Genomic DNA, 144179 nt, shown 5'->3' with positions numbered 1-144179 from the left:
GCAGGTTCTTTTATAGCTTGGATTAAGAGCTTTAGAGGCAAGGTTAACATTTTTCAACATAAGGGTTTATTATGAAAAAGTCAAAGTCGTACAAATAAAATATTTACAGAAAAAATATGTTTCAAAAAGATAAATATAATATACAGCCACAAAGAAATAAGGTAGAATTGGGAGGAAGAATACTTGCAATTAATGTCCGAGGGTTGATCAGAGTTTGATCGATGAGCTGGGTAATCGGTTCTCAAACTTGGCAGATGTTCCTGCTTGGATGGTAAAAGGAGAACTGACCATGTCTTGGCTTCTCCTCTTTTCTGTCAGATCAAAGGGGTGTTGACAGCGACCAGTGACCAATCTTCTGGTCATTTTGCTTAGGGGTTGGTTGCTGGGAGGTGCCTATACTCATGGCCATGTTCCAGATACACTTTGTGATACATATTCGTATCTCTGCATCTATAGTGTTAACAGACTGCAAATATCCATATTATTGTTCAGCGTGATGTTTCCTTCAAAACAGATAAAAACATCCCATGGCAATGTCTAGTTTACCTAGGAGGAATAAGGGGTACCAGTGGTTTCCCATATGATCTGACATAGGGGTGTCTGGACTTGAAATGTTACAAATTATCTGACTAAAAACGAAATATTTCCATATTATGGCTGTGCTATTATTACTTTGGAAGTTATGAAACATGCTGAAATTTCATACATATTATACTGTTTAAAGTGGTTGTAAACCCTCCCCCACAACATTGTCCCATGTAAATCAGCATAAAAAAACCCTAATGAACACTGCTTGTAGATATCTCTTTACTTGCTTAGTATTGTAATCCTTTTTGTTCTTTAGAATGAAGTCACTGAGCATGCCCAGATCTCCCCTGATTTACGGCACACTCTCTATGTCTTATCTTATCTGTTATTAGGACTTCCTATGGCACACAACACTGAACTCCCAGCAGGCTGCAGAGTCATTCAGAGCTTCCTTCTACACACCATGTGGTGCCCATGTGACATGCCATGCAGTGTAAACTTGGCCATTACTGCAGTCTTATCAACTGAAGCTGATAAGACTGACAAAGGCCAACATTAGACATCAGCACAAGTAAATACTATGAAATAAAACAAGTCAGCTATAAACAGGGAAGCAGGGTTGCCATAGACACGTTGGATTGAGAAGGAGGCTTGGTTAACAGTACAGGAAGTGCTCAATGTAAGGGCGGAAATACACTCCACTGTGGACTCAGAAAACAATACTTAAGATGGTGCTGCCTAACCCCTGGAAACAATTTTTTTTAAAGTTTCTTTAAACAGTAAGTAATATGCGATTTGGGCTGGATTACAGTGGCTATAGTTTGATAATTACTTATTATAATGGACTAAATGAAAAGAAGCATCAGAGTGGGAGAGTTTACTTCCTCTTTAAGCTTTATTGCACTGAGGTATTTTATGACCGGTATCTACTGGTTCTCTGAATTGAGAGGGTGTCAGTTTTACGATAGGCCTGGACATCCTGCTAGGCCAACATTAGCTGTTTTTGTAGACCTAGCCTGGTTCTGCTTTCTCTGGTGAGATAACAGCTTCTTTGAATTATAACACAGGGAGGGAGTTCAGATTTTTACTGTAAGGTTAAACTGTTAGCCAAGCTGTCATGGCTGCCCTAAGGTTCTCAAACAACATGATCACTAGCTACAACTTGTTGTGTGTCCAGTACGTGATATCGATACACCTGACACTGAAAGTCCCGCCCTTGAGGAGAGGGAAAGTGAAGTTGGATAGTGTGATCGGTTATATGATTACAAGTGATGGGTGGGGGGTACATTTCACTGCCACTGGCCAAAAATGAAGGAGAGGATGTTATAAATCACTGACTACAACTAAGGAAGGGGAGTTTGGAGATGCTAAATAGCACTGCCACTGACTACCAGTGTGTGGTGAAGAGGGGAGGTAGAATAGCACTGCCACTGACCACCAACATGGCGGGGGTAAAAGTGATTCCACTGACATCAATGCAGGGGGTTATTACTGCCACTCACTCCATCACTGGAAGTTATTATTGCTGCCACTCACCCCAATGTTGGTAGTTATTATTGTTACCACTGACACCAATGCTGGGAATAATTATAGCATCCACTGATACCAAGGCTGAGGTGTTATTATTGCAGCCACTGACATCAATGCAGGGGATTATTATTGCTGCCACTCGTCCCAGCGCTGGGGGTTATTATTGCTGCCACTCACCCCAATACTAGTAGTTATTATTGTTGCCACTGACACCAATGCTGGGAATAATAATAGCATCCACTGATAGCAAGGCTGAGGGGTTATTATTGTAGCCACTGACATCAATGCAAGGGGTTATTATTGCAGCTTCTCGCCCCAGCGCTGGTGGTTATTATTGCTGCCACTCACCCCAATACTAGTAGTTATTATTGTTGCCACTGACACCAATGCTGGGGATTATTATAGCATCCAATGATGACAAAGCTGAGGTATTATTGCACCCACTGACATGAATGTTGGGGGGTACTATTACAGCCACTGACACCAATGATGGAGCTTATTTTACTCCCATTTCCCATATCCTATTTAGTATGCATTGCATCATGCTGCAATATGCTGCAAAAATACAGCTAGAGCAAAATATTTGGGTGTTGAGGTCACAGCCCAGTAATTTTGAATATCTGCCTAACTTGACTCAATGCATTTCAATGCATCTCTTCAAAGTGTCAAAGGATGAATTTAAGCCAGTTGTAATTTTCAAGTTTAGATGGTCCACTTGTGCGCAGTAAACTGCCTGTAAACCACACTCCGTTGGATGTTCTCCTGCAGTTGTCGCAATGTAAGTGAAACCTTAGGCTGCTAGCAGATAGGCACTTTTTGTACAGAATCTAATCGAATTAGAAGCATTTTCTATCTGTAGCTATTCCAGGTACACCAGCATGGTCTCAGTCAAGTGTGCTGCATGTTTTCTTGCTGAGATATGTGTGATAGGATTGATACATTTCCCCCATAACATACAACTTCTTAAAAGATTATTTCTCATATTTGTGACAAATGCTGCGCTGTGCACATCGGCGAACTCTCTGCCTGGAAATGTGCTGATTCATATGATGTGTTAGGACACAGCTCATGTTCAGGACACACTGTGGAAACATTTCAAAAGCATTTTGATTAAGGGTCCTTTCACACTGACGTCCCGTTCAGGCCCGCCTGTCAGTTTTTCAGGCGGACCTGAACGGGTGCTCCATAGAGGTCTATGGAGCGTCGGATGTCAGCGGTGACATGTCCGCTGACATCCGACCCGCTCCGATCCGAAAAAGTGTAACGGAGGAAAAAGCTATTTTTCCATCCGTTTGCGGATCGGATCGGGTGACGACGGGCACTACGGTCCGTCGTCATCCGATCTCCCATAGGGGAGAGCGGCGCTGTGACAGGTCCGTCCCTGCACAGTGTGCAGAGACAGACCTGTCATCTCCCTGCTCAGCGGGGATCGACGGAGTGATCCCCGCTGAGCAAACGGATATCCACGGGGCGGATCAGAACTGATCCGCCCCGTGTGAAAGGACCCTAACTGTCTGATTCTGTCCTTAGAACACCCATTTGACATCACCTTTTAGCCCATTCACACCTTGGCATTCCCAAAACGCACGCAGAATTCTTAATGGCACCTCAAACATAGGTAGCAGTCGCAAATTTTGTAGCATGCCAAAATGAGCAAACAAAGACCCAAAATGCGCTTTTCAAAAACGCCAATGCTTACTGTAGAAAAAAGTTGTGGGACCTACTTTGTCGCATTGGTCTCATGTAGGGCAACTCATTCAAGTGAATGAGCTGCTCTATGCTGTCGTGTAACAAATGCTCCAAAAAAAGTGATTTTCTATCATAAAAGAAAAATCATACTTTACTGAATTATTAGACCACCGGTTGGGCCCCCTTCCTCAGGAAAATGAAATTACACTTCTACCAGTGAAACTAGGGAAATGAGGATTATAATTACAACACCCTTCCCCCCTTTTAATGGCAACTAGCATGTCAAAGTCAGTATCTCCAAAGCGCAATGCTTTATCCATCTCCTCTCACGGCACCTGCTTACTTTGACTAGAACAGAAGCACATGCTACATGCAAAGCACAAGGGAACAATGGAGAACAATGGACACAGACCCCCTGGGAACATCGTACCCTCCTGGTCCTAAAAGGGCCCTCTGCCCTAGACCACATAGCAGCTGTGTGAGCTGTTATGGTGGCAGTTCTGTCAATGAGCTCTTCCCAAATCGAATCCCCAATATGTGCAGGGAGTGCATGGGGGACTCCTCTCCCTTGGAACCTGTGTTCATTGCACACATTAAAGAGATGTATGGGTTTCCTTTTTTTTTTTGCTTAATCCTAATCCTTATGAGCTGCTAATATCTACAAATCTTTCCTGCCCTCAGAGAAGTGCCCCGTTTCTGTTACAACATAGTTAATTACCTGTGGGAGGATCTACAGGCTTTCATACAGCGTTATACCAACAATGGTCTGGCTCTGGAGTCTGGATCCACCCCCTTTCCTGTCATCTTGCTTGATTGATTTTGGCTCTGGGCTCTCTGCTCATTCCGAGACTTCATACAACACACAGACCTGCTCCCCTCCTCACCCCTCCCCTCTCCCTCCTCCCTGTTGCAGACAGAATGATCTCAGGACACATTCAGGAAAGCAGCAGTCATTAGTGAGTGTAGAAGTCGGTGATAGTGCTCTGTACAGTGTATTATATTCTACTTTCCTGCTAAAATTATAATGCAAATAATACATTTTTAAAGTAAAATATTGTTTTTTACTGGCTATTCAGATTGTGATTGAGGCCATGGAGCTTTCCATGTACATATGTTGGTTTCACACTGCTAGGAGTACAGGGGATGGGGATGACAGGACTGTACAGGGGATGATGGTACTGTATAGGAGTACAAGGGATGGGGATGATGGGACTATATAGGAATTGTGACGGAACCGATCCCACACTCCGATTGAGTGCTTCCGTCAGTATACCGCTTCCTAAGTCTGAATATAGATATCAGATATTCCAACCGCTCACAAGCACAAAACAAGACGACACTTGCTTAGCTGCTCAACATGGACTCCTTTATTCGAACCAAAATGACAAGTATTTATAATACAGTAGAAGACTAAAACCTAACCTAATTAACATGAGCTAATTATCTAATCATTGACCCAGACTAGTTGTCTGAGAGATAGGACTTTTCAGGGTAAGGGTCCTTTCACACGGGGCGGATCAGTTCTGATCCGCCCCGTGGATGTCCGTTTGCTCAGCGGGGATCACTCCGCCGATCCCCGCTGAGCAGGGAGATGACAGCTCCGTCTCTGCACACTGCGCAGGGACGGACCTGTCACAGCGCCGCTCTCCCCTATGGGAGATCGGATGACGACGGACCGCAGTGCCCGTCGTCACCCGATCCGATCCGCAGACGGATGGAAAAATAGCTTTTTCCTCCGTTACACTTTTTCGGATCGGAGCGGGTCGGATGTCAGCGGACATGTCACCGCTGACATCCGACGCTCCATAGACCTCTATGGAGCACCCGTTCAGGTCCGCCTAAAAAACTGACAGGCGGGCCTGAACGGGACGTCGGTGTGAAATAGGCCTTAGACTTTGTCTGCTAGCTCACTGATTGACTACTCAATACACATTACAATGCACCCGTTCAGGTCCGCCTAAAAAACTGACAGGCGGGCCTGAACGGGACGTCGGTGTGAAATAGGCCTTAGACTTTGTCTGCTAGCTCACTGATTGACTACTCAATACACATTACCATAAACATAAAAACAGGGTTAATCAGCACAAACAACAATGTGTGGAATGCTCTTACAAGCCAGACTAGACTCATTTACACAACAGACAGGTGGCTGGAGTTGATGACATTAACATCTAACAGTTTGTGTCCCAACAGTGTGATTCAGTCTATTGCTAATATGGCAAATACACATCTAGAGTATCTGTGTCTTGGGGGGGGGCATGGATCTGAATCCAAGTAACACCATCTCAGGAGTCCCCAGGCATACAGCTCACAAGGAGCACCGTTCCCCCAAATGCCAGGGCCCATAATCGTAAGGCAAGAGGCTTGCATTCTGTCCCTTCCAACAGCCTCTGTCCCAGCTAGGTCTGTCACAGGACTACAGGGGATGGGGATGATAGGAATGTATAGGAGTACAGGGGATGGGGATGAGGAGACTGTATAGGAGTACAGGGGATGAGGGGACTGTATAGAAGTACAGGGGATGGGCATAATAGGACTGTATAGCAGTAAAGGGGATGGGGATGATGGGACTTTATAGGAGTACAGGGAATAAGGGTAACTGTATAGGAGTACAGGGGATGGGGATGATAGGACTGTATAGGAGTACAGGGGATGGGAATGAGGAGACTGTATAGGAGTACAGGGAATGGGGATGATAGGACTGTATAGGAGTACAGGAGATGGGGATACTAGGACTGTATAGGAGTACAGGGGGTGGGGATGATAGGACTGTATAGGAGCACATGGGATGGGGATGATAGGACTGTATATGAGTACAGGGGATGGGGATGACAAGACTGTATAGGAGCACAGGGGATGGGGATGACTGGATAGGAGTACAGGGGATGGGGATAAGGGGACTGTATAGGAGTACAGGGGATGAGGATGATAGGACTGTATAGGAGTACAGGGGATGGAGATGATGGGACTGTATAGGTGTCCCCCAGCGGAATCCCCCTTACATCAGATGTCCCCAGCGAAGTCCCCCTTACATCAGGTGTCCACCAGCAGAGTCCCCTTACATCAGGTGTCCCCCAGCTCAGTCCCCCTTACATTAGGTGTCCCTCAGCAGAGTCCCTCTTACATCAGGTGTCCCCAGTAGAGCCCCTGTACATCAGGTGTCTCCAGTGGAGCCCCTCCTTACATCAGGTGTTCCCAATGGAGCCCCCCTTACATCAGGTGTCCCCCCAGCAGAGTCCATCCTTACATCAGGCATTCCAAGCAGAGTCCCTCCTTACATCAGGCATTTCCAGTAGAGTCCCTCCATACATCAGGCATTCCCAGCAAAGTCTTGCCTTATATCAGGTGTCCCCCAGTGGCACTCCCCTTACATCAGATGCCCCCAGCGGAGTCCCACTTACAACAAGTGTCCCCCAGTGGAGTCCCCCTTACATCAGTTGTCCCCCAGCGGCGTACCCCTTACATCATATTCCCCGGCAGTGTTCCTCCTTATACTAGGTGTCCCCAGTGAAGCCCCTCCTTACATCAAGTGCCCCCCAGGGGAGCCCTCCCTTACATCCAGTGTCCCCCAGAAGTGTCCCTCTTACATCAGGTGTTCACCAGTGTAATCCCTCCTTACATCAGGTATCCTCAGTGGAGCCCTTCCTTACATCAGGTGTCCCCCAGCGTTGTCCCCCTTACATCAGGTGTCCTCCAGCGGTGTCCACCTTACATCAGGTGTCCCTCAGCGGTGCCCCCCTTACATCAGGTGTCCCCAGCGGAGTCCCCTTACATTAGGTATACCCCAGCGGTATACCCCTTACATTAAGTATCCCCCAGAATTGTCCCCCTTACATTAAGTATCCCCCAGCGGTGTCCCCCTTACATCAGGTGTCTCCCACTGGAGCCACCACTTACATCAAGTGTCCCCCAGTGCAGCCCCCTCTTACATTAGGTGTCCCCCAGTGGAAGCCCCCTTACATTAGGTGTTTCCCAGTGGAGACCCCCTTAAATCAGGTGATCCCCAGTGGAGCCCCCCTTACATTGTGTCCCCCAGTGGAGCCCCCTTACATCATGTGTCCCCCAGTGGAGCCCCCCTTACATCAGGTGTCCCCGGGTGGAGCACCCACTTACATTAGGTGTCTCCCATTGGAGCCCCCCTTAAATTAGTTGCCCCCCAGTAGAGTCCCTACGTACATCAGGTATTTCCATCAAAGTCTCGCCTTACATCAGGTGTCCCCCAGCGCAGTCCCCTTTACATTAGGTGTCCCCCAGCGGAATCCCCCTTACATCAGGTGTCCCCAGTGGAGCCCCTCCTTACATCTGGTGTCCCCAGTGGAGCCCCCTTACATCAGGTGTCCCCCCAGCGGAGTCTCTCCTTACATCAGGCATTCCCTGCAGAGTCCCTCCTTACATCAGGCATTCCCAGTAGAGTACCTCTAAACAGCAGGCATTCCCAGCAAAGTCTTGCCTTACATCAGGTGTCCCCCAATGGAGCTCCCCTTATGTCAGGTGCCCCCAGCGGAGTCCCCCTTACATCAGGTGTCCCCCAGCGGAGTCCCCCTTACATCAGGTGTCCCCCAGTGGCATACTCCTTACAAAATATTCCCCAGCAGAGTCCCCCTTACATCAGGTGTCCCTCAACGGTGTTCCTCCTTATATTAGGTGTCCCTAGTGAAGCCCCTCCTTACATCAGGTGATCCCCAGTGGAGCCCCACTTACATTATGTGTCCCCCAGCGGAGCCCCCTTACATCAGGTGTCTCCCAATGGAGCCCCCCTTACATCAAGTGTCCCCTAGCGGTGTCCCTCCTCACATTAGTTGCCCCCCAGTAGAGTCTGTACATCAGGTATTCCCAGCAAAGTCATGCCTTACAGCAGGTGTCCCCCAGCGGAGCCCTCCTTACATCAGGTGCCCCCAGCAGAGTCCCCCTTACATCAAGTGTCCCCCTTACATCAGTTGTCCCCCAGCGGAGCCCCCCTTACATCAGGTGTCCCCTAGCGGTGTCCCTCCTCACATTAGGTGTCCCCAGTGGAGCCCCTTTTTACATCAGGTGTCCCCAAGGGGAGCCCTCTCTTACATCCAAACAAAAATATTACAGCGCACAAATGCAAAACTAACATTTACCTCCAGCAAGGCTTTTTAAAAACACCTAGACATTTTCAAAAAACATTATCAAAAAATATGGGGATTTGGTCACACCATATTGCTATACGGTGCTTAGGCCCACTTACTGTGACAAAGTACCCCATGATTAGTGGGTCCTACACTATCCATAGACTAGGAGATCCTGCTTCTCTGAACCATGGGAGCTATACTCCTCTATATGGGAGAACATGAGGTCTCCACCATGACACAGGTGGTCACTAATGAGGGGTACTTACTGAGGGAGTGGGGTGCTCCGGTAAGCGGCGGAAGGTGCGGGAGGGGGGGTGTCACCTCTCCCGCCGCCGATAGCGGTGATCTCGCGGCGAATCCGCCGCGGAGACCACTGTTATCGTACAGCCGACCAGCGCCTGATGGATATCTCGGTTGTGGCAGCAGCTAATGCCGTTACCGAGATAGCCCTCTTCAAAAATAGGACGTACATCGTCGTGCGCTGGTCGGTAAGTGGTTAAAAAGCCTTGCTGGAGCTAAATGTTAGTTTTGCATGTGTGCGCTGTAATATTTTTGTTCTGTTGTTTTTTTTTAGGGTGTGTTTAGGGTGCTGTTTTTTTTTAGGGTGTGACCCCAAATATCTTGTTTCTCACTTACATCAGGTGTCCCCCAGCTGTGACCTGCTTACATCAGGTGTCACCCAGCGGTGTACCCCTTACATCAGGTATCCCCCAGCGGTGTCCCCCTTACATCAGTTGTCCCCCTTACATCAGGTGTCCCCCAGTGGAGTTCCCCTTACATCTGGTATCCCTCAGTGGAGAAACCACTTACATCAGGTGTCCCCCAGTGGCCCCCCTTACATTAGGTGTCCCCCAGTGGAGCCCCCCTTACATTAGGTGTCCCCCAGTGGAGCCCCCTCTTACATTAGGTGTCCCCCAGTGAAGCCCCCTCTTACATTAGGTGTCCCCCAGTGGAGCTCCCCTTACATCAGGTGTCCCCCAGTGGAGCCACACTTTACACCAGGTGTCCCCCAGTGGAGCCACACTTTACACCAGGTGTCCCCCAGTGGAGCCACACTTTACATCAGGTGTCCCCCAGTGGAGCACCCCTTTACATTAGTTGTCCCCCAGTGGAGCCCCTCCTTACATTAGGTGCCCTGCAGTGGAGCCTCCCTACATTAAGTGTCCCCCCAGTGGAGCCCAACCTTACATTAGGTGATCCCCAGTGGAGCCCCCCTTTACGTTAGGTGTCCCCGCAGCGGAGTCTCCGCCGCCATTAAAGTAGACCAGCTCTCATGTAACACAGGTCACTTGCCGAGGGGATCAAAAAAGAGGCGGAGCTGGCAATAGAAATTGAGCTGCTGCCAACCACCCCCCGCCCCACTGCCTTTCCCACAACAGGTCACAGACCAGCAGCGGGCCACGGGGTGGGGGGTTGGTGGCAGCTCAATTTATATTGGCAGCCACTCAGCCGGCTTTGCCTCTTGTGTGTTCCCCTTCGGCAAGTGACCAGGCTATATGAGAGCTGGTCTTCTGTAAAATGCCAGCCGGTGGAGACAGTGGCGTAACTAGAACCTTCAGGGCCCCGATGCAGGAAACCATGGACCTCCGGACAGGGCTCTTTTCTCCGAGCCCGATGGGGAAACACCAGGGCCCAGTCCCAAGTGGGTGGCTGCATATAAAGGAACCGATTTAAAAAACATCAATTACAGCCAGTGTGCCCATCAAACGCCACCACTGTGCCCATCAAACGCCACCACTGTACCATCAAATGTCACTACTGTACCCATCAAACTCTGCCGCTGTGCCCATCAAATGCCACCGCTGTGCCCATCAAATGCCACCGCTGTGCCCATTAAATGCTGCCAGTGTACCCATCAAATGCTGCCACTGTGCCCATCAAATGCTGCTACTGTGCACATCAAATGCTGTTGGTGTGCCCATCAAATGCTGCCACTGTGAATCCCCTCCGCCCGCTCACTGTCTGCCCGCCACTTACCCTGTCTTGGTGGGGCAGCGGGTAACGGCCATGAGTGGGGTCCTCCATGCAGCTACTGCCATCCTCATCTCCCGTCCTCTCCTCCTGATGGGCGTCCAATAGCTGTGTCTATCGTTTCAGCCAATCGGGTGATGGGTAAAAGACCCGCACACCTGATTGGTGGAGAGGCGGTTCAGTGTTAGGAAAGTGAATATTAATTCACTTTTCTAACACACCTGGGTAGACTGTGAGCGTCAAGCATGGTGGTCGCAGTTCACCTATTTTGAATCCTATTATAGCCCATGGCTCTAATCAGGTGCTGCAACCCCTTCCCCCCCGCCGCTGTAATTCAGGCACCCGGCACCCCAAAAGGGACCAGACACTTAAATATGGGGGTGGCAGCGGTGGCCATGGATAGATTCATGCTATGCTATGCATGAATCTATCCATTGGTCATAGAGGGGGTGGAACCTGTGCACCCTTTTGGATGCACCGCCACTGATAAACACATGCACACACACATGCATACATACACATACATATATGAACACACACACACACATACATACATGCATGCTCTCACACACACACACACACATACATACAAGCATGCTCACTCACACACATACAAGCATGCTCACACGCACACATACAAGCATGCTCACACACACACACACCCACACACATACATGCATGCTCACACACACACATACATGCTCACACACACACATACAAGCATGATGGTAATAATGGGCTAATGGCGCTACCTCAAACCTATTGTTTTGTGTTTATATCCAACTAATTCTTTCTATTATTCCAAATTCAACCATGTGCCACTACAAGTCAGTTATATTCCTTATCCTAAAAAAGGTGAGCACACACAGTTCTTCACTAACGTGATCGAACACTCAGTCAAAATCCCTAAAAAGCACCCACACTACATGTAAAATCCACAACATTCAAAGTAATTTTGTGATAGTAATTTTTGTGATCCCAAAAAATATTAATATACTATACAGCCGACTACCATACACAGTGTACAAGACCCCTATTCGGGGGAAAGTTTACACTTATAGTCGCACTGCGTTTGTGCAGTTCCTGTGCAATTGCTATCACTGTGCACAATTTATATTACCACTATAATACCCCGTGAATGGAAAAAATATATATTACAATGAAAGAACAAAAACCACCGAGACCATGAAAAATACAAAAAATAGGACAATAAAAAATATAAAAAAAGTCAAAGGCAGCAAAATAAAAAATAGTAAATGTGCGGGGTGATTCCTAACCCCCTTACAAATGTGAAAAATACAAAAAACCTGAAAAAAGTGAAAATAAAAATCCAAAAAATATCAATAGATTTATGTATCTATATATATAAGGTCCACAAGAAGTCTCTTATCATGTGCTTTCAACCATGCGATTATTCTTTTTCAAATAACAGGAAGGTGACTTTTGTGATTAAGCCTGCTTATTGGTGACTTCCGTGCTCGTTCCCCCTCAAGGGTCCCCACTCACCGAATCCACGCACCCCCTAGGGGGTATGTTGCCTGTAATCTGTGCTCCACTAGATTGAGGATTCTTCTAATTAACTCTGTCTTCAGCTGGTCTTCCCCAGGGTTTATTGGAAATGATGAGAGAAGGAGGCTTTGTTATCCGCCAGTGGGTCCTCAAGAAAGAAAAAATCTGCTCATGGTGTACATGAACAACAGGAAAATAGATGTGAAGGGAATCTTTAATCAAGAAGTAGTAACCAGCTCTCAGGACCTACAAAGCTTGATGAAACAACTAAAGCATAGTATGGAAAAACAGCTGAGAGTATGGTGGGATATAGCGACCATGGAAATGTATATTAATGCAAAAATTACCCCCAGGAGTCTCAGGTGGGACATTAATCCTAACGATAGTATCGAAGATCCTGAGTTAATGGAGGACTGGTACCTATTTTTTAATAAAAGTGAAAATGAATTATTACATAAAATAATTAGGAGAAGAGAATTCAAATTGAAAATGGTAGAAAGTACTATAGCAGATATTAAAAATCAGCTTGCACCTTTCACTGAGCACAAAGAATACAAAGATAAGGAACATGAACTACAAGAATGTATAAAAAAATATGATGCAGACCTTCAAACAAAGAAACAGAAAAAATTTAAGAGGGATGTCGCTGATTATAACGAGATGAAAGTATATAAATGGCAGATATCCATGCAGGAGGACAGAAATGAACAGGAAGATGAATCAATAGAGGACCCTAATGAAGGCCTTATGGAAACAGTGGGAGTAGAGACTGAGTTACCAACAATGCAGAGGAACTATAATACAACTCCTAGAAGAAGACCCATACTCAAAACTCCTAATCAGGGGAATTATAGGGTGGGAAATAGGCGTAGTGACTCTCAGGAAATGCCTGAACAGGAAACACCTAGATATAATATCCCTACCCGCAATCAGTTTTCCCCTTTAAGAGAATACACATACAACACATACCCGCAGGAGGACGTTCAATATAGGAGAGAATCTAGATATCCACCTAGGAAGCCAATGAGAGACTATGGGGATTTTCGCGGGAATGGCCCCAGAGACAGACCACCGGGCAGATGGACTGCAAGGGTACCTTACAGAACCCAGAGATGGAGAGGAGGCAATGGAGAGAGAAGACATTTCAGAGAAGGCCCGTACAGGAGAGAACAACACAGGGAAGATCACAGAGAAGACAGGGGACAATGGATCCCGAGAGGGAACTGGAACAACCAATACAGGAGGAGAATGGAAGACACTCAAGGTTATGGCGAAAGAGAGGAAAATACAGGGGATGCCGAGGAGGAAAGAACAAGAAAAAGAAGAAGAACATAATAGGAAAAGGGATATATAATTTAAGTAAAGTAGAATTCAGTGAAGAGGAAATGAAAATCTTGGATTTAGGTTTAAAATATGCCCCGGAAAAACACCTTAATAAGTTTGAAACTTTTATAGACCTCAAAAAATTTATGAGAAAATTGAATTTAAAAAAACACTTTGCAATAAATACGGAAAGCAAAGTGAGAACGGAATCATTATACACCCAAACAGAACTGAAAAACAAATCAGTGTTCAATCCAAACACAGCAGGAAACCAATGTCTGACAGCTTTCAGCAAAATGGTAGAAAATGATTTGAGAAAACTCAAAGATAGTAAAAATAAGAGATCAAACAATGTATGGAAAACGATCAAAAAATTGGGGGATAATAAAGAAGTAGTGATAAGGCCGGCAGATAAGGGAGGAGGCCTAGTTATTCTGAATAAGAATGACTATCAAGAGGAAATGAAAAATCTATTACAAGTCGAGAATACATATAAAAAACTGAAGGGTAACCCCAAATCAAGATATGAAGCCCAATTGAAAGCCTATGTGAAAAAAGGGCAGACAATGGGGATACTCAATGATAAAGAGGCCGAATATTTGGTGTCAAATTCAACGAAAACACCTGTTATGTATTACAATCCAAAAATACATAAAAGATTAGATAAACCACCTGGAAGGCCAATCATCAGTGGTATAAATTCCGTTTTCTCAAGATTGGGGGAATACCTAGATATCTTCTTGAAGCCGTTGGTACTGAAGGGCAAGTCCTACCTTAGGGATAGTGCCCAACTTATAGAGCTTCTGAATAACATCCAAGGCACAGACCAATATCTATTAGCAACTATAGATGTAAATTCGCTGTATACAAGCATTGTGCAGGAGGACGGTCTAATAGGGGTAGAAAGAGCACTACACAAACACACGAACATGAAACAAGAACAAGTGCAATACATCTTAGAGGGCCTTAAGATGGCCATGGCCTGTAACTATTTCTGGTACGGACATCATTATTATGTACAGACCACAGGAGTGGCTATGGGTGCACGTTATGCACCAAGTGTCGCCAACCTGCTTATGAATCTGTGGGAGGAGGAGTATATATACTCAAGGAAAATACCCCAGCTAAAGTTTTTGTCGCCAACCTGCTTATGAATCTGTGGGAGGAGGAGTATATATACTCAAGGAAAATACCCCAGCTAAAGTTTTTTCGACGGTATATCGATGATCTGGTGATCTTATGGGATGGAACCCCAGAAGAATTTGAAAGATTTCTATCTAATCTGAATAACAACAAGTATGGACTCACATTTAGTGGGAAATGTCACAAACAAAAGATAGAATTCCTTGATTTGGAAATCTTTAAGAGGAATGATGTTCTTCATACAAAAACCTTCTTTAAAGAAACGGACAGAAACAGCTATATCCCTACTTCAAGCTGCCATCACCCTAAATGGAAAGCAAATATTCCAAAAGGACAGCTTTTAAGAATCAGGAGGAACTGTAACTCTATTGAGGATTTCTCTTCCCAAGCAGACAAATTGGTCGCACAATTCATCGAAAAGGGATATAAGTATGAGTCGTTGGTTAAAACAAAAACTGAAGTTGAGAATATTGATAGAAATACCCTGATAAGAAAAACCATAAAAGAAAAACAAAAATTTGATCTAGCATTTATCACCGGATACAATGTACAATATTATGAAATAGAGAAAATAATAAAAAAATATTGGCCTATCCTTCAAGAAGACAAAGTCTTGTCAACAATCCTCCCAAAGAAACCAAGATTTATCTATAGGAGAGCGCCGACACTACGTAACATGCTAGCACACAATGTAGTCGATGGCCCTAAGAATAGTACCTTTCTGGAAGAATTGAAAGGGTTTTATAAGTGTAACAAATGCTTGGCTTGTAGGGCTAGTAAACCCCAACCTCGAAGGAGGAAAACATTTAGATCTAAAACAGACCACACAGAATACAAAATCAGAGAACTCATTACATGTCGCAGTACACACGTGACATATGTGCTGGAATGTCCATGCAATTTACAATATGTGGGCAGAACCACTAGACCACTATACATTAGGATTAGGGAACATGTTAATAACATCAAGAAGGGGTTCCCTAATCATAATGTATCTAGAAATTTTGATCTTTTCCATCAAAGAGATCCTTCTAAAATGGTATTTTATGGTATCGATTGCATAAAACAAAACTGGAGAGGGGGCAACATGACCACCCTTATATCTCAGAATGAGACTAGCTGGATATATAGACTGAATACTTTGGCCCCTAAAGGGCTAAATATCGATATAGATCTTAATTGCTTTATAGCAAATCCATAGACAGTAAGGTGGGATATATCTTTGTCCAAGGCTCACTGTATGCTAGACAGTTCTAGAGCCCCCCCTATATATATATATATGAAATTCTATGTGGCAGGTGTAGGTGAACTGGAATTGCTAAAACGTGGTACATGTAAAATGTAGATCACACCTATCTACGGTTTTTTTGTGTGTGTTCTCTCATCTCCTTTTGATTCATTGTATGGTTTAGCTCCTTAATTGACTATATAATGGACTGAACCAAAAAAGGTGTTTTTAGAGGTTTTTTCAGCGTCAGACATAAAAAATACAAAATAAAAAATTAAAAACCAGATTGATTATAATATAGATACGTACATTGATGATAGCATATGGGTGTATGTATATATATATAAGCTTTCAAATATTATAATAGAAATATAGAATAGGATTGAGGATGACCCTATGTCTTAATGATGGCATATATATATATATATATATATTTGCAAAGACTAACTATTCACATTGGAAATGTAGGATAAGGATGAGGCTCTAATTTAATAATATGCGAATAATCAAGTTAAATAAATATATACCTACTAATGTGAATGGGTGGTCTAAGTTCCCCATTTGAGGTTCATAGGGTATTATCTGAGAATGAAGAGGTTAATATAGGTATAAAAGCAGGAAGAACCTCTTGAATATTGATAAGAGGTTCATATTTAAAACCTAAAAAATTTATAAAAACTCCCTGACTCACATCAGTTTTACAAGGTAATATCTGGTATATAAAATAGTAAATAGAAACTTCCGTGAAATTACCAGAATGGGATAAGAAATAGGGAAATTAATTCAAGAAATCATAGGAAATTTAATATTGAAAACAGCACCTCCTTGATTTACTATTAAATTCAAAATGACACCGGGTCAAGGTATTGGGACACTCGGGATGAGCAAAATATAGCAAGGATGGTTCCATGCGTATAAACAACTTAGAGGGCAATGTAGAACCTATTTGTTAACTAAATATTTAAAAAACCCCCTTTCCCTGAAATAAAAATCAATATAAGTGAAATAAAATTAATGAGCTAGGTGGGTACATTAAAAATCCTACTAAAAAATATTTCCCCTTTATTCCTGTGAAAGTCCGGTTCTCTTTCTCTTTAAAGAGCATTATGTACAAAGTAAGGAGTATTGAGAATATATCCACTATTATTGTTATGGCCCCTTATGATAATAAAAAACATAATAAAAAACATTGTTTTAGTATATAAACATTAGTAGTATGATCACAAAGATTAGTCCGTATGAGCTAATGAGGAACGCAATAAGTAAACAAACCGGCAGATCCGCCCAGTTCAGTGATTGGCTGAAGGCTGGGAATGGGCAGTGCAGGCACCTTTAAAGACGTGGTTATGGGTGTACGTGATATCGCTGCTGAGGACGTCTATGACGAAACGCGTCCAGCGTCATTACGTACACCACGTCACTTCCGGTGCGCCTGACCCGGTGGAGCGCAGTTGGAGCGCACGCCGTTCGAATAGGGGATTACCCTTGCGGATAGGCGAACCGGGCTGGTGCTAAAATTTCTTTCAAACCTCCGTCCATAGGAGGAATACTGCTTAAGATAAGTAGTTTTGCATCCAGTATATGGGAAGCCTGTAGTGCCTAAAACAAACGGGACCCCCCAGAGAATTGGGTACTTAGGCTCCATACAATTGTGTATAGTGCTGGTTTGCATTAAAAAGGACTGTTGTTTTTAAGATATATTTTATTTTTTACTTTTTATTTTTTAATATTTTTCTGCTGTTCGGGTTTTTTTTATCTTTGCCATTTTTTGTTAAACTTTTCTGAGACACATTATTGGTATATATACATATACTAAATTTACAGGCTTATAGCGCTATTGCTGTAGATCGCATTTCTGGTTTAAAGGGACATTTTTGTAAAAAAGCGTTTCCTTGCACTAAGCACTGTAAACTAATTTTTTAGCATATGCGTAATCTGTCTCTCTCTTTTTGTAATTATATAACATTTTTGTAATAAAACATATTTTGAGTGATCATTAGTCCTCTGCTATATACACATTAATAAGGTATATAAATCATTGCAGAAGCTATTATTTTGGGAAAGCCTATTTTTGAAGAACCTTTTTTGTAGCCCGTTTCCCTTTCTCTCAAGTGGTCAGTTATTGAGAATACTACACCATGAGCAGATTTTTTCTTTCTTGAGGACCCACTGGCGGATAACAAAGCCTCCTTCTCTCATCATTTCCAATAAACCCTGGGGAAGACCAGCTGAAGACAGAGTTAATTAGAAGAATCCTCAATCTAGTGGAGCACAGATTACAGGCAACATACCCCCTAGGGGGTGCGTGGATTCGGTGAGTGGGGACCCTTGAGGGGGAACGAGCACGGAAGTCACCAATAAGCAGGCTTAATCACAAAAGTCACCTTCCTGTTATTTGAAAAAGAATAATCGCATGGTTGAAAGCACATGATAAGAGACTTCTTGTGGACCTTATATATATAGATACATAAATCTATTGATATTTTTTGGATTTTTATTTACACTTTTTTCAGGTTTTTTGTATTTTTCACATTTGTAAGGGGGTTAGGAATCACCCCGCACATTTACTATTTTTTATTTTGCTGCCTTTGACTTTTTTTATATTTTTTATTGTCCTATTTTTTGTATTTTTCATGGTCTCGGTGGTTTTTGTTCTTTCATTGTAATATATATTTTTTCCATTCACGGGGTATTATAGTGGTAATATAAATTGTGCACAGTGATAGCAATTGCACAGGAACTGCACAAACGCAGTGCGACTATAAGTGTAAACTTTCCCCCGAATAGGGGTCTTGTACACTGTGTATGGTAGTCGGCTGTATAGTATATTAATATTTTTTGGGATCACAAAAATTACTATCACAAAATTACTTTGAATGTTGTGGATTTTACATGTAGTGTGGGTGCTTTTTAGGGATTTTGACTGAGTGTTCGATCACGTTAGTGAAGAACTGTGTGTGCTCACCTTTTTTAGGATAAGGAATATAACTGACTTGTAGTGGCACATGGTTGAATTTGGAATAATAGAAAGAATTAGTTGGATATAAACACAAAACAATAGGTTTGAGGTAGCGCCATTAGCCCATTATTACCATTTTACTTTTAAACATAACCTGGGTTTCAGATTGTGTTCTTAGGGAGGCAGCAACCTCATAGTGACTAATATAAATAGGTCCAACTTTTATATATGTATTTTCTACACTGCTATACCTCATAAAATACTGCAATTAGTAATACATTATCAATAGAGTCAGGGGGAGATATAGGCATTCACATATACCCCTGTGTGACTGTGACCTGTTCCATAAGCGCGGCCTTTCGTGTACAGTTGACACATACAAGCATGCTCACACACACACACATACAAGCATGCTCACACACACACACATACAAGCATGCTCACGCACACACAAGCATGCTCTCACACACACATGCTCACACACACACACACACACACACACACAAGCATGCTCACACGCACATACAAGCATGCTCACACACACAAGCATGCTCACACACACGCACATACAAGCATGCTCACACACACACAAGCATGCTCACCCACACACGCACACACAAGCATGCTCACACACATGCACATACAAGCATGCTCACACACATGCACATACAAGCATGCTCACACACAAATACAAGCATGCTCACACACATGCACATACAAGCATGCTCACACACACACACATACAAGCATGCTCACACACACATGCAAGCATGCTCACACACATGCACATACACGCATGCTCACACACACACAAGCATGCTCACACACACACACACACACACACACACACAAGCATGCTCGCACACACACACGTACATGCATGCTCACACACACACATACATGCTCACACACACACATACAAGCATGCTCACACACACACATACATGCTCACACACACACACACACACACACACACACACACACACACACATACAAGCATGCTCACACACACACACACACACACACACACACACACACACACACATACAAGCATGCTCACACACACATACAAGCATGCTCACACACATGCACATACAAGCATGCTCACACACACACACATACAAGCATGCTCACGCACACACAAGCATGCTCACACACACACACACACACACACACACACACGCATGCTCACACACAAGCATGCTCACACGCACATACAAGCATGCTCACACACACACAAGCATGCTCACACACACGCACATACAAGCATGCTCACACACAAGCATGCTCACACACACACACGCACACACAAGCATGCTCACACACATGCACATACAAGCATGCTCACACACAAATACAAGCATGCTCACACACATGCACATACAAGCATGCTCACACACACACACATACAAGCATGCTCACACACACACACACATACAAGCATGCTCACACACACATACAAGCATGCTCACACACATGCACATACACGCATGCTCACACACACACACACATACAAGCATGTTCACTCATACAAGCATGCTCACATACAAACACAAATACAGTAGCTATTCTTATTAACCACTTAACAACCGCCCTATAGCCAAATGACGGCTACAGGGCGGTTTCTTATCTCTGGGAGGCCGTCATATGACGTCCTCCCAGAATTCCGCTCTCGCGCGCCCCCTGGGGCGCGCACTCGAGAGCATCCGTGACCGCCGGGTCTGCATCACGGATCACGGTAAACGGCCACTCATAGCGGCCGTTTACCACGTGATCGCACTTGTAAACAAACCGGCGTCATGTTATGACGCCGGTTTCTCCCTCCCCCTCTCTGTACCGATCGGAACAGCGGAGGGGGAAGAGATCGGTGTCAGCAGCGATGTGGGCTGCATCTGCATCACCGAAAATTAACCCCTCAATTCCCTGCCAATACTCTGCAATACCCTGCCATTACTCTGCATTACTCTGCAATACCATGCAACACTCTGCAATACTCTGCATTACTCTGCAATACCCTGCAACACTCTGCAATACTCTGCAATACTCTGCATTACACTGCAATACTCTGCATTACTCTGCAATACCCTGCAACACTCTGCAACACTCTGCAATACCCGGCAACACTCTGCAACACCCGCCAACACTCTGCAACACCCGCCAACACTCTGCAATGCTCTGCAACACCCGCAAATACCCTGCAACACTCTGCAATGCTCTGCAACACTCTGCAATGCTCTGCAACACCCACCAATACCCTGCAACACTCTGCAATGCTCTGCAACACCCGCCAATACCCTGCAACACTCTGCAATGCTCTGCAACACTCTGCAATGCTCTGCAACACCCACCAGTACCCTGCAACACTCTGCAATGCTCTGAAACACCCGCCAATACTGTGCAACACTGCAATGCTCTGCAACACCCTCTAATATCCTGCAATGCTCTGCAACGCAATACTCTGCAACGCCATACTCTGAGATACCCAGCCATACCCAGCCATAGTTGGTGATACCCTGCAATACCCAGCCATAGACACCCCCCCCCCCCTCCCACTGCCCTCCGGTGCTTCTACCGACTCGCCAATACGATCAAATCCAGAATCTTTTTTTTATTTTTTATTTTTTTTCAGGCTTCCCAGCTTAGAGGTGAGATGTGGGGTCTTATTGACCCCATATCTCACTGTAAAGAGGACCTGTCATGCCATATTCCTATTACAAGGGATGTTTACATTCCTTGTAATAGGAATAAAAGTGATCAAAAAATTTATTTTTGGGGAAAAAAATGTCAAACTAAAATAAATAAAGTAAAATGAACAATAAAATTTTTTTTTTTTTTAAAGCGCCCCCGTCCCCATATGCTCGCATGCAGAAGCGAACGCATACGTAAGTCCCGCCCACATATGAAAATGGTGCTCAAACCACACATGTGAGGTATCGCTGCGAACGTTAGAGCAAGAGCAATAATTCTAGCCCTAGACCTCCTCTGTAACTCAAAACATATAACCAGTAAAAAAAAATTAAATCGTCGCCTATGGGGATTTTTAAATAGCGACGTTTGGCGCCATTCCACGAGCCTGTGCAATTTTGAAGAGTGACATGTTAGGTATCGATTTACTCAGTGTAACTTCATCTTTCACATTATGCAAAAATTGGGCTAACTTTACTGTGTTTTTTTTTTTTTAAGCACAAAACTGTTTTTTTTCCCAAAAAAAGCATTCGAAAAATTGCTGCGCAAATACCGTGCGAGATAAAAAGTTGCAATGACCACCATTGTATTCTCCTGGGTGTTTGCTAAAAAAAACATATATAATGTTTTGGGATTCTATGTAATTTTCTAGCAAATAAATGATGATTTTTACATGTAGGAGAGAAATGTCAGAATTGTCCTGGGTGCTCCAGAACACCTGATGGTGCTCCATGCATGTTGGGCCTCTGTATGTGGCCACACTGTGTAAAAGTCTCACACATGTGGTATCGCTGTACTCGGGAGTAATAGCAGAATGTGTTTGGGGGTGTAATTTGTGGTATGCATATGCTGTGTGAGAAATAAACTGATAATATGACAATTTTGTGAAAAAAAAAAAAAAGTAAAAAAAATCTTGATTTTGCAAAGAATTGTGGGAAAAAATGACAACTTCAAAAAACTTATCATGCCTCTTACTAAATACCTTGGAATGTCTTCTTTCCAAAAAGGGGTCATTTGGGGGGTATTTGTACTTTTCTGGCATGTTAGGGTCTCAAGAATTGAAATAGGCCGTCAGTACTTCAGGTGTGATCAATTTTCAGATATTGGCGCCATAGCTTGTGGACTCTATAACTTTCACAAAGACCAAATAATATCCACCAATTTGTACTTATTTTCACCAAAGATATGTAGTAGTATAAATTTTGGCCAAAATTTATGAAGAAAAAATTACTAATCTGCTAAATTTTATAACAGAAACAAAGAAAAATTCATTTTTTTACCGAATTTTCTGTATTTTTTCTTTTATAGCACAAAAAATAAAAAACCCAGAGGTGATTAAATACCACCAAAAGAAAGCTCCATTTGTGTGAAAAAAGGACAAAAATTTCATATAGGTCCAGTGTTGCATGACTGAGTAATTGTCATTCAAAATGTGAGAGCACCGAAAGCTGAAAATTGGTCTGGTTATTAAGGGTGTTTAAGTGCCCAGTGGTCAAGTGGTTAAAAAACACAGCAGACATTTACCTTGCCTCTTCCTGCCGGGTACTGCACTCTAGGGGGAGACAAAGAGCACACACTGCTTTCGATAAGCCTAATGTGAGGAGCTCCCGCACAGTGCCGATTTCAGTTCGGCTGATGATTGTGAGCTCCTCTCAGCCTTCCCTCTTATCGAAGAGTACAGGGGGCCCTTGGGCCCCCCTGCAGCAAGGGGCCCAGTCGCCATGGCGATCTTGGCGACCCCTATAATTCCGCCACTGGGTGGAGACAATTCACTGCTGGCCGCGGACCTCGAATGTCCTTGAAAATTCAGGACAGTTGGCAACTATGCACACAGGAGCAGCAAAAGAGAAGGTCTCCAATATTCAGCCTGTGAAAATAGAGCTCTCTCTCTCTTTATATCAGGCTCGCATCAGACATTGTAGTCCAATTGTTCTATAAATGCCATAGTTTTTTCAAGAACTTCAAGATCTTTCATGATAAATTGATGCAAGCCATCAAGTCTTCTGAGCTCCTTCTGCCTGTCAACATCCCCCCTGGTGGATGGAGGCAAGGTAGTGTTTACCCATTCAGATGAAGTCTAATGGGAGCACAGAGAGAACTGCAGCACAGTGTCCTAAATCGCTTTCTGTCTCTAGCCAAGCACCTGGCTACAAATACCTATGTTGTACATTAGGGATGAGCTCATGTGTGTTTAGCTCCTTGTCTTAACCCACCTGAGCAATCCTGCCAAGAAGCTGTTACTGTACTGGACCAATCATAAGTGACCAAGGCATTCTCTGTTCTACAGCTGCACGTATATATACCGCTTATGTGTGGCTCAGTACTGTGACAGCTTTGCACACGGATTGCTTGGGTGGGTTCAGACTAGGATCTGAACACACCTGAGCTCATCTCTAATGTACATATTCAGTCAAAGGATAAAACAAAGTCTCTACAATACAGCATACATACAAGGAATTTATTACATAGACAGTTGGCAAGGTATGACGTTGCTAAAGGCAAATTAAATGGGAAAACTAATTATAGACTTTTTGCAGAAATAAGTATAGAAAATAATGTAGCAAGGCCCATATAATTAGAGTCTAATCAGTTAAGAAAATTATATGAAAACATAAACCAAAAATGTCATGTGCTGTCTCACAAATAGGGATATTTGGAACTTAAAGGTATTAAACCCCAAACCAAAATTGTAATATGGATAATATTGTAGCTGGATGACAATGTTGCATTATGTACCTCATCCCTTTAAATATGTAAATGAAACCGAGAGTAACCAGTGGGATTATAGCGGTGCCAAAGAAAAAAAAAAAACAGACTAAAACTTGACAAATTTTATTCAATACATGATTAAAAGGTATAAAATTTTGATATATTTGTTTTACACGTATCCAAAGGAAGGTCACAATAGGTGTTTGGTAGAGGTGTAGTGTCTAATCCCAACACGTTTCACCAAAATTGGCTTCCTCAGGGGATTACTAGAAGATCACTAACAGTCAACCAACTATAACAAAAATGCATACACAAAAATATTTTAGTAAACAACAAGGTAACAAAATAACATAATGAATTTGTATCAAATCATGTATGTACTGTACATGTTTAATTCATACAATAAAGACATTTGTTACAAAGTATCTGCTCTCTCACTTGATCACCAAAGATGAAAGACATGACCAACCACACCGCCATGGGCAAGGACACCCAGCGACTGCAGGAGTCACACAAAAGATCAGGCTAAAAAGGTAATATAGAGAGTGGAAAAGGAATAAGGATGGAGGTGTCTATACATACATGGCTAATGCCAAAAATAGCACAGACTAAAAGAAAAGCAAAAATGCAGAAAATTATATTGTTTGAAATAAAATAATAAAATGAAATAATGTCAAAAATTTACTCTCTGCTTTATGATCTAGATTATATTTAAAAATATATCAATAATGATGTAATTTATTTCAAATTTCAAATAATCTCAACAAAATGAAGCCAAACTCCAGCTAACACCTTATGAGTAGTTACAGCAACAGTTTTGTTCCTTTTTGGATAGTTTTTGCATAAATAAATAAAAGCTGATCATTTTAAGCACCTCTGTCAGTGTTAAATGGTTTGTCCCAACCCTCTAACTGCTACATCTGCAGGACAGTATTTTCATTGTAGGACGTCATGGGATTGCCATGCCCCATGGCTATATAAGAGATGCCAGCCAGCAGGGGACAACACAACGGAGGAAGACAGCCACAGGAGAAGTTGGAAGAGGGGGAAGATGGCTCTGAGCTATTTTTTTAATAAAGGACTTATCAAAAACTGGCTCTTGTAATTTTTTACATTTCACTGGTTTTTGGGGTGAATGTTTGATGTACCCAAACCCATTCACATAGGGGGTGGGGCCAGGATCTGGGGGCTCCCTTGTTAAAGGGGGCTTCCAGATTCCGTTTCCCCCCATCCCCAGACCTCAAAACCACTGACCAGGGTTGTTAGGAAGAGGCGCTCACATGTTCCCTCCCTTTCCTGACTGACTAGTTGCAGCTGATGAATCATCAGTTGTTAAGGATGCGGCGACCGGCTTCCTGGCCCCTTCCTTAGCAACCAGCTATATACAGTGTTTGAAGTTCAGTTCAGTCACTTTTTTTTGTAAAAAACTGATGAAAAATGGATTAAACACAGATAAAAACTGAGGTGGGCTGGCAGGGGGCAGAAATAGCTCCATAAATAGACATGGGCCAGTGAGGGGAGTCGGGTGGAAGGTGGAGAACCAATGCTGAGGTCAGCACGCTGCAGGGAAAAAACAAGGGGAGAGACTGTCAGCTGTAACAGTTCTCTCCGAAGACAGTGGTGTTCATCTTTGACCTGGGGAATCTCCATGGAAGTGTGCTAGCCGGGAGGACTAGGAAATTGTGCCAGTCAGGAGGACCGGGGAAGCAAGCAGCCAGGTGGGCTGGTATCATCTGTAGAGGTAGAACTGGGCTCAGGATCTACAGGAAGGCAGAAGGTGATTTAGCCTGTAATGGGCTGATGCGTGACTGTAAAATAAATTCTGTGTGAAGCACCCCCCCCACCCTCAGTCCCCCAATACTTACCTGAGCCCCACTTATAATACTTTCCCTGAGCTGTTCACTCCATTATGTGCTACCTTTGTCCACAAAGGGATAGGATGTTCTTATTCTGTAATGGGCTGATGCTGAATTAAAGTGATCATAAAGGAAGAAGGTTTTTTTTTTATCTTAATGCATTCTATGCATTAAGATAAAAAGCCTTCTGTGTGCAGCAGCCCCCCTCAGCCCCTCTATTACTTACCTGAGCCCCATCTCTATCCAGTGATGTCCATGAGAGCATCATCAGTCTGGGACTCTCCCTCCTGATTGGCTGAGACACAGCAGTGGCACCATTGGCTCCCACTACTGTGAATCAAACTCAGTTAGCCAATCAGGAGAGAGAGGGGACAGGGTCAGGCCTCTACTCCCTGTCTGAATGAACACATGGAGCTGAAACTCAGCACCCCCATAGCAAGCTGCTTGCTGTGGGGGCACTCAATAAGAGGGAGGGGCCAGGAGCTCCAGCCAGGGACCCGAGAAGAGGAGGATCTGGGCTGCCCTGTGAAAAACCACTGCACAGAGCAGGTAATTATAACATAATTAATAGAAAAAATACAAGACTTTTCAATCACTTTAACTTCTCCTGGAGTGAGCAGCAGGAGCTGTGACTGTAAACCAAGTTTGCGCAGGAGGAAGGAAGAAGAGGATTTTTCAGTGTAAATAGTTAAGTGGTCCCTTGTGAATAGTTCTGGACACTTTTCCATGTTGGGCATCCCATAACTCCTTTCCCTATACAAGTTCGCAATCCCTAATAAAACATCAAAAACAAGCAAAGGACCGTTTGTTGTGTTTGAATGCATGAAGGAAATGCTGTGTGCCTGGCCATGTAGCAGTGGGAAATCCTAACTTCTGCAGCTCCTACGAGAGGTGTGCTACACAGTGTTTATTTGTGCACTGGGAAGTGCTTTTACTAAGGGATGAGCTGGTTTTTATACCCAGGAAAACAAAAACCAGCATATCTCTGCTGACAGAGCTCTGTATTGTTTACATTCACAGGGCTCTGTCCTGTCTTCCTCCTCACCGATCAGTGGATGGCGGCGGTCATTCATTGGCTGGCACCCCCTGATTGGCTTGTGCTGTGACTAATCACAGCACAGCCAGGGTAACACGTACACCCCTACCCGGGAAAGCAGAATCATGCATATGTATGATTCTGCACAGTCGGCCCGCACCATGGGAGTATAGCTACAGTGCGCAGTCGGCAAGTGATTGCCCTTATGACACGTACACGCGATCTGAGTTTTCATCAGAAAAGTCTTGGATGTTTTTTCCGCTGGAATTCCGCTCAAGCTTGGCGCTGGTGCTTCCTCCTTCTGAGTGGACGTTCAGGAACGTCCCTCAGAAGGAGGGGGATCGTGCCCGCACAGCGGTGCTCGTGTCACCTGGATATGGCGCATCTCCGATCGGCAGGAGGGCTCTGTGATTGGCCCTCCTGATCACATGACAGATGTGTCCAATCACAGCCGTCATGTGATGTAAATAGAAAGCCTCTAACACGGAAGTTGTCAGTGAGGAGAGGAGAGTGGATTTCTGAAGCCAGCCGGTGATCAGTGAGTATGAGCTGTTATTTATTTATTTTTTTAGCTGTTTTGTTTTTTACCGACCCAGTGTCCCCACACAATGTAAACTCACAATGTCCCCAAAACACTGTCCCCACACAGTAAAAACACCTGTCCCCCACATATGTAACAGTAAAATCACATGTCCCAATGATCATCTGCACACATATATCTGTGAACATCTGCGCACATCTGTACATGATCATTGCGTACATATGTCCGTTATCACACAAACCAGTTATTATACACTTAACAGGATTTTTTTTACCAAATTTATGACAAAATTTGATTTTATTGGATTTCTTTTAAAACAGAAAGTAGAAAATATTGTTTTTTACATTTTTTTTTTAAATTTCCGTTCTTTTTTTCCGCTTATATCGCAAAAAAATAAAAAACAAATTTGTGAATAAATACCACCAAAAGAAAGCTCTATTTGTGTGAACAAGATGATAAAAATTTCATTTGTGTACAGTGTTGCATGACCGCGCAATTCTTATTGAACGTGCGAGAGCGCTGAAAGCTGAAAATTGGCCTGGGAAGGAGAAGGGTTGAAAGTGCCCAGTACTGAAGTGGTTAAAGGGATAAAACATGGAGAAATGTGCACGCATTGCAGAGATGTACTAAATATGATTTTTTTTTTTTTTTATATTGCACTTTAACTGTAAACTCATGACGCCTGGCTTGCTCTGATGCCATTTCTAACCTCGCTCAGGCTGCATGTTTGAAGTCTTTTGTGTTTGTATCTATCTTCCTCTCCGGCACTGGGGAGTGACCGCAATAATAGGCTGTGAAGACACAGCTCCTCCGCCCACTGCTCAGAGTACACAAAACCATGCATTGCCTGAGCTGCCTGTGCTTCTCTGAGATGTGAGAGCATTTCTCAGGACTGCATTAGCACCTGTCCTGGCACCCAAGCTAAGTTCTTATCACTGTCCCAGCTGAGCTCTGACTTCTACTGCAATGCTAGAATGGGCTGCCTCTCTAGGCACTCTCCTTCTCCTAGTGTTGTGGTCCTATAAAAAGCATTTCTATCTTTATTTCCCAGCAGCTGTACCTGCAAAGACTGTGGAGGAACCGAAAGAGGACTACAAACTGATCTGCAAACCTTCTGCGCTGGCCAACTACCTGCTGAGACAGTGCAGAACTTTCTGCGCCTTTTCGAATGTCGCCTGGGTGTGGAGAACTTTCCCTAGTCTGCAGACTGTGGTGGCTGTGCTGGGACCTGTGGATAAAGGGGTGCACTTTGTCAGGGAGTTCCTGCAGCTGACAGATGATGGCTTGGTTGCCTTGGACTGGGCTGTAAAGCCTGGACACCATCAGAGGAGGAGGAGGACTTCAAGCAACTCGACTGTGCCTATTCTTCTCGTCATCCCAAACTCTGTTGGCAAGATCACCAGGAATACCAGCAAGGTAGGCGAGCTTAGTTTGCATGAATTGTTTTTGGGCTCCTGTACATGGATGCAGAGGGGCGTACGTTGTTACGAAGGTGCGTATTTTTGCACCCGGGAGTCGCAGGTGTTTTGCGTATAGTCATGGCCAGCAGCCCGTAAAAATCAGTAACAGGCTGACAGATGCTGTAACTGTATGGATGTAACCATGCATCTGACTAATATGCATACAGGGATAGATGAGCGACTCCTGATGCTCTTCTGTCCCTGTATGCATCGCATGAAACTGCTCACATGTGTGGTTCCATCCCTGCAGCTGTGGCGTCTGTCGCTGATTTGTACTGGCTGCTGTATGCAAACACCTGCGACTACCGAGTGCAAAAATACGCTCCTTCTTGATGGTGTATGGCCCTGTGTGCAGGAGTACTGAAGAATCCTTCGCCAAAATTTTATTTTTGGGTAGGGTAGAGAATGGTTAACACATAATGTTTTTGTATGGGGGTGTTTTTTTTTTTTTTTTTCTCTTTTTTTTTTTTTAAAGCCACTCTATTGGAGAGATTTTCTTCATTTCCTGTCTCAAGACACAACATAAAGCGAGGAAAGGTCTCTAACATAAGCAGTTCTTCACATCATGCCCGTAGAGCTGCGTGCTCTATATACTGTAGATCAATGCAAGCCCAATATGAGGGCACATAAAAAAAAAAACAAAAAAAAAAAAAACAGCTCTCTGTGAGCCCTGTTCACACCATACATGTGCGGTGGAGTGTGCTGCATAAACCTGCAGCAGGTATGCATTTTTAAGTAGCACAATTCACTGTATCGCATGTTACCGCAGTGTGCCACAACATTCTGAATCGCATAGTTTAAAGAGGAGCTCCAGTCGTTTTTGTGTGTGGTGTGTGTTTTATTTTTTATTTATTTATTTTTTTATTAAAAGCCATCAGCTACAAAAAGTGTAGTTGCTGACTTTTAATAAACAAACCCACACTCACCCGTCCCAAGATCCAGTGATGTGCTCACCTGAACCACCTTTTTTACCTTTCCGATGCCAGCATTTCAATCGTGGGCACCAGGCTGTGGCAGTTTGCGGCTTCACAGCCAGGTGCACACTGCGCGAGTCGTTTTGCGCCTGCTAAATGGTCCGGTAGTATTCTGGGATCTGTGGGGTGTCCCAGGCGTCTGCCGGGAGAAAAGAGGGAGGGAAGGGGGAAAGAACTTCCGCTCAGATCTACTAGGTGATCCGAGCAGAAGTGGGAGTGGGTGCTTGTCAAAACTAGGTACCCCCCACCCCAAAAATAATTGCATGCCGAATCTGGCATTGGAGAGGGGGGGGGGGGGGAGGAGTGCTTAAAGCGAAACTTTCCCTTTTGGATGGAGCTCCGCTTTTAATGATGTGTTATTTTGTGACCCTTCAACAAAGGTAAAAAAAAAAAATTGTGATGTGTTGTAACACTGTATCTCACTGCACATATACCAGAGTGTGTGTAGGCTGGGGTGAACAAGAGAAATCTTCCCTTCTCATCAAAATAAGTGTCCCCTTTGGAGGTTGACTCTTCCTTTACCTGTTCTGTGATCCAAAATTTTTCCTTACTTACTGTTTAGGGAACAATGGTCACTAGTAAAAACGGAGAGGTGAGTCTCTCCAGTGGAGAGGCAGTAAAGACCTGACAGGGGTTCTAATCCTCGCTTTGAGCCTTGTCACGCTGGTGTGTTGCCCTAACCCAGGGATATGCAATTAGTGGACTTCCAGCTGTTGCAGAACTACAAGTTCCATGAGGCATATCAAGACCCTTACAGCCCACAAGCATGACACCCAGAGGCAGAGGCATGATGGGACTTGTAGTTTTGCAACAGCTGGAGGTTCGCTAATTGCTTATCCCTGCTAACCCCACATTAAAACATGTAACCTCAATGCATATGTGTAGTAGCTGGCAATTCACCTGCAGTGTCGTGGTGTAATGCACTGCCAAATACTGCAGGTGTGGTTTCTAGCTGTGTGTGCAAATATTACTAGCCCATTTAAAATGAATGGGCTGCCTTAAAGTAGCATGCCATGGCGCATGACAAAATGCGTCTTAATGCAACGCATAGTGTAAATGAGCCTCGCTTTATCTAAAAAAAAAATATGGATTTAGAACTCTCTAATGCTGCTTGAAGGCTAAACTAACTTATGGATAAGGGCCAACCCATCTGCACTGAAAATGATAAAACCATTAATCAGCAGACAAATAAGTCACTTTTCAGAATATGGTAGCTGGTTGTTACAGAAATATACTGCAGCTCTTTGTGAAGTGTGCATGACTATAAGAAAATTTTAGGCAATTCAGACTGTCATTTAAAGGTGTCCATAAAATTTCTGGTTACAAGTATGGTGGCATGCCTGGTGGACACAATGTTACTTGTCTTTGTCTAATAAGGTAAGCTGTCTTCGCAATAATTTCATTCTGTTGTGATCCAGAATGATGGCCAGGTAGCGTCCCTATTAAATTTGTATAAGGGCTCATTCACATCATGTCAACTGAACTATGTTGATTTACATAGATCACCACAAGGGCACATAGAAAACATGTTTCTATGTGTCCTGTTTACACCATACAAGTGTGATGCAGTGCACTGCATTGTCCAAAATGCCCTCCCCTCCCCCTGCATCTAAAATCAACGCAGTTGCACTCCACCTGCGCACCTGTATTATTTATTCAGAGCAATCTGTTAACCCCTAGGTGCCGACGGCATGCAAATACACAGGCTCTCAGTGGGTGGACCTTGGCCCAGAGAGGGCGCATATTTGCATACCAATTGGCTTCTTGTGACTTGGCGGTGTTTCCGACCATGTGACAGCCAATCATGGGGGTCATAAACCCCACCTCCTGGCATCTAAAATCCCTCAAAGGGCCGGGCGGTGCAAAAGGGTTAATGAATAAAACACAAGTCCCGTCTGCCACCACATAAAATATGTGCATTTTATTTTTTCTCCTTTTTAAAGGTAAATCGAAAAGCAACTTTTATTTTTTCATTTTGGACACACTTAGAGGAGGGTAAAACTTCCTGTCCACTTTTTTTGCCATGTGTCTCATTAGGGAGATTTCCTTCTACTTGCTGTCCTCTCAATTCTACAGAAAGTTAGAGGCTATTTTTCAAATGTGAAGGAAATAGTGTGCATACAAAGCACCTAAGAGCGATTGAGAACCTGGTACCAAAAGAAAAGTATATCTGCAATCTTGCCTACAAGCGTGGACTGTGCTGGACGTTGTAGTTCCATTCCCTTTCCATGCTTCCCATCACTATGATAATGCTGCAGGCCTTAGTGCAGTGGTCCCGAAACTTTACCCCACAGGCAGGATGTGGCCCTTGCTTGCCTCTAACAACCTTTTGGAACTGCATTCCTCTCAACCATTTCGCCCACTGACGCCAACAATGGGGCACTATACTATCTACTGATACCAACAATGGGGCACAGTTTCTCCCCCTTAAGTTAACAATGGCGCACTACTTGTCCTATTGATACCCAACATGGGGTACTATTTCTTGCATTGACCCCAACCACGGTGCACTATTCCTCTCACTTACACCAATGATGGGGTGTTCCTTCAGCTGGCACCAGCGATGGGGCTCTTTGTCTTCCGCTGGCACCAGCGATGGGGCGCTATTCCTGCACTCACTAGCCACAAACACTAGGCCATTTTTTATTTTTACTCCCACTGTTTACCATACCTGGGGTATTGTTTACTTGCATGGACCACCACAGTCTGGCTGAATATTTTCTTACTGACACAGACGATGGGGTACTATTCCATACCATACTTTTTACTGACACCAATGATGGAACACTATACTTTACTTTCTATTGACACCAGCCATTGGGTGCTATGCCTCCACTCACTAGCCACAAACACTAAGCCATTTATTTACTCCCGCTGTTACCAAACCTGGAGCACTGTTTACTTCCACTGACTACAGTCCTGGCTGAATACCTTCTACTGACACCAACGATGGGGCACCATTGTTTCTACTGACGCCAGCCGCAGTCTGGCTGCCCTAAAGGTCTGAAGGAGTGTGTACTGGCACTTTGTTTAGAACGTTTGGGTACCCCTGGATTAGTGGAATGCAGCCAAAAATGACATTGATGTGCTACATCATCTCGTACTAGTGATCCAGCACTTAGATATGTTGCATGTTAGAGGGTGGGGATATTTGTGTGCAGAACACACTGGCTAAATTTGAAGATAATAAGCAGCTGTTAGCTACTTGCATCATTTAGCACTGCCTTATTAACGTTAAACATAGTAGTTAAGTGTTGATAAGTATTAGTTTGTGGTCTGTTTTCAGTAATGAATTCATGGTGTGGCCTTAAATGAGAAAATTTTAGGTCTGGATTTACTATACACACCTCAGGCAAAGAGGAGCTAAGAATTAACACAACCTGTTATGTTTCCAGACTGTACTAATCTTGCAGCTTTTAACGAGATAAAGTATAATTAGAGTCGCTGGTTATGTGGTTAGAAAAAAAGAGAGATTTGCTGCATCATTTTACATGCAAAGAGTGTCTGTCATCAGTTTTCAGCTCACATATTTGTTTAAAGCATAACTCTGGGGAAAAAACCTTGTTTCCATGTACTTGTTGCTGATCTCCTAACTTCACCAAGTATGCTATCCATGTTCTTCTGAGCTCTGTAGTTCCTCTGTAGTAGCCTGCTGATCTGGCTGAAAAAAATACGTTATTGCCCTGTGGTTTCCTGTTTGTAAGACCGATGGCTGCTAGACCGCCAGCCAGCGGTCTTGGCACTTCCTACCAGTAGTTCTGTAGAGCAAGCAGGGAGGAAATAGAAATGTGCTCTGTGCCTCGATCCCACCCTGTTGTGTGACGATAGCGAATTCATTTTCGCTATGGTCACACTACAGTTTCTTCCCACCAATCAGGAGACGGGTCTGTGAGACCTGTTTCCCGATTGGCCAAAGTGCCAGGCGATCCTATTGGATGCCTAGCTCTTTAGCGGAAGAGGAGACACACAAGGGAGGAAGCCTGAGGAGAGGACGCTCGAGCCACTGCAGGAGAGGCAGAGGACAACCCCGCCACTGCAGGAGAGGCGAAGAGCCCGCCACACAGCGGGTAAGTGCCGCTGGACCACCCGCGGGTGGTCAGTGCCGTGCCACCTGGTGGCGGGGGGGGGGGGGGGGGGTTGATGCATGTTTGAGTGAGGGGTGTGAGTTATAATGAAGTGGGCTTGTTCTCAAACTATGTAGATTTAAGTATTAATCTGAAAAGAGACGCTGGGCTAATTTGAAAAAGATGAAAGAAATTAATACGTATTAGCGTTGTCCATATTAACCAATATTTTCCTTTTTTTTTTTTTTGGAACTTTTTACAATCAATTTCAGAAATTACGACAACTTGAACCTAACTGGTTGCTGTGAACGACATGCACACCTATTGACAGATTTCAGGGTGACTGTTGAGGAAGGACTTTGGTGCTTATTCCTTTTTTATGCAGACTTTACGTGATTTGTATTGAATTTGTGACATTCCAGGAAAAGTTTAGCACTTACATACGCATCAAGAATGTGCACAATGGTGTCAGCTGAGTGGTACATCAGTCATAAATTTTACGGGCAGACAAAACAATCATTGAGAATCCAAAAAGCTTTAAGGGCTGATAGTTCACATGAAGAAATAATAACATTGGGAACTAATAATATGAAGAAAAATCGTAACTTCCAAATAGCAGGAACATTTCACGGTGATCTAGAGCAGTTGAGATACTTGATGGGTATTATTTCGTTCTAACATGCACAATTTATAAAAATCATTGGTATCATCACATTGTTCATTGGAATACATATAATTGAAGTGCAACTCGTATAGTACCATTTCCAAGATGTGTTCACATGTCAAATGGCTACATTGTGATCAAATTGCCCTTGCCATTTTTTTGATACAGCTGCTCAGGTTGAGTACAAGCTTTATTTGGTAGTCAGTCCTGTTTTTATGCCTCCCATAAAGATAGAACCAGAAAAAGTATTTGACTCAGATATCGCCAGAAAATGTGGTGGTTCATGGTCTTACACAACATCCACATTTTAAAGTGGGTCATTCTATGTAAGTGTAGCAAAGTCTTGGGCCCCCTGAAGCCCAATGGTGACCTCCAGAGTTAGGGAAAGCTGACATCCTTCAGTGTAGAGTGGGTTACAAGGCATGGTGAGTGTAATGCTAGATGAATAGGTGGATGCCAGACACTCTTTGAATGCAAAGAGATTTATTGTCTCTTAAACAGAACTGTGGGAGAGAGGGTTAGGGCTAGGGCACCCTTAGGTAGATGAAATATTAATTGCCAGACTCTGAGACTTCTATAGGTAGACAGCTATACAGGTGAAGGCCTCCAGCCAGACAACACTTCTGTATAGGTAGGATCGCTGTCTCCTATGGCAACAATCTCGTAGCTGTTACTAATGGTAAAGGTATTCAACTATCTGCAACATGAACAGTTCTCTTTACCCCCACGCTCACTCTTTGTGGGTCTTCCCAGTCTCTCTCACTGGACTTCAGATCCACTAGCCACTGGATCCCCTGAGATCTTTCACTGTAGCACTAATTATCTTCCTCAAGCGTCACCGCCGCTTCACTGCTGGGTCCCTGGCTTGGCACTCACAGATACTCCTCAAGCTTCACCCCTGCTTGGCACTTCTGGGTCCCTTACTTGCTGATGCATTCCCCATTCTTCACCGTCCCCCGTTGGTGAGAAGTCTGCTCTGGTACTGGCCTCAGCTTACTCACAATGGTCTCTGGTAGCAAGGTGGATGGTCCCTTTTGTGGCAACTGCTTCCCCCTCTACCTCCCGATCACGACTGGTTCTCCGGCAGGCAGAACCATTACTTCTGGCTGGACTACAAGCCTGCAGTCCACACCCTGCACTACTTCTGGATAAGCTCCCAGATGTCCCCAGGATTGGCCTTAGGTTTCTGGCCTATCAGCCCGGGGCAATACGACACACATCCACCCAGACAGCTGTCCAGGTGGCACAGAACCCCGATCACCTGACTCCAGCCAAATAAATAGGCTCTCCCAGCAGGCCAAGGGACCCAAGAAAATCCCTGCCAATTGGCTTAGACACCCCATCCATTCATTATCTGCTCATGCAATGCCCTTGCTTTATCTAAAGTCACCAGACACCCAGCCATCTAGTGACAAAAAAGAGAAGTGCAGCAATTTCAGAATTGGGGCAAAATCAATTGACCTCCTAACCATTGGCCGAGTCAACTATCATTTGGAAAATGTAATAGCAACCCTGCCTAAACATCAGGGTGCTACATCGGATAAGGTGCGGCAGACTGTGATTTCCCTGCTACGTCTTTACAGATTTACAGGACCACAGTACTTTCCTTCAAGTGGCAATTTGCCAGACTTGCCTTTTTAATTTGGCATGTGACGTCAGCTGTGGAGCTTAATTGTCCTCCATCTTTTTCCATACAGAGCTGTGTATTGTATGTGTAGAGGTTTTTTTTTTTACAAACGTGGAATGTGTTCGGGTACGAGCCATACCATTTCATAACCCTACAGTGACTAAGGAACACGCATAACCGCTAAGAAGCATAGGCTCATTTATGACCAACTAATAAACCAATACCTTGATATCTTTCCACCCCCACCCCAAAAAAAACCCCAAAGAAGCTGATTAAGTTGGAAATATTTATTGAACATTTCAAAAGTACAACTTTCCAAATGTAACCAAACAATGCCAGTCACAGTATACCATGAGCACCCATAAATATAAACTCACATAATCTAAGAGGCCTGTCCTTGCCATCAGGGCCATACAGGCATTAGACTGACCCCGGAATTTAACTTGAGGGCATAGAATATAAAGCAATATCAACTGCTGGCAAGGTTGAAACCACCACATGCAAGTCAGTGGTACAGTGACGAGCGCCCCACCGCAGCCAGCACCTGCTCGACACCAAATTGTAGGCCGAGGTGAACCTATTTAGGCCAATCATTTAACTTGACTCCAGCAGGTCTTAATAAATACTGTTATCTCCCTCAAGACCCCGGCGGCAGACAACAATGCTACCAATCCTGTGGACAAATTTGAAAACCTAGGCATTCACCATGTGCTGAAACAGCTCCAAACAAGAACAAAGTACGTGAGCTAAAACCAGAAAAGGGGGAACAATGTTGGACCAATTGATAAGTAAAACTGGCACAACACAGAGCAATACCATGCCTAATAGAGGAGGTGGAATCTACAGGCCGGTAATGCCCTACATTGTTACCCCATACATGAATGATAAGAATGAAGGGGCCTAAAACAAATTGTCTCAGGTAATACCAGCAGCCAGTGTAGGCCATGAAAACTCTTACAAGGAATTCTGCCAACTGCAAACGAAAATTCTCCCACAGTATCAAAATTCGGCATGGTAAGAGGCCCAATAAACAAAGGAGTTAACGATGATCCAAAGTAATTCTGGGTAGAGACATGAAATCGGAACAAAAGGGGGGGACGAACATATAGCAGAAATTATAATGAGTCCTATCTACCTAAAAGCCATCTTTGCCATGTGAAAAAACCCACCCCATGGGCAGCTATGACTGCGCCAATGGGGAAAAGAGTACATGGGAAAAATCATGAGGAGGCAAGACCAGCTGGGAAAAAGGAAAAGGTGCAAAAATTCTGATTAGTTGAGGTTGGAAGAATAAGCGAGAGATAAAAACAAAGGGTTCTGTGATCAGCACATCCTCTGAATTACCATAAACTGGGCGTTTGTCCTTGGCAGTAAGTTCACTAACCCTAAAGGTGCCAAAGAATGTCCAAGAAAAGGTAACTTGAAACAAGAGCCCTAAATGCAAAAACAGACAGAGGGCAAAATGGAGAGGATGTCAGTTAAGTTGTTCCGAAAATAAGGGAAGCAAGTCAGATGTTTCCAACCATTTTCCTTCAAAATCCTCTGAATAAGAAAACTTTGATGTCCTCCAAGCTGAATAGTCTGAACCAAACAATACAGCAGAGGGAGTGGTACCCACTGTCGAACCAGCCACAACTATATCCTGCAGATAGAGGAGGTAGGAGAAAAGATCCAGGTGCCTGACCCCCAGGGGTAAAGGTGGATATCATCCACAGGTGGAGGCACCCATTTGTCCGAAAGTTGCCGACAGGTTACTTGGGAGGTCTGGGAGGGGAGGCATGGATGGGGAGCAACATGAGTCAGAGACTACACAAGAAAGGAAGGACAAGGAAGACCCACAGCAATTAACTACATCGGAAACCACACAGTCAACTGAAGACATCCAAGCACTAGAAAAAGCAACAGGGAGAACAAAGGTGGAGAGCATGCAGATAGGCAGTTAGAGCCCTTACCTATTATGGTCAAATGGCTAACAGCAAAATGGTAAACAACAAATAGCTGGGCCAATGAGGCCGGCCAAGGTTCAGCAGACCAGTCATCCTGGAATAAAATGTCAAAGCTACAGGAGCTGAATGCAGACCTAAAAAAAAAAAAAAAACTCTAGCTGTGTGTTTGACAATTCCTCCATTCATCAAAGAAGGACCATTAGAGGAGTGCAAGAAAGACAACCGCGCTTCCAAGTCATTACACATAGGAGCTGATAATTGGTATGTAATGATGTGTATCTGATATACATATCATAGACGCCCACAGAAGGCACTGCCCATCAGAAGTATGTGGAAACAAGATGGCCCAAAAAGGTTGCAGCTGCTACAGCCATATCTTTCTAGAGTCCCTTGTGAATTTAACCAAGGAAGCAGCTAACCCGAGCAGGTCGGCAGACCATCCCCACAATGTCAATCTCAATACCCAAAAGGACAGAAGGTGGGCAGGACCTTCAATGTTGTTGGGATGGAACCGTCAGTGTACAGGAAGGAAGCGAAAGGCAGATTCAATGTCGGCCTTCACCAGAGGGGTAGAAGCACCAGAGAACTTTGGCAAAGAACGTGCTCAAAAGTGGACTATTGGTCCCAAGAATTCTCTTGATCAATACCACCATTAACTGACAAGCCTGCAGGGAAAGAAAGTGTTCTATAATTTGAGGGGAAAAAAATAAAAATTATTAAAAAAAATGTATATTTTGTTACCACACCATGAGGAAACTTGAAGGAGTGTTAGGGGTGGAGGAAAGGGATCCAAAACCCCCAATTAAGTCCCGACTGTAAAGCTCCATGCACACGATCAGAAATTCTGCCAGCAAAAGTGGGATGTGAGCTTTTGGTCAGAAATTCCGACTGTGTGTATGCTCCATCGGCCTTTTGCTGGCAGAATTCTAGCCAGCAAAAGATTGAGAGCAGATTCTCTATTTTTTGGTCGGAAAAAATTTCTGATCGTCTGTACAAATTCCTACGCATGCTCGGAAGCATTGAACTTTGTTTTCTCGGCTCGTCGTAGTGTTGTACGTCACTGCGTTCTTGACGTTCGAAAGTTCAGAGAACTTTTGTGTGGCCGTGTGTATGCAAGCCAAGCTTGAGCGGAATTCTGTCGGAAAAAACTTGGATGGTGCACAGGGCATAAGATTCAAGCCTCCCTACTGAGAGGGTATTGGTCTAGCCAGTGCAACATCCTTGACTTTTACTGACATCCTTTTGTCTTAAATGGGTTGAACTTGTAACCTGGTTTGGTAGGTGGTGTATTCCCTATTCAGAAAGTCGACTTCTGGGTGGGCACCACCACCAAAGGAAAAGTCATGCGCACGCAGTGGCTCTCATTAAACAGTCAACAGTTGCCTATTGGTATACCATTGACGATCTGTGTATGTGACTGAAAAGAAGTTGGCCTGTGCTGGCACATGAGTAATAATCGTATGCAGAGTAAGTCGGCACTAGAGTGAATAAAGTTGGCAGCTACCAACGCAGGTCAATATGCATTAACTATAGACATTTCGGCAGTCAAAACCGAGTTATTTCCAGGCAGTCAAAAAGTGGGTATCAAAAATTAAATAGCACAGCCTTCCATATATTTTGTAGACCTCCTCCCAACTGAGATCCATCAAACTGAATAGGAAGGGACTAATTATGTAAATGTATTTTTATTTATTTTTTCAGAGAAATGCATAGGCAAAGAAACCTTGCAGTCAGTTCCTAACAATACAAGGAAGCTGCTAAGATTTTCACCCTCGGTATTCACCAATATCTTTCTATATATCAACTGTCTATCAAAAAGCATCAGCACATCAGTGAACTCACTGTGTCATTTTTTAAAATGCCTTTATTCAATCCCCTGTACTAAGTGCAAATCGATGGAGGGGGGGGAAATCTATTTTATAGAGGGCCACACAGGTGAAAACCAGACCCTGGGGATGGGATGGGAGCCACAGCTGGTGTGACAGCCAATAAAGTAAACATGAGATTTGACTGGACTGCTGCACAAATGCATCAGTGGCCCTAAAACAGCTACATTTGCATTTGACTTATCTTGGACCACCCCATAATTCTACTTACCCAATGGAGTAGGAGGACTGATGATTGCTTGCAGGAAGGAGAGTCTGACACACAGGGTCAACTCCTGGACTCCAGAGGTTGTGCCGGGACATGCACGGTTAATAAGGAGTCTCCTACCTCAAGTGACACAGAAGCCCTGTCAGAATCTGAGGCATGTCACTTGGGGAGGCTGTAACACTGAAATCGCATATCACTGGAGAGCTGGCTGGCATGCAGGCTGAGGCAGGGATGAAAAGAGTTAATAGGTGCCTCCTGCAGTATTAAACCTGATCTCTGGCACATGTGGTGAGAGGCACTGAGTGAAATGCTGGAGCGGATGAGCTGATGGGATACATCAGTTCCTGCCCTGTAGGGCACAGGGAACTTGGTCTCTCTTACAGAATCCAGGGAGTGAGATGCCAAGGTCCAAGGTTTGAGGTCCATTCACATGTGATGGCAGTGCTTTGGGAATCCTAGGATGGGGAAGGTGGTGTCCATTAATTGAGGCAGATGCTGTATTAAGTCTTCACAGGTTGTGGGCAGAGGAGTGAATGGTGAAAGTAGACGAGGAGCCAGTAGCTATGGTGAAGGGCCCCGTCCCATGCAGGAATGGGCATAGGGGAAGGCCGCTGGGTGTAGAGGAGACACCTTCTGGTCAGAGCAGCAGACACTCTGGTGTGGGTAGCAACAGGGGTCCATGAATGATAGAAGAGGTCAGTTGGATGTGCCTCAGCATAGCCTTTTCCTAGAGTTTAGGTTAAATCCAGTCACCTCAGGTCTTGTAGCCAGTCCTAAGGGAGCTACTTAACTTCCCCTTTTTAGGTTCACACCCACAGTGATGCCATGCTTCCAGCAGTCAAGGCTCCCTTTCCCTAAAGGCGGTTCAAGGGGCCTTCATTCTTTGTTAAAATTAAATGGTGATCGTTTTCAGTTAGTATTACAGTATGGGAAACTGAAATGTAAAAAACCCAAGGGCAATGCTATTATCTCTAGTCGTGTTTTATTTGCAGCTCATTGCATTTTAGATATCTTTTCAAGGCAGATGGATGATCATTCAGTGCAGACAGACTAGTCACAAAAGCCAGGAACAGTCTGTATTAGTCTTTAGAATCTTACAGTTTATACACATTACATAATGTATACATAGTCCTATTCAGCACACAACTTGTTTTAAATGGACCTGTCATTATTTCATAAACATACATTTTTAAAAGTATGTCTTAGCCGCATTTATCATAGATTCTGAAACGCATGGAGCTGCCTGCTTCTGAAGGCATTTTTCTCCGTATACATAAACACGTATTTCCCTATTTAAAGTGGAGTTCCACCGAAAAAGTGGAACTTTCGCTCATTTGTCTCCTCTTCCTCCTCCGGTGCCACAATTGGCACCTTTCGTGGGGGACAGGATACCTGTTCCCACTTCTGGGAGTCCGGGCCGCAGCCCGTGACATCACCTTCGGACTCCCTCCTCCTCTCCCTGTCGCCGGGCTAGTAGCAGAGAGAAGCGGAGCCTCGCAAATTCGCAGTAGGGTTCCCGCCGTGAAGCCATAAGGCTACACTGTCGGGTACCCTTACCCACAATGGCGGTGGCAGTATCCAACAGCTGATGGAAACATCAGCTGCGGTGCCGACATTGAGGGACTCAGGACATGTAAGTGTCCTATTTTTAAAAGCCTGCAGCTGCAGTATGTGAAGCTGATGGCTTTTAACTTTTTTTTATTTTTTTTGGGTGGAACACCACTTTAAATGGGGCAAAATACTGTTATGTTGTGCAAGGTGCATTGACCCATTTTGCTTTACTATTGTCCATGAAAGCATCACTAGAAATCATTGTGGCTTCTAGCAGCACCACGTGGAGGTGAAAATGTTAAGTAGAATTTCAAATTCTTCCAACCTACTATTTATTTTAACCTGCATAAACCCCCCCCCCCTCTCCCAGCAGGCTTGAGGCCTCTGCAGATTCCTTTGTAGCTCTAGCCAAGGCAGCAGTAATGTAAGTATTTGTATTGGATAAATTTATCACTCAATTCATTTTGTCATCCTCTGCACATTACGGCTTAAAGTGTAAGTCCACCCTAACACTAAAATACCTGCACCTACAGACATCCATGATCTAGCACTAACCTATCTAGCCCTGTAAAAAAAAAAAAAAAAATTGGTATACATTTTTTATTTTTTTGCCAATCTGATCCAGTCTCCAGTGGTGGAAGCTCTTCAGAGGACACGGCCCACAACGGCTGTGAAATGAATAGGGAGTGACTTCACCCATAAAGTTACTATGGGGCTTCTTTTGTTGGATGTGTCCTTTGCACCCGCCTCCATGACGAAGCCACAGCTGACAGCTCAGCGTGGGATCAGTTGGATTGGCTTCAGAAAAGGTATGTGTACTGGTTTCTTCTTTACAGGGCTAGATAGGTTACTGTTGAATCATGGATGTCTGTAGATGCAGGGATTTTAGTGTTAGGATGGACTTCTAATTTTAAGCTGGTCATACATAGAACAATTTTGTTTGGAAAAATATTTTTGAAAGAATATAAATAAAGATATATAAATTAATTTTTTCCCACTGCGAGAAAGTTGTATTGTACTGCATATGTAGCAACCTCCGGTGTGTTCTACAAGTATTGGTAGAATAGGTAAAAATATATTCTGGCCAGGAATAAAAAAAAAAAAAGTCATTAAATTGGGTCAGGGTTTTCAGGAACCAGGGCTGGATGACTCATCTTGGCGGCTCTCTGGTGTCTTGAAGGTTGTAAAACTAGAGGGTGAGGGCTAGGAGGGGCTTCCCTAAATACTGGTGGGGCCCCAGCCAATCCCCATGGGTCTTGCCAGCAGCGCAGTCGGGTGAAAGGTGGAGATGCAGTGTTAAAGAGGCTGTTATGGCCCTGAGGGGTACCCCCTAGCCCCCTAATTTTTGGAGGGGGGGGGTTCTGCCTTGGGCCAGTTCTCGGGTGCTGGAAGAATCCTGCCAAAGACACAAAGGAGGAAACTTTCCTGGAGGCATGGGGGCAAAGAGTGGACAGAGTGAGTAGTGCAATACTGATGGGGACTAACAAAGTCTCCCTTGAAGACAGCAGTGGGTCTTCTTCTTCTCCTCCTCCTCCTCCTCCTCCTCCGGTGGGCTGGTGAATTTGGGGAGACTGGTTTAGAGAGGCAGCCAGGTGGGCTGGCATTGCCTGAAGAAGTGGAACTGGGATCAGCTGTCATAAGGGGAAGCAGAAGGAAAGATCACATGCAGTTCACTTCATACGTGCTGCTGTTAAGGGACTGTGAGTTCCTGTCTGTAATGGGTTGCTACTGAACTGACAAGGAGTCTGTCAAGTTCCCTCAGGAGTGAACCAGCAGAAGCTGTGTAAAGTAGAGCAAGTGTGTGCTGGAGGAAAAGTTGAAGTTGTACATGGGAAGTTTGTCCCTGAAGTTCTCGTTAGTCAAGTGGGCATCCTAAAAAAAAAAAAAAACCCTTACCCCATCCAAGTTTTTAACCCGCTTATAAAACAACAAAAACCAAAGATACGGACTGTTTTCTGAGTACTTTGTAGCTGAAGATTCTGTGTGCCTGGCTGTGCAGGAGTGAGGGATTCCTGTTCATCTGCAGCCGCTATGTGGTACACGTATGTGCATCTCTAACTCAATGTGCAGATTAAAACGTTGGCATGGCAATTGAACAAAATGTTCCAGTGTTCTTATACACAATTTGTTGACTCCTTAATGATGCTGTCAAATGTTCTGAATGTATGGCCAGCTTGTTCTGCCCTCTTCACATCATTTTTGGTTGGAACGCCTAATACACTCCTGGTGTTGCCTCACTGTTTGGCTTCCTACCCTTTTTACTGTAGATGTGACTTTTTATGGTCTGCTGTCAGCTTATTTAAGCCTCCATTAAATACTAATTAGCCTTTCTATTTATAGCTAAATAGTTCTTGCATTCTCAGTACAGGTTTAAACTACAGGATTAATTCTGATTTTGTTGGTTGTTTATTTACTTTAACATATATTAAATTACCAATATTTGTAACATATACTATACTGTATATGGGGCTTTTTATTTTTTTTATTTTTTCTGAGAATAGGTGCAGGAACTTCCCCCGCCCATCTGAGTCACCCCTTGTCTCTGCCCCCTACTCACCTCTGACCACCGATCCTTGATTCCACTCCCTACCCACCTACCAGTACTGACCCTTTTAGAGAATACAGAACCGAGTATCGTTTTATGGTGCTAAATCATTTGAATGGAACATGTTGATAAAAAGAAAAGCAGTAAAATGGATCCCCTGCAGTCAGCAACAATAGAATCCCAGCAATAGATCCCCACACAACAATAGACTCTCCCAGCAACAATAGACTCCACCACAGCAACAATAGATTATAGATTCCCTGCAGCAACAGTGAACTACCCACAACAAAATATCCACCCAAGCACATTAGACCCCCCCTCCCCCAGCAGCAACCATAGATCTCCCAGCAGCCAGCATCTATAGATCCTCCAGCAGCCAGTAAAAATAGACCCCTCCCAGCAACAATAGATTCTCCATCAGCAAAAATAGACCCTCACACAAAATCCAATCCCCAACAGTGACAATAGATCCCCCAGCAGCCAACATAAATAGACCCTCCAGCACACCCCACACCCCACACCCCATGCTATTACATACATTCAGTGCTGCATTCCCCCTGGTACCTGTTGAAAAAAAGCCCTGACTGTATATTCTAAATATGAAAAATAAGAGGTTAAACGATACAGATCTTTCTTTACCTTTTAGGCTATTGACATTTATGGAGGGAGGATTTTCCAATGGAGTGCACAGAGGAGACTGTATACAGTGTGCGATATGTAAAACATTTATATACAGTATTTCACAAAAGTGAGTACACCCCTCATATTTTATCTTTTCGTGTGACAACACTGAAGAAATTACACTTTGCTACAATGTAAAATAGTGAGTGTACAGCTTGTATAACAGTGTAAATTTGCTGTCCCCTCAAAATAACTCAACACGGCCATTAATGTCTAAACCACTGGCAACAAAAGTGAGTACACACCTAAGTGAAAATGTCAAAATTGGGCCCAAAGTGTCAATATTTAGTGTGGCCACCATTATTTTCCAGCACCGCCTTAACCCTCTTGGGCATGGAGTTCACCAGAGCTTTACAGGTTGCCACTGGAGTCCTCTTCCACTCCTCCATGACGACATCACGGAGCTGGTGGACGTTGGAGACCTTGCACTCCTCCACCTTCTGTTTTGAGGATGCCCCACAGAAGCTCAATAGGGTTTAGGTCTGGAGACTTGCTTGGCCAGTCCATCCCCTTTTTACCCTCAGCTTCTTTCGCGAGGCATTGGTCATCTTGGCGTTGTGTTTGGGGTTGTTATCATGTTGGAATACTGCCCTGTGGCCCACTCTCCGAAGGGAGGGGATCATGCTCTGCTTCTGTATGTCACAGTACACGTTGCCATTTATGGTTCTCCCAATGAACTGTAGCTCCCTAGAGCCGGCAGAACTCATGCAGCCCCAGACCATGACACTCCCACCACCATACTTGACTGTAGGCAAGACACACTTGTCTTTGTACTCCTCACCTGGTTGCCACCACACACACTTGAAACCATCTGAACCAAATAATTTTATCTTGGTCTCATCAGACCACAGGATATGGTTCCAGTAATGCATGTCCTTAGTCTGCTTGTCTGCAGAAAACTGTTTGCGGGCTTTCTTCTGCATCATCTTTAGAAGAGGCTTCCTTCTGGGACGACAGCTGTACAGACGAATTTGATGCAGTGTGCGGCATATGATCTGAGCACTGACAGACTGACCCCCCCCTCCCACCCTTTCAACCTCTGCAACAATGCCGGCAGCACTCGTACATCTATTTCCCAAAGGCAACCTCTGGATATGACGCTGAGCACGTGCACTCAACTTCTTTGGTTGACCATGGCGAGGCCTGTTCTGAGTGGGACCTGTCCTGTTAAACCGCTATATATAGTCTTGGCCACCATGCTGCAGATCAGTTTCAGGTCTTTGCAATCTTCTTATAGCCTAGGCCATCTTTATGTAGAGCAACAATTGTTTTATTTTAGATCTTCAGAGTTCTTTGCCATGAGGTACCATGTTGAACTTCCAGTGACCAGTATGAAAGAGTGAGAGTGATCACTCCAAATTTAACACACCTGCTCCCCATTCACACCTGATACCTTTGTAACGTTAACAAGTCACGTGACACCGGGGATGGAGAATGGCTAATTGGGCCCAATTTGGACATTTCCACTTAGGGATGTACTCATTTTGTTGCCAATGGTTTAGACATTAATGGCTGTGAGTTATTTTGAGGAGACGGCAAACTGTACACTCACTACTTTACATTTTAGCAAAGTGTTATTTGTTCAGTGTTACATGAAAAGTTATAATAAATATATTTACAAAAATGTGAGGGGTGTACTCACTTTCGTGAGCTACTGTAAATTGAGAGGCCATGGCTTTTTCTGTGTAGTCCTTCATGCATTTGTTAAACATAGCACTAAGCTAGATTAGAACATTCTACTAAGTAGGTTTTAGCCAGCCATAGTCCTACATGTCTGCAAACACTATTCAACCTTTCTTGGGCAGGCATATGGTGATGACAGCTTGGCTTGGTGGAAAGCTACATTTGGTATAGAGAGAGACAAGAGGAATTACCTAAGTTGAGTTGTCGGCATACACTCAAAAGATAGCAACAGCAATTGGGGCAGTTTTTGTAATCTGCCCAGTCAACGGTTCTTGTACACCATGGGTGCTTAACCTGTGGCCCTCCAGCTGTTGCAGAACTACAATTCCCATCATGCCTCTGCCTTTTGGGAGTCATGCTTGTAACTGTCAGTGACCTGCAATGCCTCATGGGACTTTTAGGTCTGCAACAGCTGGTGCCACAGGTTGAGCACCCATGTTGTACACATTGATTGACTAATGGAGTTTGGGACCGTATATAGACATGAGATCATTGCCTAGCCCAACTGAAAATCAAGGATGAGGTGACTGTTTGTTATTTATGTGTATGTTTCTTATCATTGAGTGTTTTTTATTTTTCCTAATATGGCCATAATTGGGGTGTGTAAAACTGCTATCAAACAGCTGAATGCATCAGATACTAATGTGGACCACATTGGTGTATGCCACTGGTGCATTGTCAATTCCATTCACACAATGCACGACAAGAGAAATCCAATATTGACTATGGAGCCCATTCACACATGCAACAAGCTTCTATGTTTCTTTGAAAAAGGTGAAAGCACCTATTTTTGTGCGAAAGTATATTTTTGGCCCTATAGACTTCAATAGCAGCACATGGGGGAAAAAAAAAACATGAATGCAGAGAAGTAAGTGTAAGCCTAGCCTTAGAGACCATACTGTCTGCAGCTAAGAATGGGCCTGATCGACTTGTGTATATGCAATGTGGTGTGTGGGGTGTGTTTTTTTTTTTTTTTTTTCTTTTTTTTTACCCAGGATGATACATACATTAAAAACTAAAAAATAAAAAAAAAAACCCTGCTGAAGCAAGCAAGTCCTAGGCATTAAATAGCAGCTGCTTATGAGGCCTTAGTCTGACTGTCAAATAATCCTTACCGGTAACTTAAACAGTGGTTAAATAAAACACTCACAGTACAATCTTTTGAGCATAAGAGCCATGTAAAGAAGAAAAGCAGACCTCCCCAAATGCTGGTCTTATGTTGTGATACAATAGTACTTGCCTGGAAATGTCCATCCTGACAATCATTACTTACCACCCAAATAAATAAAAACCCTTGGTCATCTTTAGACCTACAAGTTTGCTCAGTATGGAAAAATGTCCTAAACAGATTAATGATTATCTTATGTATGTGAGTTGGTATTTGTGTGCCGGACGTAACCCAAGAGTACAAAAACGTAAAAGTATGTGAAGAAAATGCATTAAACAACTATATTCAAATCTATTGCTTGTTAAACACTTTACTATAACAATTATATCTATATATCTAACAGATGTGTCACTTGGCCCTCACCCATGGATACCAGGCTGTGGTCTTTAACCGTCGCTGTCATAATGGATGCCCACTCAGCACAGCCAAGTTACAGCCGTATGGTGATCCTAATGACCTTCGTGAAGCCATTCGATACATCCGTCATTGTCAGCCCTCATCTAGACTATTTGCCGCAGCTGAAGGCACAGGTGCTGGACTTCTTCTTTCCTATCTTGGCGAATGTGGTTCATCAAGCTACATCACAGCAGCAGGCTGCATCTCCCCTCTGTTTCGCCTGCAGGACTGGTTTGAAGCTGGGTGCCCATGGCTTTGGCAGTCAGCACTACTCTTGTATCAAAAGATGTATTTACGCAGGTACGTTTTTGCATAAACTACACTTTAGATTAACTGTCTTGTTTTCCCTAAAGTGGTATTCCATTTGTGGGCACATTCTAGCAAGCTGAACTATACACTGGCTGCTTATATCTCTTGTCAGTACGTGATGGCAAACCGAATTGTACACTGCCTGTTTATAGGTGTTATGGTAGAAATAGTTCAGTTTTGGAGCTCTTAAAATGCACTTTTGCGAACATCATGAAGACATATATCGCTTCCCTTGTATAATATTCACTCATTAAGGCCTCTTTCACATGGGTGGCCAGGGCTAGTAGAAACAGGTCATTGAGCAGCAGTTTTACTGTCCCTCCTGACCACCCACCGACAGCCATAAAGGAATGCTTTGCATCGTGGTAAATCTAATGTCTCTGTGAGCTGACAAGTGGCACAACCCATTTGTGTCAATGGAGACGCTCTGCAACCGCACTTGGCTCACGGTTGCAGTGCATTAGTCCCATTGGAGAAAAAAAAATGCAAAAAATAGGCATTCACGAGGCGGCAGGATTAGGATTGCCTGAATATTAATTTAACACCTCGTTAGCACCATCTTATTAATATGGTCTAAGTATGAACTTGGCCATAGGGCCCGTTCAAATTTATGTACTACGCTGCAGTGAAAATCACACATGCACAACGTTTTCCAATAGCACACACCATGACGCACTGTATTCAATTGTGGGTGCTGCAACAGAAGTATGTTGAGGATGCATTGTATCAGTGAATTGGGGCAGCATTCAAAGATAATGGTACTGCATTACCCAAACTTACCTTTAATAATATAGGCAACATAGCCAGCCATATTGATACACATTGCACAGGCATGGTCCACTGCTGTCACTTACAAGATTGCTAAGTAAATAAATGTAACTTTTGTATGAGAACAATGCCTTCTTAAGCCAAATGGCATCTAGCTAGTGTTTCATCTAATATATATATATATATATATATATATATATATATAGTCCTTTTGTTGTCTGTATATTAAAAAAACATGCTTTCTTACTGCTTGTAGTGCTTTTTATCTGTTCAAATAAGTTAAATATACAGTAAAACTGAAGTCACAAAAGCAAGGAATGAGTTCCCCTTGGATCTGTTTACCTGAAAACACACAAGTCTTCCAAAAGTGTCATTGTGCTCCAAGGAATAGTTGACATCACAGCAGTTCTATGAATGCATGGGGACTGCATTGTAGTTTTTCATATTCTAGGCCAGCGTTTTTGCCTTGAGGTTTCTTCAGGAATGCTTTGGCAAAATGCTCAAAAATTGTATACAAGCCAGCGGGTAGAACAAGTCTGCCTTTTAATCACACAAAGCCACAGGTTTTCATTATGCACCATTACGACTTTGTAGACGTTGCCATCTTAATAACCAATGACGATCTCTGTTTCCTCCACAGCATCCTTGTTTGACCCTTCTGTGCCCCTCTCCCTCAGCACTGGGGTGACATTAGCTGACTAATGGAAAGAAATTGAGGGAGAAGAGAAACATGTGTAGACTAGTCAGTACCAGTGTGCAAAAGAGTATTTGCTTTGGAAGAATAAATCTCTTCTAATATTGGGTGTCCTATGTGTGGATGTTGCAGCATTATGTAAAATTATTAGAATAATTTTTTACATTTTAGAATGGGATCCATAATTTTAAAGGGTGCCTTGACATTGCCTATAATTTTTAAAGGGTGCCTGAAAAAAGGTTGGGTAACGCTGATCTAGGCCATGGCTTGGTTACAGATGAATTCTGGGGAACATGAGCCAAATCCAGGAATAAAGTTTGAGCCCTCGCACCTTTTACCATGATAACCACGACTATCCCATCTCCAGTGACTTTCATATTCTCTTACCTCTGGTCAGTACTAAAAAAAAAAATTTGTAGCCATATATCCCCATCAGAGAAAGGCTTACGTGTACAATTTTATACAGTGAACACTCCCTCCAACAATAAGCATTGAGTATCAGCAAGGGGATAGCCAATTTTATTGGAAGCTCATGCAGGTATTTACCAGTGTATTGGCTGATCCATCATAAGCAATGAGAGACACCAATGGGGTAAAAATACTTTTGACCAAAAGAAAGCCCATTGCCAAAATGTGAAATTGGCTTAGCAACTTCAGGTAAAACTAAAGGCGAAATCTTGATTTCGTTTTGGATATTGTTGAGAGGGATTAGAACACGTCCGTTTTTATTGCTGTCTGTGCCCTGTCAGGGAGAATCACCCTCTCGATTTGTCCTGTTATCACTGAGGGTGAAAGAAAATGAAAATTTTTTGCGTTGTCCCCAGAGCAGTAATAGTGGAGGAATGTACCAAGAGAGACAGTAGTTCTGGTGACCTTGCTGGCAACCAAGGATTCCCTCACTTTTGGAGGGATTTCTCCTAACTTCCTGTTATATCATCTTTGTCCTCTTGGGGACATTTCCCGCTAATTCCTGTCTCAAAGCCAAAAGAAAAACACAGGTGTTCCAACCCTTCCTAAGGTAAAGAAACACAGCGCCTCTAAGTGCAGTATTGGTAAACCATTTAATTAAAAGTGAAACTACTCACAAAGGGAGCATAAACACATGCATGATGGTAATCCTGCAGAAAAATCTGGGGGTGGTTTTCTCCTAAACGTCCATGTGTTTGAAGTGCAGCACCCCCAGATTTGGCTGCAGGATTACTATCATGCTTGTGAGTAGTTTCACTTTTGACTTATTAAATGGTTTACCAATACTGCACTTAGAGGCGTTGTGTTTCTTTTACTTTGTTGCATTACAGAGACTGCTTCTAGATCTTCACACTGGCTGCCCTTAGTGCTGCTACATGGATTCCTCTCTCTCTTCATCTTATAGACTGTTATGGATTTTGTTCCTCCTATTGAGAGACTCTGTTAATCACATTTATTTGATCTGTGTACACCTCCAGGGTCTTCCCTCAAACGAACGCCAAGTTTCTTTTGTCTGTTCTAACCCTTCCTACCTCTATCCAAAATGAAATAAAAGTTTTTTACGTTTTTTAGTTCTACTTTAACTGCTATTATTCAAAACAAAACAATTGCATTGTGTTCTTCGGGCACTGTGGGTGTTTTTTTTTCCTCTCTACAGATAAACCCGAGATGGTGAGACTAAAGTGTGTTTTTCTGGACATTGATAACAGGCTGTCAGACTGAGGTCCTTGAGTTGAGAGGCTTTCACACCACACCCCTCTTCTCCCACTCAGAATTCTAATTCTAAGTACTTCTTTTTTTTTTCCTGTCCCTCCACACTTGCCTCAACCATGGAGGAGAGCGATGAACACAGAACACATCCTCATTCCCTTCTCCACAGACGCGTGGTGGCGTTCTCCTTTAAACAGATGCATATGTTCTATGCTTTGATGCACATCACTGATTTCCTGGCTATACATCTTAGACCTCAATGACCCAGTTTTGAGCTGTTGCACACAGACCATGCTTTGCAGTATTTTACTACACAAAAATACCACAACAGAAAAACCATACGATGATCGCAGAGATACAAGACAGCTGCTGTATTAGGTAAAATATACATAGCTCTGTAACATGTTTTACAGCCCAGGATTCTTGATTTAAATATATAGTTGGACCCCTGCCAAGATTCTTGCACACATTGTGACAAAGCAGATTGCTAAATATGTGCATATAACACAACAGATCGGCAAGACAAATTGCAAATTTCTAAAGCTGTGCCGGATTTAGGAGAACCATGGGGCTCATTATTTACAACTGTTCAAGGGAAAGTGAAGGCATTGCTTCGAAGCAACAAATCCGAAACCAGAACCTTAATTCCTGGTCGGGTGCTACTAGTAACATTATGAATGATCTAAATAAAAGTACATAATTGGTGGAATTATACTGTCTATCTGCAGGGTAGAAAGAGATGGATAATAAAGATAACGTTTAAAATGGGGCAACCGTTTTTGTAATGCCCTTTTTTCTGTATCGCAGACTGTGCCCCTGTGCAAAAAGTCAGTTCAATAAAAACATGGTTGAGATTGGTGTGGAAGAACTTGAAAGGCCTTGGTTTTTGCTGTGGATATGAAACATAGCATTGTGGTCACGGTTTGTACAGCGGTGAGTGGATGGATGACCGTGTTCAAGTGGGAGGTCTGGTGGCAGTAAAGCTGCAGCTCAGCCGTCTGGTTTTGCCACCCTCTGTCCACTTGTGTGATCAAGGTTTTACTGCCCGCTACGGCTGCTCCAAGCTCCAGCTGGCACTAGAATGTATCCCTCCTTTTAATACACACTGCTGCCTGCAGATTACCACGCTGTCCTAATTATCTCTTTCTTTTGTCATTCTGTAATAATTATGCTCTTGTTTTCTGTACTTTTATAGGGTTGTTTGAAAACCCAATAAATATTGATTATACAAAAAAAAAATTCATGCTCACAACTGACTATATAGTGTGCCCCCTGGTAATAATCTGTCGACAGGACAACTATTAGTTGTGCACTGCACAGATCTGGCCTTTTATGGAAGAGTGGCAAGAAGAAAGCCATTGTTGAAAGAAAGCCATAAGAAGTCAAAGTCCTGTTTGCACATATTTGCGAGAAGCCATGTGGGGGACACAGCAAAGAATGTAGAAGAAGGGGCTCTGGTCAGATGAGATCCAAATTTTACTTTTTGGCCTAAAAGCAAAATCCTATGTTTGACAGAAAACTGCCACTGCACATCACACTGAACACACCATCCCCACCGTGAAACATGGTGGTGGCAGCATCATGTTGTCGGGATGTTTTTCTTCAGCAGGGACAGGGAAGCTGGTCAGAGTTGATGGGAAGATGGATGGAGACAAATACAGGGCAATATTGGAAGAAAACCTGCTATGCCCTGTACATACAGTCGGACATTCCGATGACAAAATCCGTCAGATTTTTTCAGATGGATTTTGGCCCAAACTTGTCTTGCATACACATGGTTGCACAAAGTTGTCGTAAAATCCGATCATTCAGAACGAGGTGACGTAAACCACGTACGACGGGACTGTAAAGAGGGCAGTAGCCAATAGCTTTCATCTCGTAATTTATTCTGAGCATGCGTGGCTTTTTTTCCATCGGAATTGTCCACACACGATCGGATGGATTTTGTTGTGGGAAAATTTTAGATCCAGCTCTCAAACTTTTGTGTGTTGGAAATTCAGACGGAAAAAGTCAGATGGAGCCCACACACGATCGGATTTTCCGACAACATGATCCGATCACACATTTTCCGTTGGAAAGTCCGACCGTGTGTACAGAGCATTAGTCTGCAAAAGACTTGAAACTGGGGGTCGGAGGTTCACCTTCCAGCAGGACAACGACCCTAAACATACAGCCAGAGCTACAATGGAATGGTTTAGAATTAGATCAAAACATTTTCATGTGCTTAGAATTGCCCAAATTCCAGACCTAAGTCCAATTGAGAATCTGTGGCAAGACTTGGCAATTGCTGTTCAGACACTCTCTATCCAATCTGACAGACCTTGATCTATTTTGCAAAGAAGAATGGGGAAAAATATTTCACGCTCTAGATATGCAAAGCTGGTAGAGACTTGGGCTACTTTCACACTGAGGAGCTTTACAGCCTCTGTTGTCTTTCCAATGTGAATGCCCGAGTGCTTTTACACTGGAGCAGTGCACTTGCAGGACGGTAAAAAACGTTCTGCAAGCAGCATCTTTGCAGCGCTGTAGGAGCTGTGTGTACACCACTCCTAAAGCGCCCCTGCCCATTGAAATCAATGGGCCAGCACTGTCAAAGCACCGCTTTGCCGGCAGTTTTAGTCCTTTTTGGCCTCTAGCGGGGTCAAAAGCGCCCCACTAGTGGCTGAATAGTGCCACTAAAACAATGGTAAAGCTGCGCTAAAAATGGTGGCGATTTACCGCCGACGCTCGCCCTAGTGTGAAAGTAGACCTACCCAAAAAGACTTGCAGCTGTAATTGCAGTGAAAACCATTTTCCTTCACAATTATATTCCACTTTGTTTGTCTATCACATAAAATCCCAATAAAATACATTTACGTTTTTTGGTTGTAACATGACAAAATGTGGAAAATGTCAAGGCGCTGTATATCCTATACACAAATGTTTTGCCTTTTCATTTCTATTGTAAACTAAATGGGTTGTTTTAGGAGGTGAGAGTTTACAATCGCTTTAAGTTGAGACCAGAATTTTTGGTAGAGTTATTACACTGAGTTATATCAATTGTTTTATCATAAACTTTAGAAGTATTTTTATGAAACTATCTGCACCTTCAACATCCAACTGCTATGAACTTATTTTAGACATATCTTCTCTGCCTTATCTATTACATACTCTTTATGGTCAAGACCACAACAGCAGGATGTCCTGAACATGCTCTGGTTTGCTTAGGTTGTAAGCAGGAAGCCGGAAACACTTTGTGTCTAACTAGCATTTCTTCCAAAAAGTTTTCGTGTCAAAAAACATAATGAGACCCCAACATGGTAAGCAACTTGCTTAAAACTGACTTTTATGTATTATAGATTTATTAAGCCCAGTGATCACTGTAGAGGTAATGGGAAATAGAGAAACCCCCTAGAGGTGGGACTTTATAGGTACTGACATCAAAATTTATAAAAATATGAAAAAATATATATTTTATTATACATAGAAAAAATACAAAAATAGCAAATAATCAAGGATGCATGTTAATGTACAAATGATAGCGAGAAGATACAGTGCAATATCCTAAACCCAACGTTTCGGAGATGAGCTGTAGTCTCCTCCTCAGGGGTTTTCACGGGAAATACAACATATCATAATCACTAAATAGGTACATTCAAGCATCCATACATCTTAAAAATGAGGAATAGACATCATGACGAGGGCCCTCTGACCAATCACATCCACCAGCTGCCGGCAAGGAGTAATTGATGAAAATAGAAGTGAGAGGGGACTCTCGGGGGAGGGGGGGACTAGTAAGAATCCCCTATTTGCGTACCCGCCAGACACCATGAGGTCTGTATAAAACAGACCAACAGTCGGCTGGCTTGTGTACTGGGGCCCAATGGATGGAGAATCTAAATTCGACAATGCCACTCACAGACCAGTAATGGAGCAGAAAGAGGCCATATGCCAAGGAACCACTGTCCGGTGAAAATTGTAGACATCACAGGGTTTTAATCCACAGATTACTCCAGTGCCTCCAAAGAAAATACTCCTCCTTGCCCTGTTCCCCCCCCCCCCCCCCCCCCCCCGAGAGTTCCTTCTCACTTCTATTTTCATCAACTACTTCTTGCTGGCAGCTGGAGGATGTGATTGGTCGGAGGCCCCCTCGTTATGATGTCTGTTCCTCATTTTTAAGATTTATGGATGCTTGAATGTACCTATTTAGTGATTTAGGATATGTTGTATTTCCTGTGAAAACCCCTGATGAAGGAGACTACAGCTCATCTCCGAAACGTTGTTGAGTTTAGGATATTGCACTGTATCTTCTCGCTATCGTTTGTACATTAACATGCATCCTTTGATTATTTGCTATTTTTGTATTTTTAATATGTATAATAAAATTATATATTTTTTTCATATTTTTATAATTTTGATGTCCATACTTTTTAAAGTCCCACCTCTAGGGGGTTTCTCTATTTCCATTTTCTCGGGATGTGGTACACTTTCTACCAGTTTCATTCAGATAGTTCCCTCTCACTGTAGAGGTAATAGGTCACCCTGATTATTACTAGTAAGGAGCAAACCAAGCAAAGTTGAAGTTGTTGGATATTCTGTGAACATAGCACCTGAGCCCCATTGACATCTATGGGAGCCAAATTTCTTCTGTCTTTTTCAAATTAAATTTTCAAGTTTTTGGTAAGAATGGGCATGGGTAGATAGGCGCGCCCATGGGGCACCACTGCAGCAAAAATGCTTTCTTAAAAATACCTTTCAGAAGGGAGCAAGTCTTTTTTAATAAGATTCTAAACCACAAAATAAAAATACCGTTCCTTTTTAAATAGCATGTTTGGGTATTGCTCTATAGCCAATCATGAAGTGGCACACCTGTAGGGTATATTGCAGCAGAAGTGACATTAAGGCTCCATGCACAATGGCTTAAACGTTGATTCTACAGGAGTTTTGAGTTCTGGCTGTAGAAGCAGCTCCGTGTTATCCTATGTGTCCATGTACATTAGGACGTTTTTACAGGCATATTTTGAGTCCAATGTTTAGAAGCAGGAAAAAAAACCTTCTGGATTGCGTTTCTGATTGGAGCTCACTGGTATAAAAAACTTAAAACTCTTCTAAACTCATTTAGACTTTGCACAAAAAATGCTCTATATGGATGTTTTTTACTCAAAAGAGAACAGACTTCTTTTTCTTTTTTTTTTTTTTTTTTTAAGCCCAGTATGCATGGAGCCTTATGCTCCATACACACGATCGGAAATTCCGTCAGAAAAAACTTAGCTTGCATACATGCAGTCACACAAGTTCTCTGAGCTTTCGACCATCAAGAATGTAGTGACGTACAACGCTACGACAAGCCGAGAAAACTAAGTTCAATGCTTCCAAGCATGTGTCGAATTGTTTCCAAGCATGTGTAGGAATTTTGCGCATCAGAATTTCCAATTGGATCGCTTTCTGACCGAAAAATAGAGAACCTGCTCTCAATCTTTTGCTGGCTGGAATTCTGCCAACAAAAGTCCGATGGAGTATACACATGGTCGGAATTTCTGACCAAAAGCTCATGTCCGACTTTTGCTGGCAGAATTTCTGATCGTGTGTATGGGGCTTTAGAAGGGGAAAAAAACTATTACCACTAAATGAAACATCCCCTGTTTTTCTGTTTTGTAACTAAAGCAGCTGGGGGTTTCTATGTGATGACATTGAACATTTATGTGGTCATGTGTAGATTTGGTCTAGGACATCAGCCAGCATCACTGGCTGTTTTTTGGCATTTGGCTGGCTAGGTAGCTGGCATTTGTGGTGAGGGTCTGTGGGAGAGGGTCTCTGGAGCATTTGTGTGTGTTTTTTGGTTTGCTTGTTTTTTTAAAGCTGACCAGGAAAGGGATTACAATATCTCTCCCCCTTTCCCCAAACCATACCAGGCCACATGCCATCAATATGGGCTGGGTACCTTGCTAGGGAATCCCCCCTCGGCAAGGCACCATGTCCCCATCTTGATGCCAGACTATTCAGTAAGCCCGGAGCAGAGGAGACAGCATAGGCGCAGAGCGGCATGACAGGGGTTAACATGGGGACGTTTTGGTAAGAAGAGAGTGGGCGGTTCAGTCATAGGACTGGGAGGGGAGGAGCAGAGTTAATGTACGGAGGCAGCTCCTCCCCTCCTCAGTCTGCTGATCGGGAGCGAGCTTGGTGGCAGCATGGCGGTGGTGGAGGAACTTTTTGCGAAACTAAAAGCGGAAGCGGCGTCCAGGGGCCCTGGATGGCTCGAGGCTCGTTTAGCAGCAGCGCTGGGTGAGTCCACACCAGCGGCCGAGCGGTCCAGGCAGGTGACGGCGCGAGCTCGGCGCTCGCGGCCGCCATATCGCTTCTCACCGGACCCCCCTCCCCGGGAATAGCAGCCCTCGTGGCCGGGCTCACAGACCCCATTCAGGCCCGCCTGCAAAGCGAGCGGTGGGGCCTTTGGCGGGGGGGGCTCCCACAAGCGGCCTTCTGGATCGGGCAGGGCGGTGGGGGGGGCTTGCCAGGCCAGGACTGTGACTGTGAGGGCTGGGGGACCACAGACTGTGCGGGAGGCCCCTTCTCCAGGCATGGCGGGGGCGGGGCTTACATCTGAGGCACCCAAGGGATTGGCTACTGGGCTCCAGGGATGTGCGGCAGGTGGCCCCTCTGGGATGGATGGACGGCAGGGGCCCCCTTCCGGTGGTCGCCGGGCTGAAGCTGTTGGAGGGGGAGTGGTGGCGTTGGGCAGTGGCCTGGATATGCACTGTGCCAGGGGGTGGGCAGGCCCCGGCAAGTCGTTGCGGAAGTCATCGAGCGGATCTGGTGCGCTGCAGAGGAATCGGTCGGTCCGCGGATCCCCGGCATCCAGTGATGCATCCGCTGGAAGGCAGTCGGCAAGTGAGGCAGAGCTTGTTGAAGATCGCTCGGAGGGGGAGCTGTCACAATCGGAGGACGAGGGGCAGCGGGTGCTGCCGGCGGTGGTGGACGAGGGACCTTCGGCTGGTGGGACTCCTTCCAGGCATCCACAATTACTTTGTCTGTTTTACATGGTACTGTTGGGGGAGGTGTGGGGGTGGGGCGGGCGCGCAAGGGGCGGCCAAGTGGGGCCGCTCCAGTCACACCGGCCGTGCCGGTGTCAGAGTGCACGGTGCCGGATGCAGGTTTGCAGGGATTTTTGGCAGGCTTGAAGGAGCTGGTTCAACGGTTTGAGCCGGGGGTGGGGGGGGACCGCCCCCTGCGGCGGCTTGGGTAGGACCGTGCACGGGGGTTGGGAGGGGGGGGGGGCAGTGGGTCAGGTGATCGGGGGCGCGGAACCTACGGCGCCTGCCGCTTTGGTGGCTGAACAGGGGATGGATAAGCCGTCCACGGGGGGGAGACCACTGTGCCCAGGAAGAAACAGGAGTTAGTTCGCTTAGCGGACGCGGCGACGTGCGAAGTCTATGTCTGCTTTAGGGGCCCATCTGAAGCCGGAAGTTGGGGAGAAGATATGGAAAGGCGAATAAGTGGAGATTTTCGCCCTCCTACCATTGGAGAAGTTTAATCTCGATAGGGTAAGCCCGGAGGACCACAAGAAGGAGGACGAGGAGAAGAGGTGTTACAGGCTCATTCCTCGGACATTTACGAATTGGTTGCAGGCATTCGCCATTTTGGCTAGCATGATAGGGGAACGGAACCCGGAGCACTGCTCGGCGCTGTTTTGCTACCTTGATGCCGTGGGAGAGGCCTACAGAGTCTATGGGGGAACGTCATGGTTGCGTTATGACGAGCAATTTCGTCAGTGGAGGGCCATTCACCCGTCCTTGAGATGGGATCATAAGGACATCAGCTTGTGGATGCGCCTTATGACCTCGGCGAGGTCACCTAGCCAGTTTTTTCACGGGGGGGGGGCGGTGTGTCCACTAACCCCGGACAATCGGCCACAAGAAAAAAAGGTGTGTGCTGGTAGTTTAATGAGGGCTCCTGCAAGTTCGGAGGGTCGTGCAAGTACAAGCATGAGTGTTCGGGATGTGGTGGGGGGCACCCCTTGTCCCGCTGCTTTAAGCAGGGAAAAGGCAAGCCCGGTGATGCTGCTGGAAAGGGGGACCACGCCGGTGAAAGTGGCAAAGATGCTGCCTTTCCTCGCTAGGTACCCGGATCAGGAAGCCGCACAGTTGCTGGCCCGGGGTATTGAAGAGGGTTTTTAGGATTCCGGCGCAGCTGGGTGAAGCGCCCCCCGTGGTACGCAATTTGCGGTCGGCATTGCAACACGCCGGGGTGGTATCAGACAAGTTAAAAAAGGAGGTGTCCTTGGGGGGCCCCTTTTCTGTTGCGCCCATTCTGGATTTGGTGGTGTCGCCTTTGGGTGTGGTGCCCAAAAAGGAGCCCAACAAATTCAGGCTCATTCATCACTTGTCGTATCCGAAAGGGGGATCGGTGAACGACGCCATTGATCCAGCAGTTTTGCACGGTGTCGTATACGTCATTCGATGCAGCGGTTTTCTGGGTAAGGAAGTATGGGAAAGGGGCTCTGATGGCGAAGACTGATATTGAATCGGCTTTTCGCCTGCTTCCCGTGCATCCTGAAAGCTTCCGGCTGTTGGGTTGTCAGTGGCAGGATGAATTCTATGTCGATCGTTGTTTGCCTATGGGCTGTTCCATCTCTTCTGCGCTGTTCGAACAATTTAGTTCTTTCCTGGAGTGGGTTGTGCGGGACATCGCTGGACTGAATTCGGTAATACATTACCTGGACGACTTCCTCTGCATGGGCCCGCCTGCTTCGGAGGTTTGCGCAGTACTGCTGGCTACGTTGGAACATGTTGCCAAGAAGTTCGGAGTTCCCCTGCGCCAGACAAAACGGAGGGTCCTCGTACGGTGTTGAGCTTCTTGGGCATTTTTTTGGACTCAGAGGATGGAATGTAGGCTGCCGGAGGACAAGTTGAGGGCGCTTCAGGCGGAGATTCGTGGGATGTTGGGGTTGCGCAAGGTTCAGCTTCGACCATTGCAATCGCTGTTGGGTAAGTTGAATTTTGCATGTCGCATCCTGCCGATGGGGAGGGTGTTTTGCCGACGGCTGTCGGCCAGCACCGCGGGGGCCACCTCACCCAAGCACTATGTGCGTCTGTTGAAGGCACATAGGGAGGATTTGGCGACATGGCACACGTTCCTGGCTAACTTCAACGGCAGGGTGCTGTGGATGTCGGGCCCAGTTAGTAATTTTGACCTGGAGCTGTACACGGATGCAGCGGGGGCGGCTGGCTTTGGTGCTTTTTTCCAAGGGCGCTGGAGTGCGGGGCCATGGCCTGAGTCGTGGAAGGCGTCAGGCCTGCTTAAAAACATGTTACTTCTGGAGCTGTTTCCAGTGGTTCTGGCGGTGGAACTGTGGGGCGAAGCGTTTCAGAATCTGAAAGTTCGCTTTCACGGGGATAACTTGGGGGTGGTGCAGGTGATCAACAAGGTATCGGCGGCGTCTCCGCCGGTGGTCAAGTTGCTCAGGCACCTCGTGTTGCGCTGTTTACAGTTAAACGTGTTTATCTATGTTGTACATCTTCTGGGGGTGGAGAACGTTATCGCTGATGCTTTTTCTCGCTTCCAGTGGGAAAAGTTTCGGGAGTTGGCACCAGGGGCGGAGGAACACGGGGTTCCTTGTGCGGTATGGCTGTGGAGGATTGCTTTGGAAGAGTAGCCGGCTGTATCAGACGGTCGGTGAGCAAGGCTACGTGGTCAGCATATAGCAAAGTGTGGGCAGAGTGGGCCGACCTCGTACAGCAGGTTTCAGTGGGGCAGGAGGAGCAGGACTTGAGTTTGCTGGTGATTTATTTTGTTTCCAGGAATTTTGAGTTAGGAGTGTCTGTGGCCGGGCTTAATCGAAAGTTGGCTGGGCTAGCGTTTTGGTTCAAGTTGAGGGGTTTACCAGACGGGACAAAGGATTTTTGGGGCAGACAGGCTATGAAGGGTTACAGGCGCTCTCATCTCATACCAGGCGCCCGGCTTCGTTTGAACTTTTGGGGAAATTGTTGTTGCAGTTACCTGGGATCTGTTCTTCGCCGAACGAGGTGGCCTTGTTCAGGGCAGCATTTGCGTTGGCATTTTTCGGGGCGTTGAGGGTTGGCGAATTGGTGAGCCCGTCGCGGACGCGACAGGGGGGTCTGGGGATGTCTGAAGTGGTGTGTGAGGGGGACCGGCTATCCATTGTGGTGAGCCGGTCAAAAACTGATCAGCAGGGCAGGGGACAATCAGTGCAGGTGTTTGCGCTGCCCGGATCTCTCTTGTGCCCTATTGCGTTAGTGCGCAACTTCCTGAGCGTGCGCCCGACAGTGGGTGGCTCTTTTTTGGTGCATCAGGATGGACGGTTCCTCTCGAAGTTTCAATTTACGGCTGTTTTTAAGCGATGCTTAGTAGCATTGGGTTTGGGGGATCAAAGATTTTCCTCGCATTCCTTCCGCATAGGGGCGGCGACAAAGGCAGTCAGGTGGGAATTGGACGAGGCGGCAGTGAAGCGGATCGGGAGATGGGAATCCAAGCGTTTTCTGTCGTACGTTCGCCTGCATTTATTGTTTGTGTAACTTCGTCAGAGTATTACGGGTACTTCTGATGTACTGTTTAGTTATTGATGTTTTTGGGTTGTGTTTTCTTCTCTTCCTTTCTCACAGGCGGACGACAGGGATTGGTGTGGATAGTTGGCCACTCGTATGTTTGTTGGGGGGCCAGAAGGGGTGATGCTCGGCCGGACGGCCGTCAACTCGGTTTTTCCCGTCGGGATGCAGTTATCCGGTGGTTAGGTGTGCCGGGCATGCTGTGGGGTCGGGCGTGGCCGATGTACATAGGTTCGCACGATTAGACGGCCCCCCGGATGTGCTGATTTTGCACGTGGGGGGCAACGATTTGGGTGTGAAGACTATGTTGGATTTGGTAAAGGAAATAAAACTTGATTTTTGCCAGCTCCGCTTTGTTTTTCCACACATGATCATTGTGTGGTCAGACATGGTGGGTAGGACGTCCTGGAGGTTCGCGAGGACAGTGGACAAAATTAACAGGGCCAGGAAGAAAATTTAATAAGGAGGTCAGCGGCTTTGTGGTCAGGAATGGGGGGTTGGCGGTAAGGCACTTAGAATTGGAGGTGGATACAAGGCCCCATCTCAAAAGGGATGGGGTGCACCTTAATGATGGGGGGACGGATTTATGGTCCCTGGGTATTCAGGATGGAGTTCAGAGAGCGTTGAGGGTGTGGCAGGGCACGCAAGGGTAAGGCTTTGCCCTTGCATGCTGTGGCATGGTGTTGGTCTGTGCGGATGAAAGATTTACCCCAGTGATGGAAGAGTGCGGGACCTATCGGTGGTATAGTGCCCGTCGGTGGTGATACAGCTAACAGTGGTTTTAGCTGAAGTTGGTATCAGGTGCACTGCGGTCAGGGTTTGACATCTGAGCTAGTTTGTCAGCTTGAGGTCTATTAGAGTTGGGTATTGCAGTGCCGGATGGTTGTTATGATGGTGGTTGGTGGGTTTATCTTGCCACAGACCAACGGGAGGAGTTCAATGGAGGAAGTGCCTTAATACTTGAGTTTAGATTTGTTAATTATGTTATTTATGATAGTAAATAGTAACTATAATAAAGATAATTTGCTGCTATGGTGATTTTTTTTTTTTCTCCAGATTGGCATGGTCTCAGTTTCTGGGGTATTTAAGCATAAGGGGGCGTAGCAGTGGTAAAGGTTAAAATGGAAACAAGTCACAGTATTTTGTACCCCAGTCATGACTCTTGTACATATACACACAATACAGCAATACATATAGTATATTTTGTAGTAAACTTTAAATGCACTTAATCTTTCCCCCTTTATCCAAACGGCTAAACATTTTCTAGTTGACAGTCGGTCAGGCCCGTTCTGTGTTTTCACTTCTAGTATCTATAAATGTTAAAATGGGGGAAGGAGTTTGAACTTTGTATGAAGCATGTAGCCAGGGAGATAACACAAAAATAATCTACAAATTAGACATGTGCAATTCGTTTCGTAACTAATCAAAATTCAACCTAATTCTGCATCTTTCGGACATTCAGATGCATCCGAATTAAGAAAATAACGAGTTTCAACTAATATGAAATAAATTCTAGTGGATATAACAAATGATTCAGTATAACGAATATCAACACTCTACAGAAATAAAGAATTATCCGAAAACAAATTGACGTAGCATAACGAATATAGCAGAATGAAATTATGTATTTTACGAATGACCATGAACCGAAATTAAACAAAATTTTCCATTGTGCACAAGTCTACTATAAATGTTAGCTTCCAAGTCATGTTTAAGAGAGAAGTATGGGGTGTGGTCTGTGTGTTTTTTTTTTTTTTTTTTTTTTTTTTAAGATTTATACTTGGGTGGTGCAGCATTGGTCCCCCACTAGCTCTAACACTGAGAACCTGAGTGATCTAACCCTACTGATCGCTGGGTTCACACAGCTCCCCGAGCAGAGAGCTGCTGACTGTCAATCGGCAGCGCACTGCTTCCTCTTTACTCACTGGAGCGATGGGATGTGGAGGTGGTGGGAGCGGCCAGCTGAGAGCCTGAGCCGAGTGCTGGTCCAGGCAGTTGGTGGATCCTGACCCCAGTGTCGCGATCTTGCCTGAGCCTCGACTGGCTCTGTGATGTCAGCAGACAATGGACTTCAGCCCGCTGTCTACTGAAAACGGGTGAAGTACAGCCAAACAAGCTTTGTCTGTACTTCTCCTTTAAGCTGACCATGCTTGGCTCAGATGAAAGAAATCTTTTTAAATGTATGGCCAGCTTTAGGGCTCATTCAAATAGCAGATTAGTGCCATCCTCCATGAAGAGCCACTGGCAGAGGTGCATGCATACACTTCAGAACTGCGTACAGGCAGCCCATAGATGTGGACACACAAAAAGAGCCGACATGGACATAATCTCATGTTAAAGTGACACGGGTAGGTGCACAGTTCTGAGTGCAGAGGCTCTGCCTTCCGATCCATGCACCCGCTCCTGCCCACATTTCAAACTTTGATACACAATTGTGTCTGTGCAGCCAATGTGTGCACACAGCTCCAAGGTGGATGCACATGCATCTGCCAGCAACTGCAGAAAGAAGGGCACAAACCATGTAAAGATTTTTACCATTTGAGCTGTGCATGGTCAGCTTAAACCTAACTTGGAAGCTAACCTTTTTAAATATAAGACCCCTTTTACACTGGGGAGGTTTTCAGCCTCTGCTAAGAGCTTGAAAGCCACCTCCCATTCATTCAAGTGTGACTTTTCACACTGGGGCGGTGCGTTTGCGGGACATTCCGAAAAGTGATGTGGTTTGGGAGAGCTGGATTTATTGCTCCCAAAACGCCCTGCCCATTGGAAGCACATGACAATCACTTCCAAAGCGCTGCAACACTGTTTTTTTTAACCCTTCCTTTTGGGGTTAAAAGCACACCCCTAGGAGCCAAAAAGCACTGCTTGAATGATGCTAAAACGATCTGCACTTTAGCGCTAACGCATTCGATGCCGAAGTGTGAAAGGGGGTCTAAGTGAAAATGGACTGACTAGATGTCAGTACATACTTTTTTTTTTCTTCGACCAAAAAAAGTTTTGTACAATCTAAAGAAATATTTATGTATTTTTTAAAGTGAGCAATCTCCACAAGATTGTTGTATTTTTGGGAGCTACAATGGTATAGGTTAAGTGGCTGCCATAAGAGTGGGTAAAGTGTACATCCTAGCCTGCAATGCTTTTCTGTATAGTTATTGTTAATTTGTCCCTATATGGAGAGGAACATAAGACTTATAGGAGTGGGTAGAGGTGGGCACAGTCCCATTTTTTTTGTTTTTTGTTTTTTTTCACCAATTTTCTGAACCATAACATAATTTATATAGTCTTACCAACTGTGTAATTAGGCAGATGCACACATACAGTACATTATTAAAGCATAACTGCACTCTCCTCAATCAACACTGACTATTTGTAATCCATATGCTGGTATCATTAGTGAATATATAGGAGAGTTGTTGTAAACGTTTTTTTTTTTTTCTTTACATTTAGAGTAGTTCCGCTTTAAGTTATCAGACAAGGCCAGATTGTGGTCATGTTGGCTTCGGGGAGGTCATAAAGATTGTATTTATTGTTTAGCGCGGTGAACATGTGACTGAAGCTCATGGGCCCTGTGTTATAATGATCCAAAAGTATCCTGGTTTGGTTTCTTGAGTCTTGTTTACAGACTTACGGGGTTGCAGTTCTCGTGTTTGTTTTTTTGTTTCTTTTTATGCTTTTCAATTGAAATTTTTGCATATTTGTAGGGTGGGCTTTAGCACAGGATTGTTTTTGTTTTTTTGGATTATATTTCATGTGTATAATAATTTACATTGGGGACCTCCTGTGTCTCTAAGCTACTGTCTAAGTAAAATTCGTTTTTTGTGACCATTGTCTGTCATGTCATAATGAACCAGACAATTTCTACAGATTGCAGATTTAAATAACCTTGCTTTCGCCAGACAGAAGCCCTTTTATTAGCAATAGTTCTATAGTCTCACAGTGATAAGTAGAATACAGGTTTTTCAGGAAGCAGATTATGTGGAACATGCAAATAAATAATGCACTAGAGATTTTCATAGTTTGCGTGAATTCCTTCTTAGCATGAAGCAGTCGTCCTCTAGCCAGAACATGCAAACCAAGTATTTGCTATTCCTCTTTGCCACTGAAGCATAGATGTGCTTTCGGCTTGGTGAAGCTCAGCTGTGACCAGGGTTATATGCAGAATCATATATGGAACAGAGAAACAAACAATATTGACTATAATTCTTTCTCTCTGTCTGTAGGGACGTTTATAGAATCCACAAACTATGGTGTATATAGATCTGAAAATTGATCAATCCTGATATACTGATGACCTATCTCATTTCTTGAGGCATGAACGCCAGGACAGTACAAATTCTCCCCCCCCCCCCCCCCCCCCCCCCAAACAGACAGTCTGTGGTAATTGGGCATAGTGCCTTTTTATTTTTATTTTTTATTTTATTTTTTTTTTACTTTTTTTTTTTTACTTTTTTTGTAAAATTAAGAAAAAAAATCGTTCTTCACATTAAAATTTTTTTTTTTTATTATTATTTTTTTTTTTTTTACCTTCTGTCACCAGTGCAGTACAACATCATCATATAACTGGCGTGGAGGTAACCAGGGACACTGACTGGTGACAATACGCAAAATGTATATGTATGTATGTATGTATGTATAATACTTTTTTTTATTTTACATTGTGACATGTCAAGCCATCGCATACCCTGATTTTTTTTTTTTTATTTATTATTTTTATGAAGGTTTGTGCAAACATTCATTTGAAAATATACTAGTGGACAGCTTTAGTTCTTCAGAATAGTGACCAGCAACCAGCACAGACCGGAACCTGGAGCAATATTTTCATTAGTTCTTTTTAGAACTTCTATTTCCATAATGTTTTTTTCATTCCCAGCAAGATGATTAAATAGCTTTATTTTATTGTTTTAAGGCTTCATGCACACGAGACGCTGTTAAACGCGTGTTCAGAGGCAGTTGGACACTTTTTTTTTCAACTGCCCCTGAACTCATTCAATGTTATCCTATGTGTCCATGTACACAGTCTCGTTTTTATGCAGTTCCGTTTAACCTCGTTTTTCCAGAAGCAAAAAAATGGGTTCAGACGCAAGTGTTTCCGCATTTCAGATGCAAAACGCGGTAAAACGCCACTACCGTGTTTTGCCGTGTTTTTAGTTCATAAGCGTTTTTAAAGGTGACTTTTTTTACATTAAAAATCTCAAAAATGATTGCAAATGATGAAAAACCATTAAAAAAATATTTTAAGCAATTGCAAGTGGACAATCCACAACTTGAGGCAAGTGACATGGCAGGTGGCAAGTGATGTGGCAAGTGGACAATCCACAACTTGTAGCAAGTAACGTGGCAGGTGAAGTGGCAAGTGACGTGGCAAGTGGACAATCCACAACTTGTGACAGGTGACGTGGCAAGTGGACAATCCACAACTTGTGACAGGTGACGTGGCAAGTGGACAATCCACAACTTGTGGCAAGTGACATGGCAAGTGGACAATCCACAACTTGTGGCAAGTGACATGGCAGGTGGCAAGTGGACAATCCACAACTTGTGGCAAGTAACGTGGCAGGTGAAATGGCAAGTGACATGGCAAGTGGACAATCCACAACTTGTGGCAAGTAACGTGGCAGGTGAAGTGGCAAGCGACCTGGCAGGTGACGTGGCAAGTGGACAATCCACAACTTGTGGCAGGTGACGTGGCAGGTGACGTGGCAAGTGATGTGGCAAGCGGACAATCCACAACTTGTGGCAAGTGACATGGCAGGTGGCAGGTGATGCGGCAAGTGGACAATCCACAACTTGTGGCAGGTGACGTGGCAAGTGGACAATCCACAACTTGTGGCAGGTGTCGTGGCAAGTGACACGCTAAATGCAAGTACACTGCCGCTCTCACAGCTGCTGCTACTCACTGGTCTCACAAAATTGCTGAAATTGTTAATAATACTGTTTTTTGAGCTGGGGAGGGGCTATGATAGCTTAACTAAACACTTCTAGACGCAAACGCGGTAAAACGCCGCTAAATCGCTGTAAAAATCGCGGCAAAACGTGCATTTCTAAATGCCGGTTTCAGCTTTTAAAAACATGTGTCCAGCAGAGTTTGCATCTGTGTCTCGTGTACATGAAGCCAAAGTCTAAGACCTTAGACATCAGTGTATGTAAACAGTCTTATTTTGCAACCAGAAAAATAACAATTCAAATCTTAAAAGGCTTGCGTGTTTATGTTTGTGTGACTATGGTAGGGACATCTGAGTATAAGCTCTTCTGGGGCAGGAATTGATAAAAATGGTTTAAGTTGAAGTAAAAACCAGAAGTGTTGGCTCCCATATTTTTGCTTTTGCTGTAGGTTTATGTTGGGTGTAATGCTTCTTGGCATTGTAAGATACCATGAGATGTATAAGCAAGGTTATTAGATTATTTAAGTGTGTGTGTGTGTGTGTGTGTGTGTGTGTGTGTGTGTGTGTGTGTGTGTGTGTGATAATGTAGCAGATGATTTAGTTTTTGACCTCCCAGGACAATAAAGGTTCTGAGGGTTAATTATTATAGGTAGGCCTAACACCAGTCTGGCCAGGCTGTGTTTAGAAGTTCTGCCTGGTCATGTGAGCGGTGAGGTGCACATCAGCGGGAGTGCCGGGGCCTGCTGAGACTGGGAGGGGGTACTTAAGCAGGTGTGGGCCACGTGTTTTGGGGTTCCGGAGTTGTTTTTGAGACCCGTGTGGTCTGTTCTGGTTCTAGGACCGGGGTAGCCCTGTGAGGGGTCCCGGTCACGGGGTGTTCGACATCCCGCAACATGTTCCTGTCAGTGGCCCCTGGGAGACCGGTCTGGTCTAGGGTAGGGATCCGTCCGTTCCCGAGTCTCAGAACCTGCTGGTCCGAGGCGCTGTAACTGAGGGAGGATTCAAAGTGTCTGGGTGTGCTCTCGGCTTGGAGGGACACCACAGCTCCTGGAAGTGACCAGGTGAGGACTCTTCGGAGGAGGGCCGGCAAGTGGCATCCTGAGAAGTGCCTGGTTACTGAGTTGGGAAGGACATTGATGAGTTCACACTTTTCCAGTACCACAAAGGAAGTGGGAAACGTTACAGGTACGGTTGGAAAAAGGTTCCCGTATACTCTGTTGATCAAGTTTTGAGTCAACGTGCTGACTGCCATGATCTCTGGCTATAGATCTGTTCAGCTTTGAAGTGCCCAGCTGCGAGTGGCTACTCTCTGGGTGGAAATAGAGACTGTGTTAAACCTGCAGTTCAAGGTACCTGAGTTCTTCACCCGTGCCCTCTGTTCCCTAAGAGACTATGTTTGTGAAAGTTCTACTGCAAAATAAAACCTTTTAAAAAGGACTTCATCTGTGTGAGTGTACAAGTTGTTGGTTATCAACCCTGGGAACCCCTAGACGTGGAAGAGCAGGCCAGGAGAAGGTAATCGGTAAGACCATTCAGTCAAGGCCGCTCTGCAACGGGTTATGGCTGCTACAATAATAATAATATATAAAAAACACACACAGTTATGCTCATAAGTTCTTAATACCGTGTATTGACCCCTTTACCATCAATGACAGCTTGAAGTTTTTTTGTGGTATTTGTGGATGAGGCTCTTTATCTTCTCAGATGGTAAAGCTGCCCATTTTTCTTGACAAAAAGCCTCCAGTTCCTGTAAATTCTTGGGCTGTCTTGCATGAACTGCATGTTTGAGATCTCCCCAGAATAGCTCAATGATATTAAGGTCAGGAGACTGAGATGGCCACTCCAGAACCTTCACTTTATTCTGCTGTAGCCAATGACAGGTTGACTTGGCCTTGTGTTTTGAATTATTGTCATGTTGGAATGTCCAAGTACATCCCATGCGCAGCTTCCTGGCTGATGAATGCAAATGTTTCTCCAGTATTTTTTGATAACATACTGCATTCATCTTGCCAATAATTATGACCAAATTTCCTGTGCCTTTGTAGCTCACACATCCCCAAAACATCAGCGATCCACCTCTGTACCTTTCATCATAGGCCTTGTTGACTCCTCTTCAAATGTAGCATTTATGGTTGTGGCCAAAAAGCTAAATTTTGGTGTCCTCACTCCAAATGACTTTGTGCCAGAAGGTTTGAGGCTTGTCTATGTGCTGTTTGTAAGCGGGATACTTTGTGGCATTTGTGTAGTAATGGCTTTCTTCTGGCGACTCGACCATGCAGCCCATCTTTCTTCAAGTGCCTCCTTATTGTGCATCTTGAAAGAGCCACACCACATTTTCAGAGAGTCCTGTATTTCACCTGAAGTTTGTGGGGTTTTCGTTGCATCTGGAACTATTTTCCTGGCAGTTGTGGCTGAAATTTTAGTTGGTCTACCTGACTGTGGTTTGGTTTCATCAGAACCCCTAATTTTCCACTTCTTGATTAGAGTATGATTCACTGCTGATTGGCATTCTCAATTCCTTGGATGTCTTTTTTTATATCCTTTTTCCTGTGTGTGTGTTTTTTTTTTTTTTTATACAGTTCAATTACCTTTTTCCTGCAGATCCTTTGACATTTATTTTGCTTTCCCCATGACTCAGAATCCAGAAACATCAGTGCAGCACTGGATGAAAGAGGCAAGGGTTTGTTAGGAGTTATCTCTGCTCATTGTATGTAACTGGTCCACTTGAAGATGGAAATTCCAATATCAGCTTTTTTCATTTAGAAAATTCTGGCCATAACTGTAAAAAATTTAAGATGTTTTTAGAAACGTACTGTTCAATGTTCACACTATTGTCTGATACTGTGTGGAAAACCAGAGTGGAGTTAGTTTAGCTTGTGTGAGCCAAATTATTTTTTTTTAAGTGATGACGTGAACATACACAATGGATGACTATTACCTAGTACACAGAAGGAGGAAGTGGCAAGGCTGGAAGCCAAGATGTGGCCTGCCGAATTGCATGAAATTTACAAGAATGGCACTATAATGAAACAACTTGAATGATGACTTTAATATTTAAAAATATTGGTTATGAAATGTCAAACAACATAGCCTGGTTAAAGAGAATCTATAGTTTGTCCATTCAGAGCATAGAAACAGGTTAGCTGAATTGTAATGCATTATTTAAGCATTTCTCTACAATTTACAAACTCGTTATATACTACTGCTGGAGCGAAAAATCGAATATGTTATTATTTATGGTATTAAGGTTTGAACATGCACTACAGACACAGATTTATTCTTTATATAACATCTTTATTTAAGTAAAACCATTTCATCATGAATATTGCTTTTTTGACAAAATAGTAACGGAAAAATAAAAACTCTTTGCGTGATCATGATGATGCCAAGCATGCAGTGCACATTTACGTGAACTTTAACAGTTCGAGAAACTGAACCAAACATGACAACATTTCAGCAGCTTGGCCTGCTGTCGAGAAGGGCACCAAAGAGGCCAGGCCACTATCTCACTCAAGGAAAAACATCAGGGACAGACTGATATTCTGCAAAAGGTACAGGGATTGGACTGCTGATGACTGGAGTAAAGTCAATTTCTCTGAATCCCCTTTCTGATTGTTTGGGGCATCCAGAAAAAACCTTGTCCAGAGAAGAAAAGGTGAGCGTGAGCATTAAACTATCAGTCTTGTGTCATGCTCATGCCAACAGTAAAGCATCCCGGGACCATGCATGTGTGGGGTTGCTTCTCAGCCAAAGAAGTGGGGTAACACAATTTTGCCTAAGAACACAGAATAAAAAATTGGTACAAAAATATCCTCCGAGAACAACTTCTAACCATCCAAGAACAGTCTGGTGATGAACAATGCCTTTTCCACCATGATGGAGCACCTTGTCATAAGGCAAAAGTGATAACGAAGTGGCTTGGAGAACAAAACATGGACATTTTGGGTTCACTGCAGGAAACTGCCCAGACCTTAATCCCATTGAGAACTCAGGCAGGTGCGTGAACAAAAACCCCACACAAATTCTGACAAACTCCAAGCATTTATTATGCAAGAATGGGCTACCAGTGCCATTAGTCAGGCTGTGGCACAGAAGCTGATTGACAATGACAACATGCCAGGGTGATTGCAGATGTCTTGAAAAAGAAAGGTCAACTCAACACTGCAAATATTGACTCTTTGCATAAACTTAATGGAATTTCCAATAAAAGCCTTTCACACATTAAAATGCTTGTAATTATACTTCAGTATACCATAACAACATCTGACAAAAAGATCTAAAAACACTGAAGCAGCAGACTTTTGGCCACAGTTGTACATGTACAAAGCCAAGCACAGCACACAGGCAGCACACTGCACAGGTACTGTCACTGCCAGTCTGGCACCGGCACAGCATAATAAACCAATACTTGAGGTTAATGCTTATTTCTACAATAAGAATCGGTTTATATGTCAGTTTATTATTTCAACAGTTCTAATTCTCAGATAAATTCAAAGAAAGTGCAATGTCTACAATGCCATTAGTGTGTGTATTATAACAGTCACTGCTTTCTCTCTCTCTCCCTCTCCCTCTCCCAATAGAGGTAAATATCACACTAAAAAGAGTATCGGGGCAGGACCCCGACGTGAGGCTACCCTTTTTTTGACTGTTACTGATCTATTTTTCTTTTTCATTATTGTGATATTTACCTCTATTGTCAAATTTGTCAATGCTAAGAGAGCGAGAAGTTAATAAAAAGTGGTGCTTATTATTCCACATACCAATGGCATATGTAGACTGTGCATTTTTCTATGAATTTAATTGATCATTTTGAACTGTTGCTGAACTATTGATTCTTCTTTGATTCTTCGCAATAAGCACAACCCACAAGTATTAGGTATGCTTCTTATGTTAGAAATACCTGGAGAATAAAACCCCTCCATTTTGTGCCAACTTGCCCCCTTCTCTATTCTTTCGGCCTCTAGAGAGGTCGCCTGTGAAACTGAATACCCTCTCTGCAAAAGCTTGGGAAGCTGGCATAGTCAGCAGGTCTAATGCAAAAGAGTTTTAGCCGGTAATCAAGTGTCACTCATTGACAGCCAAAAAACTGTTGTGGTGTCCTCGCTGATAGTGGCAACTTAGTGCAAAATCTCTATATTTTCCAATATGCTGTTTGGGGAGATCCTCTGCCTGGATCTTCTGTGGCATTTAGAAAGAAACCGAAGGACTGGCTGCTTAGATGTGGGTGCCGCCGGTGGCAGTGCTTCTTCCACTTCCTACGATGGTTCCACATCATCTTTAGAAAATTCTTCATGGTGTGTGTGTGTGTGTGTGTGTGTGTGTGTGTGTATTTTCTTATGGCATACTCCTCTGCCTTTGTGTTCCCAACCATAGGGGGCCGGGAGATAACCGGTAATTAGGGTGTTTGGCGGTAAGACTAGAACATAAAAGAGGATGAACGGAAAGTAATGGCAGCTTCCTGATGATGCAACATCGTTTGCGAAATGCGTAGCGACTGCCGAGACCTCTGTTTACATTCGGTGTATGAGGAAAAAGTTTGGGACGTATTAAAAAAAAACGCAGAATATAGACTACTGCTGGGGGGCCTTTGAATACATAGAGAGACCAATTGAACTCCTATTCCTACTTACATGGCTGGACATGCTTGGTTCCGGCTCAGGCACAAGCACATGTGAGTTTGAACTTTGTTATTTTAATCTTTTTAAATTAAACCTGTTTTGATGTACTGCACCATGATGGTTTATTATATATCCTTGTGAGATAAAGAGCACGAGAGGGTTCAACTTTTCTGGTTGGAGAGACTGTTGATGAGATCCCTAAATGAACTAAAGGCGCATATACAGATTAGATCTGGTGAGTGGCCATTTCATTTGGTGGTGGTGGAGTCACTTGGTTGGTGATTATAAGAAGCACTTTATATTTGAAGAAAAGCACCTTGAAATGAGAAGAATCAGTCAGCATTGGAGTGATTGTTTTGCATTGTGCACTTATATTATAGGAGTGATCACTCACTTGGGACATTCATATTACATTGAAATTGTCTTTTATACTTTATGTGGTTAAGGCAGTGTTTGGCACTTTAAACTATTTTGGCACCGCTGAGGGGATGACTAGCCCATGATACTGACAGAGGGGACAACCCTGCAGTGTTGCATATTATATATATATATATATATATATATATATATATAGCGTAGCCCACATTTTATATATTTGCTTTAATTAGATTGCTTCACAAAGTGACGCTTCTATACTAGGTTGCAGCAAACAAAAAATACAAATTGGTGGTTCCTTTTGCAACGGTAGTTCAAATTCATTCCATGTTTTTATATTTGTAGCCTATTTTCATTCATGAGGGAGTATATAGCATGTTACAGAATATTGATACTATTTTCTGGGGGTCTTTACTTTTGAATACGTCCATCATGGGATTGTGTGTGGGGTTAGGTAATGATTCTGGGAATTGGGAGTGAATAGCATGTCAGACTTGTAGAAATCAGAAAAACATGCGATTTGGGAGTACAGATTCTAGTTTTAATGCATTGAATGTTTTCAATGGGCCAGCAGTAAGTGTGAGAGGTAATAAAATCAGCTTTTACACCAGACCTCAGAGTCTAGTACAGGCAAGAATTCTTGGAGTGTTTTATTATGCCGGATGGGAGAATAGTCATTATATGTAGGCATGTCCAGTTTGATATAAGCCAGTCTCCATATCTTCCTATACTGGTTTAGGAGGGAGTTGTGTTCCTCCTTTTTTTAGTAATACCTTCAATGCCTGCTGCTATAGCGCAGATGGGGTTAGTTGGACCCAGACAGGACATAGGACTGACAGGAAGAGATTTACTTTACTCCTATCTATATGGAACAATTGTGATAGTTGGGATGTTAAGTAGTATAGACTGAAATCTGGTAGGGCCATGCCGCCCAGATCAGTGGGGGTTTTTAAATAATCGCCATGTCAGTTTATGTCTACTATTCCCCAAACGTAAGGTTTGAGAATTGCATCTATGGTTTTGAAATATTTCAGTGATAGGAAAAAGGGGTTTGCCACAGTACTCCTCTTTTTTAATGAGGTTGATACGACCTAGTACACCGAGAGGGAGACGTGCCCATATTTGTGTTTTTTAGATTTAATCAGAGCAAACAGTGTTTCCACATTGAGAGAAACATAATTGACCAGTGACCTAGTAACACTCACTCCCAGGTATTTGATACTATTTACTCGCTGTAGGGGCAATTGGGTCTATAATTCAGTTTGGGGAGCAAAATCAAGTGGGAGAATTTGTGACTTTTCCCAATTGAGTCTGAGTCCTGAGAATGAACCAAAGTGGTCATTTGTTCTTAGGGATTTAGCCAGGGAAGGGTCTGAATCTGCTAGATATAGTAATGTGTCATCTGTGTACATGCTTATTTTTTCTTCTAGGTCGCCCATGCGTAGGCCCTGTATCAATGGGTTGCATCTGATGGATTTTGCTAGGGGTTCTGTGGCTAAGGCATACAGTAGGGGAGAGAGAGAGGGCATCCCTGCCTGGTGCCTCTGGAGAGTTCAAAGGTATCTGACTGCCATCCATTGGCAGTCACCCTGACCACTGGGGCCTGGTACAGCAAGCGAATCCACCTAAGAAATTTAGGGCCAAAGCCATATTGTGCCAGGCATTTCCACAGGTAGTTCCACTCTATGGAATTGAATGCCTTAGCAGTGTCAAGTGTCACCACTACTCTCTCTCTGATATTGTCATGATGGGCTTGCATATTTATGAACAATTTCCTGAGATTAAATGAGGTGTTCTATATGATTCGGGGAGACACAAATAATTGCTTCCCTCATGGATGCTGGTAAGGTAAAGGTCTCAAATAGGTGGGTGTAGAGGGAAAGCAGCTGAGGTATGAGAGTGTCACTATATTGTGACTAGAATTCGATAGGTAGTCCATCAGACCCTGGTGACTTGGATGTAGCAAAACTGGCGATTGCCATTGCTATCTCCTCGGTCGTTAGTGGCGCCTAGTCCAGGACCAGAAGGGGAAGAAAAATCACCGCTCCAAGTAGGTCAATGGAAGTAAACCTCTCCTCAGAGTTGAAGCAACAGGTGCTGGCAATGTATATTACAATAAGGATGAGAGAAGAGTCTGAACAGCTGCAGCCGCACACTACAAAAATTTGCCTTTATTTGTAAGGAAAAAAAAAATACATTCCACAGGACAGAAGAACTGACCCGTCTCACACTATCAAACAGTGCTTAATCATAGCTCTGATTAAGCACTGTTTGATAATGTGAAACACGTCAGGTCTTCTGTCCTGTGTTCTGCTATGGCATGTATTTTTGATATCCTCCTTTTTTACGAATAAAGACTAATTTTTTGGAGTGTGGCTGTCCAGAATCTTCTCTCATCCTAATATTTAGTGTTTCTATCTGAGCTGAGGTCAGTTGCAAGATCGCAAGTTCTTCTAAGAAGCGATCAATAGGTGTTGAATCATTGGATGTAGTGGTTGTGTACAGGGAGCTAAAAAAATAAATCTGTGGAACATTGCTGTTACTGCTGTGGGTTCGGTTATCTCACCTGAATGTAGGGAGATCATTACTGGGGGTCTGTCCTCATCGTGAGCCATGTACGCCAATAGCTTTCCTGCTCTCTCTCCATGTTAGAGTTTCTGTCTAGAGAACAAAGTTTTCTTCTAGACGTCTCATATTGCAACTAATTTACTACCCTGGATTGTAGTTTAAGGTAGGAGGCTTCTCATACTGACATTCTGCAAGGGAGAGCTCCTCCAGCACCCTGCCTGCCTTCTCAGCTGTGGCTGTTTAGTCTGCTAATTTGGGATATCAGAGTGGCCCTCACATGAAATTTGAATGAGTCCCATATGTTAACAAATGTGTTTGAGTGATTGTTTCCTTGGAAGCATCTTTTCCATTCATCGGCTATCTGACCATCGTCTGGTAACAATGAGAGCCAAAAAGGGTTTAGTCTCCATGTCCTGGGTGGTTTAACTATAGCGATAGCTAATGTAATCCAGTACGGACTATGATCTGACAAGAGTCTAGGGCAAAAGGCTGCGTCTAGTAGACGAGGCACTAGTATCTGCTATAGTAGGATAAAGTCTATGCGGGACATTGTGTTGGGGGTGGAGGAGAAACATGAGTATGCTTTGGAGGTTGGGTGTTTAGTCCTCCACGAGTCAGTTAGATTGAAGTTTGATATTAATCTGGCAAACCTGGTAGATGAATAGGGCCTAGGAGTCGAGGCAGGCTGTTGTGCTCTGTCAAAGCTGGGGTTTAGGGTAATTTTACAAAAAAAGGCTGCGCTATAATGATCCAATTCAATATCTATGAATATATGCATTTATACGAAAAATCGTGTAAAAAATAAATAAATATATAAATAGTGCAAAAATGAATATATATGCTACTCAAATTAGAGCTTAAATTCAAAATAATAGTCCATCTTCAACCAAAAAAACGTTTTTGCTTGTGATTTCCACCGTGATAAACCACACCGCACCAACGAAAAGGTGTCACCAAGAAAGCAGGAAAGGACTTTCCACCACCAAAAGTACTGACGCTTACCAGCTACACAGATCTCATCTCAGAGATCGAATATCGCCACTATCATATCCCTCCTTCTGGACCTGAGCTGCATGGAGGATGTATCCCTTTAGACACTCTGTTCCAAATGCTTGTATATTCCTACGGCCACACCGCTCGTTGCCAATTACATAGATAAAAAAAAGGGGAATCACCATAGTATAATATTGCCAGGATATTTTAATAAAATTAAAGAATCACACTTACATATGTCACAGGTAAACTCGCATCGAATAATAAAAATAATTTTGCCGGCCGGCTAAATGTAACGCTGCCCATCGCTTCCGGGTTCAGCGTAGATCGCGGTAATGTCAGCACGCCGCTCCTCTCTACGCCGTTTCATTAGAGATAACATCTTCCAGGGTTTAGGGTAGCATTGAAGTGTTCAGGTTTATGTTGTTCAACACAGATTTATAGCAAGGAATGAAACTGAGAATCCTTTTTTTGGTCTACAAATCGGTGCAAATAGATTCTTCCTTCTTCCTTCTTTCTTCTGCTCCAAGTTGTATCTCTATAATATACTACATGTATGGCCCTTCCCAGGGTCAGCCTTAGGCCTTAAGGTGCCTTGTGCTGTGCAAAAATTGACAGTGCCCCAGCCCCTCCCATGACCACATCCTTCTACATATATTTTGGTGAGATACTTCAATTTGGGGAAAGCAGCAGCTTATAGATATTATGAAATCAAATCACTCCTATTAAAATTTGGTGACTAAAGTGAACAACATAGACAGACAGACTAACAAAAGGTATGAAATCTTACTGCAAAAACGTATGTTAAAAAAACCCTACAATGTACATAAGACTGTTCCCAACAAGAGTGGAGTTAAGTGCTGTGCTTTCCTTTTTTGTATGAATTTCAGGATGAGTTGTCCGCAAATTACGATTTGTTCCACATGGTTTGGAAAGGGTCTTCTTGTCCTTTAAGATTGATCTTCTCTTTTCTTTCTACCAATCAGACGCCAACGTTTTCCTGTATACTTTGTGGAGCAGTGGGGATGGGAAAATAGGAGGAGCTACTCGGTCTGAGTCTGACTCGCCTCAGTAAGGTCTGGACGTAAATGGGTAAGGAGGAAGTCTGTAATGCACAGTGCTCTCAGCGGTGGTCTGAGTAGGCCTGTAATGCTGCAGAGTACTCTGGATGCCAGTGGTCAGAGGAGGCTTGTAATCCGCACACACACAGTGCTCTAGACGGTCACTCTGAGGGATGGCCTGTAATGCACAGTGCTCTGGATTCTGGTGGTCAGAGGAGGCCTGTAATGCTGCACACACAGTGCTGGATGGTGGTCTCAGGTCAAGTCTGAAGGATGGCCTGTTATGTAAAGTGCCCTGGATGCCGGTGGTCAGAGGAGACCTATTGTAACGCTGCACAGTGCTGGATGGTGGTCTGAGGAATGGCCTGTAATGCACAGTGCCCTGGATGCCACTGCCAGTGGTCAGAGGAGGCCTGTAATGTGCACACACAGTGCTCTGGACGGATAGTGGTCTGAGGGGAGGCCTCAGGCCTGCTGTAATTGTAATGTACTACACACTGTCTGCTGCTTTGAACATGGGCAGTCGCCTCGTGAGTCGGGACTCTGTGAGTGGGACCGTCTCATCAGGACTCGGGAGGCCCGGCTCTAATGCACAGTGCTGCTCTGATCTCTCTGGTAGTCGTCACGGTACACACAGTTGTTTCAATTCGCTTGCTGGGAGCGGAAGCAGGCGGAGCTCTGTGAAAACCGGAAGTTTGCTCACAAGGGTAAAAGTCCCCGCCGCACATTTTCGTCCCGTTTTCATTCATTAACAAAAACAGATTTGATTTTCGTCATAGTTTTCGTCCCTGTAAAAATGCCGCTGACGAAAACTTTGAAAAACATTTTTTGATGACTAAATTTTAATACTGGTTCCTTGTCTTTTAGTGAATTCTTCCAGTTACCGTATATACTCGAGTATAGGCCGACCCGAATATAAGCCGAGGTCCCCAATTTACCCCCAAAAAACTGGAAAAAATTATTGACTCGTGTATAAGCCGAGGGTGAGACATGCCTGTCCATCCCTGTGTGTCCGTCCATCCCTGTGGGTCCATCCATCCCTGTGTGTGTCCATGCATCCGTGTGTGTGTGTGTGTGTCCATGCATCCGTGTGTGTGTGTGTGTGTCCATGCATCCGTGTGTGTGTGTGTCCATGCATCCGTGTGTGTGTGTGTGTGTGTGTGTCCATGCATCCGTGTGTGTGTGTGTGTGTGTGTGTGTCCATGCATCCGTGTGTGTGTGTGTGTGTGTGTGTGTGTGTGTGTGTCCATGCATCCGTGTGTGTGTGTGTGTCCATCCATCCCTGTGTGTGTGTGTGTGTGTGTGCATGCATCCGTGTGTGTGTGTGTGCTTTTTCCCACCTTAGTTTGATTGGTTCATTAATATATCAAAATTGCCCTAAGGAATTAGAAACAACTGTCAAATAGGCTACTAAGGAATAAACCAGTAACACCAGTAATAGAAAGGTTTTACATTGCTGTTGTTACAAAAGCACTATAATAAGCATATGTGTATGTATATTATTTGCTAAACATTGTTTGATCATCATAAACACCAGTCAGAGGAAGTAGCCATTGAAGTAATGGGTTCCATATGGTACAAACTGAAAGAAAAATGGAATAGGGCACATGCATTGATTTCTTCATTTCCAGGAGAGGCACAGTAAAGACACAGTAGAGCCTACCTGTGTCCAGCCTGCCTGTGTCCGTCCCGGCCTGTGTCCGTCCCGGCCTGCGTCCCGTCCCGTCCCGGCCTGCGTCCCGTCCCGGCCTGCGTCCCGTCCCGGCCTGCGTCCCGTCCCGGCCTGCGTCCCGGCCCGTCCCGAGCCGAGCCTCCGTCCTTCAGCTCTTCGTCGGTGGCCATTCTAGGATTCAAAAGCCGCGCCTCCGTCGGTGATAGGCGGAACACTCAATTTCCCACTGACTGCTGGGAAATTGAGTGTTCCGCCTATCGGATGTCCGTGATAGGCGGAACACTCAATTTCCCAGCAGTCAGTGGTCCGCCTATCATGGACGTCCGCTCATCTTCATACTACGGACGAGGATGAGAGGATGTCCGTGATAGGCGGAACACAGACTGCTGGGAAATTCAGTGTTCCGCCTATCACAGGCGAAGGCGGAGAGGGAGGCGCGGCCTTTGAATCCTAGAATGGCCGCTGTCTGTCTGCTCGACACGCTGATCGGGCAGACAGACAGCGATGACTCGAGTATAAGCCGAGGGGGGCACTTTCAGCCTCAAAAAAGAGGCTGAAAATCTCGGCTTATACTCGAGTATATACGGTAAGTAAAATGACTCTTGGCCTAAGGAAGAGTCCAGACATGGTGAGCATGTGTGAGAATAGTACAAATTCATTGAGAATACTTAAGAGGCTGACCCCCAAAGTTGCAGAACTTTTAAAACCTTGGCAAGTATCCAAAGCATGACACAAGGTTTTCTATAATACACTGATGCAAAGACAAGTCAAGAACGTATGGAGCATAGTTTCAAGGGAATCACTGCATGTAAGACACTGTGAAGAGACATAAGACCCATGCTTTGTAACTTCCAGGGAGTAGTGTAATTTATGTAATTGATGTCATCCTTTGTCAAACCATCTATCGGTAACTTCTTCCCAGCCCTCTTTAGTGAGGTTTGGCATAAACCTAAGCCATTTTTACCAAAAGGTGTCAAATGGTTGGACCCCTTAAGTTTGCAAATGTTTGCAGAGGGTCATATTCAGTTTGTCCTTTTTTGGTTTGCCCTTTGTACCCCTCTTTTCAAGAGGAAGGGTTATGAGAAATGACCCTCCCCCCGAACAAGGGTGCACAAACCTGGATGTAAATAAGAGAACCAGATTCTTCACTAAATTGAAGTGTAGGTTTGATAATAAAATTTGCAGGGCCTCCATCCAGGACAGGGCATCTGTGAACAGAGGGGATTTCCCTCCTGGGAAATTAACCAGTAATCTAATCAAAGTAATTGTGAGCAGAGGAACTACTGCAACCAGCATAGAACATTAACCAGAAGTATAAAGATGCACGCTGATATGGAACTAATACAAGCTTTATATAATAAAAGATTAATAATGGTACATACAGCCAATGTACAAACCAATATTATTAGCAAAGGGCCCAGGTGTATATATACAACATAATTATTAATAAAGGATGGGGAGGGCCTCCAACTGTTGTCCAACCAGCCTGTAAGGCAGCTTCTCACAGTAGAAACTGTGGTGTGGCACTGAAACTCAAAGTCAACCCATCTACTGTTTTAGTCAGATAGTAGTTTGTAATCTGTCATGCAACCAGACTTCTAACTACCAGAAGTGGCTATTGGATTTGTAACCTGGCTCTAGCTGTTGCTGGTTATTGAGCCCTGAGCTAAAACTAGCTGTGGAGTTCCAGACCTGAAAGGACAAGGTTAACTAAAATAACAGGTTCAGCATATAAATTCTATTGCTCTATTGACCACTATATACATATGGTAGCACAGACCTAGCACTGTGAATGTGAAATAATGGGACAGAGCTACATCTGTCTCAATGATTTGAAAAAATGGTTTAGAAGCTATGGGCAGCTGCAGGTAAACTATTACAACATAGTAATCCTTTCTTAATAGTCTCTGCTTCTGGTCTGTGTAAAATGCTACAGCAGCTCCTGTGTAAGGTTATGAGGCTCAGTTCTGTGAAAATTCCCCTTTTATACATTATATAAATGCAGTACTCCAATCGGTGTTTCTGACCCAAATAGCGGGGACAAAGTACCTGACTGTAACTAACTAACTCTGCAGCAATTAATATTCAAAATCTTTATACAAATACAGACAATAGAGGGCAGCAGATCCCTACAACTTCAACATAAAAGGGTTGTTCCAGGTAGAAGACAAAGTCAGATCTATAGTACCACTGTTAACACAAAAAAAAACAGATCCGTTCCCTTAAAGCATGTTATACAGCACAGTGCTTGTGCTGTGTCATTTGGCCTGCTGTATCGCCTGTAATACCTGTCTGATCCGGCCTGGCTATGCCCTTCCCACTTTGACCACGATATATCAGGGCTGCTGAGCCCTGACACCGTTGACCGCATACATGCCTCAGTTAGCCACAGCCCTGCTTTGTCTCCTGTGTCCTCTCCTCCATCCTCTGACTGTCTGCTCATATCAGTGCCCGCCACTCCCGCTCCTGCTGCTCTCATACTTAACATTAAAAGCTCCCATCCCCTCTTTGTTAGAACAAGAAATTCCCCTATGTCTGTGTTATATCATAAATATGCTTATATGTACTGATAACACAGCGTCTTCCTGCTATCAGTTTCCTCCTCTCTTCTCTGCCCTCTCTTCTCCGCTCCTCTGACAATTCCAGCAGGGACAGTTTCAAGTGAAATCAACAATAAGGCAGGTCCCCAGACCTTAGAAGCGAGCAGCAACTTGCACAGTTAAGTCCTTGGGTATGCCACCTGTTTTCTGGCTGGTTAGCTGCTTTAGCAAGTTACCGATTATAGAGTAGTCCTTACCAACAGCAACACATCTTCCTCCAGACAGCATCCTGCTTGTGTCTCCACTGTATCTTTTAACTTCGTTCCACTAGTTGTAAGCCCTGTTCTTTTGATACACCATGAATGCACACAATTAGAGAGATTTTAAGACCAGACAGATTAAAGGAACAACAAAAGATCTTTTACTGAAGTAGCTGCAGGTAACATGTCACAGTACTCAAAGACATCTTCACACACATGTCTGTACAGCGTCCTCTAAATGCCCCATAAAGTGACTGTACCTTAGGCAGCTGGCAAAATCCATAAGTAAGTAAATTAGTAAAGCCACAAGTAGTAGCAGCAATAGTCCATGGTGTGATGATAATCCATAAAAGGCAGTAAGTCCATAAGGGTCCACAGATTCCAGACCCTGCTGGAAACCCCAACTGTGCACCCCCCCCCCCCCCCGCTTCCTCCAAGGGGGTGGTTCACTCCAGCAAAGTAACTGCTACATTTTGGCAGTCTTTCCCCAGCAGCTTCCCTAGGTCACTTAGTGAGCCCTTTTATATGGTATGGCCTGCAGGGGGTGCTGAGGTAGATAAAGAGCTGGAAAACCGTTAGCCATTCCGACCTAGACACCATCAACCTGACAGTCCAACCTATGGACACAGGGCAATACTAAAACATTATACACATAGCACCTGGCTGACCTACTTATCTGGAGAACATGAGGAAACTGTTTAACCCTTTACAACCTCTTGGAAGCACATGCTTACATGTGTAGACAGATGTTTGAGGCCATCTGAAACTTGCTTGCCAGGTTTTGTTTTGTACACACAATTCAGGTGCTTGCCTTGCAAGCAGCAAAAATCACAAGAACATGAGTAAACTGTGGGTTTCCCTTTTGTAGGGTTCATAGTACAATACAAGTAATGGGTGGGTGTGGTAAAACTGTAGGTGAGACAACCTCCTAATTGTTCAGCTACCTTTTTCAATATTATTAAGTCAGCAGCTACAAATACAGTAGCTGATGACTTTTAATAAAAGAACAGGGATCCACTGACCTGAACTGCTTCTTCAGCAGGGTTTGGGACCCAGCACTGGCATGTGTACAGTGGGTAGCTGAGTGTTCCTTGCGGCTTCACAGCTGGCTGCCCATGTGCTTTGTGAATGTTCCCACAGCCTTCTAGGGCCTGTGATGCATCCCAGAAGGTTGCGGAGAAGAGAGAATGACCAGAAGTGGGATTGCCCCCCCCCCCTCCAAAAAGTGCAAAAAACAGAAGAGGGGTAGAGAAGGGCATAAAGCAAGCGGAACTTCCCCTTTAAGGTTGTAGGCTGCTCACACCTGTGTAGCTAAAGCATCAATATTCTACAGCTCTATAATAGTACACAGAAAACACCACCAGAAACTTGAGAATTAAGAAGATGAATTTATTATTGAAGGGTAGGCCTAGGCAAGTGCAATGCATAGGACAAATAAACAGGACAGTAGAATATGTTGGATTAACTGATGGCCAGGTTAGCCTCACCTACAGCCATTAACTTACTCAGCAATAAGACTAAGCCCCATTACACTAGTCCACATAGAATCTGTAAGAATAGCATCAACTGTGTAAGCATGAATGGCATAAAAGAAACTTCACTAATGTAGCGGGGACATATTGACATATTAGTTTATTAACGTGGAGCTAGAATATATATGTAACACACAAGATATGGTGATTATAAACACAAAGACTTTCATAGGAAGTACTGTTTGTTTTGCTAAGAGGTTTGACCTTTGTTACCCAGGAGTCTGACCTACCCATGAACACTCTGATATGTGGTGCATGCTGGGTAGGGTATAAAAGGGACTGCGGCGGCCATATTTGGTCTCTTGGGACCACACTGCCTGCCTGTGTGGAACTGTGAGGAGGCAAAAAGTCACCGCGGACTGCAAACCGGACTGTTTGCGAGGTGACCTGAGGGAGCCTGAGAGCTGGTGATCGGCTCGGCGGGGTTCGGAGACACTTGTCGCGGTAGAGGAAGACCAGATCCAGTCAGCGGAGTGACACAGAGCATCTGGCCCAGTCTAAGCCGAAGCAAGCTGCAGTTACCGGACTCAAGTCATCATCCAGAACTCTGATCCAGTTTAGCGGGTTACGGCCCACCGTTTGTTATTACTGCACTCAGTTAGACTCACTCACAGGCCTTGCTGGAACCTGTTGTTCCACAGAAGCGCAACTGACATTTAGTAGGCTTGAGGCCTAGTTCACTTTAGCGCCCAAGTGTGATTGCAAGTTCTTTGAACTATACCTGGAGCATTCTAAGTTAACTTTTGCCCTTACTCCTTTGGATTACAAATATCTGAAGAACTACTTACGCTAGCGAAGAACGAAGATAAAGGAGAAAGTACTTTTAAGTGAGGCCTCACGTAAAACTTTAAGTAAGGGGAGCTCCCAGGTCTAGATAATGACACGCTTGCATATTGCTTATTGTACTTGACTGTTGATTCATGCTGTACTGACGTTCTACGTTGGGACCACAGTGCAATCCATGTAACCATTTACTTGTTATACTTTCAGTAAAAGTATTTCTGGTTAAGAGCACAGTGGTGTGGCATACTGTCTTTCCCCCACCAGGTGGAGCCAGGGGATCCTGAGGGATCAATACAGGTATTTTATACTGTTTATATTGTACTGTATTATTGCACCACAGCTGTGCCAAGGGGACAGAGTTACACTAAAGGGGGATTTCTCTGAAGAGTGCAGACCCAATTCAAACAATTAGCTCCTTCGGGGGTAAGTGCTACACTAACTTTTAGCAACAGATATTCAATGTTCCTGGGTGCACTCTTTGCTTACAGTCCCAATGGCTGGTGGGTGTATGTGTTACTGGCAAAGGGGTACCCCTAGTAGTGTCTAAAGTACCTGGCGCCTAATTTGTCAAGGTTAGCTGGCTTTGGGCCCTTCTGTATGGTGGTGCTCATGTAGTTGTCTCTTTAAGGCTGTTTGCAAAGGATGGCTAATTTACTAAAATGTATGCCCTCAGAGTCTGGTGCAGCTGTGCATGGTAGGCAATCGGCTTCTAACGTCAGCTTGTTCAATTAAGCTTTTGACAAAAAAAACCTGGACGCTGATTGGTTTCTCTGCAGAGCTGCACCAGATTTTGCACTCTCCACTTTTAGTACATCTCCCTCAATTTGTCTTCCTTCGGAAACTTTGCATCATGAGCTCCTGTGAGTGTCCTTTTAGCATTTGTATGATAAAATTTAAGGGCTCAAGTCACCTTTTTTTTTTTCCTTTTTTAGTGATGTTTTGTATTATGTTTACTATAATTACTTGGCAAGACAGACCTAACGCTTACTGGATGTATCTGTGTCACTTCCCACATTTAAAGCTGGCCACATATATAATCTGCAAGCGAATGACGCTGTCTTGTGCTGTGGTCACTTTGCATGCTTTTCAAGGCAGGACTTTCTGTCCTCATGTGGTTTTTAATGTTTCTTGCTTTTTAGTGTCATTTCCTGTACTATTTATATATTGTATGCCCTCTTTAATATTTGTACAAATCCTGTTTACTTTTATGTGGCTCGAAAATAGTGATTTATTGATATGACCGGATTATTTCTATGCAAATAATAACTGTAAGTAATTCTAATGTGACAAAGATTGCTGTTGAAGGTCTCAAATCTGTAAGCCCTCCAACTAATCCTGACAAGAAAAATAAAATCCTATGTCTTACGAGGGTGCCTAAAATAGAGTAGGGGGTTGACCTAAGTTTTTTATTCTTTTTTCTTACAAGTTTGAGAATAAATATATTTTTTGTATATAATAACGTGCACCTGACGTTATACATTTTAAAGTAAAGTCTTTCCTTAAACAAAGGCACTAGAAGATGCCTTTTATATTACCTTTATTAGCCACAAAGCTGTTTGCGTGCCTCCTATGATGTAGGTTTAATGTGATACTAAACACACATTGTTTAATTTACATTATCCCTTCTCTTTCTGTATGTGGATGATGCCACTGTAATTATTTCAATAAAAAAATACAAATAAAATCAAAGTACCTTATTTCCTAATTGATATACAGCCATCACCTAACCCAGCTCTTTCCCAGTCTGTCTGCAGGGAAACTTAAGCAGGCGGAGCTTCTAGCCCTTTGCTGCTGGTCACATGTTCAAAATAATAAATAAAATAAAAAACAGCCTTTTGGGGTACAGAATAAAAATAAGTAATATCCGTTAACTGTTTTACATTGTTGTCATACAAATATATATTTGAAATTAAATCTTTATTTTTTTTTATTATTATTTTTTTTCCAAAAAGTTTTTCTAATATTACAAATTACCATCTATACAATAACAGGTCATTACAACAATTAATTACATTTACCCCATAGACCCCCCCCCCCTTTCCCAAAAAAAAAAAAAAAAAAATATATATATATATATATATATATATATATATATATATATATATATATATATATATATATATATATATATATATATATATATAAACTATAAAATAACCAAACCTCCAGGGGCTTCTATTGCCCTTCTACCTCCCTCTTACTCACTTGATCCTTCCTTCATCAAGACCTTCTAACATTCCAATAACCTCAAATCGCTTTCCATTTTTCTAAACTGCAGCCACTGTTGCCACTTTCTTTGGTAACTCTCCTCTGCTTCCTCTGCCTTTATAGATTGCCTCTTCAATATTTCTTGTTCTTTCTACTTTTTCTATCCACTCTTTCATTAATGGAGCTTCCTGTGTTTTCCATCTTCGAGGTATCAGCGCTTTCGCAGAGTTCAGTAGACAGGGTACCAGGGAGTTCCTATATTGCTTCTCCCCTTTCTCTGAGTCATGAAACAGTCAAACCCATGGGCATTTCGTGATCTTAACTCCCGTTACCTTGAAGCAAGCTTCAATTATTTTATCCCAGAAGGTCTGCATTTTAGGGCATTCCCACCACAGATGTGGGAACGTCCCCAGTGCAGGGCAACCTCTCCAACATGTTGAGGGATTTTCTCCACTAATTTTATTCCCTCTTTGTGGAGTTATATACCACCTTGCTAAAAGCTTATAGGACATTTCTCTTGTTTGGGTGTCCTTAGCCACTGAATAAGTTTGCCTTATAATCTTGTTCCTATGTTCATCGTTGCTTAAGGGTCCTATCTCTCTTTCCCACTTTTCTAAATACGTAGGGTATTTATATTCTGTCTCCCATGACAAAATGTTATATATTTTTGATATCTTTTTTCCCAAGCTTTGGGGGGTCTCCAATAACTTCTCCAGAGGTCTAAGCTGCTCCCTTCCTCTCAGAGGCTGTGGTAAGGACTGGGTGAAACAGTGTAATTGTGCATATCTCCATTTATCAAGTGCGTTGTGCCCCCATTCCCCTATGATTTCCTCATATGTGCATAATCTGTTACCTTTCATAACCTCTTGTAATCTTATATTATCTTTTTTAGCCCGCCTACCAAAATACATATACTCTTCTTTCCCTGGTCTGAAAAAGTTTGTGTCGAGTAACGGAATTAATTGTGAATTGTGTTCCCACTTGTGTCTCTTGTTTATTGCATCCCATACCTGAAATGAATTTTTTGTCAATATACTTGTGTTGGGTCCTAGTTCCCTAAATCTTGCTGGTACCCATATAGACCCCCCTATTTTTACCCTACTTAAATTAATTTCTAGTTCTACCCAATCCTTACCCTTTTTGTTGAAGGTCCAATCAATTATTCTAGATACGACTATAGCCTCGTAATATTTTTTGAAGTCGGGTGCTGCTAGACCCCCCCTCTATCCTTTCCTCTAGCTATTATATTAAATGCGATCCGTGCACGTTTACCTCCCCAAATAAATCTTATAGTCATAGATTTTAATTTATTTAAGTACGATTGTGGGAGAGGGGTTGGAACCATTTGACATGTATATGTAAATATTGGTAATATAAACATCTTAACTGCATTTATTTTCCCAACCCATGAAAGGGACTTGTATTGAATCTTACTTAATTGCTTTTTATTTTATTCAGAAGGGGAATGTAATTAGCCTCGAATAGTTGTTCCATTCTTGCCGTCAACTTTATTCCCAGATATCAGAGTTCTCTCTTACACCACCTAAAAGGGAGTTTAGTTTGAATTGCAATCTGATCTTCTTTGGGTAAGTTTAAATTTAATATCTCAGATTTAGCCATATTTACTTTAAAATTTGTAAATTTTCCAAATTCTAACAACTCCTTCATAATTACCGGTATGGAGATTCTGGGGTTAGCGATATAGAGCAACAGATCATCAGCAAAGGCGGCATTCTTATACTCTCTCCCTTCAACCCATATTCCTTGAAATTAAATCTTTATTATTTTTTTGGCAATGCCATGGTGTGGGTGGATTTCTGGCAGTCAGACTGTCATGCTAGTCTGTGCCTTAGAATAATAGGGGGGTTAAGCCACGCTCAATCAAGATGTAATATCCCTTCCCTATTGGGGTTGATTTACTAAAGGCAAATCCACCTTGCACTACATGTGCACTTGGAAGTGCACTCCCTTTAGATCTGAGGGGAAGATCTGAAATGAGTGGAAACTCTGCTGATTTTATCATTTAATCATGTACAAGCAAAAATGCTGTGTTTTATTTTCCTTGCATGCCCCCCTCGGATCTACAGTGACTGGATTTCCAAGTGCACTTGAAGTGCAAAGTGGATTTGCCTTTAGTAAATAACCCCCATTGTGTTTAGCTGGTTAGTAGACATGGAGAGAGGGAGTGGGCTGTCATTTACTACTGTGTATATGCCCACATGTGTGAATCTGTAGTTACCTAGGCTGCTCAGATGTGATGGGGAGGAAATGCTCAGGGTAAAAAATACACGGAAAACTAAGCATGTGCACTAGTTGCCAACACTGCTGTGGGAAATCTCCAACTGCAGTGGGGACATGGACGTTTTTTTGCAGATTACAGAAAACTAATCTCATAGTGACTGAGTGTTAACAGCATGTAATACACCTTTTCTTGATAGTTTTTAATGATGTTGGTTTGATAACACTTTGAAAGCTCATTCAAACTAGAGGTTTTTTTGGGGGGGGACTTTGCAGTTGAGCTGTGTTTTTACCACCCTACAACCCAACCACTACTCCCTTTTAGCTACTGAGGTGGGTAGTATATGCATGCTGCAATGCTTTGCTTCTTGGCCATGGTAAATATGATATACCCTGTTGCTTTTGGTGTGACCCATTCAAGTGCATGGGGCTGCTCTGCAAGTGTCATGCAACCGCATGCATTCCAATGAATATGACCTCTGGACAGACTTCAGGCTACTGTGAATTGAAGTGAGTCTGACCAAAAAAACATACAATGCAACAGCCAAGCTTCTAAATATTTGAAGTAATACTAAAGGCAGTTTTTTTTTATTTTGTTTGTTTATAGCAAACATGTACTTGCCTGCTCTGTGCAATGGATCAATTCCCTTTTATAAAAGCTGCAGTTCGTTATTTCTATGCTATGTATGCATTAATGCTTTACAGCTTATAATAGTTTAGAAGTGGAAGTAAAGGCAAATCCTGTAAAGAAAATATTGCTACACTTATCCTATTCTGAAGCTGCTCTGGTTCAGTCACCAGCAGCAGCAGAAGAAAGCCGACGGCGGCTGGAAAATGCCTCAGAAGTGACGTTGCCCATAGACTTACTATAGGGCTTGAGCTATCGGAACAGCTCAGCTTGGGACCAGGGCCAGTGCTACCACTAGGCAAACTAGGCAGATGCCTAGAGCGCACTGATGCCTAGGGGCGCCCAGCCGCTGCTTTCCCTCCGCGTCTGCAGGCTGCAGCATGTAACTAACTCAGTCTCAGGCAGCTGCTCCGTCCGACCAGTAGTGTAATTGGAGGTGCAGCGCAGCACTGGAGCCAGCGCTAGAGGAAGAAGAGCCAATGCTTCCTGTATAGCGGCGCCTTCTGTCACATGGGCAAGGCAAAGGGGGTGGAGTCAGGGGTGGAACCAATGGGTGAGGAAAAATTAGGTTTCGTCTAGGGTGTCAAAAATCCCTGCACCAGCCCTGCTTGGGACCGGACTGGAGCGTCTTCAGAATAGGTAAGTGTAGCGATCTTCTCTTTACAGAGCTGGATAGAGTAGGCTTGGAATAGGGGTGTAAATAGGTTTAGAGTTAAGGTTTTGCCTTTACTTCCACCTTAAGTGATCGGCCAGGTTTAAAGTGGTTGTAAACCCTTACAAAACACTTTGACCTACAGGTAAGTCTAGATTAAGGCTTACCTGTAGGTCCAAGAAATATCTCCTAAACCTACACGGTTTAGGAGATATTTGCCAAAAGACTGGCAAAGCAGGCGCACTGAGCGCGCCGCTGTTAACGACAATATGCCGCGAGTGGCGGCTCCCGCGCGCACGCGCGGGAGTGACATCATCGCGGCTCCATCGAATTACAGCGCCGGAGCAGTGAGACCCACCAAGAAGATGGAGGCTCCATACATGAGGGGACATCAGTGACTTCGCTGGCTCCTGTGTCAGGTAAGTGACACATCATGGACTACTAATGCGATGCATAGTAGTCCATTATGCTTTACCTTTGCAGGGAATCAAAGAGGAAGTAAACCCATCAGGGTTTACTTCCTCTTTAATACATGTATGTTATAGATTAATGCCATTTTTATATGATGTATATATTGTATCATATTATTTTATTTACAGTGAATGTGGAGCCGCACATTACTCTTCCCATATTGTGGTACCCTTGGAACAGGGCTGTGCTTGTGTTAACAGGGGGTGTATGTAGGGGTTAGTGCCATTTTATTGAGGCCCCTCTCCTGGGTGGGTTTGGTGGCAGGGCCAGTATGTTCTAGAACTGAAAAAGCTTGAGGGCAGAAGGTGATGGGAAGAGGCTTCTCCTGGTATACTAATATGCAAGCCTGTAGTCTTGGGAAGTGAACCCTTTGGGGTGGGCCCGTTTTCAGATCCAGTTGGAGAATCCACTTATTAAGGACCTGCAGTGAAGACAGTGGAAAAGTTGGGTGGTTATGTGTTGGGTCTGGAGGAGTGGAGATTAAACATTTTTACAATATAATGCAGGAGCTGGCCATACAGGGCTTGCATTTCAGTGGATTCCTGCTGACTTGGACAAAATTCAAGCTGTGGGTGGCCCTGTTGGCACCACCGGAGATGAAAGACCTGTTGGAAAACAAAACTCTACATTCTACCTTTTTACAACCGTAAAATTGAAAGGCTGAACGCGTGGACCATTCTTATTTCCGGAGGTGGGCCACAGGCATGAAGAATGAGTGAACAAAGATGGTGGCGTTTCTCACTTTTACAGGTGTGTGCATGCCCACCACATTTCTGTTGCAGGAGAGCATTAATGGTGCCAGCATGGCCGGTGCCAGCGAATCTTGGCCCTGCTTACGGTGCTGTGGCTCTCTGAATACCATAGCTTGCAGGTGGTGACTCAGCGATTTACACTGCTTAGCGCTTTTATAATGCACTGATTTATGTTTTTTTTTTATTTATTTTTTTTGTTTTTTCTTTCGTCAAGCTTTCTTTTACAACAGGTTTCACAGTAATATCTTTTATATCAGGTTCATGTGAGAAGATTACAATAATGTGTATACTGGAATTATATTTTTAATTCAGCATCTGCTAGAGTGGATCAAGTATCAGACACCATAATTTAGTGATTATTCACTAGGGCTCAGTTAATGAAATTATCTGGAAGTCTATTTTATTAACTGATTAACAAAATCCATGTACAATCCACCCACTGGTCACACTACATTGGCAGAGTTGTCCTTGACTCTAGATCATGATTTTCATTAACTCCATATTACCCATATGCACCAGCAACAAAGCTCCTAATCTAGCTTTTTTGAATATGCACCTTAATGAAATGCACAGCCATAGCTTGAAACCACTGTATTTAAAGTAGGAAAAAACAATGATATTTGTGAACTGACTTTACAGTCAAAATACCCTAAGGATCCATTCACATTATTGTGCAGTGGCAACATAGTCGTTAGTGATGCGCATTGGTGCAATCCAGCACTCCTTGAGGGTAGGGACTGATGTGAATGTACAATGTATATGTAAAGCGCTGCGTAAATTGACGGCGCTATACAAGTACCTGAAATAAAATTTAGTTAAAATATACAGACAGCGTTACTGTTGTGGGTTTAGTAACACTTTTATAACACCATGCTGTGTTAAACACTGCGGTGGTGTGAATGGGCACTAAAAAGTATTGTGTGTGTCTTTGAAATAAACAATCCAAGTGCATGCAATGAATTCACAAGATCTGTATGCTTTAACACTTTATTGGTTTGGGAAACATGGTAGCCAAAATGTAAAAATATTGTAACTGAAAAACTTTTCATAACAACATTTCTGTGACCTGGCCAAACTAAATTCACAGCAAAGTGGCAGTGGCAGTCGCTTCAGCTGGGACTGGTTGAATTTCAAACCATGGAAGGCTAGGCTGGTTGTACAGAAGTCGATCTAAAGATTGACTTCAGTACAAACAGACTATTGGAAAATTTCTGCACAATCAGCGCTGCCAGCTATAGCAGCCAAATACAATACTTCAGCGGGAGTGATTTTCCCCATCCACATCAATAGTGTGTAGATGGGGAGGGGGGGCATTGGTTATTTTCTTGAATAAAATCCGCTTGTAGGAGGACGCAGTGTGGTGCAGCAGCAGTAACTCACACATAGTCCAGTTGCAATAGAAAGAACTTGTGTGGTAGTAAGGATATAACACGAGTCTGGCAGAAGGCAGCATGACCGGGAACACTCACAGGTGAACAGCAGATTGTAGCAGAGCAGTTCTCAGCCAAACTGACATCACCTGTCTTGAGGGGCGGAATGCAGCATGTCTGAATTTAAAGCGGGATTCCACTCTTTTTTTATTTTTTTCTTACCTGTCTCACTGGTGGGCGAGTGTTACCTTCGATTGGCATCCACGTCTGGCGTTTATTTGACCCCCGGCGCGACAAATCTTTTCCTCAGGATGACTTATAAAAACCTGCTCTGGTGTTTTCCATTTTAACTGTGGGCGTCTGAAGCCCACAGGCATTTACTTCCTGGTATATGATGACGTCTGGCTCCCAGCATGCTCCGCTCCATCTTGCACATGCTCAGTGAGAGCAGTGACAAGGAAAGAAAAACTTTCATTGTCCCCCATGGATTCTTGGGAAATTTCCCAGGGACCATTGCGAGGACGATAGCCACGCCTACTCCCACGGGAGGACAACTGAAGTCAGCTGAAACATCAGAAATAAAAGGTAAGTAAATAATATTTTTTTTTTCAGGGTTCGTTTAGGTAAGTATGCTATCTGTTGATTTTAATAACATGAACTTTCATTTTTAGGTACCAAACCACTTTAAGCGGGGAGGTTTCCAGGAGAAGTGGTGGATCCCCTAGTCTTTCCCTATTCATCTGGAACCTTTCCCTGCAACTATTACTGAGCATAATACTGTCTCTAAAAGGGAGGCAACCTATCCTTACACTACCTACATGCTAAATGTGCACCAAACTGAGGAGCCAGGGTCTTAAATAAACTCTGCCTGATCCAAGATGGCCACCAGTGTCACACAGGCTGTCAGCACTGCTGCCCCAGTGACCCAGAAAACCATGAGGGAACCATGCTCCCCTTGACTTCCTTTCCCTCTGCACTGCTGCTGCGGTTGAGCGCCGCCTGCAGCGGAGAAAGTAGACTACACTTGCCTATATGGATGAATAAAACCAAAAAAAAAAAAAAAGACTAATGTATGGGCTACCTAACATAAACATCTTGAATTCAAAACAATCTAGAAACCAATATTTTTTTTCATTTATTTGCTAACATATTCAACATCGCACTGCTGTGTCAAAGCACATCTCAAAAGTGTTTGTTCTCTAATAGATTGCAAGCAGGCTTCTCTAGAAAAGGCCCCCCTCTTCCTCCAAAAGCTAGGATTTTTTTTTTTTTTTGGACTGATGTAGCACCGTGGTGTTTTAAGCAGGATTGCTCCTAAATTTACCTGCCAGGTGTAGTTACCTTGGCTCATTGTTAGGGATTAATTGAGTTCACCCTAAGTCTGGAATTTCTGCACTTCTCTCTTCTGCCGCTAGGTGGCCGGGTACCTGGTGGCATTAGATATGTGAAGGGCAAAGCAAGGACAGATTATGAGTATATGGCGTATCTCAGCCAATGGCCAGGGGTTTTCTTGGATCCCTTGGCCTGCTGAGAGAACCTATATATTTGGGTGATCGGTGTTCTGTGCCACCTGAACGGCTGTCTGGGTGGACGTGTGTTGTGTTGCTTGGGCTGCTAGGCCGGAGTTTGGGCCTATCACGGGTACATCTTGCTGCTAGGCTGTCTGAGGGCCTATCCAGAAGCAAGAAAGCCATGCGGGGTTGAGATTGCGGCTTGCAGTCATACCAGAATTGACCGTTCTGCCATCCGGAGAGCCTGTCGTGGTCGGAGGTAGAGGGGAAGCTGTCGCCACTAAGGGACCAACCACCTTATTACCAGGGACCACAGTGAGTAGCTGAAGCAAGTACTGGAGCAGAATTCTCACTAACCAGAGACGGTGAAGAATCTGGAAACTTCAGCAGGTATCAAGCCAGGGACTCAGCCAGCAGAGGTGACGCTGGCAGAGCAGCCTTGTGTGCCAAGCCAGGGACTGAGCAGGCCAGTGGGGTAAAGCTTGAGAAGTATCTGTGAGTGCCAAGCTAGGGACCCAGCAGAGAAGCGGGGATGACGCTTGAAGAAGATACTACAGTGAAGAATAGAGGAGCGCAAGGGATTCAGTAGCAGTGAATCATCTAGTCTAGTGAGAGACTGGGAGCTCAATGGGTTGAAGAACTACAAGAAGTGATTGTAGTGGAAGTGAAAGAACGGTTACACTTTGTTTTAGAAACTGTTGCCATAGGAGACAGCATTCCTACACATGCAGATGTGGTGTCTTGTTGAATGCCTTTCCCTGCATGACTGTCCCCCATGTAGAAGTCTCGGAGTCTGCCAATTTAATATTGCAACTGCTTAAGAGTTACCTGGCTCTAACCCTCTCTCCCAAAGTTCTGTTTGAGTGAAATAAAATCTCTTTGCATTCAAGAAGTGTCTGGCGCCCATGAATCTATCTTGCATTACACCCACTATGCCTCACAACCCACTCTGTATGGAATGATGTCAGCAGTTCTTGGCTTTGAAGGTTCTCATTAGACTAGAGGAGGCCTGGGACTTTGCCACACTAGCTTGAAAGTCTGTTTAGGATGTTTTGTATTGTTGCCTTGCCTACTTTCTTGCTAGTTTTGAATTAATCAGAGTGGCTATTGTTGATTTGTTGGATATGGCGCAGACATACACAAAGTCTTTAAATGTCTTGACCAAAGATTGGCTTCTTGTCTGTTGCTGTACCCTTTTACACTTTACAAAAAAAGTCCATCTGTAAAAGACACATTTATTTACTTACACTACTGTGCAAAGGTTTTAGGCATGTGTGAAGAAATGCTGTAAATTAGGAATGCTTTCAGAAATAGAAATGGCAATAGTTTATTTTTATCAATTTACAAAATGGAAAGTAAATTAGCAGAAGAAAAATCAAATCAATATTTGGTGTGACTACCTTTTGCCTTCTAAGTGGCTTTTCTTCTTTCTTCCTCTTATCTATTTCCTCTTTCTTCTTTCTTCTTTCTTTCTTTCTTCCTCTTTCTCTTTTTTTTTTTTTTTTCTTCTTCCTTGCCCCATTGCAGATTGATGTCCACAATGTGGCTGTTATCCTGACTGGGCATCATATGACGTCCAGTAGTATAAGCTGCTTGTGGTGAAGAACCTATGACGTGTCTGATCACCGCGATAACCAGGAAGTGCCGGTTATCGGCTTTCCTCAGTTGGCTCTGACAGGGAGAGCTCTCCTGTCAGAGGGGGGTCTGCGCTGATAATCAGAGGTGCCCACCACAATGCCAATAAATGCCACCTACCAGTGCCCATCGATTTCTACATATTGATGCAGACTTCTCAAGTCTCCTGCAACTTGCGGGAGTTTCCCGCATTTGACGGCGGGCTCACAGACACAGAGTGCGGCACGATCTACCGGCTGTCAGCTGCAGCAGCCCGAGCTGCCCCATCCTCCCAGCCAGGGGAGGCAGTGGCATTGCCATGGGGATCGATTGTGCCATGGTAGGTGCAGCACAGGATTTCCTATGTGTCCCAGACAGTTTCTCTGCCCTCCTCTCGTAACCCTCCAGCTCCCCCAATCGCTGAACACCCCGCCTTCCGCCAGTCCAGCTCAGAGACAGTTAGGAAGTTGGGAGAGCCAATAGGAGGTGAGCAGCAGTTGTGTGGAGGGAACTTGTGTCAGATTCAACAGAGGGAGGAGTGAGTCCAGGAGCTGGTGAGTGTGAGGATTGCATTCATTAGTTATACACTACAATGTGGTTCCTCCAGGTGGTTCTATGTCCCTACAATATGAGCTGGCTGGCATTAGAACTCGGCAGGAGGAGGCACGCATTCTACTCTTTCGACAGTAGAATATTTCCAGTGGATGGAGAGCAGAGAAGAGGTGAAAAGGTAAGTAAATAAAGCTTCTTTTAGGCTGGATTCACACCTATGCATTTTTAGTGCTTTTTGCATTTTGCAGATTTCCACTACAAAAGGTGTTCCATAGGAAACCATGTTAAATGGATTTCCATAGTAGTGCAAATCTGCAAAATGCAAAAAGTACTAAAAAGGCATAGGTGTGAATCCAGCCTTACAGGTGGGCTTTTTTTATTTTAACGTAACTTTGTAGAGCCATGTTTACTTTGTGGAGGGGGCAGCCTCCAGGTAAGCCTTCACGATCACAGGTACACTTTTAAGGCTGACATTAGGGACTGAAATGCAGAGAGATTAATATAAAGCAGCCCTACTGAAGTCACAACAGTCCTGGAATACCTTTTCTGATGTTCTCCAGACTGTTCTCCTTGGAAAACTTGATTAATTGGTTTTAAAAGGCAAAGATTTTTTTTCTGGCTTTTACTGTAGAAATATACTGTATATAAACAATGAAACATGAACTGAGTCACAGTACTATTGTAAATCTCACACAAAGGAACTTCCGAATCACTGAAGCGCCCTTAGCAGATGTATTGAGCAGAGACATTAGTCTGCTTTGAAACCGCCATACCGGCTCATAAATTTGTGCTTTTGAAAATGAACGGAGTTACACTAAAAATAGCAAGCGCTGGTTTAAAATTTGAAGAGGACCCATTTTAGGAAAAAAAATATTCTTGTATATTATGTTCAGCTGGTATATACACTGTTTTCTGTAAATGACACCACTCTTTTGCAAGCATATGTGTATACAACAATACTTCTGTGGAAGCTCTTTCTGCATCTCACTGCATACTAGCTCAGTATGAAGTACTTACCTTAGAACGAGGCACCGACATCTGTCCCGATCCACTCAGAGGGAGCTGACATGTTCCCTCTGCGTTTCTTCCGGGTATCGCGGCTCCGGCACTGTGAGATTTCTCTCAGGCAGGGTCCGGCATCTGCCGGGCTTCAAGCCGAGAATCCCCTGTGCACATGCGCCGCTGCAGTCAACGGCGCATTGCGAGGGCAATATCTCCTAAACCGTACAGGTTTAGGAGATATTTTTTTTTACCTACAGGTAAGCCTTATTATAGGCTTTCCTGTAGGTAAAAGTCACAAATTTGACTATACAACCACTTTAACATGGGTTTCTATGGATGTAGTTCACATCTGTGCAATTTATGGAAAGGGCAGGGTTTTTTCTGGTTTTTGGTTCCACAGACTTTAATGGTTTATTGAAAAAAACACAAAAAGCACGTGCAATATTCAAACTGCAACCTGCACAAGTGTGAATTGGGCCTAAGTGTCACAGTCAGGCTCAAAGACCAGTTGCTATAGCAGTAGCGAAACTACAACCAACCAGCAGGATAGGTACACAGGCAGTCACCCTGGTGAATGAGGCTGGCTCATCTGAGGTGTAGCGTATAAAGTCAGGGGTCTGCAAGCTGCACGCGGCCTGCCACGGCTTAATGTCCAGCCCGTCTGTGTCCGTGATTACTTCGCGGACACCCGGCCCACAGACATTTTCACCGCCGTCCTCCTTTGGACAGAGGCGAGCGGCTGATATCACAGGGCTGGATGGGGGCAGTAACCGCTGGAGTTAACATTTTACATTAAACAGCAGGTGATTGGTGGCCGGGCAGTCCTAGCAACCAATCACGAGCCTGTTAATATGAAATTTAACTTCAGCGGTACCCGCCCCCATCCAGACCTGTGATACAAATCTCTGCTCTGCTGTACACCTGTGTAAGGTAGTTCTACCTACAGTGTGTGTGTGTGGGGGGGGGGGGGGTGCACAGGGGCAAAGGACACTACAGTGGGGTGGTGCAGGGGACAGGGAACACTATGGGAGTGATGTGAAGTCCCTTCTCCCATAGGAGTAGGAACACCATTTTCCCTAGGGACAGGAACCCCATCTTCAGACCATGCTGGCTGGCGTCAGCCATCTTTTGGGTGCCAGTATGGAGGAGGGGGGGGAAATCCAAATCCCCAGCCACATGCTCACTTGGTGAACTTGCTTTGTATTAGTGAAGCACCTTTAAAGCGAGGTAAACCTGTAGTGTTATTATTATTATGTTAGGATTATTATTATCTTCATTTATTAGCAGGTGAATACGGCCCTCCATACATTTAACATACATTGAATCTGGCCCTTGAGTGAAAAAAGGTTGCTGACCCCTGATCTAAGTACTAACCAGTGTTCACCAGAACTCCTGATGGTGGAGATGGATTTTGTTGCGTGTTAGTGCCAGGCTACAGTCCTCAGGATCACCCTACCAGGAGGTGAGCAAGCCGGGTCCAGTAGAGGATAACCAGGAAGGGATCAAACAGAAGCGTCGTCTGTAAACAAGCCAAAGGTCAATAATGTGTAGTTACAGGTTGGGGTCAGGCAAAAGCGTAACTGAGGAACAGGCCAATAGTCAAAAACGAATGCTCGCAAAATATGGACGGCAGCAGGGAAGTCAGGAACAAGTTACTGGCTGGAGAGAGAATTATAATCTGGCAAACAGGAAGTGCAGAGACATTGCTTAAATCAGGAAGTTCATGGGAGCAGCAAATAGTTCAGGGTTCAAGACAAACCAGGTTTAAGACAGGATCATTCAAGTAATTGTCCAGGGAACTGTTCCAGGTAACTCAGCTAAAAGAGACATTGTCTGACACAACAGAGGTAACTGGCTCAATTCCAGGCCCTGACACTATGACTGAATGAGGAAGAGGGCAACGTAATGGTAGACCAAGTTTAAGACTTATCGTAGGCAACCACTGTGGTAAAATAACGTCAATAGCTGGGTTTAAAGTAACTCTAGGGACAAGGCAAAATAAAGGGAAATTATATTCAGACCTTGCAAAGATGCTATGGGAGATGTGTAGAATTGGCTTTCTAATGATAGCAATTCAATACATTGAATTGTTTGTTCTGGCAAGGAGAAGAAATAGACAAAGTTCTGCTTTGGTGTCTTTTATGTAGTTTCTAAACATTTTGCCAGACATGAGATACATCTAGCTTTACCGATTATTTAAAGTCAGGGTGTCTGGCACTAAGAAATCGCTTCCAGGACCTTTTGAGGTATCATGTGTGGCCTTGTCTCATGTAGGTTATGGTGGAGTACCATCTTTGGTTGTGGACTTTTGGCCATCTTTTTCTTTTTGGAAGTACTTGTATACTAGTTCTAGTATTGTATTTTTTGTATGTGAAAAACATTGGGGAGCTTGTAGGAATGTTCCAACTTTAGAAGTAAGTACTGTATGTACTAATATGACCATATCACAGACAAATGAAGTACACTGATACTTTATAATACCTGAATGAAGTGCTAAAGTACTAAGATGGTAGGTTGTGTCCCCTTATGCAACTCAGCATTTCATTTTCAGCGCTATGCTGATTTTCATAATGTGGTAATCTATAGCAAAACTGTTGTAGTCAGATTAGTGAATGATAAATATTTGTTTCCTGCTATGGGTTAAAGAATACCTCATGTGTTTCTTGTATTCACTGTTTGTGAGTCATGCATCTTTCCTTGCCAAAATAATTATGCAATTATTTGCTAATTACGGTATTTTTTTTTTCACAAAAAAAAAAAAAATCACTATAGAAACTTATTTATATTTAATATATTTAAATTCAAAATTCAATCTCTTCATATTCTTACATGTTAAGCATCAATGATACTGCAGGAGTAGCGTGACTGCCACCTACTGTGTTTGACTGTAAAGGCCTCTTGCACACGATACTCCTGTTTGAGCATCTATTTTTTTCAGATGTTTTTTTGGTATGTATTTGCGTGTATAGGCACATTACATTTAATGGCCTGTATTTTAGCTCAGTGAAAAAATAAATTTTCAAGCTGCAGTGTGCAAGAGGCCAAAAGCAACACTTTGCTGAACCAGGGAGACATCAACAACACTATGGCCAGCAATGGCAGATTCATCTATGGGTTAAGTGCATTATAGGTGTCAGTATTTTTGTGTTCTACAAAAATTTTAGGTTAAAACAAAAATTTGCACGACCCTACTTTCATAGTAGTAGTTCTTGTCATGAAATTTTGCCCTTCTGTCAAATTTTGGTTGTGCTAAGGACTTTATGCTGTATTGTAGAGCCATAGCTAATGTGTGGATTGCCATTCAAAATGGACTAACACCTGCATACCACTTGAATTTTAGTTTTGGATGGATGGTGGTTAGGACGCGTTGTGAGTAATGAATCTCCTTCTCTTGCCACTGTTTAACAATATGTTAAAGGAATTCTCATAGATGGGCCAGCATAACAATTCTCATTGTCCTGGTCAATTTTACATCATATTTCAGTATTTAAGTAATTGTCAGCCTGTCAGGTAATCCCAACACCCACTCTAAAATGCATTAGCAGCTTTGAGATTAGCTTTTCTTGAAGTGTTTTATACACTTCTAACTATACAGGTTTTTAGTCTAGCATCATTTATTTATTGTAGATTCAAATTCAGCTTATAATAGGCATTTACAAATGCATATCTTTTAACTGTAGTTAATTTTATATTTCTAGTTCTGTCATAATACAAAAAATATTTGACTACCACTTCTGTCTCTATTTATGTAAACTAATTTTTTTTTTCTTCTATATTTCTATTTTCATTTCCGATAGATATGCTACAGCTTTAGGACAGCTTATCAATACAGAAAGACTTTTGGGGAGCCAGACATTAAAGGAACTTGAAGAAGCATTATTTTGCCAGACCAAGACTTCAAATAGTATGTCATGGGACTCCTATTGGGAAAGGAATGACCCACTGAGAGACATTGATGAAGTGGCTATTCCAGTACTGTGCATCTGCAGCCAAGATGACCCCATACGTGGGGAGCCCTACAGCACAATACCCTTTGAACTCTTTGAGACAAACCCTCACTTTTTCCTACTGATGAGCCGTTACGGTGGCCACTGTGGCTTTATCAAGGAAGATGTATCTAGTACAATGTGGAGTCACAGTGCTTTGCTTGACTTCTTCAAGTCTACTGTGGACTTCTTTGCCATGGAGGAAAGGCTTAAAGGTCTCTCAAGGAGAAAAGGAACTCTCTCTGTCTCTATCAACAGAACAAGACTGGACAGGGCCTCATGTAGAAAGGAACAAAGCTGTCCACATAATATCCATGAAATTTATAACTGGCAGAGATCCTACACGAGGTGACAGGAACTGTATTGCCAATTTTTATTTTTATTTTCGGACTGACAGTTTAGTATGGGATGATGAATAAACTGTCATCTGGGTAAAATCTTCTGATCTGTACTGATGCAAGTGTGCTGCAGTCTCCCTTCATTTTACAAGGAAGCCCATCTGCCATTTCTTGTAGTATTCAGCCTAACCTTACTAGATTAAGCCATCAGATTGTAATAAGCGGTTATCACACCTGTTGATGCTGACTGTTTCAATATCCTGAACTGCATGTGATATCCAAGGTAAATCAAAAGAAGACTGAATAGAGATTGTACAATCAGACTGTAATATGTATAACCAGCATAATGCTACTGAATGATAAAATGGCCATATAAAGCTCCCCTATCTACCTACTGTATAAAGAGGAAAAACAAATTGGTGTAACCCCAAAATGTGCTGAAAATAGGTAATGTGCTATTAACTATGTATATATTTTTTCATAAATCTGCATAGACATATTAAAGTCTAAAAAAGAGACAAGGGTTTTGTTAAGGAAAAAACACGTTTTAAAAGAAACATAAATAAATATTTAGACTTTTGGCCTGCCCCTTCTTTTATTGCTTAGTGGTCTGGAGCTGCACCCTTGGTGGTATGGGTAGCTCGTAGGTCATACCTACACATGGAGCCATTTCTGGCGGTATGCAGCCACTGGTCAATGCAGGCCAGATGAAAAATGTCTCTACATGGGAGATGTCTACGGTAAGAAAAAAATGCAAAAGATCAGTACCCAGGCTGACAGAGGTTACATTATGTTACACATCATTAATATAAAACATTCAAGAATATTAGATAAAATTTAATAAGCAACACATGATTGCCTCAACTTCTTAATATCAGAGAGATAGGCGGTACAGTCCTTATTGTAGAAATCTTTGCCATTTTACTTTCCTCTGCTGACAAATTAGAACACTAGCCATACAAAACCTTGCACATAAATAAATCATTTCTCACCAATATTAATCTAAAATGTATGTGTCAATGTCTGAAACCATTTCAGGTAAAGTAGACATGACTATTAGCACTATTTATAAAGTCTAGATAAAGCATTGCCCTTAGATTTAGGATACATGAACCAATTGGGGAAAATTAATCTAGTTTCCCCCAATTTTGCATATTCCAAGGAGGAAAAAAAAAAGAGAAAAACGAAAGAAAAAAAAAAACAACCAAACAAAAGACTTTGTAAATTGTTAAAGGTACTTAATTACTTGCACATTTGTCGAAATTGCCTACAGCAAATAGACAAAATCATCAATATTACGAATGAGAAAAATGGCAAAATATTATTTGGGTTGTTTATATTTCTTTTCCTTCTAATAAAGTTTTATTAACATTTCATCTATACAGGAAATGTACATGTAGCACTAACCCCCGAAGGAGCTGCTAGTTATTTTTGGGCTTACTGTTACCTTTCGTTCTCCTTGTGACACGTCTAGGGGATGTCCTGTGGTAGATGGCCCAGTAACTTGAGACTGACAATAGATCCAGTTGAATGGATTTTATTTGCAAACGTCAACCATTGAACATTCTTTTAACTTGGGAGCAGAGGGTTGGAAAGGAAAGCTCAGGTACTCTCAATGTCAAAGTCTATCAACGTTAAGGAACTCGCTTACTTTGACTGCATCCAGAGAATAGCCATTTACAGCTGGATGAGCACTCAGGTTGGACAGTCCCTCTCTCACAAGGCCTAGCAGCCAACAAGGTGCTTACTCAGGAACAAAGTCTTTATAACCGATGTTGTAGCAGAACACGTAGGGAAACTAAGGCCGCGTACACACGCGCGGACTGTTGGCCCAACTTTGTCCGTCCAACAGTTTGAGCGAACAGTCCGCTCAAACTTAGCATGGACGGACATGGCCACACACGACGGACGAACAGTTTGCTGAAACCGTGCGCGATGACGTGAACGGCACGTACGACGGGACGAAAAATACGACGTTCTATACACTGCAATGCAACCTTCCGACGTGGAAATCCTTTCTGAGCATGCGCGAGACTTAGTTGGCCGAACAAGCCTACACACGAGCGAACAGTCCGCTGAAACAAGGTTTCAGCGGACAGTTTTTCGGAATTTCCGTAAGACCTTGTTCGGCCAACTGTCCGCTGAAACTGTCCGCTGAAGCCCCACACACGAGCGGACTGTCCGCCCAAACACTGTTCAGCGGACAAGGTTGGGCGAACAGTCCGCGCGTGTGTACGCGGCCTTAGCTGTAGAACACTTGTAGGATACCTGGATCTTTCAGCCCACTTGGCGATATCCCCAAGACCGGATTCTCTCGGTTACTTCAGCCCTTCCAGACTCTTGTTAAGGAACCAACCTCACACGTGGTATTCTTCTAAAGAGTCCTCCCCTGGAATGCTTGAAGTATTCTGGGTCTCTCCCGGACTGAAGACAGCACCCATCCACCGCAGAGTCCTTCCTTGGTTCTCTTTCCTTGGGCTAGCCAGCCGCAAGGCATCAGTCAAGGCCATAGCCTTCCTGGGGGCTGGTCAGGAGGACCAGGATCATATACTCAGCACAGCATCAGATGAAAAACAAGCTCTGGACTGACTTGGTTGTTTCAGAAAACCACTTTCTTTTATTGGAAAATCACATCACCGCTCAACAAACCCAGCGAACAAGGAAAAATTGCTGAAATTTTGCACTAGCTGTAGTGCTTATTCATAGCAATGCTATGAATAAGCACTACAGCTAGTACGAAACGTCAGCAATTTTTCCTTGTTCGCTGTGTTTGGTGAGCTGAGGTGTGATTTTCCAATAAAAGAAAGTGGTTTTCTGAAGAGTGCAGCAGTCCAGAGCTTGGTTTTTCATCTGTTGCTAGTGGTAATAGCCAGCACCCATGGCTTCTCAGCCAAAGAGACAGTTTACAGCCTGCATGTGTGCTCCTGGAGCGATGAGATCCCTTCTCCTTCATATTACTCAGCACAGCATACTGGACCAGAAACCCAGACCATGTGACATCCGTGTCTTAAATACCCTCTCCCAGAGGGCACAGCGGGAGGGCCACTCCCACTGACCTAACTCCGAGAGGGAATAATTTAAGCGCCTAACAAGACCATAGTTCCACGCCTGCCGCCAGAGACAGTGCCCCCTGTGGCCAGGCTGAACATCCCACAGTCCAGTCAGACTGACACAGAGCCAAATTTAGTCAAATAGGCCCAAACCAAACTGTAGTTTGGGTAAAGCTTTTAACTTTGAAAAACATAGCGCGTGCTCTTCAGGAGCCTGCCGCTACATACATTTAATCACAAAGCCAGTGGGGGACACAAAGATAGGGATTAGAAACTCTGTACAATATAGCCACCTGTATTCTGTAGGTCTTCTCATGTCTATAGCCATTGACTTACAACATGTTCTACTTTAATAAGGCCTGGGAAGGTCTATGCTAACACTTGCAGGTATTTAAAGTTTTAAAATCTAGCCAGCCCATCAATATTTTTCAAATGTATCCTATCAACTTGCAATATCTTTATATCTACTGATATCTACTTTATATCTACTGATGGTGGTCTGAGAATTTTCCAGTATTTGAGGATCAGGCCATTGCCTCAATTTCAGCTGTAGGTAAGTGTTGTAATTTCCTTTACTTGGGGGCAGAGATAACTGAGTTATGAAATATGAACGCCCAAGGGTTCTGTGGAAGGGTCACAACAGTATTTTTTGTGAAAAGGTTGCTAATCTGTTTCCAATATGGTTCAATAAGTGGATGCTGCCAATAAATGTGGGAAAGGATATTCTCCAGTTTATATACTTCCACATCTCCAGCACACTGGAGAAACATGAGGGTTCCACTTCCTTCTTAGTGGACTAGTTATGCTGGATGATTTAAATGTGCCACTGCTAGGTGCAGTTTGTACAGCAGTGAGATGCAGGACCTAAAATGGGTAAGAATTCTCTTTCTGTGGTATTAAGTCCAATTTTTTTTTTTTTTATTATTATTTTTTTTTTTTTATTGAAGTTAGAGTTGAAAAAAAAATTCAAGAAGTATAGCGCTGTATGCTCCTATCTATTTGTTATTTTCGAAAGAGCAAGTGCCTTAGTGACGTATGATTACATAATGTCACAGGTGGTTGCCTGTAAAACAGTCCAACCAAGTCTCAGGCCTCAGCAGTCACATGATACCCAATTGTGCTCTTATGTGATGGGGTGGTGTTGCATGAGATATCTTTTACTCAGTTTCTCTGCATGCTGTGAGCATTTAGTGGCCCCATAGAGCTGTGATGGGGTATTTCCCTGTTGGGTGGCAAAGTGGGAGCTTTCAGTGTCTGCAGCTCTCTGCTGTCAAGGTCTGCCCATGCCCCTTTCTGATTCCGAATGCCTTCAGGGATGATTTGAGCAGTGCTGGCTGGGCCATCATAGCCTGGCCTTGCTTCCAGTTGGATCTTTTATAAATAAGCCCCATCAAACAAGAACTGGAACAAGCATGCAGGCAGTAAATAGAACTCCTGATTATTATACTTTTTTGGCTCTGCAATTTGGTAAGGGCAGCCTTCACTTTGCTTTGAGTACAAGTCTCCTTAATGGGTATATAAGGACAACAAAAAAATCTATGGAGGTATTGTACATTTTTACAATACCTGCACATTTCTGTTTCTTTTTTTTATAAGACAATGCAAGTACAGAATTATATTTCTTATTTTGAGCTGACAAAACAGTTATTTGTGAACAGTGTCGTTTTTGTCTTGCCTAATATTTCCCTTGCTAAACTTCTCCAACCTTCCCAGTCTTGGATCTCTATAACATAGACATTAATCTAACTGTAGTCTCAAGGTAAGAACTGGGGGGCTGGCTAATTGCTCCAAATGAAGTGTGCACAAAACACAGGACAGTTCTGTATTTCTGACATGATCAGATCATGACAGGTATTTTTTTGCACTTATCAAACTACCACAACGCGATTTGAAATGTATATTTAAAGGCGATTCTCCAGTTTACTCTGGTGCATGAGAAAGTATATAATGCTACATTCACCTGAACTTATTAAAGGTTTGGTAAGTTCACTTATACAAAATAGATTTGAAACGAACACCAATAAGCCTGTACATGTTCCGTGATCAGGAATGAGGATATTTGAAGTATATGTTAATAAGGTGTGGGACATTTTTTGCTACACACAGCTGTTGTAAAAAAAAAAAAAAAAACTGTAACATATATCAAATACAATAACTTAAAGTGGTTCTAAAGCCTCATGATTTTTTTTTACCCTAATGCATTCTATGCATTAAGGTAAAGAAAAAACTTTTGTATCACAGACTCCCCTGTCAACCCCCTTTATACTTACCCAGGCCCCATCAAGATCCAGCGATGTGCATGAGAGCTGTGGCTCTCCTGGTTTGTCCCACCTCCCTGGGCAGATCGATGGCAGCAGAAGCCATTGGCTCCTGCTCCTGTCAATCGGCTCTTTTGACGAGGGAGCAGAGGCTGGGGCTGAGTCCCACTGTCTGTGTCAATGGACGCACAGCGGGTGTCCGGATTGTGCCTGCATGAATGTCCCCATAGGAATAGTTTTCTTTTTGGGGGCACCGGCAAGAGAGGGGGAGCTAGGAGTGCCGACGGACGACCCAATAAGAGGAGGATCAGGGCCGCTCTGTGCAATTCTATTGCACAGAGAAGGCAATTATAGACATGTTTTATTGTTTTTGTTTTTACATTTTTGCATTACAACCACTTTAAAGCAATCTTTACTAAACTTTAGAATTTTGCTGGTTGACGGCTGATTCTACTCTGAGTTCTTTCTTTGCTTTCTAGAACTGTATTACATAATAAACCTCCCAAGAGTACAAAGTGTGAAATCTGATGTTAAAAAGACTTGCCTAATATGAAGCCAGGGGAAGGACTGCTGGTGATGAATGGCAGAGAGGAGTGCTTAATTATGCTCACAAGAGGAGCAGCTTCATAATCAGAGTCCAGAAGTGGACTCTGGTCTACTGGCTTCCAGTGCACAATCATAACATAATATGTAGATAGAAAAAAAAGAGATTTGCAGATGTACATACCTAGATAAATGAGTTGTACCATCAAATTGGTCTTCAGCTCCACTCTTGGGTTCCTATTTTCCATGTCCTCCAAGGAGGCTAGAGATGGCACGCTGCTGTATTTATTGTTAAATTGTTGACCCCCCGAAAGAGTGGCTGGTTTTATTGGGCTTACCGTTACCTTCTTGACCTCATGTGCGTCTAGTGGTTTCCTGAGGTGGATGGCCCAAAGAATTGCAGAAACTGACACTAGATCCACTTTTGGCATTTTTATTTGACAACAAGTAGACAAAACAGTCTCTCAAAGACGGGTAGAAGGTTGGGTAGGAAGTTCAGGTACTTTTGGAACTGCAAAAGATAGAAAGTCTCTCACTATAGAAATCCAGAGAATTACCGCTCACAACTGGATTCTCACAGCTACCGGATAGACCTCCTCTCATTAGGCCTAGCAGCCGATAGCGTGTTTAAATAAAGCAAAGTCTCTGCCACAGGCTTGGATGTAGAACACTTGAACAAAGTCTCTGCCACAGACTTGGATGTAACTGAGGGACGTAGATAAATTTAGAGAGCTATCATACGGTACCAGCATCTTGCAGCTGGTCCGGCGATACCGTATGAGTGTAGATTCACTTGGTGCCTTCAACTGAGCATCCAGGCTCTTTCTGAGAAGCCAGCCTTATGCGTGGCCTTCTCCCGAAGAGTCCTCCCCTGGTTCCTTCTCCAGTTGCTGGGCCTCTCCAAAGATGAGATGGCACCGGATCACCTTTGAAGCCTCCTCCCAGTTACTTTGCCTCGGGCTAGCCTTGAAATTGGATGGATACGCACCCAGGCCATGAGGGTCATGGGGGCTGGTCAGGAGGACCAGGCCCAAGCAGACAGAAAGATCTTCTGGACCGGAACCCAGAAGCACATGATGTCAGTACCTTAAGTACCCTCTCCCAGAATGCACAGCAGGATGACACACCAACTGGGCTGGTTCCGAGAATGTATGGCACTCAATAGCTAAACTGCATTCTCACACTAGTCAGTGGTGACAGCGACACCTGTGGCCAAACAGAACCCAGTGCAATCCAGCTAGACTGGTACTGAAACCATAATTAACCCTAAAACCCAACTGTGGCTTTAGGAATTTTAAATAGAAAAAAACACTACAAATATAATTTATGATTATTGGCTGTTCTTATCCTCTAATGGGAGCTCTCTCCTGGTGGAGGAAGATGGCTCCTCTATGCATGGCATTCCTCAGTGGTGATGGTTACATCGATGGAGTTAATTATTATCTGTGTAATCATGGAACTACTTATAGATTGGGCTGCTGTCTGCTTTGCCCATGCTGGTGGCATCCTGGGTTATTAATGATGACAAACTCACCACCTCACTTTCATCAGAAGTTCTGAATCACTGTGATTCCAATTTTTTTATTTTTTTGAGGTGAAAGAAGCAATGCAAGAAAAAAATATAGAAGAGGGTGGAGGGTTTTGGAAAGTAAGAAATAAAGAGGGGAGTCTAATAACCCTTCCTGATGGACAAACCCAATTCTGCCGGAGATTCTATGTAAGTATTCAAAACAAAAGTTTTAGATCCACAGATAAGGTCAAGATATGTCCAAGACCGGTCTTTTTTTCAGAGAAAAGCTGCAGGTACTAACCCTTCAAGGTCACCCCTTATCTCTGTCCCTAGCAACCTCAGAACCCCATACCTTGGTTCCACCTCCCAGTACTCCCATTTTAAAGAATAGAAAAAAATAGAAAAATAGGAAAAAAGAATAGAAAAGAAAAAGTATCATTTTTTTGGTGCTAAGTAGTTTGTATGGAATTTGTTAATGGAAATCAGTAAAATAAGTCCCCTGCATCCAGCAACAAAAGACCCCCCCCCCCCCAGAAAAAATAGATCCCTCCCAGCAACAATAGATCTCCCTATCAACAATAGGCATCCCCCCCGCAATAATGGACCCCAGACAACAAAATATCTCCAGCAACAATAGATGTCCCAGTAACCAGTATCAATAGGCTCTCCAGCAGCCAGCAACAATAGATTCCCCCACCAGCAGAAATCGATCCCCCAGCAGCCAGCATCAACGGGCCTTCCAGTTGAATTATATACATATAGCGATGGAGGTGCCGGAACTACGTTCTTCCACTGAAAAAAGCACTGGTCCATAATAAGGCAAGGATACCAGACTTTTGTGATTCAGATTTTCTACCTTAACTGTAAAAAGTAAAATATAAACACAATAGCAAAAATGTTTATATATTGCAGTATAGCAGTCTTTACTCTATTACAGATCACAAGATAAAAGATTAAAATCAGAAAAGAAAAATATAATTTGACTGCTTGTCTCGTGATACATGAGTAATATTACTTCAGTGGATAGTATACAGTACATATGTTCATCCCATCAATATAGAAGATGAAGGACATCATAATCTTGAACATCATAATCTCAACGCTTTTCATGAAGCACAGTTCACTTCATCAGAAGTTTTTATGTTGCTCACAAACTGCCTATAATACATGTGATCAACAACTTTAGTTAATAAACAAAAAAAAGTGGGGGGGGGGGCAACTTACGTAAATAACTAGTAAAACAAGGAATGAATTCCCCTATGTTATACTATTTTGTTATGACAGGCTCTCTTTAGTAAAACATCAGGAGTCACTCAATTGAAGCTAATAGAGGGCATATTGACAGTAGTGTGGATCCACATCAGGGGGGGGCATGTGCTGCTCGGGGCCATTTTTATGCATGGGAAACCTGCACTTTCCCTGTCCCTTTGCATCTTGGCCAAGTCGATCGGTGCAGGCGAGGCTGCCTGTAACTATCCCCTGTCATCCAATTAAATTAGGCTGTCCCTCCTTCAATAGCTCCAGAGGCAGCCAGAGTTGGTGGATGGAGCCAGGGGTGTGGTGGCCTCCTCCACTCCTCCCAAAGACTCGTTCACTCAAGCTGAGCAGGAGAGACCACAGCAGCCCCTAGGGTGTTCATATCTAGCAATGCTGTAAGTGACTGAGCGCATTGTCACTGCATACAGCCCTAACCTGCCGCTATTTCATGCTATACTATCCAAACCTGCCACTATACTCCCCTATACAACTCTACACTACCCACACCTGCCACTATACCTCCCTATACTACCCAAACCTGCCACTATACCACCCTATACTACCCAAACCTGCCACTATATTGCCTTATACTACCCAAACCTGCCACTATACCGCCCTATACTACTCAAACCTGCCACTATACTGCCCTATTCTACCCAAACATGCCAATATACTGCCCTATACTACCCAAACCTGCCACTATACCTCCCTATACTACCCAAACCCGCTACTATACTACCCAAACCTGCCACTATACCACCCTATACTACGCAAACCTGCCACTATACTACCCAAACCCACGACTATACCGTCCCTATCGTACCCAAACCTGCCACTATATTACCCAAACTTGCCAAACAGTGCCTATAGTAGCCAATCATATTTTATTTATCAGTCAGATGAATGAAATATGCTATATCTCAATATTGTTAAAGTTGTCGTTGTTAATATTTATTTTTGTAACCTAATTCTGCTTAAACCTTTAACAGTGTTATTTCATGAGATGATTTACGAGGGCGCGTTTAAGGGCAGAAGTAGGGGCAGGGTAGGGGTTGGGTGGGGCAACTGGTGGCGGGTAAACTTTAAGGCCTGGCTAGTAGCTCAGGACTTGACATTTTGAGCCCTGCGTTAACGTACAACACAGTGTCCAGAATAGTGTGATCACGACTGAGTAATGTATAGCAAAATGTATAGAGTGCAGCTGTCTGGTATATGTCATGCATAGCATGTTGTACAGAGCTCAGCAGGCTCGAGTCTATAAGTTGCAGCATGGTATAAAGAGTACGACAGCCTGGATTCTTTAATGCTGAGCAGGGTGTAGAGATCTAGAGTATGTAATGTACAATATAGTATACTGACGCTTTGTTCAGCCATTAGGAGCAAAGAGAAATACCCATTACTTCCAGGTATGAAGAGCATGTGGCCCATTCCCATTCCTACCATGATTGAAGGTCAGACACCAGTGCCATCACATGGTGGAGGGGAGAGAATCCCCAGTCCTGTATGTAAGCTCAGACTAGAGCAACTTACTTGTACTGTTTTTTCTTTTTTCTTTTAATTCCCAGGTAGTGAAAGGGCCTGCCTGATTGCATACAAATTGAAACTCCTAAGGATTGACCTCATATTATATGATTTTGGTAAATCTGAAGGAAAAAATCAGTAGGAAATCTGATAGTGTGTATGGGGCTTAAAGTGTATATATAGATGGTGGCACAGCAGTACAATAAACCTGTTGGTTTGCCCAAATGTTCAGATTCCCTTTTTAAAAAAAATCTAGGTTCAAATTGTAAGAATTATATAAGGATATATACCATAAAAATAATGGAACAAGTACTCTTTAAAATAGCAAAGAAAATTACAAATATCTGACCAAAACATGGTTAAAAAAAGGCCCCTTTATAAATAAGCCACTTAAAGGGGTTGTAAAGGTTTGTTTTTTATTCTCTAAATAGGTTCCTTTAAGCTAGTGCATTGTTGGTTCACTTACCCTTTCCTTCGATTTCCCTTCTAAATGTTTTTTTGTTTTGTTTTCTTTGTCTGAATTTCTCACTTCCTGTTCCTCCTCAGAAAGCTGTTCAGTAAGCTGTACTGGCTGACTAAACACCACTCGGATGTAGGGTTGCCACCTGTCCGGGATTCACCCGGACAGTATGGGTTTAGAGTAATTTTGAATCACATGTTCGGGGCTCCTGCCGCCTGGAACCCGGACACATGATCCAGACCGCACTGTGGCTCAGAGCTCCATCTGTTCAGCTGGGGGCCGGGCAGGAGCATTACTACAGGTTATTATGCTACTACAGCTGTTTGGACAATTTAGTCAGTCTGGACCCCACTTCTGTAGTATCCGCCGGGGAAGGTAATTGCCGGGAACCGCAGCTCACATGCCTTTGCCAGAGAATGCACAGGTCAGAAGAGGTGTCCGACCGGCAGACACTGAGGACACTCAAACCCTGGACAACTTTACAGAGGAGGAGACCGCTATAGACGAAAGAGTCCGGCCAGCAGTGCCCTGTCAGTGTGTCAGTGCAGAATTGGAGGACAGCGCGCTGGATCAGGGATATGAGCTGCATGATCGGCCGAGCAGTATGTACAATATGAAGTTTATCACACAGACAGCTGACCGGGAAAAGACCGTGCAGGAGACCAGCCGCAGAATCGGCTCCATCCACACTACTTGGCTGGGTAAGAAATACACAGATCTGAGGAGGGAGAGGGGGGAATTCTTAGGATTCTTTGCTATCACCTCTGTGTTGTGATGATCGGGAGTCAGGGCTGGTGCCAGCATAATACAGTGTCCTGTATATGAGAGAGAATAGTGTGTCCCCTCCACATGTCCCCCCTCCCTGTCACTCTGCCTGTCCCCCTCCATGTCACTCTGCCTGTCACTCTACCTGCCCTCTCCCTGTCACTCTGCCTGTCCCCCTCCATGTCACTCTGCCTGTCCCCCTCCATGTCACTCTGCCTGTCCCCCTCCATGTCACTCTGCCTGCCCTCTCCATGTCACTCTGCCTGTCCCTCTCCATGTCACTCTGCCTGTCCCTCTCCATGTCACTCTGCCTGTCCCCCTCCATGTCACTCTGCCTGTCCCTCTCCATGTCACTCTGCCTGTCCCCCTCCATGTCACTCTGCCTGTCCCCCTCCATGTCACTCTGCCTGTCCCCCTCCATGTCACTCTGCCTGTCCCCCTCCATGTCACTCTACCTGTCCCCCTCCCTGTCACTCTGCCTGTCCCCCTCCATGTCACTCTGCCTGTCCCTCTCCATGTCACTCTGCCTGCCCCCTCCATGTCACTCTACCTGCCCTCTCCCTGTCACTCTGCCTGTCCCCCTCCATGTCACTCTGCCTGTCCCTCTCCATGGCACTCTGCCTGTCCCTCTCCATGTCACTCTTCCTGTCCCCCTCCCTGTCACTCTGCCTGCCCTCTCCATGTCACTCTTCCTGTCCCCCTCCATGTCACTCTACCTACCCTCTCCCTGTCACTCTGCCTGTCCCCCTCCATGTCACTCTGCCTGTCCCCCTCCATGTCACTCTGCCTGTCCCCCTCCATGTCACTCTACCTGTCCCCCTCCCTGTCACTCTGCCTGTCCCCCTCCATGTCACTCTGCCTGTCCCTCTCCATGTCACTCTGCCTGCCCCCTCCATGTCACTCTACCTGCCCTCTCCCTGTCACTCTGCCTGTCCCCCTCCATGTCACTCTGCCTGTCCCTCTCCATGGCACTCTGCCTGTCCCTCTCCATGTCACTCTTCCTGTCCCCCTCCCTGTCACTCTGCCTGCCCTCTCCATGTCACTCTTCCTGTCCCCCTCCATGTCACTCTACCTACCCTCTCCCTGTCACTCTGCCTGTCCCCCTCCATGTCACTCTACCTGTCCCCCTCCATGTCACTCTACCTGCCCTCTCCCTGTCACTCTACCTGTTCCCCTCCATGTCACTCTACCTGCCCTCTCCCTGTCACTCTGCCTGTCCCCCTCCATGTCACTCTGCCTGTCCCCCTCCATGTCACTCTGCCTGCCCTCTCCATGTCACTCTGCCTGTCCCCCTCCATGACACTCTGCCTGTCCCCCTCCATGACACTCTGCCTGTCCCCCTCCATGTCACTCTGCCTGTCCCCCTCCCTGCCCCGTCCATGTCACTCTGCCTGCCCTCTCCCTGTCACTCTGCCTGTCCCCCTCCCTGTCACTCTGCCTGTCCCCCTCCATGTCACTCTGCCTGTCCCCCTCCATTTCACTCTGCCTGCCCCCCTCCCTGCCCCGTCCATGTCACTCTGCCTGCCCTCTCCCTGTCACTCTGCCTGTCCCTCTCCCTGTCACTCTGCCTGTCCCCCTCCTTAACACTCTGCCTGTCCCTCTCCATGTCACTCTTCCTGTCCCCCTCCCTGTCACTCTACCTGCCCTCTCCATGTCACTCTACCTGCCCCTCTCCATGCCTCTCTGCCTGTCCCCCTCCCTGTCACTCTACCTGCCCTCTCCATGTCACTCTACCTGCCCTCTCCATGTCACTCTGCCTGTCCCTCTCCATGTCACTCTGCCTGTCCCTCTCCATGTCACTCTACCTGCCCTCTCCATGTCACTCTGCCTGTCCCTCTCCATGTCACTCTGCCTGCCCCCTCCATGTCACTCTACCTGCCCTCTCCATGTCACTCTGCCTGTCCCGCTCCCTGCCCCCTCCATGTCACTCTGCCTGCCCCGTCCATGTCACTCTGCCTGCCCTCTCCCTGTCACTCTGCCTGTCCCTCTCCATGCCACTCTTCCTGTCCCCCTCCCTGTCACTCTACCTGCCCTCTCCATGTCACTCTACCTGCCCTCTCCATGTCACTCTGCCTGTCCCTCTCCATGTCACTCTGCCTGTCCCTCTCCATGTCACTCTACCTGCCCTCTCCATGTCACTCTACCTGTCCCTCTCCATGTCACTCTACCTGTCCCTCTCCATGTCACTCTGCCTGCCCCCTCCATGTCACTCTACCTGCCCTCTCCATGTCACTCTGCCTGTCCCGCTCCCTGCCCCCTCCATGTCACTCTGCCTGCCCTCTCTCTGTCACTCTGCCTGTCCCTCTCCATGCCACTCTGCCTGTCCCCCTCCATGTCACTCTGCCTGTCCCCCTCCATGTCACTCTGCCTGCCCTCTCCATGTCACTCTGCCTGTCCCCCTCCATGACACTCTGCCTGTCCCCCTCCATGACACTCTGCCTGTCCCCCTCCATGTCACTCTGCCTGTCCCCCTCCCTGCCCCGTCCATGTCACTCTGCCTGCCCTCTCCCTGTCACTCTGCCTGTCCCCCTCCCTGTCACTCTGCCTGTCCCCCTCCATGTCACTCTGCCTGTCCCCCTCCATTTCACTCTGCCTGCCCCCCTCCCTGCCCCGTCCATGTCACTCTGCCTGCCCTCTCCCTGTCACTCTGCCTGTCCCTCTCCCTGTCACTCTGCCTGTCCCCCTCCTTAACACTCTGCCTGTCCCTCTCCATGTCACTCTTCCTGTCCCCCTCCCTGTCACTCTACCTGCCCTCTCCATGTCACTCTACCTGCCCCTCTCCATGCCTCTCTGCCTGTCCCCCTCCCTGTCACTCTACCTGCCCTCTCCATGTCACTCTACCTGCCCTCTCCATGTCACTCTGCCTGTCCCTCTCCATGTCACTCTGCCTGTCCCTCTCCATGTCACTCTACCTGCCCTCTCCATGTCACTCTGCCTGTCCCTCTCCATGTCACTCTGCCTGCCCCCTCCATGTCACTCTACCTGCCCTCTCCATGTCACTCTGCCTGTCCCGCTCCCTGCCCCCTCCATGTCACTCTGCCTGCCCCGTCCATGTCACTCTGCCTGCCCTCTCCCTGTCACTCTGCCTGTCCCTCTCCATGCCACTCTGCCTGTCCCCCTCCCTGTCACTCTGCCTGTCCCTCTCCATGTCACTCTTCCTGTCCCCCTCCCTGTCACTCTACCTGCCCTCTCCATGTCACTCTACCTGCCCTCTCCATGTCACTCTGCCTGTCCCTCTCCATGTCACTCTGCCTGTCCCTCTCCATGTCACTCTACCTGCCCTCTCCATGTCACTCTACCTGTCCCTCTCCATGTCACTCTACCTGTCCCTCTCCATGTCACTCTGCCTGCCCCCTCCATGTCACTCTACCTGCCCTCTCCATGTCACTCTGCCTGTCCCGCTCCCTGCCCCCTCCATGTCACTCTGCCTGCCCTCTCTCTGTCACTCTGCCTGTCCCTCTCCATGCCACTCTGCCTGTCCCCCTCCCTGTCACTCTGCCTGTCCCCCTACCTGTCACTCTACCTGCCCTCTCCATGTCACTCTGCCTGTCACTCTGCCTGTCCCTCTCCATGTCACTCTACCTGCCCTCTCCATGTCACTCTGCCTGTCCCCCTCCCTGCCAATCTACCTTCCCTCTCCATGTCACTCTGCCTGTCCCTCTCCATGTCACTCTACCTGTCCCTCTCCATGTCACTCTGCCTGTCCCCCTCCATGTCACTCTGCCTGTCCCCCTCCATGTCACTCTGCCTGCCCTCTCCATGTCACTCTGCCTGTCCCCCTCCCTAACCCCTCCATGTCACTCTGCCTGCCCCCTCCATGTCACTCTGCCTGTCCCCCTCCCTGTCATTCTGCCTGTCCCCCTCCCTGTCACTCTGCCTGTCCCTCTCCATGTCACTCTACCTGCCCTCTCCATGTCACTCTTCCTTTCCCCCTCCCTGTCACTCTACCTGCCCTCTCCATGCCACTCTGCCTGTCCCTCTCCATGCCACTCTGCCTGTCCCCCTCCCTGTCACTCTGCCGGTCCCCCTCCCTGTCACTCTGCCTGTCCCCCTCCCTGCCCCCTTCATGTCACTCTGCCTGTCCCCCTCCATGTCACTCTGCCTGTCCCCCTCCATGTCACTCTGCCTGCCCTCTCCATGTCACTCTGCCTGTCCCCCTCCCTGCCCCCTTCATGTCACTCTGCCTGTCCCCCTCCATGTCACTCTGCCTGTCCCCCTCCATGTCACTCTGCCTGCCCTCTCCATGTCACTCTGCCTGTCCCCCTCCCTGCCCCCTCCATGTCACTCTGCCTGCCCCCTCCATGTCACTCTGCCTGTCCCCCTCCATGTCACTCTACCTGCCCTCTCCATGTCACTCTACCTGCCCTCTCCATGTCACTCTTCCTGTTCCCCTCCATGTCACTCTACCTGCCCTCTCCATGTCACTCTGCCTGCCCCCTCCATGTCACTCTACCTGCCCCCCTCCATGTCACTCTGCCTGTCCCTCTCCATGTCACTCTGCCTGTCCCTCTCCATGTCACTCTGCCTGTCCCTCTCCATGTCACTCTGCCTGTCCCTCTCCATGTCACTCTGCCTGCCCCCCTCCATGTCACTCTGCCTGCCCCCCTCCATGTCACTCTGCCTGCCCCCCTCCACCCCGTCACTCTGCTAGCTATATATATATATATATATATATATATATATATATATATATATATATATATATATATATATATATATATATATATATAACCATACACCCATGTGTGTTGGCTTTGATTTGGGGTGTCTGAACAGCTTCACAAGCATTAGACCACTGGCGCCTGATAAACATGGAACAGTGCAGAGAAATAGAAGGTAAGTGCTTGAGCCCAGGGGTTAAACAGTCCTGTTCCTTCCCCTGGCCGCCAGCTGATTCCACAGAATATACTGGAATGGCTGAACAGCCTTATGGCTCATTTGCATATGTGGTGCCCTCTGAAGAGCAATCCACATTTGTATTGTTCTTCAGATGGCATTTGGCAGGCAGGGAGGAGGCGTTATATCACCTCCTCGCCACCTGTTTAAACCCCACAGCATCGCCCCGCAATTTAATGCATTGCACATGGAAGCGGGAAGTCCCCAATTCACTTGAATGGTCCTTATTTGGCAGGCAATACTGCTCACTGATCCCAACAGTGCAGACATGTTCTGCCGCACTTTGATGCAAAACATTTTGGCTGTGGCAGCCGGCAGGTATACATCCCCCTCTGCTGCCTTTTCAGCTGAAGGGGAATGGTTGGTAGCAGTTAAAACACAGCTCAACCTCTAAATTTTACCCCCAACCACAAGTGTAAACGGAGTCGTAAAGCACTCTGAAGAGTGATCCATAGCGGATCGTGTTTTGAAGGTATTTGACAGGTGGTGAAGAAGAGTTATGTTGCCTCCTCATCACCTGTTTTAAATCCCTAAAAACCCTTGCCATTGTGCTGTAGCCATGTGCATTGCACACGGTTATAGCGCAGCCCCATTCAGGTGAATGGGTTGAGTTAAGCAAGCGCAGGGCCGTGCACCACTAAAATGTTCGGGTTTGGCTTGAAGAAAAGGTGGCAACCCTACTCGGATGATGGTGTGAAGTTTACTGAGGAGAAACAGGAAGTGAGAAATTCAGACAAAGAGATAAAACATTTAGAAGGGAAATCGAAGGAAAAGGTAAGTGAACCAACAATGCACTAGCTTAAAGGAACTGATTTAGAAAAGAAAAAACAAAGCTTTACAACCCCTTTAAGTGCGGCCAATGGAAGAAATGAATGAATGTCTGTCGCCACCTGTTGTTCACAGGCAGGCACTGGTTTTATTATTATTTCAGTATTCACTTTTGGAAATCCGCTGCACATTGTCACAAGGTAATACATCAGATTATGCCAATTGTGATCCAGTTTGCAGCACTGGGAAATAAACTGCCAAGGTATAATTTGTGCATTATCTCCGGGCACACCAAGCTTCACACTTTAGAGACAAAGACAAAATATCTAAGCTGCTGTTACAGTTCATCCATCATTCTTGTAGAGGAAGTTGATATAGTAATTCTGTCATTTTATAGTTTTATGATAAACCGCCTCAGTTACCTAAGTGCATATCCCTGAGGCACAAATGTTATTTTCAAGATGCCATGCTCCAAACACTTTGTCATTTTTTTTGTACACAGCCCTAAATGCCATATTTATAAATTAAACTTGATTTCCACCAGCTGACTTGATTTGCCAGGTTTTGTAATGGCTGGCATGTTGTACCAGACATCTTTATCATTTTTATCAGCTCCATAATTCACAGCTACTAACATCCTGTGACAGACACATTACACAATGCACAGTACAATTTGCTGCACTTAGAAGCGATCCAGGTACTGATCTGTGGATAGGCCACATATGTCCAGACATAGAGTGGGAATATTACAGATGGCACCAAACTGCCGTTATTTACAGTTATATGCGTTTGTTACATAAGCCTGCTAAGAAGATGTCATTACTATTTCATACACGGTTTGTTTTATACAAAGTGATCAGAACTGACATAAACAGCGAGCCTCTGAACCAGTTTTTCGCTATTTAGCGGGTGAACAAAGGCAGCAGTAATTGCCCTCTTATGCCCCGTACACACAAGTGGATTTTCCGTCTGAAAAAACTTGGATGGTTTTTCCGAAGGAATTCCGCTCAAGCTTGGCTTGCATACACACGGTCACACAAAAGTTCTCGGAACTTTCGACCGGCAAGAACATGGTGACGTACAACATTACAACGAGCTGAGAAAAAGAAGTTCAATGCTTCCCAGCATGCGTCGAATTGTTTCCGAGCATGCCCAGGAATTTTTGCGCATCAGAATTTGAACAGACGATCAGAGTTTCCGATCTGAACTTTTTCCAACCAAAAAATAAAGAACCTGCTCTCAATCTTTTGCTGGCCGAAATTTCACCAGCAAAAGTCCGATGGAGCATACACACGATCGCATTTTCCGACCAAAAGCTCTTATCTGACTTTTGCTGGCGGAATTTCCGCTCATGTGTACGGTGCATTAAAGAACACAATATAAAATTCATCAACCGCTAATTTTGATATTCAGCACAGGGGACCATTTTAAAATCACTTTCTTAGTAATATTAAAGCAGAACTAAATCTATAATGCCGCGTACACACGACTGAACTTTCCAGGAGAAAAGGTCTGACGGATTTCGGCAGATATTACGATTGTATGTGGGCTTCATCTGACTTTTTTCTTCAAAAAATCAGACGGACCTAGAAATAGAACATGTTTCAAATCTGTCCGATGGAATCAATTTCTATCGGGAAAACCGTTTGTCTGTATGCTGGACCGACAGACCAAATACGACGCTAGGGCATCTATTGGCTAAGGCTATTGAACTTCCTTTTCTAGTCCCGTTGTACGTCATCATGTTCAAAACAAACCGACTTTGGTCTGTTTGTGTGTGGGCAAGTCTGTTCAGTCGGAAGTCTGTCTGAACTCCGTGGTGAAGACTGTCGGTCCTTTTCTGCCGGAAAGTCCGGTTGTGTGTACGTGGCATAATGCTCACCTCCTCCCAAGGATTCAACATCTTCTCCCCATCTTCCTCCAGGCACGGTCATCTTGTTTGGTCAGGCTGGGTCCTGAGTCCTTTCATCTCGGGAACCAAGCTCAGCTAAGAATGTACACTGAGCTACACATACGCAGATACAGTAAAACCTTGGACTGCGAGCATAAGTCGTTCCAGAAACATGCTTGGAATCCAAAGCACTTGTATATCAAAGCAAATTTCCCCATAAGAAATAATGGAAACTCAGATGATTTCATTCCACAACCGTTTATTCATAAGTCCTTCAGTTTATAGTCCTTATAAAAAGAATATAGCAATGTGACCAGGTTGTGTAACCATGAAATGTCCATCCACAAATGGAAGCCTCCATAAGGGGATTAGAAGCAAAATCCAGCAGGAGCTACAGAGTATAAAAGAGAAGAGGGGCGTCTCTAAGTGTAGCAATATGTTGCCAAATGTTGTACCTTCATTAAATGTAACCATATTGCTACACTAAGGCCGCGTACACACGCGGGGACTGTTCGCCCAACTTTGTCCGCTGAACAGTGTTTCGGCGGACAGTCCGCCCGTGTGTGGGCTTTCAGCGGACAGTTTCAGCGAACAGTTTGCTGAACAAGGTTTTTCGGAATTTCCGAAAAACTGTCCGCTGAAACTTGGTTTCAGCGAACAGTCCCCTCGTGTGTAGGCTTGTTCGTCAAACTAAGTTCCGCGCATGCTCAGAAAGGATTTACACGCCGAAAGTTGTAATGCAGTGTATAGGACGTTGTATTTTCCGTCCCGTCGTACGTGCCGTTCACGTCATCGCGCACGGTTTCAGCAAACTGTTCGTTCGTCGTGTGTGGGCAAGTCCGTCCATGCTAATTTTGAGCGGACTGTTTGCTGAAACTGTTTGACGGACAAAGTTGAGCGAACAGTCCCCGCGTGTGTACGCGGCCTTAGAGGTGACTCTCTTCCCTTTTATACTCAGTTGTGACATGACGCTACTTGTATATGAAGACCTCGCTCGTATATCAAGTCCAAATTTATTTAAAAATGTAGCTTGTCTTGCAAAACGCTCTCAAATCAAAGTTTTACTCTACTGTATATAGTATGTTTCCTCTGCAATAAAAATTATTCCTGCTCACAAGTTTTTGAATCCAGGGATACTTTCCACTCGGGAAAGAAACCTTTAACCTGACCATTTTTACCCTAAAGCACCATACACACTATCAGTTTTTCTGCTGGGTTTTTCCTTCGGATTTACCAAAACCATATAATATGAGGTTAAACCTTAGGAGTTTCAATTTGTAATGCAATCAGGCAGGCCCTTGCTCTACATGGTTTTGGTAAACCTGAAGGAAAAACTCAGCAGAAAAACTGATAGTGTGTATGGGATTTTAGACAGTAACTACACTATATTACCAAAAGTATTGGGACACCTGCCTTTACACACGTGAATTTTAACCACTTCCCACCCGGCCAATGCATATATACGGCCGGGTGGGAGCCGTCTACTCCTGATAGGACGTTCAGGAACGTCCTTCAGGAGTAGCGCGATCGCGCGCGCGTGTGCCCGCGCAGCGGCGCGATCCCGATGTGCTCGTGTCACCCGGACACGGCACATCTCAGATCGGCAGGAGGGCTCTGTGATTGGCCCCCCTGATCACATGACGGCCGTGTCCAATCACGGCCGTCATGTGATGTAAACAAACAGCCGGTTGCTAGGCAATCGGCTCTCCTCTCCTCACACGGAAGTCACAGCTGAGGAGAGGAGAGCAGAACGCTGCAGCCGGCTGATGATCAGTGAGTATGGGCTGCTTTTTACAGCTTTTTACTCACTGATCATCAGTGTAGTGTAAACACACAACACACCACACAGTACAAACACAGTCCCCACATATGTCCCCAAAACACACATGTCCCCAAAACATACATGTCCCCAAATAATAAAAACATGTCCCCTACATATGTCCCACTAAAATCACATGTCCCAATGATTATCTGCACACATATGTACGTGATCACCTGCACACATATGTACATGATCATTTGCGTACATATGTCCGTGATCACACAAACCAATTATTATACACTTAACGGATTTTTTTTTACCAAAAACATGTAGCAGAATACATTTTGGCTTAAATTTATGACAAAATTTGATTTTATTGGATTTCTTTTCAAATAGAAAAAATAAAATATTGTTTTTTTTCCAAATTTCCGCTTTTTGTGCGCTTATATCGCAAAAAAAAACTGAGTCATGAATAAATAACACCAAAATAAAGCTCTAATTGTGCGAACAAAATGATAACAATTTCATTTGGGTACAGTGTAGCATGACCGCGCAATTGTCACTGAAAGCGCTAGAGCGCTGAAAGCTGAAAATTGGGCTGGGAAGGAAGGGGGTGAAAGTGCCCTGTACTGTAGTGGTTAATGGCATCCAAGTCATAGTCCGTAGGGTTCAATATTGAGTTGGCTCACCCGTTGCAGCTTTAACAGTTTCAACTTTTCCGGGAAGGCTGTCCAAGGTTTTAGGAGTGTGTCTATGGGAATAATGTCTGACCATTCTTCCAGAAGTGCATTTGTGAGGTCAAGCACTGATGTGGACGAGAAGGCCTGGCTCACAGTCTCCGCTCTAATTCATCTCAAAGGTGTTCTATCGGGTTGAGGTCAGGACTCTGTGCAAGCCAGTCAAGGTTTCTCCACCACAAACTCGCTCATCAATGTCTTTATGGATCTTGCTTGTGCACTGTTGCGCTGTCATGTTGGAACAGGAAGGGGCCATCCCCAAACTGTTCCCACAAAGTTGGGAGCATGAAATTGTCCAAAATGTCTTGGTATGCTGGCGCCTTAAGAGTTCCCTTCACTAGATCTAAGGGGCCAAGCCCAACCTCTGAAAAACAGCCCCACACCGTAATCCCCCCTCCACCAAATGATTTGGACCAGTGCACAAAGCAAAGTCCATAAAGACATGGATGAGCAAGTTTGGGGTGGAGGAACTTGACTAGCATGGACAGAATCCTGACCTCAACCCAATAGAACACATTTGAGATGAAGTAGAGCGGAGACTGCGAGCCAAACCTTCTTGTCCAACATCAGTGCCTGACCTCACAAATTTGCTTTTGCAAGAATGGTCAAACATTGTCATAGAGACACTCCAAAACCTTGTGGACAGCCTTTCCCAAAGATTTGAAGTTGTTATAGGGTGGGTCAACTCTATTTTAAGCCATACAGACTAAGACTGGGATGCCATTAAAGTTCATGTGCGTGTAAAGGCAGGTGTCCCAATACTTTTGGTAATATAGTGTATGTTACTAGCTAGATTACCAGGTGAAATTAAAGTACGAGAACTGTAGGTAAAACTTTTTTTTTCATTTTGGATAGTGCAAGGGAGGGTTATAACCCGTCACATTTTATTTTGCCATGTGTGTCACATTGTGGATATTTTCCTTCACTTCCTGTCCCATAACCAAAGAGGAAGTGAGAGGAAATTCCTGAAAATTAAGTATTCCTTGGGGACCCCCAGGTCACTAGAACCAGTGTCCCCATTGGAAGATGTCCCCTCTACTACTTTTCTGGGACAACCCAAAATTTGTGATTTTACTTTTACTTTTACTTTCATGATAATGGTAAACAGGACAAATAGAGAGGGTGAATCTCATTAACGGGGGAACAGACAGCAATAAAATTGAACAAATGTTCTAATCCCTCTGCACTCTATCCAAAACTATAAAAAAAAAAAAAGTTTTGCCTTCAGCTATACTTTAAGGGGGGGAAAGACAAAAAAATCACTAATGCAGCCACAAAATGTATGGACAGGCAAATTTCAATATAAGACATTTTTGGACTTTTGATTGGCTTTGATACACTTTAATTGCTAGCAAACAAACTCATGTACCTATGAGTCCCATTAAGAATTGGTCAAAAGCCTCCTTATGCCGTGTACACACGACCGGACTTTCCGGCAGACTAGGTCCCACGGTCTTCCCGACTGACTTTCGGTGGAATTCCGAAAGACTTTCCGAATGAATAGACTTGGCCGCACACGAACGGACTAATGCCCTCTACACGCGGTCTGACTTTCCGACGTCAAAATCCATCTGATTTTTTCTGCATTTTGGCCCAAACTTGTCTAGCATATACACTGTCGCACAAAGTTGTCGGAAAGTCCGATCGTTCTGAAGGCAGTGACATAGAACATGTGTGGCAGGACTATAAACGGGCCAATAGCTTTCGTCTCGTAATTTATTCGTCTCGTAATTTACTCTGAGCATGCGTGGCACTTTGTCCGTTGGAATTGACTACACGCGATTGAAATTTAAAAGATCGTATTTTGTTGTCGGAAAATTTTAGATCCAGCTCTCAAACTTTGTGTGTCGTCAATTCCGACGGAAAAAGTCAGATGGAGCTCACACACGATCGGATTTTCCGAAAACACGATCGGACCGCCCATTTTCCATCGGAATACAGGGCATTAGTCCGTTCGAAAGTCCGTTTGTATTGAACGTGATGACGTAGGACAGGACTAAAAAAGGAAGTTCAATAGCCAGTAGCCAATAGCTTCCCTTGCGTCATATTTGGTCCGTTGGACCAGCATATAGACAAACGGTTTTCCCTGATGGGTGTTGAGTCCGTCGGACGGATTTGAAACATGTTCTATTTCTAGGTCCGTCTGATTTTTTAAAACAAAAAATGATTGGATTAGCCCACACATGATTGGATTCCCCAACGACTGATTCCATCGGACCTAGTCTGCCGGAAAGTCCGCTCATGTGTATGCGGCATTGGTGGCTCCAGGCAGCATTACTGTGTATAGTAGTCAAGCTATTTATCCTGCGGACATTTGTATTTGTATCACTTACAAACAGATCAGTGGAAAAATGTAGTTACTACTCACTCAAACGTACTGGCCTAAAATGGAAAATTGGGAAAACATAAAAAAACATAAAAAAATGGAAAATTTGCACAAGAGACCTGTGCAGACCTGTAATGGTAAAGGCCCGTACACACGGTCGGACTTTTTGACAACAAACATGCAAATTAGCTGTTTTGGAGCAACATCCGACTGTGTGTACGCTCCATCGGACAAACTTTTTCTGTTTTCATCGGACTTTTGTTGGCTCTGCGAACGGACAAACTTTTTGACAACAGAAGTCCGATGGAGCAAAGTCCGACCGTGTGTATGCAAAAGCATCGGACTTTTGTACAAGGTACAAACACGCATGCTCAGAACCATTGCAAACGATCAGACTACAATACAGAAGTTGACCAAAGGTGGCGCTGGAGTCATTGAACGTCCTCTTTTGAAGTGGCGTCTGTACGTTGTGACGTCACCACGTTCGTGTTTGTTGTCAAAAAGTCCGACCGTGTGTATGCAATACAAACTTGTGGACAACACACTTTGTACAAAAGTCCACGGAAAAGTTTGTACAAGTCCGACCGTGTGTATGGGGCTTAAGACTGATTTACACTACAAGTGATTCCAAGTGTTTTTTCTACTTTTTCCATCACTGGAAAATTGCATTGTTTTCAGATGGGGTTGTTTATTAAAAAGGTGCAGTGATGAGGAACATTTAAAAAATGTAACATAATTTTCAGAATGATTTCACATTCCATTATCATCTATGATAATGCTTGCAATATGCTTGGAAATGCTAATTTCAAGCTGTTTCAGAGTGAATGGCATAAAACACGCTTATGTAAAACATCTGACAATTGTTTAACAAATGTGGGCTATGAAAACGCTTGTCAACGCAACTTTTTCTATTATTGTAAAGCATTTTTAAGTGTATTCCTAGTGCGATCAAGCCCTAAGATAATGTCAGGTTTAAAAGACTTCTTTTATTTTTAAAATGATTATTTTTATAAGGATAAATGGCATAAAAAAATCCACTATATAAAACATCTGACAATTGTTTAACAAATGCAGGTTATGAAAACGCTTGTCAACGCAACTTTTGCTATTACTGTAAAGCATTTTCAAGTGTATTCCTGGTGCGATCAAGCCCTAAGATACTGTCAGGTTTAAAAGACTTCTTTTATTTTTAAAAGGATTATTAAAAGTTTTCGAAATATGAATAGTGATGGACGAACTTCCGACGGGACGTTTCGCGAACGCGAAACGCGAACGGACACAAACGTTCGCGAAAACGACCGTTCGCCGCGGGCTCCATTGACTTCAATGGGAGGCGAATTTCGCAAACCTTTAGGTCGAATTTGCGGCCACGGGGTAATTATTAGGGGGTAGCACGTAGTCCCACCACCTGGACAATAGCATAATACATGTATGAGGTGAATTTGGGATCGATAACTACAAGCATTTTTTTTTTATTTGGGAAATTGTTCTGACAATTCAGGACTATGGAGCTAATGAAGGCAATGGAGGAGAGGGAAGGTCAGGGACCAGGGTAGGCAAACAAGAGGGTGCAGGAGATACAGAGCACTGACAGCAGCACCGTAATACAGAGCACTGACATCAGCACCGTGACATACAGCGCTGACAGCAGCTCCGTGACATACAGCGCTGACAGCAGCTCCGTGACATACAGCGCTGACAGCAGCTCCGTGACATACAGCGCTGACAGCAGCTCCGTGACATACAGCGCTGACAGCAGCTCCGTGACATACAGCGCTGACAGCAGCACCGTGACATACAGCGCTGACAGCAGCTCCGTGACATACAGCGCTGACAGCAGCTCCGTGACATACAGCGCTGACAGCAGCTCCGTGACATACAGCACTGACAGCAGCTCCGTGACATACAGCGCTGACAGCAGCTCCGTGACATACAGCGCTGACAGCAGCACCGTGACATACAGCGCTGACAGCAGCTCCGTGACATACAGCGCTGACAGCAGCTCCGTGACATACAGCGCTGACAGCAGCTCCGTGACATACAGCGCTGACAGCAGCTCCGTGACATACAGCGCTGACAGCAGCTCCGTGACATACAGCGCTGACAGCAGCTCCGTGACATACAGCGCTGACAGCAGCTCCGTGACATACAGCGCTGACAGCAGCTCCGTGACATACAGCGCTGACAGCAGCTCCGTGACATACAGCGCTGACAGCAGCTCCGTGACATACAGCGCTGACAGCAGCACCGTAAGCAGCCCCAGGAGGAAGTCAGCACAGCACAGGGATGGTGTGATCCCCTCATAATAAGAACCCCCAGGAGGAAGTCAGCACAGCACAGGGATGGTGGGAGCCCCTCATAATAAGAACACCCAGGAGGAAGTCAGCACAGCACAGGGATGGTGGGAACCCCTCATAATAAGCAGCCCCAGTAGAAATATGACACCGCTCAACCTCTTCAAAGAGGAGGGTAGGGGCATATAGTACGGTGTGCTTTTTTGGGTCAGGGAAGTGAGCCAAATGAATTAAGAAGGTCTGTGTGCTTGATTCCAAAAATTGTTTATAGACATATACATGGTCTACTGATCACATGTGTTGAATTCCTCCGAGATCCATGCCTCATTCATTTTTAGAAATGTGAGGTAGTTAACACTGTGGTGAGCTAGGCGAGTACGCTTATCGGTCACAATCCCCCCTGCTGCGCTGAACGTCCTTTCGGACAGGACACTGGATGAGGGGCAAGCCAACAGTTCGATTGCAAATTGGGCAAGCTCTGGCCAGAGGTCAAGCCTGCCCACCCAGTAGTCTAGGGGTTCATCACTCCTCAGAGCGTCCACATCGGCCGTTAACCCAATGTAGTCGGACACCTGACGGTCTAGGCGTTCCCTGATGCTGGATCCGGATGACACCTGTCGATGGGTCGGCTGAAAGAATGACCTCATATCCGAAGTCACCAACACATCTTCAAACCGGCCTCTTCTTGCAGGCGCTGTTGGATTGGTACCCGCAAATCCTTCTCTGGGAGTGGGAATTGCTCCTCTGCCAGCGCACGCAAAAGCAGAATGCAGCATTTCTCGAAGCAAGGCCTGGAAGTGCTGCATTCTGACAGCCCTCTGCGACGGCGGTAACATTTCCGCCATTTTGTGTTTGTACCGGGGGTCTAAGTACGTTGCCACCCAGTACTGGTCCTTGACCCTCATGCTTTTTATACGGGGGTCCCTATTAAAACACTGGAGCATGAAGGCCCCCATTTGCACTAAAGTGGAAGCGGTGTGGTGGCCTGGCTCCTGCTCATCATCCAGGATAATGTCGTCCTCTTCATTCTCCTCTCCCCATCCTCGCACAACAGGGATCCCAGAAAGGTTTAAAGCATGCTCTTCTTGCTCCTGCTCATCCGCCCCGGCACCATCCTCCTCTGACTCCTCATCAGACTCCTGTTGTTGACTTGTCTCAGATAGAGTAGCCCCCCCTGGGAATTCATCCAGCATTGCGACTTCCTCATCTTCCCGCTCCTGCTCCTCCACAGCCTGATCAATGACACGACGCAATGCACGCTCCAGAAAGAAGGCATAAGGTACCATGTCACTGATGGCGCCATGGCTGCGACTGACCAGTTTGGTGATCTCCTCAAATGGCCGCAGAAGTCTGCATGTGTCGCGCATGAGCAGCCACTGGCGCGGTGAAAAAAAACCCAGCTCCCCAGAACCGTTTCTTTCGCAGAGTTCATACAGGTAGACGTTAACTGCACGTTTCTGCTGGAGCAGCCTATCAAGCATATAGAAGGTTGAGTTCCATCGCGTCGGGCAATCGCAAATAAGACGTCTGACCGGCAGATGGTGTCGCCGCTGAATGTCAGCAAGGCGAGCCATGGCCGTGTAAGATCTTCTGAAATGGGCCGAGATTTTCCTTGCCTGCCGCAAGATGTCCTGGACCCCAGGGTATTTGACAAGGAATCGCTGCACGACCAAGTTTAAGACGTGTGCCATGCACGGCACGTGCGTGATTTTGCCCTGTTTCAATGCGCTAAGCAGATTGGCACCGTTGTCACACACCACTTTACCAACTGTCAAATTGAGCGGTGTTAGCCACTCATCTGCCTGTGAACGCAAAGCTGAAAGGAGTGCCGGGCCAGTGTGGCTCTTTGCTTCCAGGCACAACAGACGCAGCACGGCATGGCAACGTCTCACCTGGCATGTGGAATAGGTTCTGGGGAGCTTGGGCGGTGCAGTGGAAGAGACGCTAGCAGCGGAAAAGGAGGAGGCAGCTGAGGAGGAGAGGGAGGAGGATGGAGTAGGAGGAGGAGAAGAAGAGTCAGGCCTGCATGCAATCCGTGGCGGTAAAACCAAATCTACACGGGTGCCACGGGTTACATGCTTGACGGCCGTCAGAAGGTTCACCCAGTGGGCAGTAAAACTGATATACCTTCCCTGCCCGTGTTTGCTAGACCACGTGTCTGTGGTCAGATGTATCTTGGCACCGACACTGTGTGCCAGAGATACATTCACTTGCCGCTGAACATGGCCATATAGCTCTGGGATGCCCTTCTCTGAGAAATACTTCCTTCCTGGGACCTTCCATTGTGGTGTTCCAATGGCCACAAATTTGCGAAAGGCCTCCGAGTCCACCAGTTTATATGGCAGTAGTTGGCGGGCTATGAGTTCTGACAAGCCAGCCGCCAACCGTTGGGCAAGAGGGTTATCCGGCGTCATCATTTTTTTACGCTCAAACATTAGGCCCACGGAAGCCTGCCTTTTTGCAGAAAAATGTGAGCTTGGCGTGATGGAAGGTGGAGTGGAGGACAATTGTGAGGAGAGAGGAGAAGGAGAAGTAGAAGACGAGGCTGGACGGTGAGAGCCTGCAGTGTGGCTTTGTGTGTTCCGTTGCTCCCACTGGGCTCGGTGATGGCTGCTCATGTGCCTTCTTAAGGCGGTCGTCCCTAGGTGAGTATTGGGCTTACCGCGACTAACGCGTTGACTGCAAAGATTGCAGATGGCAACGCTATTGTCAGCAGCGGACACGTTAAAAAAAGCCCACACTGCGGAGCCATGTGCCGGTGTCCTGGGAGCGCCAGATGTGACCGTACATGGTCGATGACTCGCTCCTGATACATTTGCAGTCTGCTTTGTCCCTGCTGTGCAATGTAAGTCATTGCTGCTTCTCCTCCCTATCTGCTGGTCCATATCTCCCTCTGAACTCCCCTCCTCTTCCTCTCTTGTGGGCACCCACGTGACATCACTAGACACGTCATCATCAACGTCACCTTCCCCACCGCTATAAGTAGAGTAGGCAGCAACACCGGGGACCAACCTCCTCCTTGGGCTGATCTGGGTACTGGCGTCAGACTGCTGAGTAGCGCTTGTTGCTACCTCCTCTTCCTGATCCAATACCAAGAGTGGCTGCGCATCAGAAATGTCCTCTTGATATGGATCGGAAAATAATTCCAGTGACTCAAGCGGAAGGTATGTGGTGGTGGTGGTGGTGGTCGTGTTGTTGGTGGTAGTGTCTTTGGGGGTGCACATAGCAGAGAGTGAAGAAGAGGGTGCAGATCGAGAGGATGAGGAGGGTGCAGAAGAGTAAGGCTGAGCGAGCCACTCAACCAAGTCTGGTGCATCCTTTAAAGTAATTGAACGCACCTTCTGCAACTTCCCACTTTGGCTCAAGCCTGTTGCTCCTGCCCTACCCCTACCACCCCTGCGGAAGGGCCTGCCTCTTCCTCTGCATGTCATTTTTTAAATGACCCTGTGACAAAACTCTTAGTCCCTATACCGCTGAAGGACTGCTGCAGTATAGGTGAGCGGTCAGCAGTGGTGCACGTCAACCCTATCTATTGTGGACCGATAGCGGTCCTTACAGAACAGCAGACTGTACCGCACTCAAGCCTATGTACCGTAGCACCCTATACCAAGTTACCAGTCCTTATAAGAACTTTTGTGGACCAAGCAGGTTGTGTATTAGTGTTTAGCAGACTGTACGTCAGTCCCTATACCGCTGAAGGACTGCTGCAGTATAGGGCAGCGGTCAGCAGTGGTGCACGTCAACCCTATCTATTGTGGACCGATAGCGGTCCTTACAGAACAGCAGACTGTACCGCACTCAAGCCTATGTACCGTAGCACCCTATACCAAGTTACCAGTCCTTATAAGAACTTTTGTGGACCAAGCAGGTTGTGTATTAGTGTTTAGCAGACTGTACGTCAGTCCCTATACCGCTGAAGGACTGCTGCAGTATAGGGCAGCGGTCAGCAGTGGTGCACGTCAACCCTATCTATTGTGGACCGATAGCGGTCCTTACAGAACAGCAGACTGTACCGCACTCAAGCCTATGTACCGTAGCACCCTATACCAAGTTACCAGTCCTTATAAGAACTTTTGTGGACCAAGCAGGTTGTGTATTAGTGTTTAGCAGACTGTACGTCAGTCCCTATACCGCTGAAGGACTGCTGCAGTATAGGGCAGCGGTCAGCAGTGGTGCACGTCAACCCTATCTATTGTGGACCGATAGCGGTCCTTACAGAACAGCAGACTGTACCGCACTCAAGCCTATGTACCGTAGCACCCTATACCAAGTTACCAGTCCTTATAAGAACTTTTGTGGAACAAGCAGGTTGTGTGTTAGTGATTAGCAGACTGTACGTCAGTCCCTATACCAATGAAGGACTGCTGCAGTATAGGGCAGCGGTCAGCAGTAGTGCACGGCAACCCTATGTATTGTGGACCGATAGCGGTCCTTACAGAACAGCAGACTGTAACGCACTCAGGCCTATGTACCGTAGCACCCTATACCAAGTTACCAGTCCTTATAAGAACTTTTGTGGACCAAGCAGGTTGTGTGTTAGTGATTAGCAGACTGTACGTCAGTCCCTATACCAATGAAGGACTGCTGCAGTATAGGGCAGCGGTCAGCAGTAGTGCACGGCAACCCTATGTATTGTGGACCGATAGCGGTCCTTACAGAACAGCAGACTGTACTGCACTCAGGCCTATGTACCGTAGCACCCTATACCAAGTTACCAGTCCTTATAAAAACTTTTGTGGACCAAGCAGGTTGTGTGTTAGTGTTTAGCAGACTGTGCGTCAGTCCCTATACCGCTGAAGGACTGCTGCAGTATAGGGCAGCGGTCAGCAGTAGTGCACGGCAACCCTATGTATTGTGGACCGATAGCGGTCCTTACAGAACAGCAGACTGTAACGCACTCAGGCCTATGTACCGTAGCACCCTATACCAAGTTACCAGTCCTTATAAGAACTTTTGTGGACCAAGCAGGTTGTGTGTTAGTGATTAGCAGACTGTACGTCAGTCCCTATACCAATGAAGGACTGCTGCAGTATAGGGCAGCGGTCAGCAGTAGTGCACGGCAACCCTATGTATTGTGGACCGATAGCGGTCCTTACAGAACAGCAGACTGTACTGCACTCAGGCCTATGTACCGTAGCACCCTATACCAAGTTACCAGTCCTTATAAGAACTTTTGTGGACCAAGCAGGTTGTGTGTTAGTGATTAGCAGACTGTACGTCAGTCCCTATACCAATGAAGGACTGCTGCAGTATAGGGCAGCGGTCAGCAGTAGTGCACGGCAACCCTATGTATTGTGGACCGATAGCGGTCCTTACAGAACAGCAGACTGTACTGCACTCAGGCCTATGTACCGTAGCACCCTATACCAAGTTACCAGTCCTTATAAGAACTTTTGTGGACCAAGCAGGTTGTGTATTAGTGTTTAGCAGACTGTGCGTCAGTCCCTATACCGCTGAAGGACTGCTGCAGTATAGGGCAGCGGTCAGCAGTAGTGCACGGCAACCCTATGTATTGTGGACCGATAGCGGTCCTTACAGAACAGCAGACTGTACCGCACCCAAGCCTATGTACCGTAGCACCCTAGACAGACCAAGTTACCAGTCCTGATAAAGAGCTTTGTGGAACAAGTGAGTTGTGAATGATTAGCAGACTGCAGCAGAAGGGCAGCAGTCAAGTATAATATTCTTTCTATATTTGGAAGAAAGAATATTATACGTGTACAAGCCTATTACCGTACCACTGATACCAGTCCTGAAAAGAACCTTTGTGGAACTAATAGTAACAGCAAGTCTTTAAAATTATCCTCACTGCCTGACACACTGCTTCCTGCCTGTCCCTATACAAATTGGCAAAAAAGAGTAGGCTGGAACGATTAGCTGGAACAGCTCTTTTGTGGACCTGATAGTAACAGCTAATGATGATGATGATGATGATGATGAAGAAAGACTAATCTGGCTGAGCTGTCCCTAAAATAGCAGCATACAGCGCTCTGTCCCTTTATCTAAACTGACAAAAGAAACTCAGGCTGCTGACCTAACACCTATACCAGTCCTGAAAAGAACTTTTGTGTACCAAATAGCTAGCGTTTTCTCTGTCCCTACTCCACACAGGATCCTTTCCCTACAGTGACAGAAGAAAGAATGTAAAATGGCCACCGGATCGGGTGTATTTATAGGTTAGGGGGAATGTCCAAGTGTCCATGAGCTGTCATGTCTCAATTGGTTGTCCTGTAACACATGATAAACGTGTCACGAAAGGTTAAAGTTCTTGTATACATTAAACACGTAAGTCCGCCGGGGCGAACGACGGAAAAAGGCGTTCGAACCCGCGGACGGCGAAAGTCGGAAATTCGCCGCGAAACGACCGCCGGGCGAACCGTTCGGCCATCACTAAATATGAATGTCAAAACTGTACAAGAAAGCATGGTCTTTGGTTCTTCTTTGTGGCCAGGCAACTTGCTATGAAGTGCCATTCATACTGTGTCTTATACATAATCCTGTAGGGTCGCTATACGAAGAGTTGCCCACCCGCTCTATCTCTTCTTTCATTTCAGGTCAGTTGTCACAGCTTCCCCGATGGTTTTTACCTTGCCAGCGATAAATGTTTAATTTAATGAGCTATGCCCTTCAATAGAAGTTCAACCATTCTATGTCTATCTGGAACTTATGGTAAGGACAGGCCTTTAAGACTAAGTCCAGTGAAGGTTTCAAGAGATACTCACAGTTAGGGATGAGCCGAACATCCCCCCCGGTTCGGTTTGCACCAGAACTTTCGAACGGACCCCAAATTCGTACGAACGTTAGAACCCCATTAAAGTGTATGGGACTCGAACGTTCGAAATTAAATGTGTTAATTTTAACAGCTAATATGCAAGATACTGTCCTAAAAAGAGTTTGGGGACCTGGCTCCTGCCCCAGGGGACATGGGTCAATGCAAAAAAAACGTTTAAAAACGGCCGTTTTGGCGGGAGCACTGATTTTAATGACGATTAAAATGAAAAAAAAAAGGTGAAATATTCCTTTAAATATGGTGCCTGGGGGGTGTCTGTAGTATGCCTGTGAAGTGCCACGTGTTTCCCGTGTTTAGAACAGTCCCTGCACAAAATTACATTTAACGGAAATAACGTCATTTAAAGCTGCTTGCGGTTTTAATGTTATATCTGGTTCCTGCAATATGGTTGAAAATCATTGAGAAAAATGGCATGGGTAGCCCTCCCTGCCCATTACCAGCCCCTTTGGGTCTTGTACGCATATTAAGGGGAACCCCGTACCCATATTGAAAAAAGGAAATACGTGTGGCCCCCAGGCCCTATATACTCAGAACAGCAGTATACAGGCGGTGCAAACAAGACAGGGACTGTGTAGGTTTGTTGTGTTAAGTTGAATCGGTTTGTAATTTTCAACTGGTATATTTTTAAAGTGTAGCTCCAGTCAAAAAAACAATTTTTAAGCTTTTTGGAAAACATAGGGAAGGGTTATCACCCCTGTATAATTTGTTTTGCCGTCCGTCTTTTTCAGAGCACGCAGACAGCACGCACAATCTCCTACCGCTGACTGCAAGCTCTGTTTAAAACGAGCAAGATAGTTAATTATATAGGTGGATATATAGCGGTGTATACTGCAATCAGAGCACACAGACAGCACGCACAATCTCCTAACACTGACTGAAAGCTCTATTTAAAACGAGCAAGATATTTAGCTATATAGGTGGATATAGCGGTGTATACTACGTTCAGAGCACGCAGACAGTATGCACAATCTCCTAACACTGACTGAAAGCTCTATTTAAAACGAGCAAGATATTTAGCTATATAGGTGGATATAGCGGTGTATACTGTGTTCAGAGCATGCAGACAGCACGCACAATCTCCTAACACTGACTGAAAGCTCTATTTAAAACGAGCAATATATTTAGCTATATAGGTGGATATAGCGGTGTATACTGCGTTCAGAGCACGCAGACAGCACGCACAATCTCCTAACACTGACTGAAAGCTCTATTATAAAAGATAGATATATCGCTAGATATATAGGTGAATATAGCGGTGTATACTGCGGTCAGGGCACGCAGACAACAACCACTACAGAAGAGCAAGAACGAAAAATCGACCGATAACGATTGGTGTATACTGTGTTGAAGGTACACAGAACACCCATTAACTGCTACAGATGCCAACACACTACACAAGGCCGCCGCGCTGGCGGCCTTATATAGTGTGGGGCGTGTACTACACAGCCTGAGCTATGATTGGCCACAGGCATCCTGCCTGTGGCCAATCATGGCTCTCCTCGCTGCCGGCGCTGTGATTGGCCAAGCATGCGGGGTCACAGTGCATGCTTGGCCAATCATGAGCCAGCAATGGACTGCGCCATCGCAGTGCATTGTGGGCCATGAGCGCCACACGAATTTGGTGCGAACGGCCCATAACGTTTGGAATTCGCCGAACGGGGGAACAGCCGATGTTCGAGTCGAACGTATGTTCGACTCGAACACGAAGCTCATCCCTACTCACAGTACATCTGTGACTGGCATGAGTTTAAGGTTTATGTTGAAAAATTGTTTATGTGAAAATATGTTAATAAAGCTGTGGCCTTGCCCTTACCAACTTAACCTGTCTGAGTGTCATTTATTGGGTAAGGTTATTGGTAGATATGGTTATTTATGGCTTTGGGCCTATGCGCTTCAGCAGACAAGCCATATTCAAACAAAAAAGACAAACATAGTTATCAATGTTTGTGAGGGTTTTCATTTATCAAGGTCATGGTATAGGTAGTGGTAATTCGTTTAAGAGGTTTTGTAGCTTAGCCAAGCCACTTTTTCAGTTGTAATGAGTGATATGAACATACCCCAGCATCTTTCTCCATACAGGTAACACAGACACTTAAGTCAAATTACCATGGAATATCTCAAAGTAGATATTGATTGTCATGAACAGGATGGAAGATATGAAAGTTGTAGAACCAAATCAGCCTGCTCTAGTTACGTAATACCATCCCTGGTGTGGGAATATGAGAAAACATCAGGAGAATTTATGGATTACAGGAACCACCTACTCCTCAGCTTCAGATGTCAACATCAACCTGGGTGTACCCTTAGAGTGTGCACAATACAAGGGCATTGCCATGTAGTTGCATGAGGAGATCGAAATCATGAGGGTGGCCTATTGTATAATTCCAAACCGAGAACCCCTAAAAGTTGGGACAGGGACTGCTAGGGCAATGGAAGGGCTTGTGCCTGGAACTGAAACTGCAGACCTGAACTTGGGAGCACCTGTGTTAGGTAAGCAGAAGTACAGTGATGAAGGCGCCACTAACTTTATCCAGACCAGTAGTGGGCAGAGCCATGTCACAAGCCGCATTTGGTAACAGTCGAGCAGGAAGGCACCAAATCATGAGCGGGATTCCATACTCTGGGGCTGAATGATGACATCACACGTAAGCTGGAAAAACTGCCTTAAAATGCATTGCTATGGCCCCTTTGCACATAACGTAGTACATCATCATTCTGTAGTACAAACCTCTTCCCTGCATCATTCTATCATCGTCCGGTAGGTCTCTTAGCCAGCTGCAGTCCATCCATCCAGCCTAGTATTGTCCTTTACATATCCCCAGCCGATTACCTCATTATATGGGAAGGACTTACAGGATCTGGTGTCTCTGATATGTAGTTTATTCTTTTACCACAGTTATGCCACATACACATGGTCGGAATTTCCGACAACAAATGTTCGATGTGAGCTTGTTGTCAGAAAATCTGACCGTGTGTATGCTCCATCGGACATTTGCTGTCGGAATTTCCGACAACAAATGTTTGAGAGCTGGTTCTCAAATTCTCCAACAACAAAACTTGTCGGAAATTCAGAGCGTGTGTATACAATTCCAACGCAAAAAATTTCACACATGCTCGGAATCAAGCAGAAGTCGCACTGGCTATTGAACTTCATTATCCTCGGCTCATCATACGTCTTGTACATCACTGCATTCCTGACCTTTGGAATTTCCGACATTTGTGTGACCGTGTGTATGCAAGACAAGTATGAGCCAACATCCATCGGAAAAAAATCCATGGTTTTGTTATCGGAATGTCCGATCGTGTGTACACGGCATTAGTGTTTTTATATTTTTATTAATAAATCCATATTTAGATAGTGGGGCCCTCCCTCTTTTTTTTTTTTTTATAAATATGTACTCTTACCCAAGTTGCAGCCTTGGTAGAGGGAACACATCGGGTTTTATGAGTCCTTTCCATGCCATTGTGCCTTTTTTAATGCTTTTGTGATCACAGAGGAGATTTCTTACTTGATGCAATACATCTTGGAATCTATGTAAAGCCCTTTTATTCCAAATAAACCCGTTACCATACATTTTTTCACTTTGTTTCATGTGGAGGCTTTCTGTTTTTTTATGGATGCTGTTAACCATAAACTGACCAAACGGTTCTATGGTGGAAGGAGGTTTTCTGCCATCTGGGACATTGCCATCCTGATCCATGTTCTCATATGCTGGGTCAAAGTTGCCTGAAGTGGCTCAGCTGAGGAGGAGGAATTGCACCACTCGCTATATCCAGAGCTTTGATATCACATGCCTGATTGATGCTACCTTCTGAGTGTATTTAATCTTGTCCCCTGGGTGGTGGACAGTGACGTAACTAGAATCTTCAGGGCCCCGATGCAAAAAAAAACATGAAGGGCCCCCTTGAACCCCAGCCAGGGCCCTTCCCTCCGAGTCTGGTGGTGGAACTCCAGGGCGTGGTCACAGGTATGACCTTTGTGAGCCCTGTAGTTCCACCACTGGTATCGGTAGTTTTTTTTTTTAATTATTTATTTTTTATTTTTAGGTGCCCCATTGGGGGACTGTCCCTAGGCAGGAGGGGGTCTCCATCCCCAGAAGAGATGAGGTCCCTTTCTCCAGAGCAGATGAAGTTACTGCCCCCAGGTGAGAAGGGGTCCCGGTCCCCAGGGGAGGTGGGGGTCCCTGTCCCCACGTGAGAAGGGGTCCCTGTCCCCAGGGGGAGATGGAGGGGGTATGTAATGGTGTGTGGGGGATGAGGTCCTCTCACTCACCATGACCAAGCTGTAGGCCGCACACTCATCCACGTTGGCCTGGGCTCCATCCAGTGTGCTGGACGGGCGATCAGCATATCTCCCAGAAAGACCTTTCATCATCTGTGTATGACGGGGGTGGAGGGGGGCTGGCAGACAAGCCTGCAGTGTCCTCCGGGGAGCCGGCTCTCATAGGGTTGCACTGCATCTGTGTGCTTAAAGTTTGTTTACCCGGTAGAAGTATGCAGTGCAGTGTGGGCCGGACTGGGGGGGGCGGGACTCTGGCTGGGGAGAACAGACATCGGACTGAGCGGCAATGCATGGAGCAGGAGAGGGGTACTCTGAGGAGCCGGCTGAGGACACAGGTCATACGGGGAATGCACAACTAAAGAGCAGCCAGTGCGATAGTCAAGCATGGAGCTCTGCTAGTCACCCTCCACCTCCAGCCACCCGTGTGCATGGTGCACTGGTACCCCTAGCTGCCTATGCTGCTGCCGGCCATATGTAGAGGGGGCTGCATGGGCCCCCTGCATCACCGAGCCCGGTTGCGGTCGTGACTGCTGCACCCCCTATAGTTACGCCCCTGGTGGTGGATGCACACATGGCGGTGACTCCTTTAGTCCTACACTCCTAGATTCCTTCCCATTTATATATACTAAAGGATTAATGTTTTAATCACCAATGGGACTTTACTACCAGTAATGAACAGTGCACTTTATTTAGAGACACTATCAATCAGATAATGGTGTTAGAGCTTTTTTTATATGCTAATCACAATTTATTTTGTATATCACAGTATGTTGATATGTCAATACTAAACATTTGATTCTTAGCGCTGCAGTTTTCGCTTTAATAAATATGTAAATCTTTTGAGATATTCTGTCCAATGACAATAAAAAACAAAACAGAACATTATATGTGTCCTCTATTCTTCTTCAAAAAAATACTCAAATAACTATTTCAATTGTAAGGCCTTGTGCACACTGAACGTTTTTACAGCAGCTGTTTTTGGCTTCAGACATTTTTTTCTACAGTCAATAAACTCCCCATGTTATCCTATGTGTACATGCACACATACAGTGGTGTGAAAAAGTGTTTGCCCCCTTCCTCATTTCCTGTTCCTTTGCATGTTTGTCACACTTAAGTGTTTCGGAACATCAAACCAATTTAAACAATAGTCAAGGACAACACAAGTCAACACAAAATGCAATTTGTAAATGAAGGTGTTTATTATTAAAGGTGAAAAAAAATCCAAACCATCATGGCCCTGTGTGAAAAAGTGATTGCCCCCTAAACCTAATAACTGGTTGGGCCACCCTTAGCAGCAACAACTGCAACCAAGCGTTTGCGATAACGTGCAATGAGGCTTTTACAGCGTCCTGGAGGAATTTTGGCCCACTCATCTTTGCAGAATTGTCCTAATTCAGTTACATTAGAGGGTTTTCGAGCATGAACGGCCTTTTTAAGGTCATACCACAACATCTCAATAGGATTCAGGTCAGGACTTTGGCTAGGCCACTCCAAAGTCTTCATTTTGTTTTTCTTCAGCCATTCGGTGGTGGACTTGCTGGTGTGTTTAGGATCATTGTCCTGCTGCAGAACCCAAGTTCGTTTCAGCTTGAGTACACGAACAGATGGTTGGACATTCTCCTTCAGGATCTCTTGGTAGACAGCAGAATTCATAGTTCCTTTTATCACGGCAAGTCTTCCAGGTCCTGAAGCAGCAAAACAGCCCCAGACCATCACACTACCACCACCATATTTTACTGTTGGTATAATGTTCTTTTTATGAAATGCAGTGTTCCTTCTACGCCAGATATACTTGGACACACACCTTCCAAAGAGTTCCACTTTTGTCTCATCGGTCCACAGAATGTTGTCCCAAAAGTCTTGGGGATCATCAAGATGTGTTGTGGAGAAATTGAGACGAGCTTTGATGTTCTTTTTGCTCAGCAGTGGTTTTCTCCTTGGAACTCTGCCATGCAGGCCATTTTTGCCCAGTCTTTTCCTGATTGTGGAGGCATGAACGCTGACCTTAACTGAGGCAAGTGAGGCCTGCAGTTCCTTGGACGTTGTTGTGGGGTCTTTTGTGACCTCTTGGATGAGTCGTCGCTGCGCTCTTGGGGTAATTTTGGGCTGCCGGCCACTCCTGGGAAGGTTCACCACTGTTCCATGTCTTCGCCATTTGTGGATAATGGCTCTCACTGTGGTTCGCTGGATTCCCAAAGCTTTGGAAATGGCTTTATAACCCTTTCCAGACTGATAGATCTCAATTACTTTCTTTCTCAATTGTTTCTGCATTTCTTTGGGTCTCGGCATGATGTGTAGCTTTTAAGGATCTTCTGGTGGACCTTACTGTGTCAAGCAGCTCCTATTTAAGTGATGCCTCGATTGTGAACAGGTGTGGCAATAATCAGGCCTGGGTGTGGCTAGAGAAATTGAACTCAGGTGTGGACAACCACAGTTATAGTATGTTTTAACAAGGGGGGGCAATCACTTTTTCACACAGGGCCATGATGGTTTGGATTTTTTTTCACCTTTAATAATAAACACCTTCATTTACAAATTGCATTTTGTGTTTACTTGTGTTGTCCTTGACTATTGTTTAAATTGGTTTGATGTTCCGAAACACTTAAGTGTGACAAACATGCAAAGGAACAGGAAATGAGGAAGGGGGCAAACACTTTTTCACACCACTGTAGGCTGTTATCAGCAGTTTTTGGCCCAGGCGTTTTTTGGCTTTAAAAAAAAAAAAAAAACTAGTGAGTTCTGCTGTAAAAACGCTCTAAGGCTGCTTTCACACTGGGGCGGTATTCAGGCGTTACAGCGCTAAAAATAGCGCCTGTGTAGCGCCTGAAAAAAACGGCCCCTTTCACTCCAGTGTGAAAGCCGGAGGGCTTCCACACTGGAGCGGTGCGCTGGCAGGACAGTGAAAAAAGTCCTGCTAGCCGCATCTTTGGAGCGGTGAAGGAGCGTTGTATTCACCGATCCTTCAACCGCTCCTACCCATTGAAATCAATGGGACAGCGCGGCAATACCGCCGTCAAAGCGCCGCTGCAGCGGCGCTTTGCGGGCGGTTTTAACCCTTTTTCGGCCGCTAGCGGGGGTTAAAACCACCCCGCTAGTGCCTGCAGACCGCCGCTAAAACGACAGTAAAGCGCCGCTAAAAATAGCGGCGCTTTACCGCCGACGCCCGCACCGCCCCAGTGTGAAAGGGGCCTTACACCAAAAAAAGTTGATAAACGCTCAAAAACTTGACGATTTTGATCCATTGAAAAATAAAAAAATTAAAAAGCTAAAAACCGCTAATGTGGAAATATGGTAAAAAATGCTAAAAAACGCTATTGCAAAAAAATTTAAAACCGTTGGAAAATTCACTGCAAAGCTACTGCCATTTTTATAACGTTATTTTAACATTCAGTGTGCATAAGGCCTAATAGTGACTATCTCTTGCTGAGACCTCTATGCTTGGCCTAAATATAGTAGAAACAATCACCGCAGACTGTATTTGTCAGATAGCTGAGCTCACCAAACACTTGTCATCTACAAATATCATTATTGTATGCAGAACATTAGGGCAATACAACAAAATGCAGTAGGCTTGAAATTCAAAGTTTAAGGTGGTCAGAATCAAGGAATCCAGGACACATGAGTATTGGCTTTCCTAGTCCTAGTGCGTGCCTTGAGGGGAGAATGCCGAAAACTCACACACAAGGAAAAGGACATTACATCATAAGAACAGGAAGGAAAAACAGAAAATAAACAATCACAAAAATAAAAACAATGGTCACAAGGCGGAAGCAGAACCACTTGCCGACCGCAATACATTTGTATATGTTGCAGTTTTC

The 144179-nt window shown here is 44.6% G+C and overlaps 1 protein-coding gene across 1 annotated transcript; it reads left to right on the top strand.

The window, feature by feature from the left end:
- Window positions 1-28614: 28614 nt before the first annotated feature.
- On the top strand, window positions 28615-103831 carry LOC143982121 (protein ABHD15-like). The gene is made up of 3 exons (XM_077480566.1): window positions 28615-29219; window positions 48604-48956; window positions 102725-103831. The coding sequence occupies exons 1-3, from the start codon at window positions 28770-28772 to the stop codon at window positions 103263-103265; spliced, it is 1344 nt and encodes a 447-aa protein (XP_077336692.1). The 5' UTR covers window positions 28615-28769; the 3' UTR covers window positions 103266-103831.
- The last annotated feature ends 40348 nt before the right edge of the window (window positions 103832-144179 follow it).

This window comes from Lithobates pipiens, unplaced genomic scaffold, assembly GCF_037356315.1.
Source record: "Lithobates pipiens isolate NorthernLeopardFrog02 unplaced genomic scaffold, aLitPip1_a1.2 Scaffold_16, whole genome shotgun sequence".
NCBI classification, from domain to species: Eukaryota; Metazoa; Chordata; class Amphibia; order Anura; family Ranidae; genus Lithobates; species Lithobates pipiens.
The sequence above is the reverse complement of the archived record's forward strand: the minus strand, read 5'-3'. Positions and strand labels throughout refer to the sequence as shown.

What these genes read in the sequence shown, in the direction of transcription:
- LOC143982121 (XM_077480566.1), top strand. Translation starts at nt 28,770, where the DNA reads ATGCTAGAATGGGCTGCCTCTCTAGGCACTCTCCTTCTCCTAGTGTTG. An exon ending in TCACCAGGAATACCAGCAAG is followed by an intron (nt 29,220 to 48,603) that starts GTAGGCGAGCTT and finishes TATATCTAACAG; the next exon opens with ATGTGTCACTTGGCCCTCAC. An exon ending in CAAAAGATGTATTTACGCAG is followed by an intron (nt 48,957 to 102,724) that starts GTACGTTTTTGC and finishes CATTTCCGATAG; the next exon opens with ATATGCTACAGCTTTAGGAC.